The sequence below is a fragment of the Trichomycterus rosablanca genome, chromosome 5 (genome assembly GCF_030014385.1).
Source record: "Trichomycterus rosablanca isolate fTriRos1 chromosome 5, fTriRos1.hap1, whole genome shotgun sequence".
NCBI classification, from domain to species: Eukaryota; Metazoa; Chordata; class Actinopteri; order Siluriformes; family Trichomycteridae; genus Trichomycterus; species Trichomycterus rosablanca.
In genome coordinates this window covers 46,093,662-46,214,624 of record NC_085992.1, presented here as the reverse complement: position 1 = coordinate 46,214,624, position 120,963 = coordinate 46,093,662, and the positions used below count along the sequence as shown (strand labels likewise).

The following is a 120,963-nucleotide window of genomic DNA, read 5'->3' as shown; positions in this document are numbered from 1 at the left end:
AATGGTGCAGAAGAGTTTATACTCTGCGGTTACTCTCTTGCCCTTTAGCATCACATTTTAAAATTTGTCCTGTAATGGAAATTACAGTGTATAAACTAAAAGTACTAAAAGTAAAAGCTTTTTGACCATTCTGTTATAAAACTGTGGGCATTTATATGTTAAAAGAACATTTGTGAGATCAGGCACTCGTGCAGAATGAGACGACCTGGCCTGCAATCAACAGTCTAAATTATTCAGCTGTTTTGTTTCATATCTTTTGTTCAGTTGGGTTGAAGTCAGGCCACTGGAGTCCCTCTACACCTAAACACTGCTTTGTCCACAGGGGAATGGTCATGCCGCAGCATAAAGATGAGACTTCCTCAAACACAAGCATGATTTTTTTCTACATATACATATATACATTTTATCCCTTTTTCTTCCGTTTAAGCTTAGCCAATTGGTCTATGATAGTATATTGTCTAAGCAATTGAGGGTTAAGGGCCTTGCTCAAGGGCCCAACAGTGGCAACCTGGCCAGCAACCTTTCCATTACTAGTCCAGTGCTTTAACCACTAGGCTACAACTGCCTTTATACACCTGACTGATTTATACACCTGTTAGCAATAGCTGTTTCTTAAGACATCAAAACTTGATAATTAGAAAGGGTGTCCACTAACTTTTAGTGTACAAATAGTCTATTATGCAGGGCTGGAGATGAAATTTAGCACTCGTGGGTGTAATTATGAGCCAGGCACAGTTACTTTCTAATTAAAAATCTCTCTCTTGCTTTGGCACGTTAATTCTGTGCCTTTAGCCTGTCTCCAGAATGCCGCCCTTCACTATGGTGCACATACAGGATTTATTAGCTTGTACTGAACGTGGCCTTAAATGAGCCGTACGGGCAATGATTTGGCACTTTACTGGGAAATTACAGTCTGTTTTGGTCTAATTCATTTTGTCTGTAGTTTTTTACTGTAAGTTGCATGCTGGGAGATGGGCATTGGCTGTGGATTTAGTTCTGCACCAACCAAATCGATTATAAAATACTGTTTTAAAACATAAAGCAAAAAACACTTATGTCATATTACTATTATACACCGACAAGGCATAACATTATGACCACTGACAGGTGAAGTGAATAACACTGATTATCTCTTCATCACGGCACCTGTTAGTGGGGGGGAAAATAGAAGCAGGAAAAATGGGCAACCGTGAGGATTTGAGCGAGTTTGACAAGGGCCAAATTGTGATGGCTAGATGACTGGGTCAGATCATCTCCAAAACTGCAGCTCTTGTGGGGTGTTCCCGGTCTGCCGTGGTCAGTATCTATCAAAAGTGGTCCAAGAAAGGAACAGTGGTAAACCTCCGACAGGGTCATGGGCGGCCAAGGCTCATTGATTCACATGGGGAGTGAAGGCTGGCCCGTGTGGTCCGATCCAACAGACGAGCTACTGTAGCTCAAACTGCTGAAGAAGTTAATGCTGGTTCTGATAGAAAGGTGTCAGAATACACAGTGCATCGCAATTGCAGGGCTGTTTTGGCAGCAAGGAAGACAAACACAATATTATTAAGGTGGTCATAATGTTATGCCTGATCGGTGTATATTACACTACCATTGCTGCTAGTGTTCAGGGTTCAAATCCCCAGCGGTGCTACCAAATGATCATTCATCTATATACAGACATTGGCTGTGTCTGAGGTTGGTGACAGCACGGTGGCTTGGTGGGTAGCACTGTCACCTCACAGCAAAAAGGACCTGGGTTTGATTCCCAAGTGAAACGGTCCGGGTCCTTTCTGTGTGAAGTTTGCATGTTCTCCCTGTGTCTGTGTGGGTCCTCTGGAAGCTCCAGTTTCCTTCCCACAGTACAAAGACGTGCAGCCAGGCTAATTGGAGATACAAAATTGTCCATGACTGTGTTTGACATCAAACTTGAACTGATGAATCTTGTGTAACCAGTAACTACCGTTCCTGTCATGAATGTAACCAAAGTGTGTAAAATATGACGTTAAAATCCTAATAAATAAATAAATAAATGAATAAAAGTCTGAGGTGGGAGGGGGATCCATATATCCATGACTGATTTGTGAAAACAGTGCCTCAAGATATTGGTGTAAAGGTGCAAAATCTAAGGTCTGAAATTAATTGCTCAAAATCTTTATATGATTTAATAGGCGCATAATTTTATTGTGCTTTATATATGAAAAATAATTGATTATTGATTCTGATCTCACAGTTTCTTCTGTTTTTGTCTATTTTAATCTATTTTAATCTGTCTCTCTTTTCTCTCACCATCACATTCTTCTCACTGTCTTGCACCAAATGTTGGCTCATGTCTCGTGTGTAGCTAAAGTCTTGTCTGAGAAGTGTGGTTAATCATGGACTCTTGTAGATTTGTGTCTCACGCCTTCCTGCTCTTGCTGTGTTGATTATTTACGTACTGTGTATCGGGGCATGATCCTGAGTGGGTGTTACACCGTCTGAGCCGACGCCACTCTGCGTCGGGGTTCGGAGTTTTGTACCTCCAAAGCGTGTTTACCTGTGTGCATGCCGCGGTGCTGTCCACGCTTCAGAGAAAGCCCTGACTGTTGCATGACCTTAAGTGCATGATGAGATGTTGTCATGGCAGCAGCGTCGTCACACATCTGTATAGTGAAAGAGTGAAAAGACGTGAAGGAGGCCCGGATGAGCGGCAGGCCGATGAGTAGTGTGCTTCTGCTTCACTGCATGGGGGAAAGGGTTTAAAAAATAAATCAGACATCATTCAAATATTCAAAGTGAAATGGTTTGAAGAGAGACATGTAATAAAAACAAGTTTTCTTTCACCAATCAGGTCAGAGTCCTAAAATAATCAGAGCTAATCGGAGTGTCGGTCTTGAGCGAACCGACTCTCAAACCATAGGCGATTTCTCCAGACGTCGTAAGGGTAGGTACCTGCACAGACCGCCTCTGTTTACACTCACATGTCTCATGTCTGCCTGCCATCTGAACTCTTCTCAACACTTAATTATCAGCCTTATTACTTACAGAACCTGAAGAGTCAGGAGAAAGAATTCACGTTCAGTTCACAAAGATCAGTTTAGTGTGTTTCTTTACTTTATTCTCTATTTCTTTACCTGTCAGCAGCAGAAGTTCTTTAACCTTAGCATACACATGATCTTTCCTCTTGGTACGACTGATTTAATTTTCATTTAGCTATGAAATGTATCACAGTAACCGTGAGCTGTCTGGTACTGTCATGATGGTGTTGACCCTCGACCAAATGCCAAACCAATCATTTAATTTGGCTTAAAATCAAAACGTAATCACATAAGTACCTACCTTTCCTGTCATGAATATAACCACTGTGTAACATTTACATTTACGTTTTCGGCATTTAGCACACGCTTTTATCCGTCCATGACTGAACACAATTTTGTGTGGGTTGAGGGTTAAGGGCCTTGCTCAGGGGCCCAACAGTGGCAACTTGGCAAGTGAACCGGGCTTGAACCGACAACCTTCTGATTACTAGTCCAGTACCCTATCCACTGAGCTATCATTGCCCTCACTATCACTGTGTAAGCATGCTGTAAAACATCTAAATATACGAGTAACTACAGTGGAACCTCGATTTAACGGACTAAAAGGGGGGAGCACTTAAAATAAATAAAATGTGATTGTCCAAAATGGCAAGGTTTTTTTTTTCCAAAGGGTGCGAAAATACAAGAAAACACAGCACCAAGGTCATCAAAAGTGCTAAACGTGCACAAATGAACAACATAAATAGATACGTAAATATGTAATGTAAGACCTGTAAATAAATATTAAAATTGGTACCGTGGGGCGCCCAGGTGGTGCAGCGGGATATTCCGCTAGCACACCAGCACCGAGTTTCTGAACTCCTCGGTTCGAAACCCGCGTTGCCACCGGTCGGCTGGGCGCCATCTGGCGGGCATAATTGGCAGTGCCTGCAGCAGATACTAATTGGCCACCGTATCTGCAGGGTGGGGGTCGGACTATGTGTGGGTGGGTGGGTCCTTATACACTGTGTAGGGACCCTGATTGGTGGAAAAGACGCCTGTGCAGAATGCAGGGATGAGAAGAGGAGGACTGTACACGGGTTGGAAGAGGCGTGTACAGCGACGTGCTCTCAACGGATGCAATCTCAGCAGCAGAAGACAATTGGTGTACTGTATTACTAGGGAGAAATTTGATTTACCTTGTGTGGTGGTGGAGATGTTTTTTTTTTTTGCTGTGATCATGTAGTGGGGACTCTATTCTATTTCTCAGAGTGTGAAGCACTGCTGGTGGCTAATGGAGCAGCGCTGGTGCCAGGCTGTGATTTAAGTTTCAAAAATTAAGCATAAAACACAGAGAAAGGTGAGAACAAAGCGAGCCTCCCTACAAAATAAAGCCTCTCATCTGGACAAATCTGGCCTGACTATCTGGACAAATTTCCACTTAGCATAATGTGACACTTTGGGTTTCCTTTTTGACCCTGGCAGAAAGACTGCTGTTCCAGGTATTTTTGAGTATGCACTGTCATACACACTGATCAGCCATAACATTAAAACCACCTTCTTGTTTCTACACTCACACACGAAATGTGCTTAAATCTACAGCACCAGGGAAAATAATGAATTTTTTAAACATATTTAAATAAAAACATTAAAAAAAATGACACAAAATGAAGAAGTAACTTGAGTACCGCCGTATGAATGACCCTGTCGGTACAGCGTTAAAAACTAATCAATCAACATTTCTACACTCACTGTCCATTTTATCAGCTCCACTGACCATATAGAAGCACTTTGTAGTTCTACAATTACTAACTGTAGTACATATATTTCTCTACATACCTTTTTAGCCTACTTTCACCCTGTTCTTTAATCGTCAGGACCCCCACAGGACCACCACAGAGCAGGTATTATTTAGGTGGTGGATCATTCTCAGCACTGCAATGACACTGACATGGTGGTGGTGTGTTAGTGTGTGTTGTGCTGGTATGAGTGGATCAGACACAGCAGCGTGCTGAGTTTTAAATACCGTGTCCACTCACTGTCCACTCTATTAGACACTCCTACCTAGTTGGTCCACCTTGTAGATGTCAGAGACGATCGCTCATCTATTGCTGCTGTTTAAGTTGGCCATCTTTCAGACCTTCATCAGTGGTCACAGGATGCTGCCCACAGGGTGCTGTTGGCTGGATATATTTTTGGTTGGTGGACTATTCTAAGTCCAGCAGTGACAGTAAGGTGTTTAAAAACTCCATCAGTGCTGCTGTGTCTGATCCACTCATACCAGCACAACACACACTAACACACCACCACCATGTCAGTGTCACTGCAGTGCTGAGAATGATCCACCACCTAAATAATACCTACTCTGTGGTGGTCCTGTGGGGGTCCTGACCATTGAAGAACAGCATGAAAGGGGGCTAACAAAGCATGTAGAGAAACAGATGGACTACAGTCAGTAATTGTAGAACTACAAAGTGCTTCTATATGGGAAGTGGAGCTGATAAAATGGACAATGTGTGTAGAAACAAGGAGGTTGTTTTAATGTTATGGCTGATCAGTGTATGTAATTCATGGCCACAGTAAAGACATAAATTATGCAGCGATGCCACAAAGTTATGTTTTGAAAGCAAGAATATCTCAGGAAAGCCATGACAAGTGTGTGACAGCCAAAAAGTGTTTTTCTGTTTTCCAATCATATCGTCAGCCAAAAAGAAACTCGCCTACATGTGTACAATACAAAACCTGCATACATGTTGTGACTGGAACAGCTCAGCCACACTGACCGTCCACAGAACGTCTGGATGTTTATAGAGGGGTTCAGTCCTGCTGTGACTGTGTGAACTTAATAGTGCCGAATTCCCAGAGTGCTTGGGTAGGGCTTTGAAATGCTGATCGGTAGGGTGAACTATCTGTGTCTCTGCCTCTTGGCTCCAGATGGTGTAGCTTTCAGTCGAAGTTGTTTAGCCGTCGGAAAAGTGAGCTCCTTCATGGTTGCCAGATTGTGCAAGTCTCAGATGGATGGCGCTGAGCCAGCTGTGAACTGCAGTTTAGTCTGTGAGCTGTTTAATTATTATTAGGCCTGTCACAATTATGAAATTCGAGCTGATGATTGTTGTGCAGGCTTTATAAACACGCTCTATTGTGTTATTATAAAGGCTCTGGTATTAGAATTCATGAAGGAATCGTTTCTGTCAGCTGCTCTTGTCAAATATTTGTCCGCATATTTGATTTGGCTTAGTTTTTACACCAGGTGCCCTTTTTGACACAAATTTCCAATTTAATCAGGGTTGGGACCTAATATGTCCACTGATCAAACCAATCATCTTTATGGACCTTGCTTGGTGAACACGGACAGTCGTTCTGGATCTGAAAAGAGCTTTTCTTTTAAACAGATGCTCCTAGGCTGGAAGCATATCATTTATTTTGTGTAATTGATTTCAAACACCTGTTTACAATAGGGGTAAAACACCCAAACTCCTTTATTAGTAGGGGTGTCCACATAATTTTGGCCAAATAGCAGAACAACCTCGGCAATAACAGAACACATTGGCCTCAACTAGCTTCTGCCTAATTGTGTAGGCAGCATTTTAAGGTATATAGAAGAAGAAGAAGAAGATATACTTTATTTGTCATATATACATATACAGGTGTACAGTACAATGAAATTCTTTCTTCGCATATCCCAGCTTGTTTGGAAGCTGGGGTCAGAGCGCAGGGTCAGCCACCTTACGGCGCCCCTGGAGCAGACAGTGTTAAGGGTTTTGCTCAAGGACCCAACAGTGGCTGCATAGCAAAGCCTGGATTTGAATATATATATATATATATATATATATATATGAATTTAGACAGGCCTTCTTCTTGGGAGTGTAGCACAATTTAAAAGTGTCTATGAAGAGTAGGGATGTAACGATACACTCTACCCACGATGCAATGCGATTCACGATACTGGGTTCACAATACGATTTTTTCCCGATTTTTGGGGAACTGAAATTGAAGACAAATTATGATAATAATAATGTTTCCTTTATTATTTCTCTTAAAAAATAAAATAAAATACTGTATTTGTATTTGTATTTGATTTATCTTTTATTTATCTAAATAATAAATGCACTTTTATTTCTGAGGTAGGTAAAAACTATGCAAAACAATTTTGAATGAATCCCAATAGGGCTGAAAAACCCCGGATTTGGCAACCAGGCATATAGCGCCAATGACGTCAACCAGGTGAGTTGTGTAGTGCCAGTGCCCTCTGCTGTTTAAAGTGAATATTAATTCATTTTACATGTCTAATCAATTTGAACCGTGGAATTCTTGGATCGGTTATTAACTGTATTGTGGTGCATCGTTACATCCCTAATGTAGAGAGATCACTAGGTTTTCAGACAGACCCTTTGTCTCCTCCGGGTACTTTAGTTATCTTCCAGTCTCCAGAAGGTGGATAGCTGCTTTAGGTTTGTGAGTAAATGAGTGATGGTTTGTTCCTATGTACACCAGACCATGAACAGGTTAACGCAGCCTGGATTTAATGAATGATGCGTAAATACAGGATTGGGAGATCTGATGCTTCCTTGTGCTCATTTCAGATTATTAGATGATCATGAGTAGATAATGATGCTGGGAATAATGATGTGAACTGTGAGAAGGAACTGTGAGATCAGGGAGCGTTTCATTCTGCACTCACAAGAGCTGCTTTTGGAGAATTGTTTTTGCGAGCTTCTGCCGTCATTTATTGATGAACTGCACTAGTTTATCAGACGATGATGTCTTATCTCACGATCATGAATTCACCAGGAAGAACATTAACATAGTAAAATATGCTACACATCACTGTGTGTACTCTGCAAATCAGTGGGGTTTTTTTCCTTTCTGTAAATTTGGTCAACTTCTCCCTCATCTGGCAAAAATCGGTCATGCAACAGATCTCATTTAGACCCATCTGTCCTGTTCTAGTCTCCATGTGGTTCTTAAATCAAGGTCTTTCTGATTTGAAACATTAAATCAATTAATAAAATCATTAAAGTGGAGGCACATTAATACATAACTAGTCTTTAGAGCCTACACGTATGTGAGGTGCATGTGTAATTTAGCTTGACCAATATTAGTTTGGAAAAGTATAGCACATCCTTTTTATAATAAAATATGAAAAACAAATTAAATCAGTGTTTCATTTTCAAAAAGTTTTAAGGTCCAAAAGGCACCAAATCCCAGGAATGACCTGTTTGTGTATTTCCACAAAGCAGGAGCCATTGTTTTCTCATTTCTGAAATCTGAACCCATGTCAATAATTTCAGAAATGCCACTAAAATACTGTTAAACTGAACAAATTATCTAATTCTATCTGACTGACATTAAACTACATTTTTTTAAACGAAAAAAATGAAAATAAAATACACAATACAGCAGATTAGTTATTAGGCATCTATCATAACACAAATGCACAGTAGAGCTTGAAATGAAAGGCAAATGTAAAAAAAATGGAACCACTCGTATAACTTTAGATCAACTACCATGCTTGTCTATATATTTTTCCTTTTGGCACACTTTTTAAAGTCATGTTAGAGAACTGGATGGTTTGTGTTATGTCTCGTGTACTGGTTGGTGGGAAATGAAAAATGACAAACAAACAGGCAATGTGATCATTAGAAAATAGAATTTATGTTTGTTATGTTATATTTTAACACTGTTCACCCAATACTTTTAGGTTTCTGGGTAAGGAAAATATTCTGATTTGATTCTAAGTTGACTGATGTGTCATGATCACAGCCATTTATTTATTTAATTAGTATTTAATTAGTACAACTGTGGTCACACCAGAAAGTTGTATTTCTGAGAGATTTACGAAATAGCTGTATATCACTTTATATGCCCAATTTAAAAATCCGTTGTGTTTCTTCCATGTGTAGTGTTTAAGCAAACACTAATAAAAACGTTAATAAAAACTTTCTAGATACAACTTTCTAGTTGTATTTAATTATCCGATTTGTATTTTGGCTGCTATACTGCTGCAATCCTTTACTCCCAAACCACAACCATTGCCACAACCAACCACTTCTGACATGTACGTGGATGGTGATTGGTATAGCGTACAGAAAGTCACGCACCGGACCCCCATTATCCTCCGGTATTAGAATTTGAAATTTTAGCTCTTGTGTGCTAGCTTGTTTATTTATTTATTAATTTTTTTATTGCTGCTCATCAAAGTGCCCCAAAAAGTCAATTTAATTATTACATGGTGGGGATGATGGGGCAGGTCTTATACACAATGTTTCTGACTTGCTTTCGAATCCTAATCTGAGTTGAATGTTAGGATACAATACAATTAGCAGTATAAAAGAACACATTTGTGGTGTTAGTTAGTTAGACTCTCCTATGTCACTAGTAGAGGTCTGCAGCAGTAGAGAGAAAGCAAAATGCAATCAGGTAATTAGGTACAACTAGATTGGGTGGAAAATGGGGAAAAATGCATAAACAGTGGTAGCCTAGTATGTAGAGCTTTGGGCTTTTAGTAGGAAGATTGTATATATGACAAATAAAGGCATTCTTCTAAATTAACCCCATATTCACATAAATGCACATTTTTGTGTACAAATACCTGGTGTGACCGAGCCTGTACTCATGATTTGTGTTCTATCTATAAAGAACTTAAACTGTTTGTCCTGTACATTTTCTCAATCTAACATGATAATTGTCTCTTGTAGCCAAGCCAGCTCCTTTGGTCATCCAGCGGGTCCCTGAGTGTGAGGATTTTGTTACACCAGTGCATTCACCCGTCACCAGGTCCTTCACCAGGGAGTAAGTTTTTATTAATCTGCCTCTTTAATATTCTGCTCTGGTTTACTAGTCTGCCATCATTTTCAGCACCGGTCAGTCTGACCACTGCTGAATGGCACTAGAGTCCAGACAGTCCTGCATGCCACACTAACTAACCCCTCATCCAGTACTGTAGAATTGTCCTAACCCAGTATGATAGTGTGCTACTCAATCAGACTGCTTTACATATACTGCCTGACAGTGGAGGATTAGCTCCTGTGCTATGATGTCTCCTTGATTGCTTTAATTTACAGATGCTCATCATAATGTTTAACAACAGATCCAGATGTTTGTGAGATTACCTTATAGGGCATGAATGTTTGTCAGAATGTGAATAAAGTTTGTGGATGTAATAGTTGTATTACATCCTTTAACACTCTTGTTGATGCTCTCACATGCTTATTGGATGGTCTTGGTTCCCACCTGTGAAGTCGTTATTACTTGGTTCTTTAGCATCCTCACCTAGACCCTGATGATGGTGGATTATCAGCTAGTCTGCAAATTTCAGACTTGTGGGCCACACACATGCATTCAAATATTTAAATAGAGTAATAATAGACCTACAGTATACTGTAGAAGTCTGAGCTGCGCCTCCATGTGTCACAGACCTCAACTGGCCACAGGCTTACAGGTTTATAACCCCTGACATAAAGCATCTGGCCTTCCACGATACACTGAAGGATTTGTTAAGCTAGCATAAGCATGGGTATTGTAGAATCAGACATCTTACCGAAGATTTCTACCCTGTTTTATTTACTCTAACTGTATTGACTCTGTGCTTGAGCTGCTGTAACGCTCGGATTTTCCCCATGGGAATCAATAATGGAATCTTAACCTAAAAAGTTCCTAACTTGCAGTTCTACGGTTTTACCGGCAGATGTCACTATATCTCTCAGTGTACTTTGTTGGTTTGTGGCTCACATTAAGGTGTATAACATAGACGTCTTTATGAACCCAAATTGGGATCCATTACCAATAAAGAAATATATCAGCCACAATCCAGTTCTTCCTTTCTCCAGTTTCTTCCTTTTTATAAAATACTATAGAAGTAATTTACAAAATTATTATCCAATCCACTGTGTGACTGCTACAATATAGTTTAAAATAAGTCTCACCTGTACAGTGATGCTTTTTGGCCAGTAACCACCTCTTCCTTTATGGCTGCTCCTGTATTTAGCAGTTGCCAAGACAGATCGTTCTAGTATTTACTAAGATTACATGTTGTACACTCCTGCTAGTCCAGTGCAAATGTTTGGTCACCCCTGGTCAATTCTTTTATTTTTTATGCATTTTCTCCCCATTTTCCTCCCGATTTAGCACACTCTATTTTGTCTTCCGCTGCTAAGAGATACCAGATTGCATCCGAGGAGAGCACGTCGCAGTACACGTCTCTTCCGACACGTGCACAGCCATCCTCTTCTCGCCCCTGCATTCTGCACAGGTGTCTCTTCCGCCAATCAGGATCCTTACACAGCATATGAAGACCCACCCACCCACACATAGTCCGGCCCCCACCCTGCAGATACGGTGGCCAATTAGTATCTGCCGCAGGCACTGCCAATTATGCCCGCTAGATGGCGTCCAGCCGACCGGAGGAGTTCAGAAACTCGGTGCTGGTGTGCAAGCGGAATATCCCGCTGTGCCACCTGGGTGCCCCTGGTCAAATTCTATATGTATTTTTTTATTTACTAAGAGAAATAAGTCAACAGATTCTTCACAGGGAACAAACCTCCGCTCAATTGAATGGATGTACTGGACAAAAATGAAACATCAAATGTGGAATGTATAAAAGTTATGGTACATTTTATGTTCTATTTTTGATTTATAAAAATCAAAATTGGGCTCACAATGGGCAAAGAAAAAATAATTTCTTCTCTGTTGTTGATGTAAACTTATTTTGACGTTCCGTGTGTGGGTGTCCACAATTTTTGAATCTGATTGAACTTTATTCTGTTCACTTTAGTATAAGAATTGTTCCGAAAGCTCCCACTGTGTAATAACAACTTTCGGGTCGGGAACTTTTATTGATGATAATCCCGTTGGCATGTAAAGGGTGTGTGTGTATATATGCATGTATGAATACTGAAGCACGAGTGTGAACATTGTCGTGATGCTCAGCCCCTCCAGGTTCCACATGCCAGCCAGACCGCCGTCAGTGCATAGCACAGCCTCCAGCACCGACTCTGAGGAATGTGAGGAGAATTATGTCGCCATGCAAAATAACATGGCTACAGATGAAACAGTATGTAACCGCAGCACCACAGCGCTACAGTTCTTCAACTAGATACTTTTTCTACTTTAAATCTTCATTCAGCTTTAGGAATTCACTTACACATTCAGATCCACACTGTTTTTCTCAATACTTCATTAAATCACATCTTTAGTTTTTAATGACTACAGTAAAAGCATTATTATCTGGTGCTGCATATCATTTCTGGCCTTAGAGGTTCCACTTTTGCCCCACCCTCCACAAATACTTTCATTTAACAAAAAATAAAATGTTTTAATTGACATGTCATAATAATAAAACATCTTGTGGTGGTGCTTAGATAAACACCGTTCCCTGCCCTTCCTCACATCTGTAATTAGGTAGTTAGTGATGTGGACAGAAGGAGTCCTCTCATCATCTTCTCCCTCCTCTCTTGTATTGCTTTCCATTCTTAAACGTGATGTTTCTTTGTTCATCCTCCTACTCCACCAGGAGATCTGGGTTCTCATGACTTTAGTTGCATGTTCTTTGTTTTGCTTGGACCTGTTTTTGTCACATGAAGCCTCCAAATAATAATAAGGTTATTTCAGTTGTGCCTGTCTCAATTAGTCATTCCTGTGTTTAGCTTATTCACATTTATTTGATGCAGTCAGACCGACCACATCAGCAAACTTCATCAGTATGATCAAATTCTGTTTGTTTATTAGGATTTTAACGTCATGTTTTACACTTTGTTTACATTTATGACCGAAATGGTAGTTACTCATTACACAAGATTCATCATTACCCACGGTTATATCGAACACAGTCATGGACAATTTAGTGTCTCCAATTCACCTCACTTGCATGTCTTTGAACTGTGGGAGGAAACCGGAGCACCCGGAGGAAACCCACACTTACATGGGGAGAACATTTAAAAATTTAACTCAGGCAGGGGAAAAGGTGCAACTCCTTGCAGGAGTGACATGACATTTAATACTTACATTTTGTAATAGTGGCCTCATGCCAATCCAGACTTTCAAGATTTTAAGATGTTGCAGTTGTCAAATGTTGTGGCCCCATCTACTGTACGATATCTACTTTGAATCAAACACTCAGTGAGGCTTCATGTGATTAACAGGTTCAGTTTTGTGCTTTTTCTTTTGTGCACGTATTCATTCACCTCTTGGTCTGTGATCATTTTGTCTTTGGCTTGTCATTAATTTTTCACATTCTTGTATTTTGATTTCTCGATCTTTGTTGCTTTATCACTTTCTTTTGTTCTCTCTGACATCTTTTTGCTGCTCCCGTCTTGTCCTCCCTGCTCCTCCACTCTGTAGAGAGGAGTCCTTCTACTGCACGGTGCCCATCACCCCCGTTAAGAGGGAGGTGGAGGGTCTAGACCAACTCGAGGAGGTGAGCAGGGCTGCTAGCATGTTCCAAATTTAGTAACACATGTAATCGTATGGTCTTACACCAACATGGTTCTGAGAGAATTGATTCTCAAAATCAAATAGATTTTTTTATGTCAGTTTAGAACGAATGATTCGTTCACATTGCAGTAAAGCAAAGCTTCTTCAGTCATAATAAAGACTTTTACATTATTTCTGCTACTTTTTATTTGTTAAGGTCAACTAAAGTTTTTACTTTACATTTGTGTTCTAAATAAATTACAGTATGAGAGACTACACCCTATGTAGTGCACTAGGTAGTCAATATGGAGAAATTATGATTTGCTCTTCTGGCTAGGTTGGCTATGTTCAGTATGTACTAGTGTTTAGTCCATGTTCATCCTAGCTGTACTTGTAACTTTGTAGTCGTGACTTCTGTAAACTTAAAGCCTCGGTCTGAAACCTCAGCGGCCGCCTGGATCGAATTCTGGGGCTGCAGTTTCTTATTGGAGCTTTAAGTTAACAAAAGTTTGTTAGATACCATTGACTAACATCTGTTACATTCAGTTATACGACGTCTTACATGTTCACTGACCGAAACTTTCTACATGTTCACTGATACAACATTTTTGGACGTTTCAGAACATGAAACCGCACATGAATACCAAAGTGGAGTATCTGGACTTGGACCTGGACCCTGGCAAATCCACTCGAAAGGTGAGACAACGTACCTGACAGAGTCAGGACATAACATGTAATGGTGGATATGCTATTTTATAATGTTTCATTATTTATTGTCAGTAAATGTTGGACAGCTGGTGACTTCTCTTTGCGCACATAATTAGGATTAGTTAGACAGCTCTTGTTGAAAACCACATGGGTCAGTGGATTCAAATTCACCTCATTCTGAGAGAAGATCTGACAGAAAAGACAGAAGTACCAGAAACAGGTCTACCATGCTTGACCATGGATGGTCTGACGGTGCTTGAATATGGTTGGCAATGACCACAGTCTAGCAAGCTTCACGCTTCAATAACTGTTGGAAGCGTGAATGGGGATTTTATAAACAGTGCAGTGTTGGTGCAGCTTATTCCATGTACATTTTACCATGTCACTTTTCTAGTCAGCGCTTGCTTTTTCACCCCTATATCTATATATTACTGGATAATCTGAATCAATCTATTTGTAACCATTAACATTTTGCAGATTGCAGTAGGAGGGAGTGTTGATTAGTTCATTTTAAGTGACAGAACTTTAAAGCCATAGTCATTTGTGGATAGGAGTCTAATTAAAAATGAATCGTCTCTGCTCACTGATCTGTCCAGAGAAATTGCCTGACTGTAAGGATGCCCATAGTAGCTCTCTTCCCCTCAGACTGGTAGCTGTACTGCAACGGAGTGATCTATGAGAAAATACCAGTGACCACATTGTAAAATAAAAAGAACGAGGTTATTTTTTGTAAACAATGACAGTTTCCTAAAGTCCCTGTCTCTGGTTATAAAGCAGGCGTGTCAAACTCATTTTCACCGAGGGAGGCCTTCAAAGGGCCGATTGTAACATATCACTCTGTGTCTGCCTTTTAGGTCTTGGACAATTTGGTGTTTTTCTTTGAGTCAAAATTCTTAATTGGTGTCAAAATGGCAAATTTGTACTGTATATTTATAACATATAGCTATATTTATATTGTACTCCTTTACCACAGACACGGTCTTATAACACAAGAGATGTACCGGTTTTTCTTGTAGAAGCACGAACTTGTTTTCACTTTCCCATCTTTCATTACATTTCCTCCTTCTGCTTCAATTTTCTCTTCTTGTACATTTTGGGATTATTTGTAAATATTTCTCAACATCACCTGTTGGAAAACCGCCTCAGTTAAACACTGATGTGGAAACGTGGAAATCTAGTGCCAGGATGCGGTCACGTTGTGGGTCACGAAATCGGCATGCATTGTGGAAGATGCAGTTTATGTACGATTTTACAGTGTATTTTAACTCCTCATTGCATCATATAGCAAATTGGCAACAAATTAAAAAAATTGACACTCTGCCAACATCCATTGGTGAGATTGTGAAGCTGTGAGTGTAGCAGAGTCGCTGGCTGACCCTCTTTACGTCTCACTCATATATATGTACCATAGATGGCGTACGAATCAAGAATATGTCATTTCAATCTGGCTAATGGCTGTGTCCACGCTGTTCAGTGAATTAGGCTGTGAAATAGAGTAAAAAAATTTAGCAAGTAAGCTTTCTGAAAAAATCCCAGGTATGTAGTTCTTATCAGTCGCATAATAGCACACGATAATCGTACGCTGCGTCCTTACGGTTACTATATTTATTTGTAGAAAATTCGCAACAACTTGCGGTAAGGTTGGTTCCTCATGCCGAAAAGGGGAATTCGTCCGATCACCTGGGAGATGGTGCGATAGCTGCTTTTTTGGACCTCCCAAGCAACAGCAAAGACGAACTGTGTGGTGACGACGATGACTATCTGTGGGCTCCTGACTGAACCAGTAGTGATTCAGAGAGTAATAATGATGCCAATAGTGACTGTTGCCACCTCTCAAGCAGTTTCTAGACAAGACATTGACCTTTCCCGGCCTTCAGCATCAAATCAGTCACCAGCATCCCAGCAAGCAGCAGCAGCCGGGCCCAGAATTTCCATATTTCTTCATTAAAAATGCCAGAATGTACAGTGGTGTTCAAAAAAATAGCAGTGATTTTAAAAAAGCGAATAAAGCACAAAATCATTATAATAACTTTTATTTCCATAAATGCAAATGCACTGAAAATACTCCACTTTCAATTCTAAATCAAAACATTAACAACATTTAGCCATTTTGTGTTAATCCTTTACAGAAAGTTAAGAAAAATGAATTTTAGGCTGTTCAAAAAAATAGCAGTGCCAGCAATTTTCTTTAAAAACTCAAAAAATGTATGTATAAACTGAAAATGTTTGAGGTTTCATTTTACTTTAAATTACTGAACTAATATTCAGTGGCATAACAATTGTTTCCGAGATCTGTGTTGCATGGAGTCGACCAACTTCTGGCACCTCTGAACAGGTATCCAGTCCAGGATGATGAGACGACATTCCACAGTTCTTCTGCAATTTTGGGTTTTGCCTAAAAAAAAAACGTGTTTCAGATGTCAGCCCACAAGTTCTCTATGGGATTGAAGTCAGGGGATTGGGCTGGCCACTCTATTACCTCAATCTTGTTTGTCTGTAACCAAGATGTTTTGGGTCATTGTCATGTTGAAACACCCATTTTAAGGACATTTCTTCTTCGACATAGGGCAACATGATGATCTCAAGTATTCTGATATATTTAATCTGATCCATGATCCCTCGTATGTAATAAATAGACGTAACACCATGGTATGAAAAACATCCCATATCATCATTTTGTACCACCATGCTTTACTGTCTTCACAGTGTACTGTGGCTTGAATTCAGTGCTCGGGGGTCATCTGACATACTGTCTACGGCCACTAGACCCAAAAAAAACAATTTTGCTTTCACCAGTCCACAAAATGTTGAGCCATTTCTCTTTGGACCAGTCAATGTGTTCCTTGGCAGATTTGAACCCATTCAGGACACGTCTTTATCTTAACAACGGAACTTTGCAAGGAGTTCTTGCTGGTAAACTGGCTTCACTTAATCATCTTCTGTACTCACTGGGAACTTCAGATGTTCCTTGTTCTTTCTGGAGGTGATCATTGGCTGAGCCTTTGCCATTTTGGCTATTCTTTGATCCTTTCGAACAGTAGTTCCACGCTTCCTTCTGCGTCTTTCAGGTTTTGATTGTCACTTCAAGGCATTTGAGATCATTTTAGATGAGCAGCCTATAATCTGCTGCACTTCTCTGTATGTTTTTTCCCTCTACAATCAACTTTTTAATCAAAGTACGCTGTTCATCAGAACAATGTCTGGAATAACCCATTTTACCCAGTATTTCAGAAGGAAATGCGCTATGACCAACCTGTGCAACATTTGCCACCCTCCTACCTTAAATAAGGGCCAAAATTGACACCCGTTCTTCTGCAGAATGAATGACTTCACCAATTGAACTCCTCACTGCTATTATTTTGAACAAGCCCCTTTCAATCAATGCTTCGATTACTCAGGATGAGCAGCATGCATGTCCTAATTGTTGGGTTTGTTTTGTTTTCATTACTCTACTACACTTTCAAGTAAATTCTTTTGCTATGTAGAAATAGCATTTCTACTAAAAACAGTGATTTATCAGGTTAATGGTGTTGGACTGCTATTTTTTTGAACACCACTGTACATACAACATATGCCTATTTTGCAAATACATGATGTTGCATATATGCTACAAATTAAAAATCTCGTTTTTTAAAAAGCTTAAAACAAATTAGAAAATATTTTTTTACAATTTTTCTGTGTGTTCAGTGGTTATAAAAAACATCATATATTTTTTCCACGGAGGAAAAAAAATCTTGCAATAAAGTGTTAAGACAATCATATGTCTCTTAAGCTCTCACGGTCCACATAAAATGACGTGGCGGGCCAAACGGGCCTGGAGTTTGACTCGTGTTATAAAGTCTTTTTCTTCTTCATTTTGCAGACTAACCCGACTACCGTGGCAGTGTCCGATGAGCGGGTCGATTATGTGTTAGTGGACCAGCAGCGCACTCAGGCTCTAAAGAACACTCGAGAAGCCTGGAAAGACGGTCGACAGTCCACTGAGAATGACACCCCCACCAAAGGCACCAAGTGATCCCTTGAAACTCTTGCCCCCACCCCCTCCACACCCCTCGAGCCTTTCTTCTGGATCCACACTGGTATTGGGCGTTGTGTGAAAGTAGACCCCTGCCTCCACCTGCCCCTTCACCCCATGCCCCTGTTTTTTAACTAGATTATACTGTGATAGAGAAGCTGATCGAGTTCCCGGATCAGCTGGTTTACACTGCCACCTGGCTGAGGGAAAGGTCACAGCAAGGACGAGAGCTGGGCTTCCACGGCTGCGCGTATAAGCTGAGATGATTGACAGGACGTGTACTGTAGCGCGAGTCAGGACTGAAGAAACTGCTTCACCTCAGTGCTCTGTGCTCCTGTGAAAACGATGCTAACGGAGCAGCAAGAGACTTTTCATTTGTATCAAGTGAACACTTGCTGCATTCTAGATTTTCCATGTTGACTTTCAGTCTGGGTTTTTTTTATTTGTCATCCACAGACACTCACCCTTTTACAGTTCTAGCTCATGGAGGAAAATGTCTCAACAACCACTTCTAGTTTTTTAGTTTTGCATTTCACACAGCTGCCATGATCGGGTTATGAGAATGTTGTGTTAATATAAAAAATTCTGCTCTGTTCAGTTTTATGTGAAACTTAAAAAAGTGTTGGTACATCTCTCTCTCTCTCTCTCTCTCTCTCTCTCTCTCTCTCTCTCTCTCTCTCTCTCTCTTAAAAAAAATCTAATTCTGGATCTTGGAAGCTGCATCTAGCGCATATGCAAAATTTTCAGTGGCACAAAGGTTGAGGAGCTTCCTGTTCACATCAACATGTAAAGTGTATACACTGATCAGCCGTAACATTAAAACTTCTCCTTGTTTCTACACTCACTGTCCATTTTATCAGCTCCTCTTACCATATAGAAGCACTTTGTAGTACAATTACCAACTGTAGTCCATCTATTTCTCTACATACTTTTTTTAACCTGCTTTCACCCTGTTCTTCAATGGTCAGGACCCCCACAGGACCACCACAGAGCAGGTATTATTTAGGTGGTGGATCATTCTCAGCACTGCAGTGACACTGACATGGTGGTGGTGTGTTAGTGTGTGTTGTGCTGGTATGAGTGGATCACAGCAGCGCTGATGGAGTTTTTAAATACCGTGTCCACTCACTGTCCACTCTATAAGACACTCCTACCTAGTTGGTCCACCTTGTAGATGTAAAGTCAGAGACGATCGCTCATCTATTGCTGCTGTTTGAGTTGGTCATCTTCTAGACCTTCATCAGTGGTCACAGGATGCTGTTGGCTGGATATTTTTGGTTGGTGGACTATTCTCAGTCCAGCAGTGACAGTGAAGTGTTTAGGGCAGTAGGGCAGTTGTAGCCTAGTGGTTAAGGTACTGGACTAGTAATCCAAAGGTCGCTGGTTCAAGCCCCACCACTACCAGGTTGCCACTGTTGGGCCCTTGAGCAAGGCCCTTAACCCTCAATTGCTTACTGTCACAGTACTGTAAGTCGCTTTGGATAAAAGCGTCTGCTAAATGCTGAAAATGTAAATGTTTAAAAACTCCTACCAGCACAAAACACAATAACACACCACCACCATATCAGTGTTACTGCAGTGCTGAGAATGATCCACCACCCAAATAATACCTGCTCTGTGGTGGTCCTGTGGGGGTCCTGACCATTGAAGAACAGCATGAAAGGGGGCTAACAAAGCATGCAGAGAAGCAGATGGACTCCAGTCAGTAAGTGCTTCTATATGGTAAGTGGAGCTGATAAAATGGACAATGTGTGTAGAAACAAGGAGGTGGTTTTAATGTTATGACTAATCAGTGTACAGGTATGTGTATACATTACAGAAAATGTCCTGGTGTTAAAGGATGTAAAGGCTTTGGTGTGGCCTCTGCCGGATAGAAGTCTGCACCGTCCGAGAGCTTAATGAACTGTGTAACGATTGACATAAAATTAAGGAAATGAGGAAGAAAAGAACTCTGATGGTTGTTAACTCAAGCATGAATTCTTAAAGCTAGGTGTAACTAATGCAAGTCAGGTACTCAGTGAAATGATCGCAGCAGTTCCATAATAATTTATTTTGTTCTGTTTGTACTTTAGCTACACACAGGGAGTTTGGTCCTGCAGTTCAGATATTCCTAATGCAACTTTAACAGGTTATAACAGACGTTCTGGTCAGCTTTTGCTGTATATAATGCCTTATTGGGAAAAGAAAAGCCAGTCAGGTAGTTTCACGGGTTGTTTATTGATTCGTCTGCATTCCTTCTCCGACTGGTCCTTTGATTTATTTTATTGTCAGGTTGATAATTTATTTCGGATGGATTTGTTAAGTTTGTGGAGACTAACTGCCTTATCATTGCAACTGTTAAATTTACTGTTTGTTGTAAATATGATTCGATACGTCATTTCAAATGCAAACTTCAGAGAGACTTTATGAACGTTTATCATGTGTGTACTTGTACTAACTACATATTCTGCAAACAAGCCAAGAAGCTAAACAAGCTGCAACACCGTCAGTGGCTTTCGCTGTATATACTCGCACAACCCTTTTTAAGCCTGTTTTTTTTTTTTTTTTTTTTTTTATATAAATAAAATCTCCATCTACACGGTCTGCTCTGCTCGTGCTCCTTCAAGGAGCATTTTGATTCCGGGTAAAATTTTTTCAACTGAATTAAAAAGAAATGTACATTTTCAGATGAACTCATTTAAAACTCAACTCAATTAAAAACTGACCTGCATCATAACAGCTGACTCCAAGTGTATATTCACACACGTTTATGATCATGTTTTAGTGAGTCTGATGCAAATAATATACACCGACTAGGCATAACATAATGACCACTGACAGGTGAAGTGAATAACACTGATTATCTCTTCATCACGGCACCTGTTAGTGGGGGGGATATATTAGGCAGCAAGTGAACATTTTATCCTCAAAGTTGATGTTAGAAGCAGGAACAATAAACAAGCGTGAGGATTTGAGCAATTTCACAAGGGCCAAATTGTGATGGCTAGACGACTGGGTCAGAGCATCTCCAAAACTGCAGCTCTGGTAAACCGGCGACAGGGTCATGGGCGGCCAAGGCTCATTGATGCACGTGGGAAGCGAAGGCTGGCCTGTGGGGTCTGATACAACAGATGAGCTACTGTAGCTCAGATTGCTGAAGAAGTTAATGCTGGTTCTGATAGTAAGGTGTCAGAATACACAGTGCATCACAGTTTGTTGCGTATGGGGCTACAAAAGGGGGACCAACACAATATTAGGAAGGTGGTCATAATGTTATGCCTGTTCGGTGTATATATATATTTTTGTGCATTTCTCCCTTTTTCTCCAGATATTTTAGTGTGTCCAATTTTTACCCATTTACATTTTCGGCATTTAGCAGATGCACTTATCTAAAGCGACTTACAAAAGTGCTTCCATACTAGACATTACCTTACTATAGTTTAAGTAGACAACAGTACCAATTGCGTTATGCTTCCTCTCTACTGGTTCTGACCAACGCCCCGATTGTGGAGAGCGAACTGACACACGCCCCATTCGACATGTGAACAGTAGCCGACTGCATCTTTTCACCTGAACGAGGCAAGTTCATATGCGAATCAGCCTTGTGCATGGTGAGCCATGCCCTGATCATATATATACAGTGTATCACAAAAGTGAGTACACCCCTCACATTTCTGCAAATATTTCGTTATATCTTTTCATGGGACAACACTATAGACATGAAACTTGGATAGAACTTAGAGTAGTCAGTGTACAGCTTGTATAGCAGTGTAGATTTCCTGTCTTCTGAAAATAACTCAACACACAGCCATTAATGTCTAAATAGCTGGCAACATAAGTGAGTACACCCCACAGTGAACATGTCCAAATTGTGCCCAAATGTGTCGTTGTCCCTCCCTGGTGTCATCTGTCAAGGTCCCAGGTGTAAATGGGGAGCAGGGCTGTTAAATTTGGTGTTTTGGGTACAATTCTCTTATACTGGCCACTGGATATTCTACATGGCACCTCACGGCAAAGAACTCTCTGAGGATGTGAGAAATAGAATTGTTGCTCTCCACAAAGATGGCCTGGGCTATAAGAAGATTGCTAACACCCTGAAACTGAGCTACAGCATGGTGGCCAAGGTCATACAGCGGTTTTCCAGGACAGGTTCCACTCGGAACAGGCTTCGCCAGGGTCGACCAAAGAAGTCGAGTCCACGTGTTCGGCGTCATATCCAGAGGTTGGCTTTAAAAAATAGACACATGAGTGCTGCCAGCATTGCTGCAGAGGTTGAAGACGTGGGAGGTCAGCCTGTCAGTGCTCAGACCATACGCCGCACACTGCATCAACTCGGTCTGCATGGTCGTCATCCCAGAAGGAAGCTGACGCACAAGAAAGCCAGCAAACAGTTTGCTGAAGACAAGCAGTCCAAGAACATGGATTACTGGAATGCCCTGTGGTCTGACGAGACCAAGATAAACTTGTTTGGCTCAGATGGTGTCCAGCATGTGTGGCGGCGCCCTGGTGAGAAGTACCAAGACAACTGTATCTTGCCTACAGTCAAGCATGGTGGTGGTAGCATCATGGTCTTGGGCTGCATGAGTGTTGCTGGCACTGGGGAGCTGCAGTTCATTGAGGGAAACATGAATTCCAACATGTACTGTGACATTCTGAAACAGAGCATGATCCCCTCCCTTCGAAAACTGGGCCTCATGGCAGTTTTCCAACAGGATAACGACCCCAAACACAACCTCCAAGATGACAACTGCCTTGCTGAGGAAGCTGAAGGTAAAGGTGATGGACTAAACCCAATTGAGCACCTGTGGCGCATCCTCCAGTGGAAGGTGGAGGAGTTCAAGGTGTCTAACATCCACCAGCTCCGTGATGTCATCATGGAGGAGTGGAAGAGGATTCCAGTAGCAACCTGTGCAGCTCTGGTGAATTCCATGCCCAGGAGGGTTAAGGCAGTGCTGGATAATAATGGTGGTCACACAAAATATTGACACTTTGGGCACAATTTGGACATGTTCACTGTGGGGTGTACTCACTTATGTTGCCAGCCATTTAGACATTAATGGCTGTGTGTTGAGTTATTTTCAGAAGACAGTAAATCTACACTGCTATACAAGTTGTACACTGACTACTCTAAGTTATATCCAAGTTTTATTTCTATAGTGTTGTCCCATGAAAAGATATAATAAAATATTTGCAGAAATGTGAGGGGTGTACTCACTTTTGTGATACACTGTATATATATACCCATTTACTAAAAACACGATTGTCTAAAAAATACCTTCTAAAAATAAATCTATATATCTAAATATATCTATCTAATATATCTATATCTAAAAAAAATTGTCTACTGTGCTAAAAAACGATGATTGTCTTTTTGAACAGTCAATGTTTGCGTTTGAATTTGATCACCATGTAAGTAAAATATTTATAGAATATAAGCATGTGAAAAAGCGCTTAGGCAGAGGGATATTCCGCTAGCACACCAACGCCGAGATTCTGAACTCCACTGTTCGAAACTTGGCGTTGCCACCGGTCGGCTGGGCGCCATCTAACGGGCATAATTGGCAGTGCCTGAAGCAGACACGTTTCTGCGCCGTGTAAGGACTCTGATTGGCAGATAGAGAGGTGCCTGTGCAGAGTGCAAAGGTGAAAAAGGGTTCCGCTAAGGGCTGCGTGCCGGTCGGAGGATGCGTGAGCAGCAATATACCCACGTCGACTGCAATCAGGGATCCCCCAGCAGCAGAACACAAACTGACTACACTAAATTGGGAGAAAATGGGAGAAAATGCAGAAATAAAAAATAAAAAAAAGCACTTGACCCATGTTATCCACCCATGATGCTGAGAGACTACTACAAGCTCTTATGACCTCTAAATCAAACTTTTGCAATGTGTTTCTTGCTAGCAGATTGAAAACTAGTTTAGCTAGTGTTTACCACAACAAGAATAATTGAATCAGTAAAAATAGCTTTTATTCAAATTTTATACTGACTACTTGATCTGCTTATGACCTTCAAAGCCATAAATGGCCATTAAGCTTCTGCATATACTGATCTGCATATCTGATCTTCTATCGTGGTCACTAGTGTTAATTCCTCTGCTAAAAATTTATAACATATTTATAATATAATGTTATATAACTCTATAAGTGTCTGAGGGTAAATTATGTCCAACTAAACCTACTTACATTTTTTTTCAATTCAACTGACACCAAGGAATGAATAAAAAACTCTAAACTTATCTAGATTTACATATTCAAAACAGAATTATAAGCAATACATTTATTTAAATAGGCAGAAGCAAGTCCAATAGTGCGACGCAGAGAGTAAGCAAATTACTAAAAACCAAAGCAATCAAACAAGGTAGAAGTTTACAGTATTACAAGGTGAGTAAAACAGAACTTGTTACATTACAATGAATACAGGCAGGAACTGTAATTACCTGATTTAGACTTCACTGCAGGTGAAAGTAAACACAATCAAGTTCATTTATTTTCTGACTACATCTGATCCGTTTGAAAAGCAAATGTAAATTACATGAAGAGAACACCAAATAATGAATATATCCAAATAATCTTAAAGTGAATGACTGAGCAAACATTCTACTTTACAAGTGCATACAAATATTTAGTACCCCTTCTATTTCTCCAACCTTTTCCCCCCAATTTTCTCCCCTATTCTAGTCGTGTCCAATTACCCTGATCACATCCTCCACTGATACAACCCTCCACCGCTGACTGAGGACGCTTCTCAACTGACACACGCCCCCTCCGACACGTGCTCAGTACAGACTGCATTTTTCACCTGCACGAGTCGAGTTCATATACACCGATCAGCACTGTGCACGGAGAGCCACACCCTGATCAGAATTATTCCTCAGCCTGTGCAGATGCCATCAATCATCCAGCAGGGGTCATAATTGCACCAGTTATGAGGACCCATGATCCGACTTGCCCCTAACCCTATTAACAACAGCCAATCGTTGTTCATGCAGCCGCCCAGCCCAGACGGATGGCAGAGCTGAGATTCGATACGATGTATTTGAAAACCCAACTCTGGTGTGCTAGCGTATTTTACCGCTGCGCCACCTGATCGGCTTAAAGTACATCGTTTTCCTAAAAAGACATGTCCCAAAATAAATGTTTTTATGTTTAACTGTATAATGCAGGATTATATACTCATTATATCCATATCCATATACTGATCCATTCAAATGATTAATATTGCAAATATTGGTAAAGAACCAGGACTCCTACATTTACCCACATGCCGAGTGGCAGGAACCAGCAGCGTTGTGCACTGTTGTTTTGGGTGGTTGGTGGAACACTGGTGGTTTGATTAACTGTAGCTTTTACTGACATGAAGCAGGTGCCAGCATTTCCCACTGAATCCACAGCAACCAGTTCTACCTCTGGGAAACAACAAGAGGCGCTGTAGTCTACCAGTGTGATATTTACGTCTCCATTATCAAGTGCAGTGCTGGTGTTCAGGGTCCCGTTTCCCTTGAGGACTCTTACAGCTTGAATTCCAGTCCCATTTATATCAGACATGTTGGCAGAGAGGTTCCATGAGGAGAAGGTGCAGTTACCTGAGCAGTTAGCATTTACGCTAACTATTTTACATACTGGAGATGTAAAATCTGTTACCTTTGAAGAGCAGAAAACAACATGTTTTAATATATGTAAAAAAATATCTGTATCACTGTACACACAGTCAGGAATGAAATGATGACTAGATTTTTTAAATGACTGGAGAGGCAGGTTCCCTTTATTAATATCTTATGTAATATGGGATAATGGTAGTACAGTATAGGAGGTCGAGCTTTGGGCTAACAATCAAAAGGTTGGGGGTTTGAATTATGGCTTTGCCGTGCAGCCACTGTTGTGGCATTGAGCAAGGCCTTTCTCTCAGCTTCAGGGGTGCCATACCTTGGCTACCCCTGTACTTTGACCTCAGCATCTAAAACAAGCTGGGATATGTGGAAAAAGAATGTAATTGTACTGTACACCTGTAGACATATGTTCACTGTTTAGCCATAACATTAAAACCACCTCCTTACACTCACTGTGCATTTTATCAGCTCCACTTACCATATAGAAGCACTTTGTAGTTGTACAATTACTAACTGTAGTCCATCTGTTTCTCCACATACTTTTTAAGCCTGCTTTCACCCTGTTCTTCAATGGTCAGGACCACCACAGAGCAGGTATTATTTAGGTGGTGGATCATTCTCAGCACTGCAGTGATACTGACATGGTGGTGGTGTGTTAGTGTGTGTTGTGCTGGTATGAGTGGATCAGACACAGCAGTGCTGCTGGAGTTTTTAAACACAGTGTCCACTCACTGTCCACTCTATAAGACACTCCTACCTAGTTGGTCCACCTTGTAGATGTAAAGTCAGAGATAGAGCTCATCTATTGCTGCTGTTTGAGTTGGTCATCTTCTAGACCTTCATCAGTGGTCACAGGAATCTGTTGGCTGGATATTTTTGGTTGGTGGACTATTCTCAGTCCAGCAGTGACAGTGAGGTGTTTAAAAACTCCATCAGCACTGCTGTGTCTGATCCACTCATACCAGTACTCATACTCATACTGACCATTGAAAAACATACTCATACTGACCATTGAAAAACAGCATGAAAGGGGGCTAACAAAGCATGCAGAGAAACAGATGAACTACAGTCAGTAACTGTAGAACTACAATGTGTAAGTGGAGCTGATAAAATGGACAGTGAGTGTAGAAACAAGTAGGTGGTTTTACTGTTATGGCTGGTTGGTGTATGTATGACAAACACAGGTATTATTTTTCATTCAATTTGATAGCATCAAAGAACACATAACCACAGTGAAAAAAAGCTTCTCCTTTTTTTTGCATTTTTCCCCAATTTTCCTCCCAATCTAGTCGTATCCAATTACCCAATTGCATTATGCTTCCTCTCTACTGATGCTGATCTCCACTCCTGATTGAGGAGAGCGAGACTGTCCACATTATCCCTCCACTCTGTGCAGGCGCCATCAATCAGCCAGCAGAGGTCGTAATTGGATCAGTTATGAGGTCCCTATCCGGCTTCCCATCCCTGTATGAACAACAAGCCAATGGTTGTTCATACAGCCGCCCAACCCAGCCGGATGGCAGAGCTGAGTTTCGAACCAAGTTAAAAAAAAATGCTTTCTTTAAGATTATCTGTCACAATAAATTATTTCAGATCGTTGCACAATGACAATAAAAACTCCCATATCACCTCTTTAAAATGTTATCATCCCCTTAATGTAAAAAAGTAGTTGCAAGATTTACAACTAAAATGTGTCTAGTTTTCTTCATTCTTTGAAGCCATTTTATTTATTTTACTTTTTTATTTTACTCACTTTGGTACAGTTGTCACTCACGTTTTTACTCGAATCATATACTGTACCAGGTTTAGTACTTCAAACAAGAGTCACAATCATATGAAAGTAACACATGATAATTTCATGTAGATCTAATTTTTAGGTTAATCTATTTAAAATTGACAGTCCCTTTAATACTATCCTTAAATATGTAAATGTAAGAATGTTAAATGTAAGCAGTTACCGGAGCTATAACAGCAAGTCGCAGCACAGCGTAGTTGGAGTCAGTTCCTTCAGGTGCTTCAGCTTCAATAGTGACAGTAACATCAGTTCCTGAGGGGGTGCTTTCAGGAGCGGTCAAAGTTACTGTCCCATTTCCACTGCCACCACTCTCAAGAGACAGAGACGAGGGGAAATCTACTGCAAAACTGCGGTCAGTAGTGACTCTAATCTGATAAATTCCTTTAGAGCCACTGGTTGCCACTGTAAAAGGCAGCGTGAATGCTTTTCCGGGTTCCATTGTACCATCAGGTTCCGTCTGCAGGTAAAGATGATAAAAGTCAATTTACAATGTCATAACAGACCCTTGTATATTGTCAGTACAAAAAATATTGGTTAACTAACCAAAATAAAAATTATAAATAAAAAAATACATTTTAATTAGACTTTATAAACTTACAGTAATGGTCACATTTGATGCTTGAAACTGAGTAGAGGATTGTCTCTGGAAGCGGTTACTTGTTGATCTAGAGGAATTGGTTTCTCCAACCACACGAACAGTAAACTCTCCTGAAGGGATGCTGTTAATGGTTGCCAAGTATTGCCCACTGGATAGTTTTTCCAGAGTTCCAGTAACAAAGTGTGAACTTGATACTTCAACCAGAGCTACCTCGGTTGGCCTTACACTGTCACCACCAAGCATGGAGACAAGCAGGGTGACATTGTTGTCTAAATAAAGTAAAAATAAATAAATAAATAAATAAAACCTGTGGTAATAACGTACTTACAGACAACTGATTACCACATATAAAATATTGTTTACTTACTAGCTGCAGGTCTGCTTTTTAACACAGTATAACCTGGATGGGGACCTTGAAAAACCTCTACAACATCAAACAGGAAATCAACCTTGCTTTGACCTGAATGTATATTAAAAAATTAATGAAAAAACAGTGCCTTGTTCAGCTTTATTTCATATTTGACATTTCAAAAGCATTAAATAAAAATGTTAACATAATAATTTTACCAACTACTTTGATGGTATAGGGATACGTTGACGTTGTGTTGATGAGCCACAGTCCAGCAGTCTGCGCTGAAATATTTGGACGGATTGTGTGAAAATTACCCACTTTCTCAATAATCCCCAAAGATCCGTTTGATTCAGCACTGCTCTGTGAGACCCCTGGATTAAAAAATGTAAATGTTAAAACATATTACAACTCTAATTTTAATACAACCCAAAAAGTTGGGACAGTAGGAAAAATGCTAATAAAAAACTGGCGGCAATTATATACAACATGTTCCATAAAAGTTAGAACAGGGGCATGTTTTTCACTTTGTACATTACCATATCATTTAATAGCCTTTTGTTAATTGGGAACTAAAGACACCAGTTGTTTTTGGGTCCACCTGTCGTACCATCTGCTATGCCATTAAAGCAGCGGGCATGGAAGGTCAACTTACTGACTGTATCAGTTTCTTTAAACGAGAATCTCCACACTTCATTAAGCATTAATTTGCTACTGGTGATAGTTCCTCTATGTAATCTTGATTGTCCACCAGCACAAATGCCGGCACTGTTTATCTTTTTCCTGGAAAATCAGCCACTGTCACTGGACTAGGCTGAATGGGCAAGTTGACTCCAGAGGTGATGTGATGGACCTTTGGTACAGAGGACAGCAAGCAATAAAATGTTTCAGGCATTATTTTTCCCCATTTTTCCTGCAAGAAGTATGTTGTAGTTGTCAGATTTTTGTTTCATAAATTCTCCTAACTCTCCTCAGTCCAGTACTTGTACACTTTTCTTTCACAGCCACACCTTTGAACTATGCATGGGCACCCCTTAAATAGACAAACATTTCCGCCCCAGATACAAGCCCAGAAAACTTGATGCCGCTTCTGGACATGGTTAACATAAGGCCTCATTTTTGCACAGTAAAGTTTTAAGTATCATTTGTGCATGTAACTCTGTATTGTAGTGCTTGACAAAGGTTTGCCAAATGAATCCCTTGCCCATGTTGTTATATCAGCTATCGTTGAATAACCATTCTTAATACAGTGCCTGAACTGAACGTGTTGCAGGCCTGAAATGCAGGAATGGATGTATAATAACAAGTTTAACTTGATCATACAAAACATGAAATATCTCTTTTTCTGATTCAGAGTTGTATAATGTTGCGTATTATACAACAGTCATGAATATTTCATTATTAGATCACAAAAAATAGCTCCATGGTTTATTTTCACAATCCACACACCTGAGGGGTTGGTGATGGTGTAGAATGGATTTTGGCCTGTAATGTAAATAGTCAGGTTTTGCAAAGAAGAATCCACCACGAATGTGAAGTTTTCAGGTTTTGGTACGTTTCTTACAGCCTGGAAAATAGTGACCTGCAGAAAAAAAAGATTTAAAGTTAAATGTATTAATTTATTGCACATATCTGCTTCCTCTGAGAAACTGTTTTTTGGGTTTATGATTATACAGCCACTTATAAGCCAAGGATAACAGTCTAATATGCCAAGCATTGGCTGAAGTGGTGTAAAGCACATCCAGCTGAATAATGGTTACTAGAGAGATTGATCATAGTTTACCACAAAATAAGTCTGTGTTTAGAAGATTCCCGAAGAAAATACATCTAATTTTAAAATAATGACCTTGCACCATCACAATTATGCTGAATGTATTGTACAACCTCCCCCCCCCCCCCCCCCAGGACAGTATGTAAGCCTAAGCTGGGTGTAAGCCTAAACTAAACACCTGCGATCTCCAATCCCTCAGACAGCACTGCATTATGTTAACCATGTCCAGAAGTGATGTCAAGATCTTTGGCCTTGGAGGCATCTGGGGCGGACTATCATATGGTGGGAACGTGTATTGTGGTCTAACGCATTAGTATTCTTTTTTGGAAGAAACACGCTGTGTGCTCCAGACCAAAGATGAAAAGGACTATCCAGACTTTTATCAACAACGAGTCCAAAAGCCAGGGTCTGTCATGGTATGGGGCTGTGTCAGTGGCCTTGGCAAAGGTCATTTACACCTCTGTGATGGCAGCATTAATGCAGAAAAGTACATTGAGATCTTAGAGCAACATGTGCTGCCTTCAAGACGTCGTCTTTTCTAGCAAAGTCAATGCAAAAAAAAAAAAATATTCTTTATGCATTTTCTCCCCTTTTTCTCCCTTTTTAGCACGTCCAATTACCCGATTGCATCATGCTTCCTCTCCACCAATGCCGATCCCTGCTCTGATTGAGGAGAATGAAGCTAACCCACGCCCCCTCCGACACGTGGGCAGCATTCCGTATGCATGTGTATGGAGAGACACACCCTGAGAGCACTCTTTTCTCATCTCTGTGCAAGCGCCATCAATCAGCCAGCATAGGTCGTAATTGCACCAGTCATGGGAGAGACCCCATCTGGCTTAGTCCCACCCATCTGAACAACAGGCCAGTCGTTGTTCATGTGGCCGCTCAGCCTCAGTCGGCAAGGCAGAGCTCAGATTAGATACGATGTATTTGAGATCCCAGCTCTGGTTCCAGCGTGTGTTTTTACTGCTGCGCCACCTGAGCGGCCTCAAGTCAATGCATTTTTAAACAAGACAATGCAAAACCACATGCTGCACACATTACAAAGGCATGGCTGTGGGATAAGAGGATCCGGGCACTAGACGGGGCACTAGAGAATTTTCAAATGAAAAATGAGACTGACAACCCTGTACTGTTGCAGACCTTAAGGCAAGTTTGCAGGAAGTATTGTGAAAAGGAATGGCAACGTGACAAAGTGGTAAATACTTTACTGTCCCATTTTCAGAATGTGTTCAAGGAATGAAATGCAGGCATGAATGTAAATTAAATAAAAGTCAATCTAAATGAAAGAAACACTTTTTATTTGTCTTTTCCATGCCATCCCCATTTTTTGTTATTTGGGGATGTAGTATTCAGACTTAGTTATAATTGCCCTGTAAAATTACTTATAATTTAATCAGAATTAAGTTCAAGCCCCACTACCACCAAGCTGCCATGGCTAGGCCCCTGAGCAAGGCCTTTAACCCTCAACTGCTCAACTGCAAGTCACTATTGCTAAATGCTATGAATGTAATATGAATATGGTACCCAATTTTTTCTAATGGTACAAGTGAAACGGAAACCAAGTTTCCTGGTTATGCCAACACCCTTTTACTCATTTATTATTAAGTACTAGTATGTTTTTTTTTTAAATAAAGTTCTCTAATTACCAGTGAAGATCTTGATGTATCTGTTATGATGCTAGTGGCCTGGGGCAGATTTCCTTTGGAGACCACAATAGCCTGCCCCCCAGAGGCCTGAGCCAGTTCATGGTAGATTTGCATTGTTGAAATGGAACTTCGACTGGAGAACTGGTTTTGGCCATTTACAGGCTCATTATTGCTACGGCGCCGCCGAGCGAGGGTGTTAGTCAGCATGAAGTTCACCTGAAGAGCAGAAAAAGAAAAAAGTGTTATTATTGTTTGGACTGACTTCGTTGTATCTTTATTTATCGTTAAGATTAAACATTTACATATGATTGTAAAGAGTCTAGTAACTACAGCTTATCAAGCTGAACAAGTATCATTACTGAAAGACTCTTTGTTGCACTTGTATGTATGTGTTTGAATATACTTACAACAGACTTTGTTCTTTGAATGAGGGCTAAAATTGTGCTTTTTAACAAGTAATCTTTTGCTGTAGCATCCGTAAATACAAAAATCTCAGTCTGTGGTGGAGATCCAGTAAGGGCAAGCTGGAACAAAAATAATTCTTTTTTTTTTTGGTTTGATTTGTTGCATTGATGCCATTATACATTAATTTCACAACATGGTTTTTAAAATAATGTAATTTACAGTCTATAATTCAGTAACACACTCAAGACATGACACACCATGACACCACCCTTCGACATAGCTAGTAGTCATGTCTGCTTAGGATTCAAACCCTGGATCCCAGGGGTAGTGGGCTAGTGTAATTTACTGCTGTGCCACTCGATTTACCTGGGTGTGGGTAGGTATCTCATTCTTCGTAACAGATCCTCTCAAGTTCTGTCAGACTGGAATTTGAGGATTTGTGAACAGCCAACATCACATTTGTTTGATAGGGTTTAAGTCTGGGCTTTGGCTGGGTCACTCAAGAGCATTCAGATTCTTGCCCCAATCCAGTGCATTGTTGTGTTAAAAATGATAAATTATTAAGTATTTGTCCTTATCTATGTCTTGCCACAATTGGATCATAGATATTCACAGACTTGGCTTGGTTTTTGTCCTTACAATGTTGTGTTTTTAAGCCCTCATGCCCAGCTGTGTTCATTTCCAGACTATGTCCGGTCACTTTAAATTGCTGTTGGTAAATTCCAATTGTGTTGTAGACACATCATGAGAATAATTAAATAAAGAGGATGCATCTGATCATAATTTTAGTGTCACATCAAAGGATCTGAATATTTTTGTTGGTGAGATTTCAGTTTTTGATTTTTAATAATTTTTAATAATAAAAAAAAAAACTTTAAAACATTTTTACTTTGTTGTGTGTGATTAAAGTAGATTGTAAACATTGCTATTAAAAACACAGTGAAATGTGCAACAAGTCAAAGTATCTTAATACTTTTTAAATCCACTGTTGGTGCATCTCTGAGTGGTCTATATATTAAAGCTGCTGGAATAAAGATTTGAGGTTTGAAATACATTTAAAAAATAAGTTATTGCAGACAACTAACAGATAGTAAACCTATGACTAGGTGTATCATATGTCTTCTTTTAATCACAAAAAAGTAATGTGTGCCAAGAAAGGTGGTGGTGGTAGTAGTGGAGTTTGGGGAGGGGTGTGTGGTAAAGCATTAAAATAATGTTTATGATCATGCAGTAAAAAAATACATGCCAAATATACACGTTAATATTAAACATTTTATTTTCCAATATGTTAGGTTTAGCAAATTAATAGATATTGTGCATATTGTTTCCTGTTTTATATTTCCTGTAGATCATGTTTTCACTTAAAAATCTTTCCTTAGAAAATTTGCAAAATGCAATCAGGGCTGTATATCGAAACTTTTTGTTAGGACCACTATACTAATTCTGAAAGGAACCCACATTTGCACTCAGAACAGCCTTAATATTTGTGCCATGGACTCTAGGAGCTAGGAGCTCATGGGCCCCAGTGGAAAAAAAAATGTTGGGCCCCCTCAACAAATTTCATATATATTTATAGTTATATATATGATATATATGACGGTAGTTATGCCCCTGCATGGACTCCACGAGAATAACTTCTTTAAGATTGGTCTATGTTTTTCCCATGTCATACCTGCAGTCCTGAGAGACACATCTCAGGTGTATCTCCTCCACCATGAGCTGAAAGTGCATTAAGATGTTTTTTAAACAGATCAGGGTCTGTTGTTCTTATAAGTGGGCCAAAATCTAAAGAGTTGGGAAGAAAAAAACAGAATAACTTTTAAATTTACCAACTAATATAAAAGTCACAGTTAACATAAATGTGCATAACATATTAGACTATATATTACAAAATAATCACATAATGCAGGTTAAGGCAAAGTTTACAAACATCATTTTACATTCTAATTTAGAACATCTATTTTTGTGATAGTAGTGCACAAGTTTTTCTATAATTTGTATTATATGTTTTCTAAAAAATTAGAGAGAATGTGCACACACACAGGTTGTGCTGGACTTTGTACTGTTAATTTGTTGGTGTACAAAGTTCTAAAATCACATGTAACTTTTAATGTTTTAGTAATTTTGTATTATTGCATACAGCTGGTGATTTTTCTGTGCCCATAGAAATAGAGCAAGTTTGTCTGTAGCTGTTAAAACATACATAAAACAATGGTCTTTTTTTTGCTGAGCCTGTAAAAACCTAAACCTGGCTTCTTTACTGCATGGCAGCCTCCAAGCTTACTTGACTGTGGAGAGTGGCACTTCTTATTAATGGTTTTTAGATTACAAATAGCTTTTCACACACATTTCACACATTACTTTGGGTAATAGTTTTGCCACTGTTTCATGTTTTTTTGTAATGAGTCAAACTAACCCTTTCAAACAGCTGTAGTCATGTATCATATGATGTGTCATAATAACTAATCAGCAACTAGAAGGTCCACAAAGTAAAATTATAAACCCACTCTTTTACATCACTAAAATAATACTTGTAGTATTACTTGTAGAATGCATAATATTAACTAAGCAGATTTTGTTTTATTTTCAGATAACATAGTGAAATGAAGTTTTTTTTTTTCAGTGTAGTATTTGAACAAAGAAAAAAAAGTTGCAAAAGGAAAGCAATTTTAACTGACTATACTGCATACATAAATCGCATGTCATTGAGTGTAGAACCAACAACAACAACAACAAAAAAACACATATTAGGAATTATGTTTTTCTCACCAGGGTCATTAAATGGTACCAGAATATATTCTGACGGCTCAGCTGCTAGCATTGTCTTGATATCAATGATTAACGAAGAAACAAACTTGACTGCTTCGATTTCATTAGACATGCTACCAGTGGTGTCAATAACAAAACACAGCACCATATTGTGGGTGAGTCCCATCAGTCTAAGAAAATAGAGGTAAGAATATGTAAAATGAGGCCTTGTTTTAAATACAAATAATGTTATTATTACATTGCTTTTTGTTTTGCTTTGTATTGTACATTTCAGTCTAAGTAAGTGTGTGAATGAGAGGGAGGCAGTGGAAAGGCACAGCTGCAAGGAGTTAAGGCGTTAAAAGTTTCTGTACACATTTATATATATATTTATATATATATATATATATATATATATATATATATATATATATATATATATATATATATATATATATATATATACAGTGTATCACAAAAGTGAGTACACCCCTCACATTTCTGCAGATATTTAAGTATATCTTTTCATGGGACAACACTGACAAAATGACACTTTGACACAATGAAAAGTAGTCTGTGTGCAGCTTATATAACAGTGTAAATTTATTCTTCCCTCAAAATAACTCAATATACAGCCATTAATGTCTAAACCACCGGCAACAAAAGTGAGTACACCCCTAAGAGACTACACCCCTAAATGTCCAAATTGAGCACTGCTTGTCATTTTCCCTCCAAAATGTCATGTGATTTGTTAGTGTTACTAGGTCTCAGGTGTGCATAGGGAGCAGGTGTGTTCAATTTAGTAGTACAGCTCTCACACTCTCTCATACTGGTCACTGAAAGTTCCAACATGACACCTCATGGCAAAGAACTCTCTGAGGATCTTAAAAGACGAATTGTTGCGCTACATGAAGATGGCCAAGGCTACAAGAAGATTGCCAACACCCTGAAACTGAGCTGCAGCACAGTGGCCAAGATCATCCAGCGTTTTAAAAGAGCAGGGTCCACTCAGAACAGACCTCGCGTTGGTCGTCCAAAGAAGCTGAGTGCACGTGCTCAGAGTCACATCCAACTGCTGTCTTTGAAAGATAGGTGCAGGAGTGCTGTCAGCATTGCTGCAGAGATTGAAAAGGTGGGGGGTCAGCCTGTCAGTGCTCAGACCATACGCCGCACACTACATCAAATTGGTCTGCATGGCTGTCACCCCAGAAGGAAGCCTCTTCTGAAGTCTCTACACAAGAAAGCCCGCAAACAGTTTGCTGAAGACATGTCAACAAAGGACATGGATTACTGGAACCATGTCCTATGGTCTGATGAGACCAAGATTAATTTGTTTGGTTCAGATGGTCTCAAGCATGTGTGGCGGCAATCAGGTGAGGAGTACAAAGATAAGTGTGTCATGCCTACAGTCAAGCATGGTGGTGGGAATGCCATGGTCTGGGGCTGCATGAGTGCAGCAGGTGTTGGGGAGTTACATTTCATTGAGGGACACATGAACTCCAATATGTACTGTGAAATACTGAAGCAGAGCATGATCCCCTCCCTCCGGAAACTGGGTCGCAGGGCAGTGTTCCAGCATGATAATGACCCCAAACACACCTCTGAGACGACCACTGCTTTATTGAAGAGGCTGAGGGTAAAGGTGATGGACTGGCCAAGCATGTCTCCAGACCTAAACCCAATAGAACATCTTTGGGGCATCCTCAAGCGGAAGGTGGAGGAGCGCAAAGTCTCGAATATCCGCCAGCTCCGTGATGTCGTCATGGAGGAGTGGAAAAGCATTCCAGTGGCAACCTGTGAAGCTCTGGTAAACTCCATGCCCAGGAGAGTTAAGGCAGTTCTGGGAAATAATGGTGGCCACACAAAATATTGACACTTCAGGAACTTTCACTAAGGGGTGTACTCACTTTTGTTGCCGGTGGTTTAGACATTAATGGCTGTATATTGAGTTATTTTAAGGGAAGAATAAATTTACACTGTTATATAAGCTGCACACAGACTACTTTTCATTGTGTCAAAGTGTCATTTTGTCAGTGTTGTCCCATGAAAAGATATACTTAAATATCTGCAGAAATGTGAGGGGTGTACTCACTTTTGTGATACACTGTATATACATTTTTTTTTCCAACAAACAAACAGCTATTAAAATAATTTTAACCAATGTGTGTGTGTGTTCATTCTTTTTGTAATACCTGAGAAACTCTGAATCCCCGACTGATGCTCGGATATTTAACAGCAGTTGCTTGGTTGCTGCAGTGGCTACGTCCGCTGCAATGTTATGTAGATAACCATGACTGGAGTTTCTAGTATCTTTATTGATACCTCCCGTGGGCTCCGTGCTACTTGTCATGTCCCAAGAATCTCCATGACTGCACTTCCCTTAAATTACATTTTAATGGCAGAATGCAAATAATTTTATATTGAGTTCTTCTGACATTTGAGCTGAAACATCATGAATTTTATGAACATTTGATAATGAAATTGTGCTTTCTTAATGACCACTTATTTCTGACTTCATTTCTTTAAACCATAAAAATACCTTTCGGTTTCTCCAAGCTAAACATGCTGAAGTATCCTGAGGTTAGCTTCTTCTGTGTGAGAATCTCTTCCAGAATATTTCCTGTGCAATTGTTGCCATTACAACTCCTGCATGTTGGTGTTTCTGGAAGAACAGAATTTTTTTTATCTCTTTGCTTCACTTGTAGAATACAATAGAACCTACTTCAACCTACTTCAAGCAATCTGCCACAAAGGTGGCATTTCTAGTGGGTTTGGGTACTGCTTGTCCATTGCTGACTTTTGTGGGTTTTCTATTAATCTCTTTTTCCAAGAGCTTGTTTGTCTCAGGCAGCTGTAGCAGCCTGCCATATTGCAACACGCAGTTTTTCATTTCTTTTATTTATTTATTTTATGTCTTTCATTTGTTACTTGTGCGGCATGGTGGCTCAGTGTGTAGCACTGTCGCCTCACAGCAAGAGGGTCCTGGGTTCGATCCCGGTCCGGGTCCTTTCTGTGTGAAGTTTGCATGTTCTGCGTGGATTTACTCCGGGAGCTCCGGTTTCCTCCCACAGTCCAAAGACAAGCAAGTGAGGTGAATTGGAGATACTAAATTGTCCATGACTGTGTTTGATATAACCTTGTGTGACTGAGCAACTACCGTTCCTGTCATGAAGTGTAAAACATGACATTAAAATCCTAATAAACAAACAAAACAAACAAACATGTGTTACTTTGTTTCTGGGATGCTTCTGAAGAATTTAGGATAAAACACAAAAACAAATCTGTGATTTGTTAATTCTGTTAAATCTTTAATTAACTGACAAAAGCAAAAAGAAAAAATGTTTTTACTGTTATTAAACCTTATTGTGTTTTGTAAATATAAACACATTTTGAATTTAATGCCTGCAACACACTCCAAAGGGACAGAGGCAAAATAAGAGTGAAAAGGTATAGAGTTCCACAATAAGCAGGTGAACTGGTAATTGGTGAGGGTATCATGATTGGGTACAAAAAGATGTTGTTGTAGTAGTATGTGTTAATTCACCATTTTATCTATATATATTGTGCAAATACTTTTGGCTGTTGTTTGTTCTACTGTTAATCTTTGAGTGTTTATCTACAGTCAAAAGAAGTGCTATACTTTAATATTTGTTCCTTTGCCTTGTACTGGAAATATCATGTTTATTTTGACAGTTTAATTCAGTAATGCTTACAATCTACACTTGGTGTTAAAAATTATAAAATTAAACCAACAAAGACTTTACCTTGATCTACACTGATAATTGTGCTGTCGGGTATGATCAGGTTGGAATAAGGTTCTCTCATTCCCATTTCAATCCAGTTACTATGACTGTAGAAATCCTGAGACAAAGACATAGAAATGAATGTTTAAAATCTTAAAATTTAATAACTGATGCCATATTTATTTGGCCTGACTTTCTATTATTTTTCTGCCATACCTGCAATGTGTGTAAGACTTTACCAATCTTCTCTCTGGCAGTTTCATAACTCTGCTTCTTAACACTTGCTTTAGCAGCAGATACTCCCCTAGAGATGAGTTCTCTTCCAGGCAAAAACATTTCTTCATCAAAGTGGTGTTTAGCACTCAAGGGATGCTTTATGTCAATCCAGGCATTTTTGTCACTGATTTCCTCAATGCTGCTTTTGAAACTTTTGACTGAATTAGAAGAAAAACAAGCTTCTGCAACCGATTCTTCTGTCAGTATGTTTGGCTTCATGGAAACAGTTATTTACACAGACACACAAAAAAAATCACTGACAGACACACAAAATTGTATATAAATATAGGAAATAACAATACAAAGAATATGCTGACTTTTTTAAAATAAAAATTACCTACCTTCACAAAATCTTTTCCTATCTTAAGTGCCTGAAATTCGCAGACTTCTACTGTTGTCTGTAATATTGCATCTCGAGTTATGTTCTGGTGGCTTTTGGATAGAGGATCTTTTTCAGAAAATATAAAATCTAACTTAAAGGCCAGAGTCTGACTTTGCATAAGACAGCCCATTAGAAAGACACAGATTATGGTTTTGACCAGCAGATCTTGGGTCATCATCTTGAAACCTGTAAAAAAAAAAAAAACTTAAATACTAAAATATTAAAAAACTTAAATAGAAATAACCAAGAAAAACAACAATGTCTCTGTATTTTACATATCTAAATGGCTTTTTTTACAAGTTGACAAACATTAAAGGTTCTCCTACACCTATTTACCTCAAAGCTTATTAAATGTTCCCTGTATAACCTCGTGCATTCTTATAAAAGAAACCATTTAGGAGTGGCAACAACAATTATAAAAGTCACACCCATTACAAAACAGGATTTAAGTGAATACAGTAAATGTAAAATCCTTTAAGTCTGGTTTTTGTACATGTTGTGGCACACACAGTTGAAATTTACTAGAAAACCTTAAAATAAGAAAGGTTTGGTAAAATGTATTGCTGTGGAAAATGTAAAATGTCTTATTATTTGTTCATCCATCCTTTTACTGAAGTGCATACATTTGGCATTTATGTTATTTAGAGTTTAAAAATCAAACTTAATTCTATATATTAAACACTATAATAACGCTCAAGCAAGAAATACTGTATAATGAATACAAAAAACTCAGGAAAATGAAAGCAAAGAACAAAAGCGTATTCTGTGATTTTATTTCCTTTATAATACACTCACATCTTACACCAGTTTCATAAACTCTATTTCTGCTGGTTTTCATTGCTGCTTGCACCAGTTATTTCTGAGTGTTTTTTTATGGTTACATTTTTCTTTTTATTATTATCTTATGTGTAATGTATATTAGAGCATTTAGCATTGAGCATTGTTTTAGTATTTCCAAATATTTCCTCTTGTTTTCTTCCTGTATGTCAGTAGTATAGTTATTTTCTTTAATTTGATTAGTGGTAGTAGTAAAGGACCATACTTTGACAATTGTCTATTTCTTTGTTCCAAAGATGAATATATATATAATATATTCTTTAAAAATGAAAAACTAATAGTAACTAGCCCCCTGATTTAGTACTTTGTAGTGTGCACCCTTTTGCTTTAATTACAGCTATCTGTCTGTTTTGAAAAGACCTACCACCTTTGCACACCTGCATTGGAAAACCAAGTCATTTTTAACATCGTGTACATATGCAAGTAACCTTCTGACTAATTGTAGTGGATAATTTGACTAATAATTATGGTAAGTGCAAAGACCTAATCTTTAGATGTGAATCACCCTGTGGCAGCTGAAACCTGTTTCCAGAGAACTCCCACATTCTATATGAACATAATTATATTTTGTAAACATAAAAAACAATAAAATGTGACACAACATAATGCAAGACTACGGCTATACACTGAACACTTTTGGAAGGTAATATGTGGTAACAGGTTAAAAGTAGCATCCACCCATTTACTAGAAAGGTTGGATTGTGGTTCAGCACTTTATACCAAACGTTGTGAAATAATTATTCGTCAGTTCAAAGACAATGTTGTACTGGTCAGACAAGTCCGTGTTTCAGCACAACAATTAAACAAAGAAATTAAAAATCAAAGACAATTAAAAGTGTAATAAAAAAAAAGTGATGTGGCCCAGTGGTAAACATGCCTCTGTCCCAGCTTTTTTTCTGTTCCCAGGCAGGAGGAGAGGAAGGCTAAGGAGTAGTTTTATAAATGCACTGATGGATCTGATGACATACAGGTCGTTGGTGTGACAAAAGTTTACTTTAAAGGGCTGGTTATTTAAATTATAATAATTAATCAGATTTATATTGATGATGAGGGTTATCATGTGTAAATACAGCAGAAAAAGGTAAACTTAATTTATTTTCATTTTCATGGAATTATGTGAAAGCTAAGTATTTTGGTGAAATACCAGATTATTAGTATATTTTTGAGAGTACATTAATAGTTTCAGCAAATCAAGTCATGCCTTTAACATCCTGTACAATTCAGAATCAGAATCTTTATTTATTCGCCCGGTGTACAAGGAATTTCTCTTTGTGCAGGTGTCAACATATTTTGGATCTAGAAAAATAGTATAGATAAAAGTATATTATATAAAGATAGATTTATTTACAATTTATTTATTTATTAGGATTTTAACATCATGTTTTACACACTTTGGTTACATTCATGCCAGGACAGCTAATTACTGGTTACACACAATTCATCAGTTCAAGTTTAACATCAAACACAGTCATGGACAATTTTGTATCTCCAATTCACCTCAATTGCACGTCTTTGGACTGTGTGGTGGTGGAATGAACTTCCTCTGTCTGTCCGAACATCTGAGTCTCTTGCTGTCTTTAAAAAATGATTAAAAACTCACCTCTTTACCAAGCACTTAAGCTGACTTGTACTTACTTACTAACACTCATTCATTTCTTGAAAAAAAACAAAAAACTGTTGTCTACACTAAACTAGAGTAAGGTAATGTTTACTATGGAAGCACTTCTGTAAGTCGCTCTGGATAAGAGCGTCTGCTAAATGACGAAAATGTCAATGTAAATATGTGATCATTCCAGCAATAACAACCATTCTATGAGAATGCTTCCCACAGGAGTATGATGAATGTCTGTGCGAATTTGTGCCCAGTCAGTCACAGGAGCATTTGTGTGGCTGGGTATGGATGTCAAGAAAACCTCAGTTTATGTTTCATATCATTCCAAAGCTGATCTGTAAAACTGAGGTCAGGGCTCTGTGGAGGGCTTTTAAGGAACTTCTTTAAGCCAAGATCATGTCTTCATTGAGCTTGCTTTGTGTACAGGTGCACAGTCATGCTGGAACAGGAAAGGGCCTTCCCTAAACAGTAGCAGCAAAGTTGGAACACATGAATTCAAATAGCAGGAGGGCCCCAATACTTTTTTATATATAGTGTATTTTTATGCATATTATATTATTATGAAACATGTCAAGCATGTCAATGGTTGTTTAAAGGATTAGGTTCACTGATACTAATGCTTTTGTTTTGTATGATGGATAATTCTATTAAGAATTTAAGTGCAATGACCTCTTTATATGTGAATCACCCTGTAGTAGCTGAAACCTGTTTCCATATATGTACGTAATTGTGTTTTGTAAACATAAAAAACAATAGAATGTGACACCTACAACACAATGCAAGACTATGGCTATACAATGAACACAGGTGAGGTCATCAAGACTGAGTATAAATAAAGCATCCACCCATTTCCCAGAAAGGGTGGATTGTGGTTCAGCACTTAATAACAAACGTTGTGATAGAATTATCAGTCAGTTCAAAGACAATGTTGTACTGGTCAGACAAGTCCAAGTTTCAGCATGTTTTGTAAAAAATAGTGGTCAGATTCTAGATTTCAAAGTAACTTTATGTCAAGTCTTGTAAACTGCGATAATGGGCAAAATATTTACTTGTAAAACTGCAACAATTATTATCTTGAATTCAAAAACAATTATATGAAATAAATAAAATTATATTTTTTCTCAGGCAGGGGGAAAGGAAGGTCAAGGAGTAGTTTTATAAATGCAGTGAGTTTGTTTGTTTATTTATTAGGATTTTAACGTCATGTTTTACACTTTGGTTACATTCATGACAAAAAACAGTAGTTACTCATTACACAAGATTCTTCAGTTCTTCAGTTTAATATCAAACAGTCATGGACAATTTTGTATCTTCTATTCACCTCACTTGCACATCTTTGGACTGTGGGAGGAAACCCATGTGGACACAGGGAGAACATGCACAGAACTCCACACAGATAGGACCTGGACCGCCCCACCCAGGTATTGAACCCAGGACCTTCTTGCTGTGAGGCGACAGTGCTACCCACTGAGCCACCGTGCCGCCCGAATGCAGTGAGAGATGTGGAGTCATGCAGGTCATTGCTATGACAGAAGAGGATGTTTAGGAAAGGGCAAGATGGAGACGAATGATCTGCTGTGTCGATTCCTAAAGGAAGCAACCAAAAGATGAAGAAGATGCAGTTCCAGATATATTTACCCGAGTTTTTGTGTGTCTTCCTGAAGTAGTTATCAATGAAGGAATCCTGGTGTACTGGCCACTGATCCAAGTTTTTGGCCATTTGGACATAATGGCTCTCACTTTGGAGTCCCAGAACCTTACATCTGGTTTTGTTACCTCTTTTAGACACATATATTTTAATTTGACTTGCTTTTAAATTTTTTTCTGGAATGCTTAATTGTACTATAGTGTGTTTTTCACAAATGTATACGTTTAGGTAGTTTGATGAGAGTTTACAACTTTGTTTACAACTTTTAGGAGACAGGTTCAGTTGTACGGGTCATGTGTTGTCTGCATGAATAACCCCTTGCTGCACCCCTAATAACCCCTAAATAATAAATAGACCCCCTTATCCTGTTTCTAAAGTAAACAGTGATTAAGCTAATGCATGTATGTACATATACTTACTGAAAGTAAAAATAGGTATAAAAGTACATATAGATGCAAGTGCAAGCTCCTTATGACTTATGTCTTCTAAGTATTTTAGTTGTAATTATTGTGACTATACCTTGCTGAAAAACATTCGATAGATTTGCTGGTGGTATGCCAAACTACAGGGTGAGTCAAAAGTCTCAGGGCACTCTTTTATTTCAGAAATGAAAGGGAAAATGACAGATCTGAATACCCCAGCAAGTAATGGGTGAGGGGGCCTATCTTTTAGGCTATGTCCGGAACATGACCGCCATCTTGAAAGCCGCCATATTGGATCAGGTTCAAAACTTTTGTTGTTTGTTACAGGTAACTGAAGATGGAATTGACGAAGGAAGAGAGGATTGAGGTGATTCTGATTTCCGGGGAACGCAGCTGCCAAATCATAGCCACAGACTTCAACAACCGACACCTGGAAAGACCACCAATTTCACACAGCACTGTTGCATCCCTCATAGCCAAATTCTGAGAAACCGGGACTGTGGACAACAAGCCACATAGTGGTCCGAAGGCCGCTACCGACGAAGAAACCTCAACAATGGTTTTGGCAGCCTTTGCGAAAAGTCCACGACGCAGCGCGCAACGTCTCGCAGCAGAATGTGGTGTCAGCCAGTCATCCCTTGTACGGATTCTTCATACCAATAAGTGGCACCCCTTCAAGATCCAGCTGCAGGATCCCGCATTTGCACAGGGCATTCTGTTCAGTGACGAGGCCCATTTTTATGTCAGTGGTGAGATCAACCGCCAGAACGTGAGCTACTGGAGTGACAAAAACCCTCACTGGACGGCAGACACCAAAGTCGTAATCTGACCCATTTTCATCGACCAGACCCTAAATGCTCAGCGCTACCTAACAATGCAACAGGAAACAGTGTTCCCATCCATTCTGACCGAAGATGGCAGTTTCCCCTGTTATTTCCAACAGGATGGGGCTCCACCACACTACGGAGCAGGTGTTTGTCAGTGGCTGGATATTCAATTCCCTGGTCGTTGGTTTTCGTCGTGGTCCTGTGGAATGGCCGCCCAGTTCACCGACCTCACACCACTTGACTTTTATCTCTGGGGTCATCTCAAACAAATTGTGTATGCTGAGAAAATCCACAACAAACACCACCTTCAGCACCGCATCGTGGAGGCTTGTGACATAATTTCTCCAGAGATTCTCATGCGGGTTCAGAACGATTGGATCCAGCGCCTTCAGCTCTGTGTTCAGCACCAGGGACAACACATTGAACACAGAACGTTCCCGATTGTTGTTGCAACTTTCTGTGTTGATAACTTTTGAACCACAAGAGATCTTGCAAATCTGATTGTGGCAATCGATTTCTGAGAAAATTCTGGTCTTCTTTGATATGCTACATGACCACCTTCCCATTGGAAAGACTTGCCCTTGATCCATTATGGCGGCTTTCAAGATGGCGGACATGTTCCAGACATAGCCTAAAAGATAGGCCCCCCTAGCCCATTACTTGCTGAGGTATTCAGATATGTCATTTTCCCTTTCGTTTTTGAAATAAAAGAGTGTCCTGAGACTTTTGACTCACCCTGTATTTATATACATTTATTATGCATGTCTATACCTATTCTATGGGACAGTAGTAACCTAATGAGAGGAGCTATCAATCAAAGGTTGTGGATCTGAATCCTGGCTCTGCCATGCAGCCACTGTTGGGGCCTTGAGCAAGGCGCTTTACCCTCTTGGCTCAGGCATGTTGTACAATGGCTGACCCTGCGCTCTGACCATGACTTCAAAATGAGCTGGGATATGCGGGAAAAAGACTTTTATTGTACTGTACAAGTGTATGTGTATACTACTACCTACTATTCTATTATTATATCCTTTGTTGGGACACAGAGAAACCCACCTCTGCTTGCAAATAACTGAGCCTTTGGTGAATACTTTTTTATACCAATAATGATACCTGAGGCTTTTAACAGTTCTCCAGTTTTAAAATTGTGTAACCAATATTATATCAACTGTTTATACTTATTTTGCAGATTCCCAACTGTTTTGTTTTAGACCACTGTTTCCCAACCTTTTAAGGGGCTCGACCACCTTTTTCAGTGGCCAAGTAGGCTGCAACCCCTGCCACAGCTACATTAGGATACATTATTGATAAATCCTGAAAAGGTCTTAGACTTAGAGTCCTTTAGCCTTCTTAGGTCTTATACAACTGAATAAAAACACAGTGAAATAGACTTTTCAAAATACAATTCTTTAATTTAACAGTTCAAAACAAATATTAAACTTAACAGAACTAATATTAAACTTAACAGAACTAACATTAATTAAATAAAATATTTATCGGAATTATTTATGACTAATCATTACTAATCATTCATTGTTAATCATCTTTAATGCAATGTTTGGCTTTGCATTTTGGCAGCCAGCATTGGTATTCGAGTATCCAAGTATTAAAGTTTCTTCTCCACGACATGAACTCAACCACCCACCTCATATTATGCATGTATTATGGCAAGCCAAACAGGAAATATATAGCAAACACTGATATATATGGAATAAAACTGATTACTCATAGTCATGAAGAAGGACGATTACCTCTGGCTGACTGTGGATTACTGTTTTCTGAACTATGTATTCGAAAACCCAGCTCTGATGTGCTAGCATATTTTACCACTGCGCCACCTGAGCGGCTTAAAATACATTGTTTTCCTAAAAAGACATGTCCCAAAATGTATGTATGTTTAATTGTATAATGCAGGATTATAAACTCATGATATACTGATCCATTCAAATGATTAATATTGCAAATATTGGTAAAGAACCAGGACTCCTACATTTACCCACATGCCGAGTGGCAGGAACCAGCAGCGTTGTGCACTGTTGTTTTGGGTGGTTGGTGGAACACTGGTGGTTTGATTAACTGTAGCTTTTACTGACATGAAGCAGGTGCCAGCATTTCCCACTGAATCCACAGCAACCAGTTCTACCTCTGGGAAACAGCAAGAGGCGCTGTAGTCTACCAGTGTGATATTTACGTCTCCATTATCAAGTGCAGTGCTGGTGTTCAGGGTCCCGTTTCCCTTGAGGACTCTTACAGCTTGAATTCCAGTCCCATTTATATCAGACATGTTGGCAGAGAGGTTCCATGAGGAGAAGGTGCAGTTACCTGAGCAGTTAGCATTGACGCTAACTATTTTACATACTGGAGATGTAAAATCTGTTACCTTTGAGGAGCAGAAAACAACACATTATATTACTGTCTACATACAGGCGGAAACATGTAGGAGGAACAACATATTGTGTTGAAAAATATTACATATTTCTGAATCCCTCTAAGTCAGGGGTGTCAAACTCATTTCGCCTTATCAACGTTATGGTGGCCCTCAAAGGGCAGATTGTAACATATCCTGCTGCAATTGGATAATTCTTGGACAATCCTGCCTTTTAATTCTTGGACAATTTGCTTTTGTTCTTAGAGGCTAAATTTAGCACACTTAGTTCCATGTTTATATTGTATAACTATTTCCAGAATAGTTGGGTCATTTTTTAAAACACATTAAAAATGAGAATTTGTTAAGGATTTGTTTATTCTCTTAATCTTAATATCTTTATTTAACTGACAAAAATAGAAAGAAAAAAATATTTTCACTGATCATTGTAATGTGTAAATATAAACACATTTAGAATGTAATGCCTGGAACACACTTCATTTAGGACAGGGGCGTGTTTACCCGTGTTCCAGAACCTTTCATATTAATGAGACTTTGTAATGGTTTGGGAACTGAAAACACTAACTGTTATGATTTTACAAGTAGATTTTTGTCCATTCTTGCTGAATATAAGATGTAAGTAAATGACTAAATAAATTGGAGTTTTTGAACTGATTGGCAATTCTGTCCTGAAGTTTGTCATAAACTAGACATCCACCACCAATCAGCGCTTGTAAAGACAGTTCCTTTGGTGGATCCTCAATTTATACATAGGGCCCTAAGAAATTTAAGGGAAAAAGTGCCACATTTCACGGCAGTCATTAAATAACTTTAGTAAGTTAAATATAAATTAAATAAATACACATTCTCAGTCCAGCAGTGACAGTGAGGTCTTTAAAAACTCCAGCAGCGCTGCTGTGTCTGATCCGCTTATACCAGCACAACACACACTAACACACCACCACCATGTCAGTGTCACTGCAGTGCTACATGCAGTAAACATGAAGATGTAAAAGTGCATATTACACAGAAAACAGCTCATTTCACTGTCTGTGACATGATTTTCACGGCTGTGAATTAGGTAGGGCTTTAATTTGACCCTTTCATGATTCCTTCAGCTGTAACCAGTTTTTCTGCTTGTTGTGGAACACTGTAACCAAAATATTCAATAAACTTTTTAATCTTGTTTTGCCTCTGTCCTAACTTTTCACATTTTATGTGAAGTGTTGTAGGCATTAAATTCTAAATGTTTTTATATTTACAAAACACAATAAACCTGATCAGTGAAAACATTGGATTTTTTTTTTTCATTTGATTTTAGTCACATTCCAACTTTTTTGGAAACAGGGTTTGTAATTGAATGTTAAATGTAAGCAGTTACCGGAGCTATAACAGCAAGTCGCAGTACAGCGTAGTTGGAGTCAGTTCCTTCAGGTGCTTCAGCTTCAATAGTGACAGTAACATCAGTTCCTGAGGGGGTGCTTTCAGGAGCGGTCAAAGTTACTGTCCCATTTCCACTGCCACCACTCTCAAGAGACAGAGACGAGGGGAAATCTACTGCAAAACTGCGGTCAGTAGTGATTCTAATCTGATAAATTCCTTTAGAGCCACTGGTTGCCACTGTAAAAGGCAGCGTGAATGCTTTTCCGGGTTCCATTGTACCATCAGGTTCCGTCTGCAGGTAAAGATGACAAGTCCTGTGTTATAATAAACCCCTGTTGTATTATTTTGAACAACTTACAAAAAGTTTTGGTCAACTTACCAAAATTCAACACAATTATCATTAGTAAACTTACAGTAATGGTCACATTTGATGCTTGAAACTGAGTAGAGGATTGTCTCTGAAAGCGGTTACTTGATGATTTAGTGGAGCTGCTGTCTCCAACCACACGAACAGTAAACTCTCCTGAAGGGATGCTGTTAATGGTTGCCAAGTATTGTCCACTGGATACATTTTCCAGAGTCCCAGTGACAAAATTGGAGCTTGATGCTTCAACCAGAGCTACCTCGGTTGGCCTTACACTGTCGCCACCAAGCATGGAGACAAGCAGGGTGACATTGCTGTCTAAATGAAATAAAATAAAACAATAACATGTGGTGATAAAGAAAAGTACTTACAGTCAACTGATAAAGAAATTACCATATTACCATCAATTAAGTACCACTTATAAAGGCATGTTCACTTACTAGCTGCAGGTCTGCTTTTTAACACAGTATAACCTGGATGGGGACCTTGAAAAAGTTCTACAAAGTCAAACAGGAAATCAACCTTGCTTTGACCTGGATGTATATAAAAAATAAAAAATAATAAAAGAAACATCTTATTGACATTTACTTACTTTAATATCTGACATTTTACGAGCATTAAATAAAAAATGTTAACATATTAGTTTTACCAACTACTTTGATGGTATAGGGATACGTTGACGTTGTGTTAATGAGCCACAGTCCAGCAGTCTGGTCAGAAATATTTGGACGTAGTGTGTAAAAATTACCCACTTTCTCAATAATCCCCAAAGATCCGTTTGATTCAGCACTGCTCTGTGAGACCCCTGGATTAAAAAATGTAAATGTTAAAACATATTACAATCCCAAAACAAAAAGTACAAGATGTTTCAACTAATCAATCTCATATAGATAGGCTTGTTCTAAATTTGATGGTTGCAACATGTTTCATAAAAGTTAGGACAGTGGTAGATTTATTACGGTGTTACTGTCATTGTTTGGAGCGGCACGGGGGCTTGATGAGTAGCACTGTCGCCTCACAGCAAGGCAATTTAGTGTCTCCAATTAACCTGACTGCATGTCTATGGACTGTTGGAGGAAACCGGAGCTCCTTGAGGAAACCCACACAGACAAAGGGGGAACATGCAAACTCCATACAGAAAGGACCCGGACCGCCCTGTCTGGTAATCAAATCCATCTTGCTATGAGGCGGCAGTACTACCCACCGTGCTGTCCACATGACATCCACTATTTACAAAAAGAATTTGAAAGGTATCAGATCACAGCACTCATTTCCTCTTTGTATCAGACATCTTACATGCGCTTGGGCACAGATAAGTCTGCAGCATTCCTAGATGTAAATTCAGCAACAAACATGTTTTTTACAATTGACTGCAAACTGATTCATTGATTTGATTCATATAATGTTACATATTTTATACAGTCATGAATGTTTCACTATTACATATTATTTTCACAATCCACACACCTGAGGGGTTGGTGATGGTGTAGAATGGATTTTGGCCTGTAATGTAAATAGTCAGGTTTTGCAAAGAAGAATCCACTGTGAATGTGAAGTTTTCAGGTTTTGGTATGTTTCTTACAGCCTGAAAAATAGTGACCTGCAGAAAAAGAAATGTTTGGTGTTAAATTTATTTTCACACGAACTACAGGATAAAAATATGCATCTGATACACATACTTCATCTACAGCTTGAGAACTGTTCTTTAGAAGCTCCTATGATTGGGTTTACATGGCTAAGCAGCCACTTACAAGCCAATTATATCAGTTTGAAATGCCAAGCATTGGCTGAGGTGGTGTAAAGCACATCCAACAGCAACAATAAAAAATTGCAGTGTTTTTTAAAATGACCTTTCTTCAACTGCAGACATATGTACCCGATATATGTCATGTTGTTTGTGAGGAACATTTCAATAATTTTCTCAAGCATTTGTTGACAAACTGGAGATCCTGTGTCCATCTTTAGTCCTTAAAGACACAGCATTTCGTCAATACTTCTTTTGTACTATTTCATGATTACAATCACATCATTATTTAGTTTGTTAAATGTCATTACTAGCCCTAAATTGCCCCCATTTCAACATTTTTGGAAAGTGTTGCAGGCCTGAAATGCAGGAATAGATGTACATTTGTAATTATTTGCTCTCCTTTTGATGGAGCTTTTTAAAATTATGAGTCTGTTAAAATATTATTATGAGTAATATTATGTATGGTGCGGTGGTGGCTCAGTGGTTTTGGTACTGAACTAACAATCAAAATTAGTTTCAGGCCCCACTACCATCAAGTTGCCGCTGCTAGGCCCCCAAACAAGGCATTTAACCTTCAACTGCTTACACTGTAACTGGCTTAATGTGTCTGCAAAATACCATAAATGTTAATGTGCATGTACATGTAAATGTATTTATATAAAGAAGCTGTTAGAAAAAAGAAAACAATTATTAAAAGAAATAAATTATTCAAAATTGTGCACCTGAAAGTTTCTTGGTTATGCCAATACTCATTTACTATTAAGTACTAGTATGTTTTTTTAATAAAGTTCTCTAATTACCAGTGAAGATCTTGATGTATCTGTTATGATGCTAGTGGCCTGGGGCAGATTTCCTTTGGAGACCACAATAGCCTGCCCCCCAGAGGTCTGAGCCAGTTCATTATAAATTTGCATTGTTGAAATGGAACTTCGACTGGAGAACTGGTTTTGGCCATTTACAGGCTCATTATTGCTACGGCGCCGCCGAGCGAGGGTGTTAGTCAGCATGAAGTTCACCTGAAGAGCAGAAAAATAATATTTTCAATTATTATTGTTCAGACTGACTTTGTTGTATCTGTTTATACAACTGAAATTAAACATTCACATACATTTGTAAAGAAAATGACATTAGGTACACTTATATGTGTATGTAGTTTTATGATCTTGTGCATGTAATTTTTTAGGATCAATATATGTGTGACTACAACGTATGAAGTATCACTACTGAAAGACATTGTTGAAGCCCTTTGATCACTGTTTGTATGTATTTATGTAACATGTATGTGTTTGTACTTACAACAGACTTTGTTCTTTGAATGAGTGCTAAAATTGTGCTTTTTAACGAGTAATCTTTTGCATTAGCATCCGTAAATACAAACATCTCAGTCTGTGGTGGAGATCCAGTAAGGGCAAGCTGGAACAAAAGAAATTCCATTTTTTAGTTTGATTTGTTGCATTGATGCCATTATACATTAATTTCACAGCATGCTTTTGTATATGATGTAATTTACACTCTTTGCGACCCCCTGACATAGGCAATCATGTCTGTATGTAGATGCCGCTGAGGATTTTAGTCCTGGATCTCAGCAGTAGTAAAAGTCTAAAATTAGGTTTTTGAAATAAGCCACATTTTACATAAATAACAATGTTACAATTATGCACAACCAGTCTTATTTCTTAATTACCTGTAATGCTCTTCCATGTCTTGTCTTAATTAATCATTAATTGAGTAAAATTCAATTTATCTCAATCTGGGGTGTCCAAACAGTCGACTGGTAGTATCTACATGCATGTGCAAAGCTTATGCTACATTTAATATTAAATACTTTATTTTTTAATAAATGAAGTTTAGTAAATGAATAGATATTGTGAACTAAAGTTCATTTTAAGTCTGTTTCCTGTAGAGCATGAGTTCCTTTGAGCATTGTTGCTTAGAAAATTAACAAAATGTGATCAGCTGTGTCTGTATATAAAACCATTTTATTAGGAACACAATATTGAGAGGAACCAGAATTTGCTCTCAGAACAGCCCTAATTTTGTGTCATGGGCTCCACAAGATACAGATTTTTTTTTTATTGGTCTATGTTGACATAACTGCAAAATAGAAGCACTGCAAAATCTCTGTACCACCACGAAGATGCACTATTGGATTTAGTGTCATGTTTATTGAACTTGCACAAGATAACTTTAGCTTTGTGCTGATAAATAAATAAATAAACAAATACAAAATAAAGCTGATTAAATACTCCAGTGGTCCAATAAGAACCTGTGCTCCTTTCAGCCTCAGATTTCTGTTTCTGGTTGATGGGAGTATAAGCAAATATGATCATTTGCTGTTGTAGATGCTTTTTGCTCATGCCACTTGTACAGAGGTTATTTAGGTTACTGAAGCCCTCCTGTCATTACAAACAGTTACAGCCATTGTCTGTCAACATGGGACTTTCATTCACCGACAGTAACCACAGACAGCAAGGTCCCCAGAACCCACACACAATACCAGCAATGTCACTATCCTGTACATATACATATCATAAATATAATATTTTGTCAAACATGTATGGAATTAATTTATATGGAACAAAGCATCATGTTTATATACAGTGTATCACAAAAGTGAGTACACCCCTCACATTTCTGCAAATATTTCATTATATCTTTTCATGGGACAACACTATAGACATGAAACTTGGATATAACTTAGAGTAGTCAGTGTACAGCTTGTATAGCAGTGTAGATTTACTGTCTTCTGAAAATAACTCAACACACAGCCATTAATGTCTAAATAGCTGGCAACATAAGTGAGTACACCCCACAGTGAACATGTCCAAATTGTGCCCAAAGTGTCAATATTTTGTGTGACCACCATTATTATCCAGCACTGCCTTAACCCTCCTGGGCATGGAATTCACCAGAGCTGCACAGGTTGCTACTGGAATCCTCTTCCACTCCTCCATGATGACATCACGGAGCTGGTGGATGTTAGACACCTTGAACTCCTCCACCTTCCACTTGAGGATGCGCCACAGGTGCTCAATTGGGTTTAGTCCATCACCTTTACCTTCAGCTTCCTCAGCAAGGCAGTTGTCATCTTGGAGGTTGTGTTTGGGGTCGTTATCCTGTTGGAAAACTGCCATGAGGCCCAGTTTTCGAAGGGAGGGGATCATGCTCTGTTTCAGAATGTCACAGTACATGTTGGAATTCATGTTTCCCTCAATGAACTGCAGCTCCCCAGTGCCAGCAACACTCATGCAGCCCAAGACCATGATGCTACCACCACCATGCTTGACTGTAGGCAAGATACAGTTGTCTTGGTACTTCTCACCAGGGCGACGCCACACATGCTGGACACCATCTGAGCCAAACAAGTTTATCTTGGTCTCGTCAGACCACAGGGCAGTCCAGTAATCCATGTTCTTGGACTGCTTGTTTTCAGCAAACTGTTTGCTGGCTTTCTTGTGCGTCAGCTTCCTTCTGGGATGACGACCATGCAGACCGCAGCTCATTCAAAATGCAGCTGCCCGTCTGGTTTTTAACCAGCCCAAACACTGCCACATCACCCCACTGCTGCGTTCTCTTCACTGGCTTCCTGTAGCTGCACACATTCAGTTTAAAACACTGATGCTCGCCTACAAAGCCAAAAATGGACCAGCCCCAAGCTACCTTCGTGGTCTAATCAAACCCCGTTCTGTACCATGCAACCTCCGAGCCACTAGTCTAGCTCAACTTGAGCCTCCACCCAGGACTAAAGAAAGACAAGCATCAAGGCTCTTCTCTGTTCTAGCACCCAAGTGGTGGAATGAACTTCCTCTGTCTGTCCAAACATCTGAGTCTCTTGCTGTCTTTAAAAAACGATTCAAAACCCACCTTTTTACTAAGCACTTAAGTTGACTTGTACTTAGTTACTAACATTTTTTTTCATTTCCTAACAAAAACAACAAAACACTGGTTCTAACAGGTTTCAGCAGATTTGTGTTCTTCGACTGTTGTTTACTTAAACTTGAGAAATGAAATGTTCACTATGGAAGCACTTCTGTAAGTCGCTCTGGATAAGAGCGTCTGCTAAATGCAGAAAATGTAAATGTAAATTTTTATAGGCATACCTGCAGTGCTGAGAGACACATCTCAGGTTCGTCTCCTCCACCATGAGCTGTAAGTGCATAAAGTTGTTGTTTAAACAGACCAGGGTCTGTTGTTCTTATAAGTGGGCCAAAATCTAAAGAGTTGGGAAGAAAAAAGTAATATAAATTAATACTTTACATAAACGTGTATAACGTATTTGATTGTATATTACAAAATAATTGCATAATGCAGGTTATGGTAAAGTTTACATCATTTTGCACACATCTAAAATACATCTAAAACATTACATACATCTAAAAACATTATTTAACGTTATTTAAATAATATGAATTTCATACATTTATTTAAACAAAGTTCAATACTGTTTATTTGGTGGTGTAAAGTATTTTACTATCACATTTATTTTTGAATGGCTTAGTAATTTCATATGATGTTATTCCAAACTTGGCTACTTTACTGCAGTGCAGCCTTTAAGCTGTGGAAGGTGGTATTTGTGTTCTAGCAGATTCTGACTAATGGTTCCTGGATTACAAATGGCCATCCAGATAATGCTTCATGTTTTGTGTAATGAGTACAGTCAGACTAAACCTATTTATATGGGCACAACGCAGTCAACAGCTGAAGTCATGTATCAAATGTATTTAAAAAAATAATAGGTAAAACAAAGTGAAATTATAAAACATTCTGTGTAATCAAAATTATAGTTTCAGTTGTAGAATGATTCAGTTTAACCAAGCGGATTTTGTTTTACTTTCTGAAAACATAACTGACATTATCATGAAATGAAATAGTTTAGCAGTGTGTTAAAATTATTCAGACAGAAAAAGAAGAAAAGTGAAAAATCAAGACTGCTATAACATCTAGACAATAAAAAAAATATTATGAATTAGGTTTTTCTCACCGGGGTCATTGAATGGTACCAGAATGTATTCTGATGGCTGAGCTGCTGTATTTATCTTGCTGTCAATAATGAATGAAGAAACATTCTTGACTGCTTCAATGTCATCAGACATGCTACCAGTGGTGTCAATAACAAAACACAGCACCATATTCTGGGTGAGTCCCATCAGTCTAAGAAAAGAAAAGTGAGTGAGTGGTGGAGAGAGTGCAGGCTGTTGTTTTAAAATAAATCTAGGGGTGCCAATAAGTGTCACATTTAGTTTTGTTAAAAATAATTATTTCTTGATAAGGGATTTTTGTCCCTCTAAACAAATTAGTTTCAACCACTATGTCTCTAAACTCTTATTTATTTTTTCATTTTTATAAAAAAAATTAAACATAATAAAACACAAACAGCCATTAAAATAACTGTAACTAAAGTCACTGAAGAGAATAAAAATGTGTGTATGAGTCTCTCTCTGGGTGTATGTGTGTGCTCAGTGTTTATGTAATACCTGAGAAACTCTGAATCATTGGCTGCTGATGCTCGAATATCTAACAGCAGTTGTTTGGTTGCTGCAGTGGCTATGTCCGCTGCCGTGTTATGTAGATAACCATGACTGGAGCTTCTACTATCTTTATTGATTCCTCCTGTGGGCTTAGCAATACTTGTGATGTCCAAAAATCCTCCATGACTGCATTTCCCTTAAATTACATTTAAATAATTAAAAAAAATGTATTTGTTATAATGATTAAATGGCATTTATAAAAAAAATAATTTTTCTTATGTATTTCTAACATTTAACCTGGATTGTCATATTTTATGAACATTTGTGCATTCTCAGTGACCAGTTATTTCTGACTTTATCTATTAAAAGGCTAATAAAAGTACCTTTTGGTTTAAGAAGGCCAAAGTATCCTGAGGTTAGCTTCTTCTGTGTGACAATTTCTTCCAGAATATTTCCTGTGCAATTGCTGCCATTACAATTCCTGCATGTTTCTGTTTCTGGAAAAAAAAAACACAGAAGGAAACTTGATCTTAGCTTTACTTGTAAAATACAATAGAACCTATAACAAATAATGTTTTCACCATCTTGCACAACTTGTAGTGTAAGATGCCACAGATGACAGCATTCCTTATCTTATCTCAGGATCTCAGCCAGTTTTGTATCACTTTCTGGCAGTCATGATGTTTTCTGAGCGTGAGCTGTGCCAGTTGGTGTGGTGCGGTGCCCCTTGTCCACTGCTGTCCCTGGCTTGTTCTGGTTTTGTTTGTTTAGTGTTTTTTGACAAAGCTGTAACAGCTTGCCATATTTTAACAAGCATTTCTACTCTATCCCCTTTCTATCCAACTGCTCTGATGTGGGCTGCAGTTGTCTTTTTTGCCTTTCATTTGTTACTTGTGTCTACATAGGTTTTCTTTGGGAGCTCTGGTTTCTTCCCACAGTACAAAGACATTAGGCTAGAGATTAGGTTAACTGAAGTTGTTTCAGTTATTTTGGTCACAGTTTTAATGTTCTTTTTATTCCTTTTGTTTGTGGGTTTTCTACTTTGGTTAAATATTCTGTAAATGTGTAAAGATGTGAGGCTACATCCTCAAATAACCTTGACTCTTCATACAAGACTGATCATTAATAAAAAATCCTGGACACAGATAAGTGGGTTTATTTATTCTATCTTTGCAGGTGCGGGGCTTTACCTGGTGCCCCCTTGAAGAGATTGGTCCCTGCCACTGGGTTAGTGCGTTTGAACAAGTTTTGTTTTATAATTTTGCCCCTTAGCAGCTCCTTTAACTTCACTATTATTGCTAATTGTTGCATGGGGTCTTCCCAAATAATGGAAACATTGTTTTTCTCTCAGATAAACATATTTAAAATTTTATTTATTTTAATATAGTGACTACTTATTTCCCTATCAATTTTCCTGTCTTTTAACATTTATTTATTTATCATTAACGCTATACATTAAAGTGCTATACTTTAATATTTAATATTTATTTCTTTATTCATTGCTTTGTCTGCTACAGTATAAAAAATTCCAAAGTTTTTGTTGTTACCACACTTGCAGAAATACCATTTTTATCTTTGCAGTTTTATTCAGAAATAATTTAGAAAATGCAGAAAAATACACAGCATATATGAAAACACATACTGTTCAAATAAAAAGGTGAATTCACAGAAATGGAACACAGTAAAGAAACCCTCATGCAACCAAATTACACCAACAATGACTTTACCTTGATCCACACTGTTAATTGTGCTGTCGGGTATGATCAGGTTGGAATAAGGTTCTCTCATTCCTATTTCAATCCAGTTACTATGACTGTAGAAATCCTGAGACAAACGCATATCAAGAAATGTTTAAAACTAACTACCTTCAGTCCTGAAACTGTTGCCTTATTTATTTAGGATGACTTTTATTTTATTGTCTATTATTTTTCTGCCATACCTGCAACGTGTGTAAGACTTTACCAATCTCCTCTCTGGCAGTTCCATACCTCTGCTTTTTGACACTTGCTTTAGCAGCAGATACTCCCCTAGAGATGAGTTCTCTTCCAGGTGAAAACGATTCACTATCAAAGTGGTGTTTAGCACTCCAGAAAAACACTTTGTCAATCCAAACATTGTTGCTACTGATTTCCTCAATGCTGCTTTTGAAACTTTTGACTGAATTAGGAGAAAAACAAGCTTCTGCAACCGATTCTTCTGTCAGTATGTTTGGCTTCATGGAAACAATTATTTACAGACACACAAAAAAATAAACATCTGTATATAAATATAGGAAATAACAATACAAAAAATATGCAGACTTTTTTAAAATAATTACTTACCATCACAAAATCGTTTCCTAACTTAATTGCCTGAAATTCGCAGACTTCTACTGTTGTCTGTAATATTGCATCTCGAGTTATGTCCTGGTGGCTTTTGGATAGGGGATCTTTTCGAAAAAATATAAAATCAAACTTAAAGCCCAGAGTCTGACTTTGCATAAGGCAGCCCATTAGAAAGACACAGATTATGGTTTTGACCAGCAAATCTTGGGTCATCATCGTGAAGCCTGTAAAAAAAATATTTAATACAATAAAAATACTGGAAAAATTAATAAAAATAGAAGAAGAACAACAAAATGTCTGTCTGTATTTTACATATCTAAATGCCTTTTTATAAGTTGACTGAAACATTAAAGGTTCTCCTACACCTATTTACCTCAAAGCTTATTAAATGTTCCCTGTATAACCTCGTGCATTCTTATAAAAGAAACCATTTACAACCACAATTCCAATAAAGTTGGGACGTTGTGTAAAACATGAATAAAAACAGAATACGATGATTTGCAAAATTTTTTCAACCCATATTCCATTGAATACACTACAAAGACAAGATATTTAATGTTCAAACGGATACACTTTTTAGTTTTTTTGCAAATATTCACTCATTTTGAATTTGATGCCTGCAACATGTTCCAAAGAAGTTGGGACAGGGACAATAAAAGACTGGGAAAGTTGAGGAATGCTCAAAAAACACCTGTTTGGAACATTCCACAGGTGAACAGGTTATTGGGTATAAAGGGAGCATCCCTGAAAGGCTCAGTCGTTCACAAGCAAGGTTCACCACTTTGTGAACAACTGCGTGAGCAAATAGTCCAACAGTTTAAGAACAACGTTTCTCAACGTGTAATTGCAAAGAATTTAGGGATTTCATCAGCTACGGTCCATAATATCATCAAAATATTCTGAGAATCTGGAGAAATCTGTGCAAGTAAGCGGCAAGGCCAAAAATGGATATTACCACATGGGCTCAGGAACACTTCAGAAAACCATTGTCAGTGAACACAGTTCATCGCTCCATCTACTAGTGCAAGTTAAAACTCTAAAACTCATATGTCAACAACACCCAGAAACACCGCCGGCTTCTCTGAGCCCGAGCTCATCTGAGATGGACTGACGCAAAGTGGAAAAGTGTCCTGAGGTCTGACGAGTCCACATTTCAAATTATTTTTGGAAATCATGGACGTCGTGTCCTCCGGGCCAAAGAGGAAAAGGACTGTCCGGATTGTTATCAGCGCTAAGCTCAAAAGCCAGCATCTCTGATGGTATGGGGGTGTGTTAGTGCCCATGGCATGGGTAACTTGCACATCTGTAAAGGCACCATTAACGCTGAAAGGTACATACAGGTTTTGAAGCAACATATGCTGCCTTCCAAGCAACGTCTTTTTCAGGGACGTCCCTGCTTATTTCAGCAAGACAATGCCAAGCCACCTTCTGCACGTGTTACAACAGCGTGGCTTCATAGTAAAAGTGTGCGGGTACTAGACTGGCATGCCTGCAGTCCAGACCTGTCTCCCATTGAAAATGTGTGGCGCATTATGAAGCGCAAAATACGACAACGGAGACCCCGGACTGTTGAGCAACTGAAGTTGTACATCAAGCAAGAATGGGAAAAAATTCCACCTACAAAGCTTCAACAATTAGTGTCCTCAGTTCCCAAATGCTTATTGAGTGTTGTTAAAAGGAAAGGTGATGTAACACAGTGGTAAACATGCCCCCATCTCAACTTCTTTGGAACGTGTTGCAGGCATCAAATTCAAAATGAGCAAATATTTGCAAAACACAATAAAGTTTATCTATTTGAACATTAAATATTTTGTCTTTGTAGTGTATTCAAATGAATATGGGTTGAAAAGGATTTGCAAATCATAGTATTCTGTTTTTATTCAAGTTTTACACAACGTCCCAACTTCATTGGAATTGGGGTTGTAGGAGTGGCAACAAGAATTATGAAGGCCACACCCTTTACAAACAGGATTAAAGTAAAAACAAAAAATGTAGTCTGGTTATTGTACATGTTGTGGCCCACACAGTTGAAATTTACTAGAAACCCTAAAATAAAAAAAAATTAGTTTTATTTGAGAGGTCTGGTCATATTTAATGCTGTGGAAAATGTAAAACGTCTTTTATTATTTTTTGGATGGATGCAAATGCAGAGATCCAACATTTATTTTATTTATTTAATATTTTATTTAGAGTTTAGAAAACAAATTTAATTTTATATACAAAACACACACACATACAACCAAAAAAATATAATGAATGCAAAGAAAATGAAAGCAAAGTAAAGAACAAAAGCTCATCCTGTGATTTTCTTTTCTTTATAATACTGTACACTCCACTCTATAGACTCACATCTTACACCTGTTTCATAAAATCTTGTTCTGCTGGTTTTCCTTGTTCCTTGCACTGGTTTTTGAGTGTTTTCCTGACTGTGTTTCTTATGGTTGTAGTTTTAAATAATATTTTATGTTTATAACATATATCAGAGCATTTAGCATAGTATGTTCTAGTATTTCCAAGTATTTCCTTTGTTTTTTTCTGTTATGTCAGTAGTATAGTTCTTTTCTTTCATTTGATTAGTGGTAAGCATAGCATTAGCATAGCACATGTTATTATTCTTGTCAATATTTGGTAAGCTTTAGCAAAGCACATGTGGTACTTCTTATACCTAGGACATACAGTGAAAGACTGTACTTTGACAATTGTCTATTTACAGGTCCTTCTCCAAAAATTAGCATATTGTGATAAAGTTCATTATTTTCCATAATGTAATGATAAAAATTAAACTTTCATATATTTTAGATTCATTGCACACCAACTGAAATATTTCAGGTCTTTTATTGTTTTAATACTGATGATTTTGGCATACAGCTCATGAAAACCCAAAATTCCTATCTCAAAAAATTAGCATATTTCATCCGACCAATAAAAGAAAAGTGTTTTTAATACAAAAGAAGTCAACCTTCAAATAATTATGTTCAGTTATGCACTCAATACTTGGTCGGGAATCCTTTTGCAGAAATGACTGCTTCAATGCGGCGTGGCATGGAGGCAATCAGCCTGTGGCACTGCTGAGGTGTTATGGAGGCCCAGGATGCTTCGATAGCGGCCTTAAGCTCATCCAGAGTGTTGGGTCTTGTGTCTCTCAACTTTCTCTTCACAATATCCCACAGATTCTCTATGGGGTTCAGGTCAGGAGAGTTGGCAGGCCAATTGAGCACAGTAATACCATGGTCAGTAAACCATTCACCAGTGGTTTTGGCACTGTGAGCAGGTGCCAGGTCGTGCTGAAAAATGAAATCTTCATCTCCATAAAGCTTTTCAGCAGATGGAAGCATGAAGTGCTCCAAAATCTCCTGATAGCTAGCTGCATTGACCCTGCCCTTGATAAAACACAGTGGACCAACACCAGCAGCTGACATGGCACCCCAGACCATCACTGACTGTGGGTACTTGACACTGAACTTCAGGCATTTTGGCATTTCCTTCTCCCCAGTCTTCCTCCAGACTCTGGCACCTTGATTTCCGAATGACATGCAAAATTTGCTTTCATCCGAAAACAGTACTTTGGACCACTGAGCAACAGTCCAGTGCTGCTTCTCTGTAGCCCAGGTCAGGCGCTTCTGCCGCTGTTTCTGGTTCAAAAGTGGCTTGACCTGGGGAATGCGGCACCTGTAGCCCATTTCCTGCACACGCCTGTGCACGGTGGCTCTGGATGTTTCTACTCCAGACTCAGTCCACTGCTTCCGCAGGTCCCCCAAGGTCTGGAATCGGCCCTTCTCCACAATCTTCCTCAGGGTCCGGTCACCTCTTCTCGTTGTGCAGCGTTTTCTGCCACACTTTTTCCTTCCCACAGACTTCCCACTGAGGTGCCTTGATACAGCACTCTGGGAACAGCCTATTCGTTCAGAAATTTCTTTCTGTGTCTTACCCTCTTGCTTGAGGGTGTCAATGATGGCCTTCTGGACAGCAGTCAGGTCGGCAGTCTTACCCATGAATGCAGTTTTGAGTAATGAACCAGGCTGGGAGTTTTTAAAAGCCTCAGGAATCTTTTGCAGGTGTTTAGAGTTAATTCGTTGATTCAGATGATTAGGTTAATAGCTCGTTTAGAGAACCTTTTCATGATATGCTAATTTTTTGAGATAGGAATTTTGGGTTTTCATGAGCTGTATGCCAAAATCATCAGTATTAAAACAATAAAAGACCTGAAATATTTCAGTTGGTGTGCAATGAATCTAAAATATATGAAAGTTTAATTTGTATCATTACATTATGGAAAATAATGAACTTTATCACAATATGCAAATTTTTTGAGAAGGACCTGTAAATCAGCTAAATGTTTAAAACGTAACACTTCAATAATGTGCCCATGCATAGAATTTTTAAATGTTAATCACTCTGTGGCAGCTGAAATATGTTTCCAGTGAACTGCTGGGAACCGAGTTCATGATTTGTTCTAAAACTTTGCAAAGGTAGTGACAGGTACAAAACAAGACATGATTTGAAGATGTGACTGTTAATAATTCCCTTTTAAAATGATACAGAAGTGATCAATTGTAAAAAAAAAGGGGTGATTTTGATCAAAATGCTACAAATGTGCTCATTCATACAAAACTGTCAAAAAAGATATTTACTAAAATATCAGACATGTGATAGCTCTGACTTTCAAATATTGAAACAGATTTAGATTAATAGAGATAAATAGTGTTACATGTTGAAATATATCTGTTTTCTACCATGGTAAATCATTAACAGTTTTTCTGAGGGATTATTAACATATGATCAGACAGTCTCTTCATATGAATATTTAAAATAATTATAATAATAATATCATTAAAAGTGAACTGTGCAACTTTATGTTATTCAGGAAGTTTGTATCAAACAAGTAGCCCTTCGTATTATTCAGTACCCTTGAAGTAGCTCTCGGTCTCGAAAAGGTTGGTGACCCTTGGTCTAGACTGTTACCAACAAAAGGTGGAATCAAATGCACTTCAGGTATGTGCCCATGCACAGAAGGCCTTGAAAGGAAAGCTAGATTTACATTTACATTTTCAGCATTTAGCCCACAGCATGTGACAGTATATTGTCTAAGCAATTGAGGGTTAAGGGCCTTGCTCAAGGGCCCAACAGTGGCAACCTGGCAGTGGTGGGGCTTGAACCAGCAATGTTTGGATTACTAGTCCAGTACCTTAACCGCTAGGCCACAACTGGCCACTAGCCCACTAGCCACTAACCCAGATAGATAGGAAGAGAAAGCACTGCTTACCTGATCTTGTAGTGCAAGTTTAAATCAGGGAGTTTGTCTGTGGCAAACTGTAGTAATAAAGCAGACTGTTCCAAAACAAAGAAATGAGACACAACAAAAAAGCACTGTACAAAAAAAAAAAGCCAGGCACAGAACAAACACTACAAATAATAATGCACATCAAACACAAACTGGGTGGTAGTTAGGCTGATAATATGAAAATGAAACCAAAGATCAAGATAGTATAATGGGTAAACAGACACCACCATGGTGATACTAATGCCATGACTGAGGACCTGGGAGGAATTTACAGTAAACAAATTCACCCATGTTCCGGGAGCTTTTAATTCATGAAATACCTTGTTTTTTTTGGCTGTTTTGGATTACATCTAAAAGCCACATAAAATTACCTTTTAGTATACAGTGACTTGGCTTTTCTTCCTGAATGTGGTAAGAGACTTTTTAATAGTACACTCAAACTAACCAAATTTAAACTAACAAAAGTCAAAAGTCACAAGCTTTAGTCAATTAATAACTAACAGGAATTTTAAATTTACATTTACATTTTCAGCATTTAGCAGACGCTTTTATCCAAAGCGACTTACACAATGAGCAATTGAGAGTTAAGGGCCTTGCTCAGGGACCCAACAGTGGCAACTTGGTGGTAGCGGGGCTTGAACCGGGAACCTTCTGTTTACTAGTTCAGTACCTTAACCACTGAGCTATCACTTTAAATGATTAAAGCATTGCCAGAATGCAAAATAAAAATCTGACATTGACTAAAGAAAATATTCATACCCCTTTTTGTCCTACAGCCTGAAATGAAAACATTAAGTAATGAAAAAAAAAATTATATATATATATATATTTTATTTTTTTGAAAGTTTTGAAAATTAATTAAAAAATGTTAAGCTAGGATAACACTAACCAGTTCATGGTTTAGTACCTTGTTGAGCCCTCTCTTTGCTCTAATTACAGGCATCAGTCTGTTTTGAAAAGACCTGTCACCTTTGCACACCTGATTTGGAAAATATTTGCCTTATCTTATCCTGTTTATCCTCAGATCGGAGGTTCTGACTTGGCCACTCAAGGACATTTACCTATCCTTAAGTTAAGCCTCCTGCCCATCTTTAGCTTTCTATCAGAGGGCTGCATGATTTCCTTAAGAATTTGGATGTACTTAACAAACATAATGTTTCCACCACTGTGTTTGGAGTATTTTCAGTGATGTGTTGTGTTTGGTTTTCTCCAAACATACTGCTTGAGTTCAGTCCAAAAAGACCATAAGATATTTTGCTATCTGACATTATAAGTGTTTTTGGCGAAGTACAAGCAGAACTCAGCGTGGCATATTTTCAGAGCTGTTTATTTTTGCCACTTTCTTGCCTATAGGTCACCTTTGTGTAAGCTTGTCAGATGTCTGCTATACACGAGTCCTTCAAAGTTGCCACTGGTTTCTTGGTAGTCTCCCAGATAAATATTCCCTTGGCTCTGTTAACCAGTTTTAAGGAACAGCCTGATCTTGACCAGTTGTTGGTAGAGCACTCTTAGAGTGGAGCCGTAGTGAAAAATTGTAGCCAGTGATAGCTCAGTGGTTAAGGTACTGTACTAGTAAACAGAAGGTTGCCGGTTCAAGCCCCACCACCACCAAGTTGCCACTGTTGGGTCCCTGAGCAAGGCCCTTAACTCTCAATTGCTCATCGTGTAAGTCGCTTCGGATAAAAGCGTCTGCTAAATGCTGAAAATGTAAATGTAATGATCAAAAGGATAGTTAACGCTTGTGCTGTTCCACAACTTCCACACTACTAGAAGTGGAGTCCTCAAGGAACAGCTGCTTTTTAAGTATTTTTAAGATTTTTAAGTATTCAAAACCACTACAACTGATGTCAGGTATGGGCCAGTTAGACTGGTGTGTGACCTGGAAGGTGATTGTACCTGAGCAAACAAAAAATTTTACTCTAAGGTCTGGCTATTTTAACTTTAGTAATCTTTAAATTACATTGATTAATCAGATTTTGTAATAGTTTTACTTTGATGATGAGGGTTATCATGTTATTTTTAATGGAATTATGTGAAAAAAGCTCAGGATTTTGGTATGTTGATATGCTGATTTTCTATAGGCACTGTAGTTGCTGTGTGTAAATTTTTAACAAAGTGCATTCATAGTTTTAGCAAACCAAGTCAGGTTTTATCTTGTACATATCAACTGCAAGTAAACTTCTGACTAACTACAATAATATGACTTTATTGATACTAATATTAAGGTTTTTATTAAAAGGGATTCTTGGTTATGTATAAATGTTAATAAATATTATTATATTTGTCTGTATAGCTACGTAGGTGTTTGTGTGAACTTGTGTATTGTCACAATACAAAAATGTGCCATGACCTTAAAAACATGTCGTGTTACATTTAATGTTTTGTTCATTAAACCGATAACAAAAACTGGATTTCTCACTGAACTACATAGTATGATAACATCAAATGAGCTGGTTTCCTGGACCTGCATGACTGTGCCCTCATGTACAAAACAATAAATGCATAGTTTGGTGTGAAGAAACTCCATTGGCCTGTGTAGAGCCGTCTTTGGGATGAATGATAAAGTCTGTTTTAGTCCACCAATTTAAATTATAGTAGTTAGTTATGGGTTAAGGTTATAGGCACACTATATGACCAAAAGTATTAGGACACCTGACTATATACTTGTTGGACATTCAATTTCAAAAAGTCCAGTTCATTCCAAAGCTGTTCAGAGAGGCTAAGGTCAGGGTTTTGTGCAGACCACTGGGGTTTCTTCAAACCAAACTTTTCTTTGTCTTTATAGAACTTGCTTGTGCATAGGCATGCTGCAACAGGAAAGGCCTTCACAAAACTGTTAAAGCAAAGTTGGAAGCAAGTAATTTCCTTTATATAATTGATTTATTATACTTTAACAGTTGTTGTGGTAAAAAAATTAAAATTTTAGAAGGGGTGTCCCAATACTTTTTTCCATATAGTTTACAGATATGCTTGTTAAATTATTCCCAGACATGTCAAGTATGTTATTTAAAGGATTAGGTTCACTGATTCTAATGCTTGTTGTTTTGTATGATGGATGATTGTAGATTTTGGGAGGTGCAATGATCTAATCTTTAAATGTTAATCACTTTGTGGCAGCTAAAACGTGTTTCCAGGAAACTCCCACATTTTATTTGTACATAATTATATTTTTAAATATACATGTAACAGAGACAAAGTAAGACTATGGTTATACAAGTAACACTGTACTTAAGGGTTCCAGGATTAGCAGTTTAAAGGAGCAGCCATCAACAGCTTAGTCTTTGCAAGCAAGGGTGGATTGTGATTAAGCACTTTGTTTCAAAGTTTGTAAATGAATTGTCAGTCAGTTCGAGTCAGTCAGAAAACATATTTTATTGTTCTGTACATGTATACAAATAAATTCTATTCTATTCTATTTACCTGTCCTCAAATATTCTTTTACAAAGTTTGGCACAAAGCACTGAGTCACCACCCACCCTGCTTGCAAACGGAGCCTTTGATGGATACTCTCTTTTAATGCCATTGATGATCCCTGCTGCTTTTAACAAGTGTCCTGCTTATTGTGAAAGTTATATCTCAGGTTTATCCTGTCAAATAAAAGTCAAAGTAAATGTAAGCAACTGTGTTTTTTATAATTTGCATTTTCCATGCTGTCCCAACTTTTTCTGATTTGGGGTTGTAAGACTGGGGTTATACAAGTAAGTAAAATAAATGGGCTAAATAAAGGTTTTAGAGAATTAATACTAATAATAATACTAATAACTAGTAATATTCTTTACTGCATTTTACAAAATGTCTTCTCCAGAAAGTATTATTTTTTTGTAATAATTAATAAGTCAAAGGTCTAAGCTTTTCAAAACGTTTATGTTATACAAGAAGATTTATGGGTTAATTAGCTTTTAAAGGTCAAATGTATCTGTATCTGAAAGAGTTGAAAAATTTATGTTTTGGTAATATATGCATGAAGAAAGACGGTTACCTCTAGTTGAGTGTGGATTACTGTTTTCTGAACCTTAAGATCTTTGAAGATTATAAAAGAACAACACAAAACACTAAGATTGGGAAGAAAATTTTAATACATAAAAGAATACATTGAAAGTGATATGACATTGTAACTATATAAATAATCTGTAGTGTGAGCACCTCAGCATGAACATATCACAGATGTATTCCAGGTCTTTGCTCATTTTAACCTGTTACAGTAAAAAACCTGTGAGATTAAACTTTTCAAGTTATAGCAGAATGTAATAAGTTCTGTTGGCGTTGACACTGTTTATAAGTATGTACACTAAATTATGTCTAATTTTTGACCACATACCTGAAATAGTATAAAACATTTAGAGCATGAATACCTACACATCAAAATCCCTCACAATCTCTTTAGATGGCAACACGACAGCGGTCTGATGACATGTGGGAACTGTACTGTCCGCTCCTGCACACTGCGCCGTGTAATGACTACAAAAATACATCCATTTATTAAATAAATGTTCAACAATCCAGCTCTTCTAAGTCAATCACAACCTCAATCAGTCACATTGCAAACACTGAAAAAATCTTTACAGATTAAATAAAAAGCCTGCAGTAAACTCCATTTACTGTCACAACAATAGATTTCATAATCCTAACCAACACATTTATGGGCTTTATTGTATTAATTAATTTGAAAAATGTGATATTTTAGATTCTATTTTACAGTTTTATTATGACACTTTTATTGGTGTCTAGTTTGACCTGTGATTTATTATAATGTGTGTAATTTAATACAATCTGACATAATTTAACAATAGTAAGTAAATATCAGCAAAGCTTGCTTACTTCCTCTTTTGCAGCACTTCAGCACTGATTCTTGCAAATCTGCTCAGTTAAAAGCATTTTTGTTGGAAATATGGCTAGTAGTATATAATAAGTGAAAAAGCAAAGTCATTAGTTTAAGTGAATCACTAGAATCCAAAATTAATTTCTCTTTTGCAGCACATCAGCATAGTTTTGTTTCATATTTTTGTTTGATGTCCTCTCCTCTAGGTTTTATACTTCTGTGGCTGAAGGCACAAGCCTGACGAGCAGATCGTACCTTGTAAATGCGTTTGTGGACAGGATAGTCCTTAATGTTGGTGTCTAAACCTCAGAACTGTCCACGCTATGTCTTGTGCTTGCGTTCTTTCTGCTGTTGCTTCCACTGTAGGCAGAGCATGAAGAAGTTGAATAAGGTGGATAAGCTTTCTCCTTCTTCTTACGGCGAATTAAAAGGACCACCAAAATCACCACTAGACACACCAGAAGGATCAGCCCAGCCACCCCCAACAACATGAGCATGCCAGCAGGTAGACCTAAATCAGAGGCAGGCTCTCTTCCCAGACTTCCTTCTACATGTGGATGCTCCAGGTAGGTGTCTTTGCCCCATGCCTGCCGCTGGTTCACTCTGAGCCGGTCAGAACGGTCCAGGGCTATGTGCTGGATGTTGGTGCCCCGGCTGTTCTCCACACCGATGTCTAAAGCTTCTGGGTCGGGCACAGCACGCCGGGTTCGGGTCATGGCACCAGGCTCAGGAAGGACAGATGAAATGCCATGGTGATACTCCAGGCTCCTCTTGCCAATGTTACGGTTGGCATTTTCCCTGGATCGAACAGTATAAATGGTGTGAATAAACCACTCACGACCAGCAGCCACCTATAAGGTAAAAACGTAATAATTATAACAATAACCACATTACAAATTAAATTAATCAAACTATTTGTATTTGAGAATAAATTACATTTTGTTAAATGCAATAGAACTAAAATCTGCAATTTTTTAAATGTTTTAATTAACTGATAAGATTAGAAAAGACTTCCAATGTTTTACTCACCAAGTTACTTTTATTTTGTAAATATATATATATATATATATATATATATATATATATATATATATATATATATATATACACACATATATAAATAACTGTGACAGAAAAATGTTAATTTACACAAGCAATATTAATACATGATTAATTACTACTTAAAAAATGTAGATATGCTTAGAGCAGTTTTGCCAGCAGTCATATTCCAAGAAGAAAACTGCTACAATAGAATATTATTGGACGTGTACAGGATAAGAAGTGTGTCAATTGCATTGTATGATATCCAAAACCCAGTTCAAGCTGATTTCGACCCGTTCCTATGTTAACTGTGGAATCTTCCACTGTCCTACAAGGTCACCAACAAGGTATATAAATCATGTTTGTTATAATAAAGCAATAAGCCACGAGAGGCCGTGCATTACTGTGATTTTAGCACGGGGATGACGTTTAAAACTTCTTTCCCCGTGCTAAAATCATAACAGTAATGCACGGTCTCGAGTGGCTTATTGCTTTTATAAAACGGAGGTCAACATAAAATATAATAAATACAACAATGTTTAATTCATAAATGTATTTATTGTGTATAAACTTACAATAAAGCATTGTTCCGCGACGCAAAATAGTTCGATTAACAGTGTTGCTAGGCAACATGAGGGCGAAAATAACATTAACTTTTTCTATTCAGTGGCGTATTAATATGGAATGATGTGAGGTGGTCCTAGGTGTGCGTTTATCGGGGATTTTACAACGGCTTCGAACGCGGCTCAGCCAATCAGATTTTAGGACCGGAACTATCCGTTTTATAATTATCATTATCGCATCCACTGAGCCTCTGTGTGAGACTCAGTCAGTGTAATCCTTCTCTGCAGACGGGGAAAAAAACTTCTACTCACAATCCAGACTTTAAGGTATTTTATTAGAGGTTTTCCCACCACATAACGTAAGAATATAAAGTAAAAAACAACTGTCTGACCTGGAACAGTGGAGATGAGGACAGAGTAAACCCATCTGATCCAGGCTGTTGGATAAGGGCTAGGCCTCCTGGAGTGTCTAGTACCAGTGTAGCATCAAAACGGACATCTCCAAAAGTAGTAGCCTGGGTCTCAGGCTGGGCTTTGTCCTACAGAGCAAACACACCACTTTAAAATACAAAGTTTTATTACTTACTAAACATTCAAATCATGATGAGTAGAATGTTTTATTATGGATTGATACAGTAAAAATTGCGTACCAGAATCTTGAACCTGTAAAGCAGCGAGGGTGCATCGGCCAGGCACCCGTACTCTTTATTGGTGGGGTTATACTTTGGCACATATCCATCTGTGCCCGTGCAGAGAAAAACCTTCTCTATGCTACAAGAGAATGAATCTCCCAGGTTCTGCACCGGATCCACCATCACACGGCCATAGATGCTGGAACCTAAACACAAATAACATGTTAGACGATTCTAGATAATGTTTAACTTAACACCACCAATAGTAATGTTGCACTACAGTGAAGTGTCTTACCTTCAGTAAAAGCAACATCAGTGCCATCTCCAAATCCCATAGAGCCATCAGACAGCCATAGCTCTTTTTTAGACAGCAGAAACATCTGAGTGTTCAAACTAAACTCTGCTGCTACAGGATCACTCACCTGAGGAGAAAAAAAAACTTTTACTAATGACAGTTTTCTTAATATGAGTGAGCCAATTATGCAAATTATGACATCACCAAGATAATCAATCCCAAAAATCATCATATTCCTAGGATTACTTTTAGAAATACAAGAGCGAATAAAAGACCCTTTTATTTACAGTCATTTATTGCGACTGTTTTCTGCATTTTACTTGCTATTAGCTTGTTATTAATTGTTATACTAGTCCATCATTTCTATTTACTTACTATAATGTTACATAATCTAGTCTATAAACTAGTTTTGTTATTATGTCCTGTGGTTAGCAAGTTTATTATTTCTTACATTCTATTTTTAACCAACGTATAATAATTACTGTTAGTGTCCTTGAAAGAAATTAAAGAAACTACAGGAATACAAGTCACTGTTGTTGTGTGTTAAAGTATGTATGTCCTTTTTTCTAAACAATGCATTTTATTTTCTTGTGACATCATATTTTAAAACTGTTGAGTCCAGTAGAATTATTTATCTCTGAGGTGTGTGTGAATGTTGTATGTGAGACTGACCTGTTGGAAGCGGATGTCCATGTCAAAGGTAAGTGGTTCTCTGGGGTGGCACACAGGTGGAATACTAAACTCTCCATTTGGAGACGCGATACAAGGAATGAGCTTTACCGTGTAGGTGCCAGAGTAGTCCCTCACCTAGGAACACACAGAAATATCCATTTTCTGCTTTCTAATTATTGTAATTTGTAGATTAGTACATTTTATAGGTCAACAGGAAAAAATAGACATACTAGTCAGTGTAATTAATAAAAGTGTGAATAAATATTAGAGTACCAAGTATGGAAATATCAGAAACATCCTAATCAAACTGACAATGCTTTAAATCTAAGAACCAGAAACATATTATAATTATAATTATTATGAAATACTTTAAAATAAAATAACCAAATAAATACTATTAAATAAAATTATTGTGATACATTTACTGTACAGAAAACAAATGTATTGCTTAAAAACACCCAACTATGTCCCTCGGTTAAGTACTCACAGCAAAGTCCGAGACAAAACTCCACTGCTGTATTGGTTGGTTGTATGTGGGCTCAGTTCTGACCAGTGAGAGAGTGAATGTAAGTCCTGAGTGGTCAGCACACATGACCATGGAAGAAATGCTGCTTCCTGTACGTCAACAAAAAACTAATTAGTGAATATCAAAGTTATTTAGTATAATGTAATCAATTACTAATTTACATGAAGTAAAAAGTTAACTTTTATGTGTTAAGGACATGCATGTTTTACTGTTTTAGTCACAGGTTTTAACGATTCTTGCAGCTGTTGCTTTTCTGTGACTGAATAATTGGATAATGTACGTCTTTGTCCAAAGTTTATTGTGGGTATTCTAAATATATAACAATTTTGCGGGGTTAAAACATTTGCAGCATTTAGCAGACACTTTTATCCAAAGTGACTTACAATTATGACTAAATACAAATTAAGCAAGTGTTTGTTTTTTTGGATTTTAACGTTTTACACGTTTGATTACATTCATTACAGACTATCGTGTAGTTACTCATTACACAAGGTTTATCTGTTCACAAGGTTATATCAAACACAGTCTTGGACAATTTAGGGTCTCCAATTCACCTCACTTGCATGTATTTGGACAGTGGGAGGAAACCGGAGCACCCGAAGGAAACCCACACAGACATTGGGATTAAGCAAATGAGGGTTAAGAGCCCTGCTTAGTGCTTCTGATTACTAGTCCAGTTCCTTAACTGCTGAGCTACCTCTACCCTACAGAAATAGATCTGCCATTAGTTAAATGCTTTTAAAACCTACATGGCACTAAAGCTCACTTGTCTGTGGCATTGACAGTCTCTTTATGACCTATAGCAGTGGGTCCCAGTTCCTTTCTGCAGTGCCCCCTTTTGTAGATAAGAATATTTTGAAGCCCACCCACCCTGACACACATACATACACGTCTTTTCCTTCCATACTCCACTGGAATTTATTTTAAACCTTGTAATCCATATAAAATTTCTTATTGAACAAAAAAAAGTGACAAATCACCTTTACAGTAGAATTATTAATTTTTCTATTGTGTAACGGCATTAACCATGAGCAATGCTTAAACATCATTAATTTGCATTGCTGCCCCCCTGTACAGCATTTACTGACTTTACATTCTCATATTCTCATAGATTATTGTGATGAATTGTAAGATTATGAAAGCAGTTTTAAAACATTATTCCATAAATTAATTAAAACAACCTCAAATCTAAAATTATTTCATAACATAACATGAACACAGTGTTGTACATGCACCAATGAATAGAAAGTAAGGGGTCCTTTACCTGGATGGGACATGACAAACTGACCCCTGAATCGAGCCTCTGTCTTGAAATTAACAACCAGGCGACCCTCCTCATTGATCCTCATGCTGGTCGGGTACATGGCACCTGGAGAGATTATATTGCACAAATGTTAATAGGATTGTGAATACAAGTACACCTGTCTGTTTATGTGATTATCCAATCAGCCAGTCATGTGGTGGCAGCAAAATGCCTAAAACCATACAGACACTGGTGGTGTAATGGTGTAAATGGTTTCTTGATCCATAGTTGGCTTCATAGTTTAGTTTCAATCACACATGTGAATTCCAAAATCTACTTGATTATTGTTGCTTACCATGTGCATCCCTTTAACCATCTCAATTGTTACGTCCAGCATCTCAAACTGGATTCATAAACATGACAATATTCTCAGAATAATTAAATGGCCACCCTACATACCAAATCTAAATCCAACAGAGTACCTTACAGTTATTTAATTGGATTCAGGTCTGGGCCATTTCAAAATTTTGATCTTCTTCTGGTGAAGTCATTCATTTGTTGATGTGGAGGTATGCACTGGGTCATAGTCATGCTGAAAGGTCAAATTCCTATTAATTTATTCAGCAGAAAACTGAAGGTGCCAAAATTGACTGATATTTGGAACTATTCATAATTCTCTCCATCTTAACTAAAGCCCCAGTTCCAGCCGATTGAAAGAGACTTAAAATTTAATGCTGCCACCAATATGCTTTACTGTGGGCATGGTGTTATTTTGGTCATGCACAGTGTTTTTTGGAATTACTGCCAAAAAGCTAAACCTTGTTAACATTATTGTTATTATTATTATTATTATTATTACTACTACTACTACTACTACTACGTGGTGTTTATTTTCAGAGAGAACATTGATTTAGCCAAATACAGTGATTATACTGTAGAATAATTCTACAGCAGAGTTGATATTATAAAGATGAACACTAGATGGTTGTATGAGTACAAAAAGATTACCTTGCAGCTCAGCCTCAGGTGGGCTACCAATGCCATCCTGCCACAAGATGGCAGTGTCATACACAAAGGTGAGACGCAGCTCAGACTGCAGGTCAAAGTGCTGCCAGCCACCAACAGCAACAGGAGAGTGAAACACATATGAGACGAAGAGAGGTACACGCAGGGTGACGTAGGACTGGACTAAATTCAGCACCTGTACACATTTATATAAACAGATCCATATCATAGAATAACAGACTTTATTTGAAATATAATAAAGCTATATACAGTGCAATCCAGCCATAGTTCTTTGATATCACCTGTCCATCTGTGCCAATAGATCCTCCACATTCGTTGAGTAGCTCGGACATGTCATAATAACTGGTGAAGTCCCACAGACAGGCCTCCAGGTTCAGGTTGCGGTAGAAGCGCAGGGAGTTGGCACTGCGCATGGCCACGCTGTACTGATAAGGGGCTGTCTCACCAATGATCTCTGGGTTCTTGGTGGCATCTGTAATAAATCCGTGGCCCGTCTGTATCTCGTTGAAGTCAAGAAGGTTGGAGCAGCGGTGGTTCCCTGAACGTGTGCCATCCGGACTCAGTGTTAGCTCAAAGTTTGACAGAGGACGTGTTGAGATGATGGGCAGCATACCTGAACGAGACAGTAAAAAGACAGAAGCATGATTGACTTCTTCAAAATGTGTTTGATTGCTTCAAAATACAGTGGTACCTTGTAACTCAACACCCCCTAAACTGGAAATCTCTGAAACTTTACACCCTTTGTTGAGAAATTTGTACCCTTAAACTCGTTTCACTTAAACTCGATGTGTGTGCGACTGTCGCTTTGTTCAGCACTTGGCTTGAGCGGTGTGGTAAAATGTAATCAAAGTGTGAATATGAGACAGTTCTGCATTTGTGTGGAATAACCGTCACACAGCCAGCGCAAAAGCAATTTTGCCGCTTCTCATGTGAATGCACCCTTACTGAACTTGCTAAGGAATACGATATTCTAAGATCAAGCATCTCCATGATTAGGTATAAGGAAACAAGAAGTAAACGTAAAGGAAAAAAAGGTAAAGTGCAGGTTTTATTGTATTTTTTTTATCTTTAAAATTTAAAGTATTTCTGTGTTTTTTTATATTATATTTGTGTTATAGTTTAAGTGTATAAGTGTCAAAAACAACCTTTTTATTTAAAATTAGCCTAAAATATGTGCAGTTCCACAGGACCATGGAACGCATTAACAGGTTTCCCAAACATCCTTATAAGAAAAAAATACCTTGAAACTCAGCGTCTTTTAAACTCCCAAAACCAACTGATGTTGAGTTTCAAGGTACCACTGTAGGAAGGTTTCAGAATGATGAATGTATTAAACTACATGACTTTACAGGAGACGAAATAAAGCATAACATATTTAAGAGAAGTCAATATATGTGGTTTATTGCATTCTACTTCAATGTACTTAACTTGTTATTAAGACAGACTCATAAGGTTCAAATGCAAGACACTCACCATCCATGTGTGGCATTGTGATGGTAAGCTTGATTAGATTTGGGTAGTCAGGATCATCAGAGCCAGTGTACCGAATTTTTGCTGAGAATGGCTCAGCACCAACGGTGCCAGGAATACGAGGCTGGCAAAGACCTACAAAAAAATCAGTTGTTATTTACTATAACAGGTAATAATACATTTCTATTCAAATCTGTAAGTGTACATCTGTGTGTATGTATGTATGTATGTATGTATGTATATATCACAGTATATTGTGTGTATATATCACAAAATATGAAGAGTAAAGGTAAAAATGTAAGTGAAAGTAATACTAAATCTGAAAACAGGTTGTTAATTGTAGTTGAGAGATTAATAGATTGTTAATTAAGGATTCTGAATTATCTAATGATTAAGTCAAAATTACTAATACAAATCACTGTAGTGTTAAAATAAGTGCTACTGGAATAAATAACCTATAGTGGTATATTGTGGTATATAATGTCATTTCACAGTGACTTTTGTGTAATTATGTGGCTCTACAAAAGTCTAAATCATACTTTAGATGTTGCGTAATGCCTAGTTCACACTGCACGATTTTTGCCCCAATTTTCTCTCGCCGACTTGTTGGCGCTAGATGTGGTAGCTTGGAAGCAACTCTGCGTTTGCTTGGGGGAAACTCGGCTTTCGATCGCTATGGTTGAACTGTTCAACAGCTCGATCCGAGCGGTTTGCCAATCGCTCGAGAACAATATCTAGCATGTTAAATATCTGAACCAGTCACCAACTCAAAATCCTGTAGTGTGAAACGCCTTGCGTGCAGGCTGCGTGTGGCAGCGAGTGCAGTGTCGAACTACAGCCAATGAGAACGCAAGATACAGGGTGAAAGTAAACCCAGGGGAGGAGATGTAAAAACGTGGGACAGAGGCATAATATAGTTTCTATCAGAGTACATCAGCACACACAAGCTTTAGAGTATTTGTGATCTTATCGTCCAAACCATAATACCCACGCTGCATTGCAAAAAATATTTATTAACCTCCAACTCACTACAGAACAAAACAATCCCTGCTGGTTGCGTAGCCCAATCCACTCAGATTCATTTATTTTTCCTACTTGATTTTATGCTGCACTTCTTGTTGACGTACATTTTTGGACATGGTATCATTAAACCCCTGTCACTTGTCATGTGTGTTTTCATGACAAAACGTAGTTTGGGAGACCAGACAGACTTGCTCTTATTTATTGATAAGATAATAGATACACAATTATATAAAAGACTCCCGATTACAAGAGATCCAGCTGTGTAGTGTGAATTGTACAGCAATCTGACGACCTGAAAAGTCGTGTAGTGTGAACTTGGCATAACGCTACACAATTATGGACATTGTACTATAAGGGCTGTGACTCACCCTCCTCCCGGCTGATGATCATGATGGATGAGCTAAGCTCCAGCCCAGCATCCCCATTAGCATTAAACGCACGGGCAGCACACTGCACTCGTGATCCAGCCTGAAAGTAGATGGAGTCCAGCGTGATGGACTTGGTGTTGGTAAAAAAGGTGTTGGTGTCCACCTCACGCATAGGACTGGTGACGCCGTCCGGCCCAGTGGGGGCACTGACGAGCCAGCGGTACTGAGTCAGGGTGTCATTGATGTTCTCCACTGCACAGATAGAGCCAGTCTTGTCAAAGTCTGAGTTTTTCGGGTTGCAGGCCTTAGAAAACAAAAACATCCTCCAGAAAGTCAATTTAATGTCAAGGTTACAGTTTGTTTTAATGTCAAGGTTATAAGTTTGTAACTGTGTTACACTTACCGTCACACATACTACAGGGTAGCCAGTTGGAGGATTGGGATGCACCTTTGCTTGAGCAGTGTCATCATATGTGAGAAGTGACATGACCTGAGGTACTGCTGGGAAGGTAACATCAGCTACACTGTCCATTTCTTCAATGTAAACAATGGCCTTGCTCATCTGAAAGGAATAAGTATTTTTGTATTTTAAAAAAATATTACAGTTAAAAAACCTCTTGGATTGTAATGACTGGATTCTAAAGTATGTTTACTTTAAAGTATGTTCCATGAAAAGGTATTTTCCTTTTTTATAGTTTTGCATATGCCATACTTAATTCTATCAGATATTTGAACACAAAATACAGATTTAAAACACATATTTCATTCATTTGTGTAAGTTCCTTGCTACCATACAGATAGTGTTTTTCCTAAACATCCTGTCTTCTGTTTGGGTCCTCCTTTAGACCCTTTTATGGCTCATTCATTGTTTCTCTAATTGTAACGTCCATGTCATTGCTGGCTGTAGATGATCCATTTCCATCTTCCCAACTTACTATAAGTCATACTTCAAACATTCAAGTTCTGATTGTGATATTTTTTGCTTTAAATCTTTATCAACCTCAGCAGCTAGATGTCCAGAGGAGATTGACCTAGCCACGTCTTATTGGGACAGTGGTAGCCTCTGAAGGTTGAAAGTTCAAATCCCAGCTCTGTCACGCTGCCACTGTTGGGCCCTTGACAAAGGCCCTTAACCCTCTCTGCACCAGAGGCGATGTACAATGGCTGACCCTGTGCCCTAACCCTAGCTTTATGCAAAGAAAGAATTTCATTGTACTGTACATGTGTATATGTATATATGACAAATAAAGGCGTTCTTTTTCTTATACAAAAGCTGTACTAGGAGGAATCCTCAGCTCTTCCTCTACTAAATTGAGTATCTTCTGACTTGAGATACTGCGTGAAGCTTTATCTCCTATCAGGGTCTTCTATGGGAAATGTCTCAGACTAAAACTATATTGGGCAGCAGCAGTACAGGACGATGACAGATCTGGATGATCACAGAGGTGACAACGACACCTTCATGTCCTCTGGCACCAATGAGTCCTGGCTGTCCAACAACCTGTTGGTGGTATGTGGCTTGTCCTTTCTTAGACCACGGCTGTGGCTACTCACTATGCCAAGTAACTCTGCACATTTCTGCCTCATTTAACATTTGCACTATGAGTAATTATCATCAGCCCAACATTTAATATATTTAAGACAGTAACAATCACAATTGTTACCAAAAAAGGCATTGCCATGCAGATTTTTTGGGCATTGGTACTAATGTTTTGGCTTATCGTTGTAGCCTGTCTGTCTGTCTAACTATTTATCTTAATATCAATTTATCAATTATCAATTTATCTTTAATATCAATTTATCTTTGATATACATCATAAATTATATAAAAAAACAGAAGTTGAATAATTAAAGTGTAACAAATAAATCAATAAATCTTAAAATCACAAACAATCTTTATGATTTATATACATAAGCATAAGCTCTGTTTATAGGTCAGCGTGTCCAGCGAGACACATGATGAGACAGCAAGCGTCTCTACAGGAGAGACTTTCTGGTCTCGGCTGACAGTAGCAGCTGCTATGTAGCTATTTTAGCAAGTGAACCAAAACCACATTACTCTGTATATGGTGCGCGACATGGCATCAGCGGTAATATTTATCCATTTTATGACCTCTGACCTGTGTCTCAGCCACCATGTATTCATCAGGCTTCAAGTGGACGGTGAAGGCCTCACGGAGCTCCCTCTGTCCATCATACAGAACCTGAACCTCCACCACGTGCTCAGTCTCGCCTTCCTTAAACTCGACATCTACACAAACATGGGGTCGTAAACATGACAGATAAAAGATTAGAGTGCGTCGTTAAAAGCAAGTCAGTATTCATGTCAGACCTGTCAGATTTATAGCTGGAGGTCAGTGAGTGCAGTTCTGTGTGCTGACCTTGAGACAGAGGATTGTAGTCTTCTCCTGATGTGGCAGATCCGTCTTTGGTGTGAACCCTTACCACTGAGACCTTGGATGTGTCACCCAGTCGAAGAACTGGGATCTTTACCACAGCGATCTCTCCTGGTGTCTGAGGTTCCTTCACACTGTACTTTATCTCAGAGAATCTGATAATAGGTTCTGTTGGATGGAAACAGACATCATTGGTTTTTATTTAAGTGACTGTAATAGGCTTATAGTGTCTGTAGGGTTTAAGTGAACTCACTGTCTTTCTTGTCAGTGATGGTGACCAGAGCTTCCTTCTGCTCCCCTATTGCAGCTCCGTAAGGGATCTTGCTCTTGGGCGTCCCAAGAACCAGTCGGAACTCCTCATCCTCCTCGTGAATGGAGTCATCCATTAAAGTCACCACACATGGCTTTTCATTTTCACCTTAACATACAGACACACAATTTGGTAAAGCTAGTGCGCTCTCTATATAGGCAGCATTTTACGTCATCCTGTGCGCGCTCCCGAGAAGGAGGCTGTTCGAAATTCTAGATGCCTTAATATCCTCACTACTGAGGCATCTTAATACTTCAATGTTATTTTCACTCAAGAAGGAGTGAGCATCCGACGCTGCCTTAGTGATCAAGGCAATCCCAGAATTCATTGCGGGTCGGGCGCTCTTCTCTCACAGAAAAATAAACATGGCTGACGGTGCGGACAAACGAATGGAGTTATTTTCAAACGTAAATAAAATATTATTGATTTTTAACTTGTATAAACTTGTACAGAGTGTTTTATTTGTAAGTTCGGGCTTGTCAGGAAATGTAACCGTTATCGGTACACGAAGGGAGATGTTATATTTACATGTTAGCGTGCTGTGCTACCTCAATCCATTGGTTTTAATGGCAAGATGCTAAATGCTAACTGCGAAACCCGATGGAATCGCTGTCTAAGTAGCGCGTTTCAATAACCTTCCTTATAAGTCATTGACTTATTAGAATCCTCTCTACTGAGGCGGCTGCCTATGTAGACAGTAAGACAGCAAGGCAGCTCCCTAGGTTTTCGAACACACTATTATTAATTTTACAATAATAATTGAATCACATAAATATGAAAACTTATGTATGAAAAAAAGCCCTGTAATGGACTGGTGGTCTGCTTGGGGTGTTTCCCGTCTTGCACCCAGTGAATCTAACCCACCACGACCCTGAATAGGATAAAGCTGTGGCATTGCCCCCACCCAGATTTTCTTACTGCCCCCTCAAGTGCAACGCAAGCAAAGGCTATTTTTTTCAAAATATCTCTGAACCTGTAACAGGGCGAGCGGCCGCTACCGTGGTAATTAGGAAGCGTTTGGTTATTATTTTAAGTAGTATTCACTTTTAGTCTTAGTAACGCCGTGTGTGTGCAGGTTGTATCAGCATAACAACCTGTTTAACACACCGCTGTTTGAGTAGCACAGTGGGCAGAGCGCAGAGCGCATATTTTTCCGCCCTAGGTTTAAATCTCGGCTTAGGGCGAAACTAAAGTAACACAAGCAGGGTCGGCGCTACATGGGCGCTGGGGTGGACATTGCCTTCCCCCAGATTCTCTCACTGCTCCCCCAAGCAACACAGTCCAGAACTGGGGCTGCTGCTAAATACCCAAAAATGTAAATATCAATAGTGTTTTAACAATCATTGTAAGCTTGCAGCTAAGCCATTCATAGTGCATGGAATTAAAGAAACACTTTTGCATGCAAAGCACTGTTATGGAGCATAAACAAAAGTCAATAAATTACTGCTATTTTTTAACCACAAAATATGAAGAAAGAATGTCCAAAATATCTTACTTTATTTGAATTTATTTATTAGTACTAGGCAGATTGCTTTGATTAAAGTAGGCACTACATTCTCTTATTAATAAGCATAAAGCTGTGAGACATCTAGGACTGGCTGGTGACACATGATTGGCTGTGATATCTGGGTAAAAGTACCTGATATCACCTGTCTACCCTTTAAATCAGCTCTCAGGGTTGAAGCATCATTGGGGCTTGAGAACTCCAGATGACAGCACAAACACTTTACAGCTGCATTGCTTGAATAGATCTGCCTACAAAATTGGCAGGTACTGTCCTGAATGTTAGGACTAAATTATTAAACTGGTCTACTGGTGGGACTGATAAATTCATGCATTTAGAAAAAGAGTGATCTCATTGTAGTCCATCATTAACCTGGCAAGAAAGTGATGATGGAGGCATCTGTGTTGGGTCTCTCGTTGTAGTCCATCATGACCTGAGCAGATCCTTGGCGAGTGTAGCAGCGAACGGTGGATGTCTTACTGATGTCACCACTGCGGTACACCATGGCCGTAATCTGTCCGTCAGCTTCATCCACCGTGTATTCAGCCTCCCTAAACTGCACCTTGGGAACTGAAAATTACAAATCACACTTTTAAATCACAGTCAGCCTCACATCTTATCTAAAAATGACTAAGTTAACAGTAAAACACTATTAGGCCACTAAATAAGATCCTAGCAGCTCACAGTGTGGTGACGCTTGAGGACTTACGGTCTGTAACAGTATCATTAATAGTGATGACGGTCTTGCTGGGCTCCCCTAGTACTGCATTCATGGGCATACGCAACACCAGCTCGAACGTCTCTGGCCCTTCCAGCTCTGGGCGACCAAGATCATCCAAGATGGTCACACGAAACGTCTGCATGGTGACTCCGGGTGCGAAATCTAGGTTGCGACTGATGCCAACATAATCAAGACCAGCTAGAAACAGTCAGAAACAAAGCAGATTAGTATTCATTGGATAAGTATTTCATCTTAAAGAGTTTATTATAATGATGTGTATAGAACTGAATTAAAATAGATTCATAGAATGTGTAGAATGTGTTTTTACCTTCTGCTGAGACAGGCTCAGACTTGCGTGAGCGCACTGTGACTGTAGCTGTCTTTGAGAGGTCTGTTCCTGTTCTCCACACCGTCACCTCCACATACCCAGCGCTCTCATCCACCGTGTACTCGAGCTCGCCAAAATACAGAGATGGCTCTGTAGGGCATAAAAAAATCAGATTCAATAACAAACCACAAGTCCTAAAGACAAAGCTGGCAGCTGCATCATTCTGTTCATCATTTAAAAAATGGTATATACAGGCTTCCACATTTTGAAGTCCTCTGAGCATGTGCTCTTTAATGGAGCAAAGAGATAACACACCTGACCTTGTGTACAAAGGAATTAACATTAGAAATGTTAGCAATATGAATATGGTAAATCATGTAAAAACCATCTAAATCACACGGCCAAATCTGCGGGCGAGAGCTTGAAAGACAAATGATTGTCTTAAAATACACTGTAAAATCATACATAAACTGCATCTCCCACTATGCATGCCGATTTTGTGACCACAAATTGATTGCATCCCACCACTAGAGTTTCCACATTAGCATTTAACGATTTTCCAACAAGTGATGTTGGGAATTATTTACAAATAATCCAAAGAAAAAAAACCGGTACGTTTTAATGTAGATATACATTATAAATATACAGTATAAATTTGGCATTTTGACACCAAACAGAATTTAGCCTCCAAGAAAACAACAAATTGTCCAAGACTTAAAAGGCTGACTGCAGTCACAGCAGGATACGTTACAATCGGCCCTTTGAGGGCCACCATAATGCAGATGTGGCCCTCGGTGAAAATGAGTTTGACACCCCTGATCTAAGTAATGCAGCAGAATTGAGATTCATCAGACCAGGAAATTACAATGTTTTTCCAATTTATAAATGTCCAGTTTTAGTGAACCTGTGCTCACTGTAGCCTCACATTTTTGCAGTATAAGGAATGATTCTAGACTTGGAAAATGATGGAACAATCTTCCTCCCCATCTCTGTGCATGTACCTCCACACTCTAAAACACAACTTACAACCTTTTTAAGCTTGATTTTAAACCAACAACGGATACAATCTTATGTGTTGTAACTTTAACTTTAATTTCATTCATTTATATACATACAGCATACACATTTACCTTTCATTAAGTATTTAAATTATTGTTATCTTTATAAATCCATTCTGCTGTTATGTATCTGTTTGTTTGTTTGTTAATTAGGATTTTAAAGTCATGTTTTACACTTTGTTTACATTAATGACAGAAACGTTACACAAGGTTCATCAGTTTACACAAGGTTATATCGAACACAGTCATGGACAATTTAGTATCTCCAATTCACCTCACTTGCACGTCTTTGTACTGTGGAGCCGGAGCTCCCAGAGGAAACCCTCGCAGACAAAGGGAGAACATGCAAACTCCACACAGAAAGGACCCAGACCGCTCCACCTGGGAATCGAACCCAGGACCTTCTTGCTGTGAGGCGACAGTGCTACCCACCGAGCCATTGTGACACCCCGTTATGTATCTGTATAGTGTCCCTGGGTATCTTGAAAGCTGCTTATAAATAAATTATTATTATTATTATCATCATCATGTAAGTTCTCTTTGCCTTAAGATTGGATGTGTTGGGCATGCTAAGTTACTTTTGTACCTGCCACAGTTGCTTATATGAAATACAACGATTATATTTGGGTGGGTTATTCTATATTTGTCAGCCTACTTTACACTTACTGAATGTTTTGCTTTGGGTTTTTGTTTCAATGTTTGTCTTTGTTAAATCTAAAAACTGCAGTGTCTAAAAATTTACATCAGCAGTTTCCAATTTACTCAAACCATCAAACCTCCAATCTTGTACCAACAACCATGCCACATATAATTCCATTTTTTAGTGTTTAATGTGATCAGTAGCTAAAGCTATTTAACAGTTCGTCTGATTTTATGAATTTCATTGCAGCCACATGGACTGATTTTTTTTTAATTCAGACATAAAATAATATTTAAAAATGAGGCCGTTGAGTTTATGTATATACAACCTTGCTTCTAGACTTCAATAACATTAGAAAAATACACTTGTTTTGAGTCTGATAGACTTGCTAAAGCTTGCCAAGCTTATCTTCTAGCTTATTTATCTTTCTTCGCGTTCATCCTGGCACAAGCCAGACTCTTTCATTACACATGTATACTTCACCAGCCACTGTAATCATTTTGCTACTCTGAGGATACGGCAGAGTGAGGAAGAAGAACAGAAGCATTGCTGTTTTTGGCAGACATCAGCTTTCATTGTAAAATGCCACCTAAAACCAGCTTGATCTGATGTCTTGTGTTACTGTACTAAACTCCATATCATTAAGTGACTAGCGGAGAGGAACCACATCCTGGATTACAGTGATCTTTTATCAGTGGCTCTGTTTCAGTGGTTGTCTTTCTTTCTTCCTTTCTTTCTTCCTTCCTTTCTTGTTTTTTCCTTTGCTTATGGATGGTAAATTAGATGAAATAAAATTTTTAAATGTATTTTATGTTTTTGTTTTTGCTCCTTACAGGGATGAAGTTAGTGTACCTTGTTATCTTTGACTCAAACAAGTAAGGCAGTCAACACACAAGCAATATAATGTAATGTAATGCTTACATACATTTTAGTACACTCAATGCTATGAAGCCTCTTGAACAGTTTTCACTCTTCCTTCTCATCCTCTCAACCAATCATTCCCAGCTACAATTCTTTTTGCTAACCCTAGCCCCCAAATTATTCTACAGGTTCTACAACTGTCATCTGGTAACCCTACAATTTTTCTTCTAGATCCCATCAACAATTGTTCAAACCATCTCCCAAGACACTCTTCCCTTCATCACACCCATCATAAACAACTCGTTGACTTCCAGCATTGTCCTAAATGCACTAAAGGCACTAAAAAATTTACAAATACAGACCCATATCATTCCTTTACTTTCTGTCTAAAATCAGTTCTCTCTTTTTCTCATCAGTATTAGTCTAGCTTCTAGGCAGGTCATGCCAAACAAACAGCTCTTGTGTCTATCACAGAAAAGCTTCAGGCTGCCAGAGCAGCCAAGGTACCATCACTCCTGATCCTCCTTAATCTATCTGCATCCTGTGAGACAGTAAATAACAGCATTCTCTTGTCTACCCATGCCAGTCTGGTAATGACTGGTTCAGTGTGGCAGTGGCTGGCTAACCTACTGGAAGGATGTTATTGCAAGGTATCATGGAGAAGATCTACAGTATCTGCAGCATTTGAGACAGTAAATAACAGTATTGTCTTGTCTACTCATGCCAATCTGGTAATGATTGGTTCAGCGTGGCAGTGGGCAGTTAACCTATAGGAAGAGTGTTTTGCTATGTATTTTAGAGTTGATCTGCTTGTCCTCCATGCAATATTTCAACTTGAGAACTACTAGTTTTGTACTTATTCCTCTCCTTTTTACAACTGCACTCTTGGTAAAGTCATGGTCCTTCCATGGCTTCTCTTACCATTCCTATGCTAATGACATTCAGCTGTTTCACCCAAGTGTCACCCAAGTCTGGCAGATGTAAGCACCTCACGTGACACTGATCGTGCCTTAAAGATTTTATCCAATGTGACTCACAGTTATCACTAAATACAATTTGAGCAATTGAGGGTTAAAGACCTTGCTCAGGGGCCCAACAGTGGCCTCCTAGGTGATGCTAAGGCTTTAACTGGCAACCTTATAATTACTAGTCCAGTATCTTAACTGCTGAGCTACCACTACCCTGTATGTAGATGTATGCCTGTCTGATGTCCAACCAACTCAGCCACTGCCTCATTATCCAACTGCTTTGCTCTCCTCACTGGCGTCCTGTAGCTGCCCCCATTCAATTTAAAACAATTATGCCTGCTTATAATGACAAATACAGACCAACTCTAACCTATCTTAGAGCACTCTTATCAAAAACTGACCTGTAGCCTGTACCCTTCAAGCCACAAGTCTTAATCCACCCATCTTAACTTTACTCTTTACTAAATACTTGAACTGAAAGTTAAATTGCACCTAATGTCTCTATAATTAAACTTATTCATTCTGTTCTAGGTCTCTGTTCTAACATGGTTTAAAAGATTCATGTTCCTAGATGGTTGTCTACTTGTTCTGGAATAAACTTTATGGCTGCTTTTTCAAACTGGTGACCAGTTCTTAAATAATTTTAAATAAAATGTGTATTATTTATTTAAGTTTTTTGCATTTGCATTTTGAATATCATATTGAAAGAATTTTTGTCTTACCATCATCGCTGTCTGCCAGGATGACCACCTTGGCGCTGGGAAAGCTGTCTCCCACCTGTCCTCCCATGGGCATGCTTAGCGACACATTAAAGCTTTCCTCTTCCTCATACAAAGAGTCGTCGATGATGATGATTCGACACGGTTTCTCCAGCTCGTCCTTATCAAAGCGCAGAACGCTGGTGTGATCCTCAGTCCGAGTGATGTAGTCAGAGTATGACAGCACGGTGCTGGGGATTGTCCCAGTGGCACTACCTATATTTAAAAGTGTACCATTAAAATGTGAACAAATAATAAAAGGGTCAAGATATGAAGCCCATATTGAAACTGGTAATATCCCAATACATTTTTATACAAAAAATATTTTTTATCCGATGGAAGTAGTGGGGTAAACAGGAGCATTAGCACTGACCTTGCTGTGTATAACAGATGACCATAAGCTCCTGGCTTACATCTCCAGACCTGCGCACAGGAATCAAAAGCTCTCCAATGTCCTCCTCAATCACATATTCAGACTGAGGAATGAACACAGTGGACTCTACAAGGGACAGCAAAGAACAAGACACACTTGATGAAGTATATGCATCTAATAGTCTAGTGTAAGCATATTTGTTTGTTTCTAGATTAATATAAAGGATATAAAGTATATCCTAATAGAACACTCCTGTTGGTTATTACTCAAACTTTGGAAGTAACAATTCTTACCATCACCAGGGTCCACAATCTCTACAGTGGCTTTATCTGGATACTCCAGAACTGCCATTACTGGTTCAGAAAGCTCGATCTTAAAGTTTTCAGAGGTTTCAAACTCCTGGTCAGTGAAGATCTTCACCCTCCAGGAAGCGGTGGTCTGACCTGGGTTGAACTGTACCTGTTTTTGGGCTTTTCCACGAAAGTCTTTGTCCTTTTTAGCTGTGCCATCTGTAGTGGCAATACCTAAAGAAAATGGGTTACAAAAATAGTTCTATATTTTTATGTCAATCAACTATGTATAAACTACTGACATAATCATAAACTACTGACACATTTAATACAGACTGGTAAAAATGTCAAGGAATGTCATTGTGTTAAATTAGTTAAATCTTTCAATAAACTCATGAGAGAAATATAATCTTTAATTAAAGACCTTTTTCAAGAGCCACATATACTTGCTTGCGCCTAGCCCAAGTGCTTTTGCCAGCCACTACTTTTCACCAACCAGTGGCAGATTCCCACATTCAGCTATTTCATGTACAAAGTCACACTATGTTTCATAAACAGTAAATTCCCAACTACCAGGGCAGTAGCACTGCCTTAAAGATTTTGAAAGCTAGTGTTACACTGGGCTATTTTTTAAAACAGCTTGGGAGACAAAGACCCCTTGTATGGAATGTGAGGTCATTGAAATTAGAGGTGTTCTGTTGTTTTATCAGGGCAGTTTTGTTTTTCTCTACTCCAAATTAAGTTTATGCATAACAAATAAATTACTGTTACAGAGCTGTAAAAATACCAGATTCACAAAGGACAAACTTGTAACCTAATAAAAGCTGACCCAAGTGTAAAAAGGTTTTACAGCAGTTCATGAACTGCTTACATTGTACAGCGTATGAAAAGAACCCAGAAGCTCAAGCCATAAAATGATTTATAAAAAAAGAGGACTAGGTGTAACACTATGGGCTATGACAAGACAAAAGGGGCAGACACACACACACACACAGAGATGTTAGCAAAGGGTATTTAATAATAACAAAAGACAAGACAGGGGAATATACAAGACAAGACAGATACAAACACATGTGAACGATGTTAAGCTAAAGACTAATGCTAATTGCTAAGCTAATACTAAATCCAAACACACAAAGCTAACTAAACAGGGCTAAACAGGGCTAAAGCAAAGGCTAACAAACAAAGGCTAAGGTTAACAAACAAAGGCTAAAGCAAAGGCTTGACAGACTGACAGACAGACAATCACTTGCTAAGGTAAATTCAAGCAAACCAAACCAACAGAACAAAGTCAAATTAAACAAATTCTCCCATCAGTCCTTTAAAGCTGCCTCCTTATATGTGCTCGGACAAGCTTTACCGGTGGCTAATAAGCTGGAGACCAATCACAACAAACCACTCCCAACCACTCAGTTTTAGACACAATCCTTATGAATCACCTTCTAAAAATCTTTATCTTGTTTTATTAAAGATACTTATCTTCACTATTCACTGTATCATTATCAGTGTTGTGGTCTGGCACCACCCAGGAAACACTGGACACAAGGCAGGAACACATCCTGGACTATTTATTGCAAGGCACCACTATAATTTATGCAGACATTAATTGTTATTCATGTAAATGTCAGGCCTTTGGCAAGCTTTAACAAAAAAAGAGAACCGTGTATTTAAGGGTTAGAGGGGCAAATGCTCAGTTGTCTGCAACTTTGTCCCTACGTGTCACAGATCCTATAATGAATGACGGTTAAGACTGTGTGTATAGGCAAGACGAAACATCCATTGCTCACTGACATTAGTAATTTACCTTGAACCCCTAGTTTTTATTAACAAAAACAAAAATGTAACCACTTTAATTAGCAATTTGGACAATTATTGCAATAAATATTGCAATAAAGGGTTTCCATTATTGCCCCAATTTATTAAAAAAGTTTCATCAGGGTAAATGCTTACTGACAAATGATGTTTCTCCCAAAAAGCCCCTGCGCTTGAGAGTGACCTCCAGGAACTTTGCGTCCTCGTCCACCAGGTAGTACTCCTTCTCCAAAGAAATCCAAGCCCAGTTCAAGCGGAAAGGCTGTGGCTTCAATTTGTTGCTTCCTGTTACATGAAAAGTAATTCACAAATTAGGAAAGCGAAAATTAATATAATGAATATAATACACTGCACAACACAAATTACACTGTTTAGATGTGTAACCTCATAGTTATATTTCTTCAAACATACAGAATTTGAGATTTTAAAAACAGAAATAGAAATGACATAGTCCATGTGTAACTATAAACCGTGCCAGGGTCATGCACTGAACAACCTGCTCAAGATAGTTTGGTCGATTTAAGCAACATTCAGACAGAAAGTCCTCAGATATAAACTCAGATTAAATTTAAGCACAAACGTTTTTAATAAAAAGAAAAACCTAGGGCACTCTCTAATAGACAGCATTTTATGTAATCCTACGCGCACTCCCGAGAAGTAGACTGTTCGAAATCCTAGATGCCTTAATATCCTCACTAGTAAGGTATCTTAAAATCTCAATGCTATTTTGACTCTTGAACGAGGGAGCATCTAATGCTGCCTTAGCGATGGAGGCAATCCCAGCATTCATTGTGAATACTGAACACACTGCATTAATCTTCATGTCTGGAGTTGTGGTGTGTGTTCCTGTAAGATGAATTATAAGTGGTGCTTGGAGGTTTTGGTTTGTACCAAAGGTTGTACTTAGTATTAAAAGTTTAAGAATCACTGTCCTGTAGGGCCTTGTACTACATACAGCCATGGGGATTATTTTGTTTCTAGATTTTTCATTGTGAAATAAGGCTGTAAGAGACTTAGTTCTAGCGTTACTGGTCCTGACAGTTGGGGTTGGGGGAAGAGAACATGAGGCGGCAGGGCAGACAAGAAAGACAGATCAGGTACCTCTGTGATCATGAACTGTGACAGCAGTCCAGGGGAGGTCCCACAGACCCCTTTCATGAGATCTTTCATCCCGCTACTATGGCTTTACATTGGACTGTGTTCTGATAGTCTTCTGATGGGCAGTAATAGCTCTCTGGTGTAGGTTCACTCCCCACCACAACCGAGTTTGTCAGTGTTGGCACTGAGTTGCTTACATTGTATCTGGCCCAAATTGTAAGTCACTTTAAAAATAATAATAATAATTATTATAATAATAAAGTGTCTGTTAAGTGCCAGAAATACACATATTCAGGGTAAGACACCAACATGAATACGCTTGCCCTAAAACTGTTTTGCTTCAATTGCTTCAATTTGTATGTAACAATTGTTAAATCTACTTAGAACAGATCTATCTATCTATCTATCTATCTATCTATCTATCTATCTATCTATCTATCTATCTATCTATCTATCTATCTATCTATCTACCTACCTACCTACCTACCTACCTACCTACCTACCTATCTATCTATCTATCTATCTATCTATCTATCTATCTATCTATCTATCTATCTATCTATCTATCTATCTATCTATCATCTATCTATCTATCTAATTTCAATGCACAATGAACATTGACAAGTTGGATTGGAAAAATGTACTACTGCACTAAAACAAACATTTCTTAGGCACCTTCTTGTTACAAACTACCCAAACTGCTCAGTCCAACCATGTAAGTTTATCTAATCCTTCATCTTCTGTAAACTGAGCTGATTTTATGAGAATGTACCCACATAATAGCCACCACTGTCCTTCAACAGAATTTGAAAATGTCTAAAAGATGGCACAAACATGGTGGCTAAAGAAATAAAATGCAGCTGCATTTCCTTCTTCTTGCCCCCGAGCTGGTTGAAAAAAAAATACCTTGTCATGGATGTGAAAGAAAAGAAAAGGATGGGGCCTACCTCCTGTGTCCTTCATCAAAACATGGAACTACAAAGCTTATGAAGACAAAGCAGGTGCTAATGGCATTTGGTATGGCTGACAAGGTCGATAACCAGCACACCACTGCCAAAGCATGTTGATGTGAACTGTCTGCCAAGTGCATTTCAACGGGAGACATCAATCACTCACTAGCCTTTGCTGAACCTGCATGAACCACCTTTGCTGACTAGTCCAGTACCATAACTGCTAAGCTACCCTTATGAGTTGTAATCATTTAGACCAGAGGTCGCCAACCACTAGGCCGCACAGAAAGAATAAATAATTAGAGATGTGAAAACACTGCTTCCATTTCTAATATCCTCTTTGTGAAATGGGATTTTCTGCAATGATGGCAACCAAAACAAAGTTACAGAGTAGACTGGATGTAAGGAACACACTTCAGGTGTTATTGTCTCCTATCACCCCTAAGTGGGAGCATCTCACTGCTGTGAAAAAAGCTCAGGGTTCCCACTAATTGTTCCATCATTGGTGATAAGAATTGTTATGCACTTTTTGTTTTTTATTATGCTCGTTGTTCCTCGTAAATCCTCCCGCCCTCTCTGGTCTATGAAATTATATCCTATATGAAACCAGTCCACGGTGCAAAATAGGTTGAGGACTGCTAATTCAGACACATAATATGAATAGTTACAGAAATCATTCAAATCCAAAATCTGAATTGACATAGATGGCTCATACAGTTTTATGGTGCATCTAAACTTGTAACTTTAACTGTCGCCTCGGAGCAAGATGGTCCTGGGTTCGATCCCCAGGTGGAGCGGTCTGGGTCCTTTCTGTGTGGTTTGCATGTTCTCCCTGTGTCTGCATGGGCTTACTCCGGGAGTTCCGGTTTCCTCCCACAGTCCAAAGACATGCAAGTAAGGTGAATTGGAGATACAAAATTGTCCATGACTGTGTTCGATATAACCTTGTGAACTGATGAACCTTGTGTAATAAGTAACAACCGTTCCTGTCATGAATGTATCCAAAGTGTAAAACATGACGTTAAAATCCTAATAAACAAACAAACCTTAACTGTACATATTATATGTAATAGCTGGCATCATTACCAGCATGTCCTCAGCTGTCAGAGCTGCCAGTAACTATATACTGCCAACAAAACAGATTTACACCCAACATGCATGACAGGTGGTGTTTGATAATGTTTGATGGCCATTGTTAGACTAGGGCCATGGAGGTCACCTCTTTCCTTAAACTGGGCACATAAGAACCACACATAGAAACATTTGGCAGAGCTCACTCTTTCTGCTTCTTTCTCTCACACTACACTGACTCCTATTGGTTTTCTATTCCAAGGCATGTAGACAGGCAGCTGTACCCTCATTCTCCTCTTTCTTTTGTCAGCCTTTCTGCTTAGGACAAGGGGGACAGCAGACACTGTCTGGGTGGGCCAAACCCCACCGTCACTGGGTACTCTCTACTCTTTAAAACTGATTTATTTTCGAAATGAACAATGAACCAATGAATGTTTAACATTTCTTCTTTTGTGTTTTCTCATGGTGATCATAATGCAACGTCACTTGATGTATTCTGGATTTAAAATATAAAGGCATTAGTGGGCCATAAAGTCATCCTAAATAGGGCATCTATAACTCACCCGAGCATTGGGGGTCTCAATAAATGCCTCTGGGAGTCTTACACGGTTCCTGGGGCTTCTGAGGGATTTATGGGTGTGATTATGTACAGAAAGAATACAAGGCTAAGTAACGATCACATAACAAGGGACAAGGAACAAGGCTGGATAAAACTTCAGTCCAGGCTTTTGTTAGAGCTGGATTATACTGTGTGGATTTTACTCGTGTTAGCCAGCTTGCTAAGAACATTGGCAACGATTTTTAGAAGAAGAATGCCTTTATTTGTCATATAGACATATACAGGTGTACAGTACAACGAAATTCTTTCTTGGCGTATACCAGCTTGTTTGGAAGTTGGGGTAACAGTACAGGGTCAGCCATTGTATGGCGCCTCTGGAGCAGAAAAGGTTAAGGGCTTTGCTCAAGGGCCCGACAGTGGCTGCATGGCAAAGCTGGGATTCGAACTCTTAACTTTTCAATTGAATATCCCAAAGCTCTACAAACTAGGGTATCACTGTACCATTTTTAACAGTTGATTTAATCTAAAAAATAATTATCAAACTTCAAATGCCAAACTTCAAACCAAAAATCCAATGCTAAAATGGTAAAAAGCTTACAGATAAAAAAATACAATCTAATCAGTTAAGGTTGCTTAAGGGCCCAACATTAGTAGCTTTCCCCCAACCAACAATAAATAACAATAGATAATTAACAATAAACAATTGTCTTCATACCCCCTGTAACACCCACTCTGACCTTAACCCTGTGTAACACCTTCGAGATGAATTGGAACATTGATTCTGAGCCACGTTTTCTTATCAAACATCAAATGACATCAATGCTTCTTTAGGAAAATGGGCATAAATTCTCACAGACTCACTTAAAAATCTTGTAAAAAGCCTCCCTAGAAGGATGGGCATTCCATACTGATGCCACTGGTTTGGAATAAGATGTTTAACAAACCAAAATCTTTGTGTCCCAATAACTTTTGTCATACAGTGTACTTCTACAAATTCAGGTGTCAACTATGGTGGTTCAGATTTCCTTGATGTACCCAGTTGACAAATAATTCTTGTTAATGAATTGTTTTATAGGTACAACATTTAAAACTACAGCATTCTAATTAAAGCATTAACAGCTGATATAAACAGAAGCAAAGCAAAGTGACACCTGGGAGTTTTTGAGCTGCACGTGGTGTAAGTGTCATTAAATACCTTGGATAATATTTGGTCACATGTGATGTGACAGTAACAACTTTTGAGCGTGGCTAATTTAGCACTGCCATATTTACTACCCCCGCAAGTGATTTGCCAAGATTCCAAACATGGCTTCCTGTGGAGTTGTCATTAACATTTAAATCATTACATGACATTATAATTTAAATGGGTTTATTTATGTATAGAGGGCAAAGTATGTCCATGTTCCAGTAGTTATTAATTCATGGCAGAAGGTTTTTGGTGGTTTTGAATCAGATACTACATCCTTATTTGGACACTTACAGCATTTGGCAGCGTGAGAAGAAGTGCCTCCACAGTACATGTCCTTACTTTAATACCATTAGATACAGTCTAGGAATACAAATTTGTTGAAAACCACTTGGGTAGAACAGTTCTTTTGTTGGAAAGATAAATTAGCTAATTAATAAGGGAACACAGTTTAGAAGTGCTTAATAAAAAGCTGGGTCTTTCCTTTTAACATTGTAACAGTTTGGGTTTTATTTTTCACCTTTACAAAAGACCACTGGTTTATGTACTTTTTAATAGGTGCAGTCGAACTAGCTTTATTTATATGGTTACAGAATTGTCACCAGCTATAGTCTTTACTAATTCTAAGAACTAGTAATAATTCAGTAATGTTGTGTGCATTTATATTTAAAGAAAACCAAAAATAAATGTATACAAAAAATATGTTTTTATGTTTGTTTGTTTTTTGGACCTAAATCACAATGTTTGCATCTTAATATGTCAACATATTTAATATCATGCCTAATTAGTGGTCCCCCTTTTGCTGCCAAAACAGCCCTCACTGTCGAGGCATGGACTCCACTAGACCCCTGAAGGTGTGCTGTGGTATCTGGCACCAAGATATTAGCAGCCGCCCATGACCCTGTCGCTGGTTTACCACTGTTCCTTCCTTGGACCACTTTTGATAGATACTGACCACTGTAGACCAGGAACACCCCACAAGAGCTGCAGTTTTGAAGATGCTCTGACCCAGTCGTCTAGCCATCACAGTTTGCCCTTGTCAAACTTGCTCAAATCCTCACGCTCTCCCATTTTTCCTGCTTCTAACATCAACTTTGAGGATAAAATGTTCACTTGCTGCCTAATATATCCCACCCACTAACAGGTGCCGTGATGAAGAGATAATCAGTGTTATTCACTTCACCTGTCAGTGGTCATGGGCGGCCAAGGCTCATCGATGCACGTGGGAAGCGAAGGCTGGCCCGTGTGGTCCGATCCAACAGACGAGCTACTGTAGCTCAAATTACTGAAGAAGTTAATGCTGGTTCTGATAGAAAGGTGTCAGAATACACAGTGCATCACAGTTTGTTGTGTATGGGTCTGCATAGCTGCAGACCAGTCAGTTAGGAAGGTGGTCATAATGTTATGCCTTTTTGGTGTATATTATATATGTACATTTGGGATGAATGTGTGCACTTGTGGTAAATTAAGACAACATTAGTTAAAAACTTATTTATCCCCACTGTATAATTATGATATGCATACTGTATCCTACACACAGATACTGCTGCAGGATATACAGGACGTTTACCTAAAGTAATATTACTGACTGCTTAGCATACATTTTGTAGCATGCATGGGAGATATTTTTAGAGATCAACATTTGCTTCCTGCATGATGCAACGATGGGCAAGAGTGCCTCTACCAGTATAGTACTATGTATAGTATACCAGTCAGATAGATGAGGGTGATTATAGTTACTGTTTCTTTCTCTTTCCAATTATACCCATCAGAGCACCCAGAGCCATGTTAGGTATTTGATGCGTTGATATGCAGAAACTGTGCCCTTCAGTGCATGCTTACACAAGGAACACATGCAGAAATAAGCACAAGGCATTGCGGCATTGCGGATGTTTGAAAACCTGAATCTCTTGTGGAATCCAATTATGAAGTCCACTGAACCACTGACACATTTGTCCCAGGTATAATGTAGGAACACAAGAGTTTTTCTTTGTTGTCCTGATGAGACTCGTCAGTCTGCATGTAGGCGCCTGGCTGGCTGATAGCAGAGATGAGATATAAACTCCAAAGCTTAAGATCTCAAGACTGGTGGGCTAGTGTGTTTTACCACTGTGCCACCTGAGTGCCAAATGACTTTTTTGACTATCATTCATTTATTGTCTGGTATACCCACCACTTTATCCTATTCAGGGTCACGGTGTGTACAATTCACCGGGCAAAAGAAAGGAAACACCACAAACAGGTTGCCAGTCCACACATAAAAACACTGGGCAGTTTAGTATCTTTAGTTATCCTGACTGCATGTCTTTGGACATATGGGAGGAAACCGGAGCACCAGGAGGAAACCCACACAGATACAGAGAGGACAGGCAGACTCAACTCAGAAAGGACCCAGATGACCCCACCTGTGAATCAGACCCCGGAAATACCACCTGAACCACTGTGCCGCGCTGATGGCATAATGAAGCTGTTATTAACATTTAGCTCAGTAGAGAATAACATTCTACATATTCTAGAATATCATGTATTAAAATGAACTGTTCTCTGCCCGAAAGTCTACAAAATCCACTTGAGATGTGATACCTGACACTTGGGATGATGAATGATGGGGTGACAAGTCAGTCATCCTTCACATGATACCAGTAAGATGACGCAGTGCTGAAGCTGATATACCTTCAGGTTTCTTCACAGAAATGAGCAAACGTAGCCTAATGGCATCAGGATTCTCACAGAGAATCAAAAGGACCTGCAGAGCATAAAAGTCTGCAGGAAAGAAATTTGGTACCCAACAGTCTGACATTGAGATCAGACCTCAGGGCATAGGAACAGCTTTGCAATTTCAGGGAGATAAAAATAACCCCAAAGCAATACATCATGAACATGTGCTTAAAAACACACCATAAATCTGTAAGCTCATGCATAAAGCCGGAGGGGTTTAGAGGATGGCACCATGTTCAGCCGTCACCACCAACAGTGAACCTTAAATCCTGCGGCAACTTTTGGCTGAAGTGACAGATCAGATGACAAAAAAGTTGCTTTAGGGTGATAAAATTAATGCAGTATAAGGCCAAAGTATGTGGACACCACTCATAATTAGATGTTTCAACCAAATCCATTGCTACTAAGTGTATAAAATCAATAAAATACACTGAACAGGCATAAAATTAAAACCACCTCCTTGTTTCTACACTCACTGTCTAGAAGATGACCAACTCAAACAGCAGCAATAAATGAACAATCGTCTCTGACTTTACATCTACAAGGTGAACCAACTAGGTAGGAGTGTCTAATAGAGTGCACAGTGAGTGGACACGGTATTTAAAAACTCCAGCAGCGCTGCTGTGTCTGATCCACTCATACCAGCACAACACACACTAACACACCACCACCATGTCAGTGTCACTGCGGGGCTGAGAATGATCCACCTTCTAAATAATACCTGTTCTGTGGTGGTCCTGTGGGGGTCCTGACCATTGAAGAACAGCATGAAAGGGGGCTAACAAAGCATGAAGGGAAACAGATGGACTACAGTCAGTAATTGTAGAATTACAAAGTGCTTCTATATGGTAAGTGGGGCTGATAAAATGAACAGTGAGTGTAGAAACAAGGAGGTGGTTTTAATGTTATGGCTGATCAGTGTAATTATTTGTGGCAACTGTTTCAGCACTGTGTCCCTGTGTACAAGCCTGGCTCGACGTGTTTAGTGTTTAGAAACTCCAGTGGCCTGCAAAATGCCCTAACATCATCCCTACTGAACACATTTTTGAGTGAATTGGAATGTTGTTTGCAAGTTGGACCGTTTTATCCAGCATCAGTGCCTGACTTTAGACAGAATAAACAGACACATTACAAAATCATACTCATTTCAAATGTTAATGCTGATGAAATGGGCCAAATGATCCACCGCCTTATTGAAACAGAATTTGGGTTAAACCTTAGCCAAAGGGAACCTCAGGGTTATCGGCAGATCTGTTACTAGGTTAGAGTTACATGTGTGCTGGAGAAGACGTTTTAAAAAGAGATCAGTAACAACCCCAACAGCAAAATGCACAAATCTCAAAGAACTCAATGAACTTGCAAGTTTAAATCTCAGCTCTGCTACAGGCAGACTGGGTGTTTATACAGACAATGATTGGCTTGACCCATGATGGGAATGCTGGAGAAGATTCCTCATGAATGCTGCATTTCAACCTCTGCTGGCAGGGAGATAGGAGATAATGGGCATTGGCGCACGACACTCCCAGTATGAACCTGCCATGTGCAGGTGAAAAAGAATCAGTCAGCTATTGAACGCTTGCATGAGGAGGAGTGTGATAGTGGTGGTCATCCTCCTTCAGGAGTGGAGGTCTGCAGCAGTAGAGGACACAAGGTGTGTTTGGATGCAGAATTATGGGAGGAACATTTGGAAAAATGTATTTAAATTGTTTTTGGCAGAGGTTCCCAAATCACAAATTTACAGTACATATGCAATACAAAACTGTGATTTTTACTCCTACTTCATTTGTGCAAATGTCATTGTCTTTCCATAAGGTAGACTGCCAAACAGTGTAGTATTATAGCTATAATTCATCATCTCACCTAGTCATTATCTTTCTCACTTTAAACAATGAGATTAAACAAACAAGCCCAACAAGTTTCTAAAAGCAATGTGAGCACAAGTCCAGTTCTTCAGAACCCTCAAAGATTAAGCTTTCATAGTCTAGTAATTACACAAAAGCATACAATTACCAATGTCAAGTACAGCTGGAGTGGTGTAAAACACACTGCCACTGGTCTCTGAAGCAATGAGGACATGCTCTTTGCAAAGCTGATTCATGAGGTAACACAAGCTGTGTGACGGATTAATTTAAGTTTGGCAGACAATACTGTAACGCCAACTGTTAAGTTGGAGAACTAACCCTAAACCTAACCTGTTTTTAGACAGAAACCACATCCCTTTGACATCCTAAAAATGTGTGCTTACAACATCTATTCCTGCATTTTGTGGGGGGGGGAAGTAGTAGTATTATTGATAATTAGAACATGTATATATGTTAGGGCATGGTTGCCAGTAGTGATATTCCAATATTCCAAGAATATTGCTACAATGGAGTGGTTTACGTGACAAAAAGTGTGTCAGTTACATTGTATGACCTCTAAAACCTAGTTCTAGCTGGTTTAGGCCAGTTCCTAGCTAAGAAATCACTGTTAATGATGGAATCTCAAGGTCTCTGACGGGAGTATAAAGGGTGATTATTTTCTTTTCATCTTATAACCAACATCCAGTCTCCAAACATATAACCAACCTTCCAAACATTTCTGGCTCCACACAGATCAGCTCCTTCTGTCTGATAAATTATTAAGGAGACTGGATGCCAACTGTAGGGTTTAGTCTGGTCACCAGAGCATTGCAATCTGGATAAGAGCAAGCTGATTTTTAACCAGAAAAGTGCCAATACACCTGCTGCATTTAAGCTGTACCAACACTTCTAAAAATAAAAGTGCTCTAAAAGAATCAGCTCACAGTGCATGTGGCAAAAGGGCAGTGGAAGCTTAGATATAAGGTACTGGACTATTATTCAGAAGGTCGCTGATTCGATTCCCACTATGGCCACAGTTGTCAGTGTTGAGTCCCTGAGCCAGGTTGGGTCCTTAGGGTTAGTATTATTATTTTATTTTTGTCTTATCGCATTCACCAAGTTTCTATGTGAGACTTTGTCAGTGCAATCCTTCTCTGCAGACAAAAATAAAACTCTTTTCTACTCATAATCCAGTTTCTGAGATATTTCATTAAGGGGTTTTCAACCACAATTCATATGCACAATTTTGTGTGAATGAACTTGACTAGACTGCACAGAGCCCTGACCTCAACCAATCTGAATCTGTTGAACTGGAATGTCAACTGTAAGTCAGGCCTTATAACATTATTGCTCCAGTAGCTAAACAGGATTAAATCCACACAGTTAAGTTTAAAATCTAGTGGAAAGCCTTCACAGAAGAGCGGGAGTGGATCAACAGAATATCAAACATAGATGTGATATTTACACATTCACATACTGTTGGATGCAACATATGTCTCCAGAAATCAATAGTAGACGTATACATTTACATACATTTACACTGATACAGAGTTGGTGTGTATTTAATTTCCCAGTAAAACAGGTGTGAAGCTGTCCAGCAGGAAGTGCTACTAAAGTGTGTTTACGAGCACAGGAGGATTAGATTCTCGGACCTCTTGGAGCATGCTAAGTTTGAGCGTGAAACAGCAATCACATTCCGACACACACACACACACACACACACACCCACACACACACACACACACACACACACACCACTTACAGGTAGAACTGATGTTAACAGTAGACCTTCAGGCAGCTGCTTTTATCAGTCAGTCAGTACATTTCCTGCACTGTGTAACATTAGCTTCTTCCTAAACAGCTATTTTAGACATCCGTCTTGGAGAAAAAGGATTTGCAAAATCAAATCCCTGCAGACAATTAGGTTTGACTCCTCTGGCTCGTAACCATTTTCTTCTACGAAAGATCTTCAAAAAGTTTCCACACTTTTATATTTTGGTTGGAAATGGTGAGGGTGGGAGGAGGAGTAATCGATCATGTCTGAGAGAGTTTATAGTCTGGATTTAGTGCCATCTAATTTTCACCTTTTTGTACGCCCAAAGAAGCTTTAAGGGGAAGAAGATTTGCATGTAATAATGATGTGAAAACAGCGGTGCATCAGTGGCTACACGCTCAACCAAAAAGTTTTTTTGCTAATGGCATTAAAAATTGGTACTTTCTCCTGTTTGGAAATTCTTAAAAGCAAGTGAGAAGCAGACCTGGATGAATCAATTTCAGAAGTTGTTTGTCATAAAATTTTGGGGAAAATCTTTTCTTCTTCTATATGTTCAAGACATGCTGTTATTCAGTTTAAAATCGTACACCGCCTTCATTGGTCAAAAGTTAAACTCAGTAAGATTAAAGCGTTACTGGACCCCACATGTGATAGATGTAGGCAGTCCCCGGCCACCCTGATACATATGTTTTGTACGTGCCCAAGGCTCCACACCTTCTGGCAGTCCTTTTTTGACACATTTCCTAAAATTTTTGGACAAGTAGTAGTTCCATCACCATTTATTGCATTGTTTGGGGTGGCCCGAGCGGACACTTCTCTTAGTGAACAGGAAGTAAATATGTTGTCCTTTTGCTCACTTCTTGCTTAGTCTGATCTTGCTTAAATGGAAGGATGTCACCCCACCAACTATTACTGGATTAGGGAAGTCATGCGTCATCTCAAACTGGAAAAGATCAGATACACCCTCAATTGATCTGTTGTCAAATTTTATAATATCTGGCAACTTTTTTAAACTTTTGTTGAGAATTTGGAGGCTGACAGCAATATTATGTAACTCTTATTTATGTCATTTTTTATTTTTATTATTATTTGATCGATAAAATTTTTTTTTAAATTCATTTATTAATTTACTTATGTAATGTTTTGCTAAAATCTGGCTATGTTGGTACATGCTGATCAGTTGTATTAATTATAAACATCACATGACCTTTTTCTCATTTCCTGCTTGATGAACACAAAGCACATGCAATTTAATTAAATCCCACTACACGTATTTATCTAGAAAACAATGTCTCATTGCATGTATGCAATGATAAAATAATATAAAGTGCTGGCAGTGAGTCATCATATCCATTTTTGCTAATGTTTTAAATGATATGTAGTACTTATGTGTTCACGATGTGTATTAGACAACCATGTGGCTTCTTTGCTGACCACCAAAGTTCTGAAAACCTGCTCAGACTCGTCTGGTCTCAAACAAACTCAGCACAGACGCCTAATAATGATTTTCCTCTTCCTGCTTTAGGTATGTGTCTGGGGTAGGGGTGTTTGAGTAAAGGAATTGTGAGGATAATACACCTCTATTCAAGGTTCCTCTAAACACATCGTAGTTTTAAAAAGTTAGACACTAAACACAGTTCAAATATAACACAACTGAGGACAGCTGGTTCTGATGAGATGACGGGAACCTCCAACAATGGAGTTACAAGCTGAGGTTAAAGTTACTGCAGATTCCATTTGTCTTTTCACACAAAAGACTTCTCACTTCCTGAATAAACAAACACTAGTAAAGATTCTAACTTAACTACAACTACAAGGGACATGTTTAAATAGATTTTTAATAATAAAGGAAATGTATTATTTCAGTACTAAAATAGTACTGTCACAATACAGTTTTAATAAGGAAAGAAATATTCAAATATATAAAGAAACAACATTTAAGAAAGGCCAACTTGTTTATAAATACATTGACTACCTTGAATAAGCACAATTATTATTTTTGACTGAGTATCAGTGTTGGCACAAATACGGGAAAAAATAAAAGTACTTAAATGAAAACCGGAATGGACAACTACAGTATGTTGCTGTTCAATTCTATCTATCTATTTCCTCAGCTGCTCCTATTAGGGGTTGCCGGCGGATTGTGATCCACATTATTGATTTGGCACAGTTTTAACGCCGGATGCCCTTCCTGACAGTGGTAGCCTAGTGGGTAGAGCTTTGGGCTATCAACTGGAAGATTGGCGGTTCAAATCAAGGCTCTGCTATGCAGCCACTGTTGGGTCCTTAAGCAAGGCCCTTAACCCTGTCTGCTCCAGGGGCGCCGTATGATGGCTAACCCTGCGCTCTGACCCCAACTTTCCCAACAACAAGCTGGGATATGCGAAGAAAGAATTTAATTGTACTGTACACCTGTATATGTATATATGACAAATAAAGTATATCTTCTTCTTCTTCTTCTTCTGACACAACCCTCCCTATTTATTCGGGTTGGGACCGGCACTACAATGCACTGTTTTATGTATTCTAGCGGCGCGGTACCTATAGGACAATTCAGTGTCTCCAATTAGCCTGGCTGCATGCTTTTGGACTGTGGGAGGAAACTGGAGCTCCCGGAAGAAACCCACACAGACACGGGGAGAACATGCAAACTCCGCACAGAAAGGACCCGGACCGCCCCACCTGGGGATTGAACCCAGGACCTTCTTGCTGTGCGGTGACAGTGCTACCCACTTAGCCACCGTGCCGCCCGTTGCTGTTCAATTGACTTAAGCATTTTAACTAACCTGCTTTTAAGTCACTTTACTGGTAAAATTTAAAAGATTTACAGTGACAAACACAACATGATGTTCTTCTTCTGTACCTATCTGGACACCAGAACTGAGGCTGCATTTTAAATCACATGCTACACGATAACGTAGTAATAGCAAAAATAAATACAGAAGTAAATAAATTGACAATTTGTTTAATAATATAACAAATAATATAATAAAAAGGCTACTGTGATTTACCATTCCTGGTCCAACTAACTATAGTTATTATCCTGATTGTGTACATACTGGACCACTACAGGCTAATGCTAGGACTATCTGACTTATAACTGGCCACTAGTAACCAACAGAAACTGCACCCGGACAATATATATACTGTATAAAAATCTGATAATTAAAATGAAACCTGCTGTTTCATGCCACATTGACAAAGCAAAATAAAATGACAAATTAAATGTATGAGTTAATAGTTCAATGATCTAATCTTTCTGATGATGTTGAGTACAACATAAATATAGCATAAACTCTGCAGCAAGGATTGCATTTCAAGACGTCAAAGCTCATTTACCATCTACAGCCAAAGTTAAAATAGCAAAGCCTTACACCTGTTCTATTACATTAAATTGTTCCTAAAATATTCTGCACACGCTATTTAAATACATAAACCAATCAAATACTAATTAAATACACCTGTATTATAAATATATTATTACTTACAGCTTAATATTGCTTAATATTTCCCCAAAACATGACAATGTAAGGAGAGTCAGTGGCAGCAAAGACAACAGACACAAGTAAAAATAAAAAGCTTGGGAAAACAAAATGTCGTAATGGGGTTTAAAACTTTGCCACAGTCACACTAGATTTTTGCCAGAAAAAACACAGGTAAAATGATATTAAAGAGATTTTATAACTGTAATTAACTGTAACTAATATTATTAAAAAAACAGCAACAACATGGTCGCAGTTAAATGGCTGAATTTTCTACTTTAACTGCTGTTTTTACTGGTCTGTACTACTGTTTACAAGCAAATGACTCATGGCATGAAACAACAATTTAAATTCACATTATATACAACTTTTAAAACAACTTTTTAAAAGGTTAAAATATGAAACTGTAAGCTAGCGATAACTACAGTGCTAACTCATAGCTTAAATGCTACTCATTCAGTCCCAGTTTGGTCATGGCAATTGACAGACAGACAGAAAGATACAAATGGCAAGCTAGGGTTGCCAACTTTCAGAACTGGAAATAAAGAACACCCTGTGGTGGGATGGCGAGTGTTTACCTGAGCGGGAGCGGGGGTAGGTGGTTAGGGTTGCACCTATAAAAATTAATGCCCACCCCAGCGACCCCATAGCGCTGGCCCTGCTTGTGTTACTTTAGTGTCACCCTAAGCCGGATTCGAACCTATGGCAGAATAATATGCCTGATGCGCTCTGCCCACTGCGCTACTCAAACAGCGGAGTAATAAATAGGTTGTTATGCTGATATGCCTGCACACACATAAAAATACACTGATAAAAATACAGAACAAAGCGCGTCCTGTATCAGTTCAATATGGAACACGACGTTTAGTTTCCAAGTAAGGAACGATTCCGTATTTTACGGGACAGTTGGCAACCCTATGGCAGCCCCCCCCCCCCCCCCCCCCCCCCCCCCCCAAAAAAAAAAAAAAAAAAAAAAAACATGTATAAAACCATGGGATTATCTTATCTGTCTGTCTGTCTATCTATTTATCTAAACAACCAACTATCTAAACAACTAACTATCTAACTAACAACAAAAAATGGCCTTACCGTTGTCTTGTACTGTAAAATAGAAGATGTCATTTGTGGCATTTGACGCATCATGGAGAACATAGCAGATCTTCATTTCATCAATATCAGCTGTCAATGAGACATTAGCACAACAACAATAAATATTTAGACTGCAAGCTTTAGTTTTCACATTTAACCTTCTATTGTCTAGAACAGTAATTCACCATAATGCATCCAAATGGCCATAATGAACTAAAGTGGTTTGCAAGCAAGCGCTATTTATTAATCAAGAATATTCTAACTTGGTGTTACAAAAATAATTTAATGAATAACAGTTTTGCATTTTAATTTTTTTTACTATTTTAGTACAGTTTTACTTTTGGTACAGTTGTGAGAGGCATGGATGGCATGGCAGTCTTTGGATTTCTACAGCTGTTTTATTTTTGTGACTAAATAATTGGAACACATCCTTATACTTGATTAATTTAGGTTAAAAATATACATACAGCATCTTAGATTTTTTATTTGGGAATTATCTTCATGGCATGGACTTTTCATTTCTTGTTGGTGATTATGCTTGACTATGACAGGTTACTTATCTGTGTCACTGTAAAATTATTAGACTGACTGTAGACAATGCAAAGTACACTGGTTCTTGTCAAGGCTGTGAACATTAATGTAATCCAAGAACCAGGAACAGGTTATAAATTAGAAGCTGCTAAAGCTTTTCATTGCAAGTGTTAAAGAGTCTGTCATGCAAAGAAAGTCTAACTCCAAAATCATCAACTAAAAGCTAAAATCAAAGTTTGTTGATGCTCTCATGAATAAGAACAGAAAAAAAACAGAAAGAGGGATTTTTGCATAGTGGCCTTAAAACCTATGGAGATATAAAGCTTGTGTGACTGTGTACAGCTTCAAATTTATGGCAACCACTATTTGGATTATAGCTGATCATTGGAACAAATTTCCTCTTAAGATAAAGTGACAAACGATGGGTTTTCATCCTAATCTTGGCAAAGAGATTACTGTCCCATGGACTGTCCTATTTATTTGGGCACAGAGAAGTGTGAAATTCTGGATAATTCAGTATGTGTATGTAATTCAGTACTTCTATATGTGCATTTTAACACAGCATAGTTTCATTCATTCATTTATTAAATCATTTATTCATTTATTGTTTTACCATAGCTTATCCTGGTCAGGGTTGCGGAGGGTCTCATTAATTGGGCATAAGGCAAAAACACCCCAGCCAGTCCATCACAAGGTACACATACACAAAACACTCACGACAATTTTTAGTAGATTCAATTGGCCCGACTGCATGTCTTTTGACTTTTGGGAGAAAACTGCAGCACCCAGAGGAAACCCACACAGACACAGAGAGAACATGCAAACTCCACACAGAACGGACCCTGGCCCCACTGGCTGGGAAACCGAACCCAGGCTTCTTGATGTGCAGCCCCTCCATGACACACATGTCCCTCAAAACTGTAAACTTTTAAATGTACCAGTATGTTTACATTGAATTTGGTTCATATAATAAGTCATTATTCATAAAATAATTCTTTAATTAATTATATTAATTTTAATATAAATATTATTATTTTTTTTTTTTACCAATTATAACCAGTCAATATTTGGTTTTAATAATAATAAAGAACAAATGTGAAGTGTAAATTTACCTTGTGAGAAGGTCTTGATGCTGTCATTGCCCAGAGCAGTATTGATGATGTAGCCATGCAGAGGGGCCTCAAACACAGAGTACTTCAAAACTTTGTTTGGACTATCCCTGTCCTCCGCCTTTAAAGTTTTACTGGTAATTAGGAATCCAAGATGCCCAGTATGTAGAACCCTAAGGGTCGATGCAGCTTTGTTGACAACAATTTGAGGCACACCATTGTCCACGGTGTTGATCTGGATGGTCATTCTTTGGGGTTTACGTGTCTCATAGACTGTATCTGGGAAGACGTAAAAGTCTGTGTGTGTTCCATCAGTGACTGTGAAGGAGAAACTGTCCTCATCGGTTTCTGTCCCATCATGCTTGTAACTAATTAAGTTCTCATTCAGGTCTTGCTTGGTGAATGATGTAATGACCTGAGTCCTATTGAACAGGAGTTGACCATGCACTGGGACCTGAGTTACCACGAAGCGCAGTAGACTGTCTGGTGTGTCACGATCCTCCACGGTCAGCTCGAAAGGGGTTATCAGTTTTGTTTCACTCTCACCCACCACCAATTTGTTGATGGTCAGGACGGGCTTCTTGTTGTCCACATCAGTGATGGACACCCGAAAAGTGCGGAATACTGGATTGTAGCCATCAGTTACCTCAAACTCAAAACTATCCATCTTCACTTCGTCATCTGAGGTGTGGATGTAGTAGATTTTGTTACCGGCCAGTTGCAGTTGGGTGAAGGTGGATATGGGCACGCCTGGATGATCAGTACTCTCTAGATGACCCCTACTCGGGGCGCGAGTGATGGTGAAACTAAGATATTCGTCAGGGCTATTGATATCCGTTGTGCTAAGGAGGTCAGTAGTTAGGGTTACTCTGCCTCCTTCTTTAAGGGTCACACCTTTATTGATGACATCAGGAAATACCATATCAATGCTGCCGATGTTGATGTAAAAGTAGCGATCGATTAGAGGGTTGATCCCATCAGTGACATCAAATTTGAGAAGGTCTCGAATCCCCTCCTGTCCAGTGTGGACATACTGAATCAGCTGTTTGTCAATTTCGTCTTGTGTGAAATTCATTCCGATGCTGATGTTGCCAATGACATCTCCATGTTTGGTGATTCGTTGAAGGTAGCCTTGTCCAGGTCCGAAGCGGACGATGTAAGTAAGACCTTTGTCTTCAGAGTCCAAATCAGTGGCTTTAAGGACCCGGTTGCTAATCACTTTGGTTTCTCCAATTTCCACCTCCAGTCCATCATTAATAGTCATCCTTGGGGTCTCATCATCAACAGGAATGACCATTATTAACACTTTTCCTTCTACTGTATGTTTTCCATCAGTGAGGCGGATTTCAAAACTATCCTCCTTGGTTTCAGAGTCATCATGCTCATAAACAATGTTTGATGCCTCTTTAATTTGCTCCAAGGAGAACTTCACCACTGGGATCGTCCCGATGCTCAACTGCTGTACGATCTTACCATGTTTGGGATTCTTTATAATTTCAAACTCTAATTCATCACCTGGAACATCTGCATCTGCAGCATTAAAAATGGGAGTGTCTATGACTAAGCTCATGCCTTCCATGACAACAAACTCTCGGATAAACAGTTCTGGCTTTTCATCGTTGGCTGGAATGATAACAACAGGGAAAAAATGCTTCTCGGAGTAGTTAATACCATCAGAGCAGTGGAAGGTAAACCTGTCCTCCACTGGTTCTACGCCTTTGTGAATGCTCTGTACGTAGTAGATATGACCAAGACTGACGTCTTTTATGTTAAATGCAGTTATGGCGGTGCCTGTTCTTGACTTCTCCGACCCAGGCGCTGGAGAAATATTTTCCACATACCCAGATGTTGGCTGGACAATAATAGTGCAGAAGATGTCGGCACTGTCAGTGTCAGCATCTTCAGCTCGAATATGCTCCAGCGTGATGGCATTCTTTTCCCCCTCCACGACTACAAACTGTTCCCCAACACTTACGACAGGGGCTATACTGTCTATAGGAAGAATGGTGACGTGTACACGGACACCTTGAACTCTGTTTCCTCCTACCACCCAATCTTCTGACATGTCAGAGATGGTGAGGTTGAAAGAGTCATGCTGTTTAATGGGGCCAATCTCACCACTAGTGTGGACATAGACAACTACACCATTGATAATGTCTTCCTGGGTGAAGCGCTCAGCGACCGCTCCATTTACCATTATTTCTCCTAGTCTAGGAGGCTCTTCAACTATAAAAGTGAGCATAAGGTCATCTGTGTCTTCGTCACGACCCTGAATCACATTGCTGGTAATTTCTGTAGCACCATTCTCAAGCACATCAATAGAGGCACCTAGAAGACCTGATGGTAGCATGATGGTTGGGCTTTTATCATCAACTGGCTGAATAGTAATCTTAATAATGATGGGAACTTCATGAAAGCCATCACTAACATCAATTTTAATCACATCACCAAGGGATTCCTCACCACCGTGAATATAGGCCAGGTGACTACTCTCGATATCGTCTAAAGTGAATGTTTCTCCATTAGACATATCAATCCCTAGATACTGTAGATGTCCATACTTGGGGATTTGGATTATTTTAAAAATAATATTCTCATCCTCTGTGTCTTTATCAGAAGCATTTAGTTCATTCTTGGTTATTAAAAAGGTACTTCTCTCCAGCACTGTAAAACCAGTATTGGTGATTATGGGTGGCTTATTGTCAACCGGCTGCAAAAATATTGTAAACAAGCCCTCCACTGAGTTACCAGCGGTGTCCTCTACACTGAAGGTAAACTGGACTACTTTTGGAGTAATACCTAGTTCCTGGTCTGGGGGTTTGTATGCTATTTTATGGTGGTTAACCTGAGCTTGTGTGAACTCAGTAATTACAGTGTCAGGACTGTCTGTCAGTACAATAGCTCCGAGGGGCACTGGATTGTTCTCGTCTGTGTCTGTTGGGGGCTTGACAATAGTATACTTGAGATCCCTGTCATCACAGTCCAAATCTGTGTAGCGAAGGAATTTCCTTTTGAAGAATGTCAGCTCATATTCTTTTACAGTCATGTGAAGAATAGTCCCAGGGTACAGTGTCGGGGGTACGTCATCGACTGGATGGATTTTAACAGTGAATGTATGTTCTCCCGATTGGTTCGGAGGGTCATTGTCATCCTGGACTCTAAAAACAAACTGGTCAGTGACTGTGGCGGTGCTGTGCTGCCCTGTGTGGCGGTAAAACAGCTTTCCATCGAGAATATCCTGTTGGTGCCATTCCGTCACCACCTGTTCGAACATTTCATCTGTTGCACTAAACTTCCAAGCTGAAGGATCTGCAGGGGGCTCCACTTGTCTAAGCAGGAGCTCACCAATGGCTGAATATGGTTCCTCGACTATAAATTTAATAGTTGAATCTTCAGAGTCAATGTCAGTGGCGCTTAGGATGAATGGGGAGATCTGCATAATTTCATTCTTGAACAGCGTAATACCAGTGTTGGCGTTTATGATGGGAGGCTCATCGTCAGTAGGCGCAATCGTAATGGGAAACAAAAATTCCACTTCATTACTTCCATCTGTCATTCTAAATATGATGTTGTCACTGTAGGTGTCACTTCCATCATGTTGGTACACCACAATGCCAGCATCTAGATCAGCTGGTGTAAAGAACTTTCTGCGGTTTCCTAAGACCAAGAGCTCACCATGTTTCAAGCCATCAACAACAGTAATCTTGACATCTTCAAGGTTATCCTCATCACTGATCTCCAGATTCTGTGAAGTAGACAAAGCTCTCGACTGACCCTCAAACAGCAGCTGCCCCGTGTTCTTGGTTGCCACTGGGGCCAGAGTGTTCATTGGCTTTACGACAATCATAAATGCAAAGGTATCTGATACAGCCCCATCAGTATCGACTATCTCAAATTCAATCTGAAAAATTCGCTCTTCTTCTGAATCTTCTGATGGAGGCTTGTAGGCAATTTTCAGATCTTTTACATCTCTTTGGTAGAATGATGTAATTGGTAAATTCTGATCATCTGTGCTAATAATAAAACCTTGTTGTTTGCTCAGAGGGGTTGTTATGTTAAAAATCAAGTCACCAACATCTGATTCTACATCCTCAGCTGAAAGCATATCAGCCGTTATGGCAGTCATCACAAACTGATCAACCTCCATCATCATCATAGCTATAAAACTAGCCTTTGGAGGGGTGTTCTCAACCCCTTCTTTAATTCTTACCATGATCTGAAAGTGCTCTTGTTGAATAGTATTGCCGTCATTATCTTGTACTTCAACCACCATTGGGATGTAATCTCTGTTGGGAGACTTAGTGGTGGCGGTATGCTGATATCGAATACCTTTTTTAAGAAACTCATCACAGTCAATCATCTGGCCATTAACAGAAGTATTAGAAAGAGTGCCATACCTTGGGAGGCCACCTGTTCCACTTAGAGTGGCCACCTTGCAGTTTGTGACACCGTCCTCAAAAGCAAACTCCAAATTCTTTTTCTCAATAGGGTTGCTTTGATCGTTAAGCTTTTCCACAGCAAGGGGCATGTTACGGATCAGAATCTCCAGCTGCTGAAAGACGACTTCGACTTCTAGCATAAACGGAATGACCATGGTGTCTGTATGGGAGTCATACCTTAGCTGCAGTTTGACATGGTCCTTATTGGGACTACGTGAGCCAAAATGAGTGTATTTTACTTCCTTTGCTCCAAATGAACAAGGAAACTTCTTGGGTGTCAGCATCCCAGGTCTTTGAGCCAGTGGGTCATTGTCCAGTACAGTGATGTGGCAGCGATCTCCAGGCTGCACTTCAGTTACAAGGTCATTGATAGGATCCAAATAAACAGAGCGTCCAAAGGGAACTCTTATCCCACTGTTGGCAGCCAGGATTGTTTCAGCATTAGGTCCAGAGCGGTGTCTGTGAAGAAAAGCTGGGTCATAAATATCTGCTTCCGCTGCACAAAAGCTTAATAAAAATAATGCAAACAGGCACTTCTGAAGCTTTTGTGCTGAACAAAGTCTTTTCTCTTGCAGACAACCAGCCATGATCACAGCTAGTTGCTCTGCAGCCGTGCACTCCTTGCCAAAATAGACTTTAACAAGAGGTTGAAAAAGAAAGTGTCCTCTGTTAAATCACTTCAAACTTGGTCTCTACTTGTTGTGCCCCTCATTCCCCCGTCTCTCTCCCCCTCTGCATTCATTCACTCACACAGCACAAGTGAATTCCTCCTGCTGAAGCAGTGCAGGTAATACTTATTCAGAGACAGTGACAGTGCAAGACTCCACCCTCAGAGAAACCTCCCATAACCAAGTTAAGCCAGTTTGGACACCCCCTCAATGCTGCAGTCAACTCCCCCTCTCCCTTACTCATATACATATACCTTCACTTCAGACTGGGGTTACTCCAAACACATTATTTCAGTTTAAATTTAAGTTTTTAATATTGCACATTTAAATACAAACATATTTTTCTATACAATTATGACAACTCGTTTTCTGTTTTACAGAAACCATTGCTGTTTAACCCCTTCTAACTTTTTAAATATATCCTATATAATACTGATTTAATTAATTGAATTATTAAACATGCATATTTAATAAAGATACACCAACAAGGCATAACTGATTATCTCTTCATCACAGCACCTGTTAGTGGGTGGGATATATTAGGCAGCAAGTGAACATTTTATCCTCAAAGTTGATGTTAGAAGCAGGAAAAATGGGCGAGCGTGACGATCTGAGCAAGTTTGACAAGGACCAAATTGTGACGGCTAGACGACTGGGTCAGAGCATCTCCAAAACTGCAGCTCTTGTGGGGTGTTCCCGGTCTGCAGTTGTCAGTATCTATCAAAAGTGGTCCAAGGAAGGAACAGTGGTAAACTGGCGACAGGGTCATGAGCGGCCAAGGCTCATCGATGCACGTGGGGAGCGAAGGCTGACCTGTTTGGTCCGACCCAACAGACGAGCTACTGTAGCTCAAATTGCTGAAGAAGTTAATGCTGGTTCTGATAGAAAGGTGTCAGAATACACAGTGCATTGCAGTTGCTGGGCAGCAGAAGCGGGACCAACACAATATTAGGAAGGTGGTCATAATGTTAGGCCTGATCGGTGTATGTGATCACCTCTTCTACCCATTGATTTTATTAGTTTCAACCACACATATTGCTAGGTGTACAAAACTGTTTACTCTTCTAGCATGACTGTGCCCCGGTGCACAAAGCACAACCCATAAAGACATAGTTTGAAATCTGGTGTGGAGCAACTCTAGTGGCCTGTATAAAACCCTGACTACCTGTTGTACGCCTTCCAGAAAATGAAAGGGATTTAAAGCTGTAAAGATAAGACAAGAGATAAATATCTTGTTGTTGTTTGAAGCAAGTCTGTACATGCTTAATTAAGGTGAATGATAAAAGTAAAACACTTAAAAAGTAAAACTTCAGGCTAGCAAACTGGATACTAGACTTACTTATTCTTCTTCTAAAGTTTGGGACAACATATAAATCAGTGGTCATGTAATGTTCATATTATTGCATTTTGTAATGGAATGTCCAACATATTTCAGGTCAAGTGTCTCACATACTTTTTGCTAATGGTGACCAAAGCCCTGCAATGGATCTGCAAAAGTGGTTCATGAAAATGGAAAAAAAACCTGAGCCCCATCCTTCTTGGGTGGGCTAGAATATATCTGGAAGAATTAGAATTAAAACAAATACTAGATTAGCAAAAATAAAATTATTATCACAAAAATGATAACAAATAAAAAGTAAAAAGTAGGTAATTGGAGGTCAGCATCCTTCAGTTTGATCTGTGGTAGAATCTCATGTGAATTTCCATTTCATCCAGCTGTCCATCAAATGGCCTTGTTGGCACAATAGCATTAAACCTACAAGCATTAGCCTCAGGTGGGTGAAAGGTTCACATCAGAACCCACATAATGCTGGGGAAAAACAGAAGATGTATTTAAAATACAATATGAACAATAAGACATCAATTAAGCAGAATAAAGCACAAGACCCTGGCATCCATAACTGTTATGAATTATTATGAAATACGCAGTTTGTGTATGAAATATGAGGTGCAATATGAGGCGATCCTAGCAATCATATGATAATTAAGTTAGTGTAACAGACTTTTCTGTGGTGTAGTGTGGTACATGTTTACGCATTTTGTTCCATAGTCGATGTAAAAGTGTGCTTCTCTACACACGTGATTATCTCCGTGCTCAAAAGAACAAGCCAGTATTCTGCTTCTGACAGTTTGTCTATGTAGGGTTTATTTCTTTCTTCATAAACTCAACAAAGACTCTAAAGACGCTCGGTAACATTAGCAATCAGTTAGTCAAAATGTCCAAGATGTCGAAGTCTAAAGCAGCTAAAAACACGACTCGGGTAACTCAGTTTAGAAGACTTCCATCCGATGCTGTGGACGCAGAGGGAGGGTGTCAAAACACGGACAAGGATTTCCATTTTACATTTGTTCACTTTAAACTATTAAGGTAGGCTGTGCTGTTTATTGTAGCTTCCATTTATTCTGTCATTCAATTTTTGAGTGTAATATAATGACTGTCGTGAAATGTGGCTCTTTTCTTTAAAAATCTGTGAAATCTGTCCGTGAAATTGAGCAAATTTCCCTGCGAATTTAGTAGGGCCCTAATCATAACTGAACAGGTACATTTTGACGTCATCAGTTGTGTCATACTGATTCTGAACAGATAATAACACAGTAGTCGTTGGGAAGCTGCTTTTTGTAGAATCTTGGAAAGATTTGATTTTGGTCTACAACTGCATGTTTACCACGGTTCAGGAATCAGATTAACCTAAACAAACCTGCTGTATATGTTAACAAAAAACCTCTTATACAGTTGCATTCTTAGAAAGTCCAAGTTTATCTTTTGTGGTTACTGTCACTGGGGATGAGACTTAAATGTGTGCAGTGCCTAAAGATGGAAATCCCCTCTTTTGAGGTCAGGACAGAAGAACTTTATCCCATAACATGATACATGATCTAAAACTGTAGAACAAATCTAAAGCATTACAAGCAAAATGCTATCAATGCTGAGAGGATAGAAAAATAGTTTTATGAAGATAAACAGAACACGAACATCCTCCCTTCCACCCTGCTGATGTGATATGACAGCACTAACCTGGCATGACCTTTGCATGGTAGGAATTGGGTTAGTTATTTGACTTTACATACTGTTAGACCGTTCATGGAAACCTGATGGTAACATCAAGATAAAAATACATCTATTCCATTTTTGGAACAGTGGTTCAAATGGACATGGCAAACCAGACCAAACTTATAAATGTATTGAATTAATACTCACTACCACTTGGGGTTGGTCACTATTTCATTTGAAATGAATACAAATTTATTCTCAGAATAAATGTACTTATTTATCAACATTAAAATCTGCCAAAAAAAGTAAACTATTTGAAATAACCTGAAATAACCTAAGTTTCAGATTAATAGCTGATAAAATGTGGTTTGATCATCCAAAGATATAAGAATATGTACATATTTTAAACAATAACTAAGAAAAATAACAACCAAAAGTACAAGTTTGTAAAAAAAATTTTGTAAACTTTTGATTTTTATTACTATCCCCTATTGCAATTCCTCTGCTGCCTGCACCACCCCTGTGCTTTTCGGAAATCCGCAGACTAGCATCCTGCTTCTTTAACACCATCCAGCAGTGGATTCTCACAGAGAGCCATACCTCATGAGAGTCACACTAGGCTTTTTGTGAATCAACCACTCTTCCTGCCAGTGCCTCCAACAGCATTTTGCAGCCGTAATTCCCTCCCTTAGACATGGCCAGCTGTGTCTGTTGGATCCCCAGCCACCTAGATTGTAATTCCACAATACTGATTTTTTTTTAATTTAAATGTCCCTTTTTCCATTTAGCTTCTTAAAACAAAGAAATATAAAATTAAAAATAGTTTAAATGAGGTTATTAGCAAAAGCCTTTTAAAGTTGTGGGCAAGCAAAATAATCATTGCCCTGCACAGTGCATGTACACTGGTCAGCCATAACATTAAAACCACCTTCTTGTTTCTACACTCACTGTCCATTTTATCAGATCCACTTACCATATAGAAGCACTTTGTAGTTCTACAATTACTGACTGTAGGGAATCTGTTTTTAACATTTTTAACCTCCTTTTACTCTGTTCTTCAATGGTCATGACCCCCACAGGACCACCACAGAGCAGGTATTATTTAGGTGGTGGTGTGTTAGTGTGTGTTGTGCTGGTATGAGTGAATCAGACACAGCAGCGCTGATAGAGTTTTTAAATACCGTGTCCACCCACTGTCCACTCTATTAGACACTCCTACCTAGTTGGTCCACCTTGTAGATGCAGTCAGAGACGATCATCTATCTATTGCTGCTGTTTGAGTTGGTCATCTTCTAGACCTTCATCAGTCGTCACAGGCAATGCCCACGAGGCGCTGTTGGCTGAATATTTTTGGTTGGTGGACTATTCTCAGTCCAGAAGTGACAGTGGGGTGTTTAAAAACTCCAGCAGCGCTGCTGTGTCTGATCCACTAATACCAGCACAACACACACTAACACACCACCACCATGTCAGTGTCACTGCAGTGCTGAGAATGATCCACCACCTAAATAATACCTGCTCTGTGCTAGTCCTGTGGGGGTCCTGACCATTGAAGAACAGGGTAAACGGAGGTTTAAAAAAGTATGTAGAGAAACATGTACAAACAAGGAGGTGTTTTTAATGTTATGGTTAATATATTCATTGTTTTAACTATATAGTGCACTTCTGCTGAGGGTAAATATAAGCACAATGTAAAGCATGGACCCTCATCGTACAATACCTTCAGTAAGTGTTTGTGTGTGTGTGTGTGTGTGTGTGTTGGGGGGGGGGGGGGGGGGGGGGGGGGGCTGGTGTTAGAAATAAAGGGTACTCCATTTATTCCAGCACATTTTTGGGACTACTCCATTCTGTTCTTAGCAACACTTGTGAAAACCCCCCTGTTAGCATACTCAGGATACCCAGAATGCCACGGGAGTTCAGTGCATCTATTTTGTGACTTAGCTAAAATAGCCTTTGGTGTAGTCTTAACTACTGACTGGTCAAACTCCTAATGTGGGCATAAAGTCCTGCTGCTAATCCATTTAATTGCATGAATTGATCTATCTAACCAGTTTACCAGGTTATACACTATATGGTCAAAAGTATTTGGACACCTGACGATGAGCTTGTTGGACATCCCATCTTTTCAGGCATAACAGTCACTCTTGTGTATTACATTTGTATAAATGGACACTGATGTTGGTCAAGAAAGCCTCAGTTGATGTTCCAATTCATTTCAAAGCTGTAGGACTGAGGTCAGGACTGACTTTTGCTGATATATTTGTGAAAGTTGTAAAGTTGGCTTTAAACAGCACTAAAAACAGTCTAGTTTTCAGCTAGCAGTTTTTTAAGGATCACACAAAATATTCTCATATTGTAAAAAATGCTTGTTATTTAGCTTGTTTAATTGATTATCTTTTAGTACATTTAGTCATATGTAAATGGCCTCAAACAATAAATGAATAAATTATTTGGTGTGCAGGACCTTCATTAACTGTGCAGAGGCCTCCACTCTGTCATTGGTGGCATTCCCTTAGGATCCTACCCTTACGTAATACTGTGTTGAAGTATTGCTACGCTGCTCACAGCGGCCGGGACTCCACCACTCTTTCCCTGCAGTTATAACAGAAATATGCTACTCAACACATTTTTGTCAGATCGATCAGGATGGATCACGTCTACAGTGTGTTCACTGACAGAGCCTGTCAAGCTCACTGAAAGGAACATGTCTATCATTTATCACCAGTTAGTTCAAGAGACACAGACAGAAAAAACCTCACGTGTGATAAGATCTTCAGGTTAGTCTTGTCATGTAACGTCTTTTTACAGAAATGCTAAGACAGAAAGATTAGAAAATTAAACAACTGTAAAAGGATTAAAGATGATCTATTTAACAATTAATTAAATTAGAAAAAGTTAAGAATAAAGTAAAAGATTGTGCTAAAAGACAGTGCAGTTGCTTAAAGAATTTGAAAAGCACCGCGATGTAATGTGAGAGGAAAGAATTTGATCTCTTTTGGCCAATAAACGAAATTTGTGCATTTTAACATTGTAACATTGTAATTAAAAATCAATTTAAAAGATTTTCAGTAATTGCCGTCTTTTGTGGGGAACATTATCCCCACTTATCCCCACTGTCACAACTTTTTGGCACTTAATTAAATTTCATAAACTCAGAAAGAAGACAAACGTAAAACACGAGTTATGCTTTTTTTCTTTCAGCTGCTTCTGTATTTAGGGTTCGCCACAGCCGATCTGGTCCCCATACCGGACTTGGCACTGTTTTTACACCGGATGCCTATTCTGATCTGAGCTTGGGACCAGCATTAAGAGCTCACTAACAAGTATGCTTATTATTGGCTATTTTGGCCATCTCTCTTTTTGGACATTAGCCAATCATGTCCATGCAGACCAATCGTTGAGATTAGAAGCACCATTGAGATTAGAAGCACAATTGAGATAAGAACTCTGGATCCCCAGATCTCAGAAGTGGTGGGCTAGTGCAGGGGTTTTTAATTGGGCGCGCCCAATTACCTGTCCAGTGGGGGCGCGACATTATAAAGCGATTCATTTTTCACCCACACGAGGCATATTTGATTAGTCTCGCTGATCACGCACACATGCACGTTTAATGTTATTCAGTTCAGTCCGAAAAAAGGACGGTTGGCTAGCAGAACTTAAAGATAGGGCTAACAGTGAAGATAAATTGGTGACAAAAACAATGACTGATGTTATAAGACGTGGGTGTGTGTCTTTAAGAGAGGTGTAAAGTGAGAGATGCACTGTTCACAATATCACTATAAGTGATTCAGGAGTCGATTCTTATGAACTGTAACCTGAGTTTTCTGTCATTCAAAGCAGAGTATCATGAACTAGCGAACTTAGCAACTGATGTACTTTTGCCTCTACTTGGCTCTGTGAAGCAACGTTTTCTGCTCTCATTTACATCAAAAGCAAGAACCGCTTACAATTTATGACTAGTTGTAACTGAAATTGAACCAGGAAATTTTACAAGGTAAATATCTAATATTTTTATCAGCAAAATTGCATCGTATGTATGATGAGCTTTCGCAGTGGGGGGGTTGCAGGGGTTTTTTTTTTTGGGGGGGTTGCAAGTTCGAGGTCGGCACATGGAAGGGGGCGCATGTCCAAAAAGGTTGAAAACCTCTGGGCTAGTGTAGTGTACCGCTGCACCACCCGAGCACCCAAAAACACCTAATATGTTTAATTTAGCAGAATTGTTAATTAGTATTTTAGGTTTTTCTTTGCAATTTCAAGAAATCTACAGTGAGGGAAAGAATTAAGCAACAATTTTTTATTTAATATACTTCCAATGCATACTCATATTACTTTGTTGCAAAACAGATGTCAAACAAAATTGCAGCAAAAGCAAAATTTTGAATGCAAAATCAATTCACACTGGGAATATAAACTTCTTGATTGTGACAAATACTGCTAAAACATTTCAGGTAAATTTTGCTCACAAATTGTTTGTATAGCTAAAAGTCAGCTGGGGTCAATGCTGTATTTCTCTGAGCTCTGAAAGTCCCAGCAATGTCACTAGTACCCCAGTATACACCGCTCTCTGCCTCAGAATAACTCTCACCCAGTAAGGAGGGCAACACTTTCTTTTTGCTTTCGCACATCGCAGCATCTGAACCATTCGCCACTGCAAATATACACACTGTATAAATAGAGGATACCGGGATACCTTACCCATTTGGATCAAGAGCTCGGAGAGCATGGAGAAGGATGACATTCTTCTTGTCTCTGCCTACTGGCACCGCTCTCTGCATTCCTTCGCTACCTCCACCCCTCCCCTCTCGGTACATGCAATAGGTCAGTCTCGGACCCTGTGGCACAATATGCCTCGTGCATTATCACCTACTATAACCAACAGGGACCACTTAGTGACAACCTTTTATTTACAGTCCCTCTATTTACAGTACATCTACTGGAACAGTCATTTCCCCCTATTACACTGTCCCTAACTGAGTATATAGAAGGTGCTCTGGTGGTGCAATGTGGTCTACACTAGCCCGGATTCAAACACAGATCTCAGAGATGCTGTCGACTGGCATGTCTAAACTGACATGATTGGCTATGTCTTAGTGGGCCAAAGCCCTGTGATGGATTGCAGGGTGTTCCTGCCCCATGTCCAGGCCTATAGTACCCATGAAAGACAATAAATCTTGCAAATAGTGGTATTTAATACACACATTTATAAATGGTACTGTTTTTATTTGCACAGCGCACAATTTGCACACATAATGTCTATAAATTGCACCTTTTAGGCTTACCTTTTTGTTTTTTTTGTTCTTTGTTATATGTTCTTATATTTTTTTAGATTTTTATATCTTACTTTTGCATTACATTTCTTTTTATTTTAAATTTTTTTCTTGCACTACATCAACGTGTTTTTGTGTGATGCTTGTGATCATAAATTGCTGCTGTAACACTGCAATTTCCGTTTGGGGATCAATAAAGAAATCAACCAATCAATTAAATGAAAAAAAGAATATATACAATTACTCCATGTCAATAAATCCACACTGTTCAAGGAGGATAACTGGCTAGCATATGCTTCCTTCTTCACATGTGAAGCTGCTTCTTTACTATATAAATTTTTAATGACAGCCAGTACATGTTAAATGAATCAATTATCCAATACTTCTATGATTACAATATTCTTACTTTGTTTTTATATATATACTGTATATATTGCTCATGCATTTTCCCTTTTAGCACGTCCAATAGCCCAATTGCGTCATGCTTCCTCTCCACCAATGCCAATCCCCGCTCTGATTGAGGAGAACAAAGCTAACCCACGCCCCCTCCGACACATGGGCAGCATGCCGTATGCATCTTATCACCTACACTTTGACGAGTGCAGTGCAGCTCAGCACTGTGTACGGAAAGACACACCCTGAGAGCACTCTTTTCTCATCTCTGTGCAGGCGCCATTAATCAGCCAGCAGAGGTCGTAATTGCATTAGTTATGAGAGAGAGACCCTATCCAGCTTAATCCCACCCATATCTGAACAACAGGCCAATTGTTGTTTGTGTGGCCGCTCAGCCTTAACCGGCAG

General features: G+C 38.9%; 4 protein-coding genes across 11 annotated transcripts in view; 1 reads left to right on the top strand and 3 right to left on the bottom strand.

The window, feature by feature from the left end:
* Positions 1-18,789, top strand: part of gab1 (GRB2-associated binding protein 1) — a 128,148-nt gene extending 109,359 nt beyond the window's left edge. For 2 of the 6 annotated variants that reach the window (XM_062996227.1, XM_062996226.1), the window contains 5 exons: positions 2,810-2,902; positions 9,674-9,767; positions 11,904-12,027; positions 14,007-14,081; positions 17,956-18,789. In XM_062996227.1, coding sequence (XP_062852297.1) covers positions 2,810-2,902; positions 9,674-9,767; positions 11,904-12,027; positions 14,007-14,081; positions 17,956-18,108 — 539 coding nt within the window. In that variant the 3' untranslated portion in view covers positions 18,109-18,789. Of the gene's footprint in view, positions 1-2,809; positions 2,903-4,245; positions 4,473-9,673; positions 9,768-11,903; positions 12,028-13,313; positions 13,390-14,006; positions 14,082-17,955 lie in introns of those variants that run through there. The other 4 variants (XM_062996229.1, XM_062996228.1, XM_062996230.1 and 1 more) reach the window with 3 other exon arrangements.
* Positions 18,790-25,299: 6,510 nt separating this feature from the next.
* On the bottom strand, positions 25,300-39,591 carry LOC134315300 (von Willebrand factor A domain-containing protein 7-like). Its single transcript, XM_062996388.1, has 15 exons — positions 39,373-39,591; positions 38,972-39,244; positions 38,777-38,873; positions 37,552-37,674; positions 37,205-37,391; positions 35,034-35,203; positions 33,937-34,049; positions 32,267-32,383; positions 31,860-32,075; positions 29,886-30,018; positions 28,655-28,810; positions 28,455-28,547; positions 28,088-28,356; positions 27,653-27,946; positions 25,300-25,728 (listed from the first exon to the last, which is right to left on the bottom strand). Exons 1-15 carry the CDS (start codon positions 39,589-39,591, stop codon positions 25,300-25,302), a joined length of 2,889 nt encoding a protein of 962 aa, XP_062852458.1.
* A 7,119-nt stretch (positions 39,592-46,710) lies between these two features.
* Positions 46,711-58,626, bottom strand: LOC134315299 (von Willebrand factor A domain-containing protein 7-like). Its single transcript, XM_062996387.1, has 15 exons — positions 58,408-58,626; positions 58,026-58,298; positions 57,814-57,910; positions 56,470-56,577; positions 56,093-56,282; positions 55,600-55,769; positions 54,719-54,831; positions 51,915-52,031; positions 51,419-51,634; positions 50,339-50,471; positions 49,521-49,676; positions 49,312-49,404; positions 48,921-49,189; positions 48,506-48,799; positions 46,711-47,139 (listed from the first exon to the last, which is right to left on the bottom strand). Exons 1-15 carry the CDS (start codon positions 58,624-58,626, stop codon positions 46,711-46,713), a joined length of 2,877 nt encoding a protein of 958 aa, XP_062852457.1.
* A 9,743-nt stretch (positions 58,627-68,369) lies between these two features.
* Positions 68,370-111,822, bottom strand: frem3 (Fras1 related extracellular matrix 3). Of its 3 annotated transcripts, XM_062995287.1 has the most exons (25): positions 106,800-111,822; positions 105,157-105,246; positions 89,527-89,673; positions 87,580-87,810; positions 87,287-87,412; positions 86,878-87,129; positions 82,629-82,778; positions 82,289-82,498; positions 81,952-82,149; positions 80,019-80,183; positions 79,751-79,933; positions 79,490-79,620; positions 77,773-77,931; positions 77,370-77,673; positions 75,982-76,113; positions 74,790-75,121; positions 74,461-74,683; positions 73,504-73,608; positions 72,201-72,328; positions 71,714-71,848; positions 71,042-71,168; positions 70,765-70,952; positions 70,507-70,653; positions 69,130-69,361; positions 68,370-69,084 (listed from the first exon to the last, which is right to left on the bottom strand). In XM_062995287.1, exons 1-25 carry the CDS (start codon positions 111,820-111,822, stop codon positions 68,810-68,812), a joined length of 9,393 nt encoding a protein of 3,130 aa, XP_062851357.1. In that variant the 3' UTR covers positions 68,370-68,809. The 3 variants fall into 3 exon arrangements, with proteins under 3 accessions (XP_062851357.1, XP_062851356.1, XP_062851355.1); XM_062995286.1 differs by having other exon boundaries at positions 68,370-69,361; positions 73,504-73,610; positions 74,484-74,683; XM_062995285.1 differs by having other exon boundaries at positions 68,370-69,361; positions 74,491-74,683.
* Between the last annotated feature and the right edge of the window lie 9,141 nt (positions 111,823-120,963).

Coding starts and splice junctions, on each gene's coding strand:
- frem3 (XM_062995286.1), bottom strand. CDS start 111,822: ATGGCTGGTTGTCTGCAAGAGAAAAGACTTTGTTCAGCACAAAAGCTT. Junction 87,130..87,286: donor CATCTGTTATACACAGCAAG/GTCAGTGCTAAT, acceptor TTTTAAATATAG/GTAGTGCCACTGGGACAATC. Junction 74,684..74,789: donor CTATTGGCACAGATGGACAG/GTGATATCAAAG, acceptor AAATGTGTACAG/GTGCTGAATTTAGTCCAGTC.
- LOC134315299 (XM_062996387.1), bottom strand. CDS start 58,626: ATGATGACCCAAGATTTGCTGGTCAAAACCATAATCTGTGTCTTTCTA. Junction 55,770..56,092: donor AATGATTCAGAGTTTCTCAG/GTATTACATAAA, acceptor TTCTTTTCTTAG/ACTGATGGGACTCACCCAGA. Junction 47,140..48,505: donor GACTTGCTGTTATAGCTCCG/GTAACTGCTTAC, acceptor TGCTCCTCAAAG/GTAACAGATTTTACATCTCC.
- LOC134315300 (XM_062996388.1), bottom strand. CDS start 39,591: ATGATGACCCAAGATCTGCTGGTCAAAACCATAATCTGTGTCTTTCTA. Junction 39,245..39,372: donor TAGGAAAAGATTTTGTGAAG/GTAGGTAATTTT, acceptor GTTTCCATGAAG/CCAAACATACTGACAGAAGA. Junction 35,204..37,204: donor GGGGATTCAGAGTTTCTCAG/GTATTACAAAAA, acceptor CTATTTTCTTAG/ACTGATGGGACTCACCCACA.